Consider the following 128,619-nt stretch of genomic DNA (forward strand, 5'->3'; position numbering starts at 1 on the left):
TATAATAATAAAAGCATAATATGCTAATTAGACCAGACAACCTTCCTGATGAAGCCATGGCGGCGGGGGCCAAGCCCTTTGCACGAATTTCGTGCATTGGGCCTCTAGTATCATATATAAAAAGATATATGGGAATTCTTCTTCACTGTTATTTATTTATTCAATCATTTTTATGGCTTCATGAATAGGTATTTTATACTTTGTGTTATAATCCAACACTATTTCATTTTGTTGCTCAAGTTGTTCCAGCGTTGGCTATTTGAAAGTACTTCTTTACTTTTCCTGTGTAACAAGATGTTCCAGACTCATCTTGTGCTGTCTCTATCCCAGAAATAGATCAGCCATCTCTACAAGGAGTTTTGGTTCCTTTTAGTGGAGAGCAGTATTGAGACTCAAGGTCTGAGCACTAGATACACTTGTTGCTACTGGCATGTCATTATATCCAGGCCTTCTCAGTGGACAGAGCTAGGATATACAGGGACATGGTAATAGGCCTGTATTATTTTCATTACTAAAAATATTACAAAAAATTTGTGTGGTTGGGGAAATGAATCAAATCACCACAAATAAGTCTTATGAGGAAAACCCACATTGGACCAGGGTATTGATAATATTCTTTTAAGTTCTGACACTGATTTCTACAACTGGGAATTAACGTTCATTCTTACCCTCACTTCCTCCTAAGGCTTCTGTGAAATTTGGAGTGTGTAAACAGCCTCTCTAATTCACTTGCCTCATCTTGAAAACAGTACCAAGAGCTCTCAACGCTTACCTACCTCACAGGAAACTTGAGGTTGGGTGAGATAAGGTGTTCAAATACTTTGAGCTACCACAAAGACAGATGCTCATGTAGGCCGGATATTATGAGTCCTGGAATATCAAAAGATAGTAAAAAGCTGTCTCTGCCTTTTGATCACAGAGGAATTTTGATACTCTTGAACTATTACTCTTCACTGGTCTGCTGTAGAATGAGAGTTTCTCCCCCAACAATATTCATTTGAGCATTTTTTTCATGCCTTCTGTCAAACAAGCTTTCCCTAGCCTTTGATTTTTATCAAGATTTACTTGACTTTATTCTTCAAAGCATTTAATTCAAAGTTCACTCTATCAGTGGGTGGATTAGTTGAGTAACTGAAATAACAGTGTTAAATGCCATAATAGTTTGTTATAATATTTCTCTTCACAGGAGATATGCTTACCAAAGTCATGTACTAATGAACAATGAAGTGACTGTCTAAATAGCAGACATCTTTGAAAGACAGTTCTTGGTAAATCTGAGTGGAAATAATACATGACAGCACTCCGAAACATTTATTCAATGCCTCCTAAGTACTCTTCTAAGGCCATTATTATGTGTTGGGTACAGTATTAGGTGCTAAGAATATGAAGAGAAAACACATGTCTTTTCCCTCATGAAGCTTATATTCTGCCAGACAAATGCCACATTGTATTTTAAATTCTGCACAACTTTTCTTCAGAAGAGGAATTTGGAGGTCACTGACAGTATCCATCCTGGGAGATCATGTAGTTGATTGCTATTATTTTGAAAAAATTCACCTTTAGTTCCCCAAAGGTTGGGGAGAAAACTACAAAGTCACCACCAATCAGAATCACAAAGGGCAGGCAGGCAGTGGAAAAAGTTGCAAGTTTCAGGAACGATGAGCTGCCTCAGTATTAAGAAGACCTTTCTGAGAACTTGAAGTTATAAGAAATCAGACGGAATGTTCTAAAAACAAACAACCTAAAAATAGAAAAAAAACACCCAAGCAAAAATTATATCCAACAGAAGCTGGACATTCATGGCTCTCATGAATTGGGGAAGTGGCTTTGGCCTCTGGAAGGAGGTGGCAATAGAATGCCTTTGAGGTTCCTTCCTCGCCGAAGGACCATAAAGTAAATACAGCAATTGTGAAGTTAGATTTTCTTTAAAGAAAGATTTCTTGGCAACCAAATACACCCACGATGCTAATATTCTTTCTATTTATATTTTAAAATTACTTAACAATGATCTCAAGCCAGAGATGAGTAGAGAAAACAAACAGACCTTATTCACTACTGAAGAGAGAATAAAAATATAGCTTTTATCAGATATTTGTCTTGACTAAAACTCATTAGAAAACTTCACTGGTCATATGTCTGTCAAATTTAATAGGTAAACTACTAATTGGTCAATAATCAGTCCGGCCTCCACCCCCTACACCTTCACCATCACCATTCCCAACTCCCTGGAAATCTTGCTAAAACCTTTCCCATTGCTTTTGCCTTCCTGCTCTAATTAATTTGCCACCCACATTTCTGATTTCAGAGCCAGCTTCAGACAACTCTTGTTTCATCTTATGATAACTTGCCACTCCTCTCATCTATAATTTATCATAAATAAGACCTCTTTGATTGGCAGCCTCTGAGTTGACTGGCACATAGGCACTGAAGCCCAAGGTAATGAGTATATAATTGCATTAGCTTCTCCGGAGGTGAATGAAAAAATGCCTCTGACAAAGACATTGTCTGTGTTTGTGGTGAGACATCAAAGGAGGAGTTCTTAATTTGGTCCATTTAGGAAGTATCCAAGTAAATCTACCATCCGAATTCATGGTACAGTTACACGTGACCACCAGCTCAACTTGCAGACACCTAACTTGGGTTGTCTCCTAAAGATGTTTCTTGTGCTTAAAACAATCTCAGGGGTTGGTGACAATATGGCCTTCCTTAGTAGCTAACACTTATGGACACACTGTTTTCTTAGAACTTTACTGATAGCTTTATGTCTAGTCTCTCATTAAATCCTTGCAATGACCCTCTTAAGAAGGTCCTATTATTACCATTTTACAGGGTCTGAGACTCAGCAGAGTTAGTGAGGGTGACACCCCTGGGAATGGAACCCACAGAGGTGTGATTGCAGGGATGGACGAAGGCTGAAAGATGTGACTACGGGAGGGGGCTGGGCCATCACGGGTTTGCCTTTCTCTACTCCAAGCACTCCCCTGCCTTAGGGGATCGCTTTCATCTATTCTTAACATATAAGCACTTATTTTCTACTTTTACATTAGGAAGATGTTTTATAATTCAGCTAAAGTGTCTACTTAATGCATTCAGATATTGTGAAGTTCCAAAAAAGCTCCTCTCTCTGTATCTCTGTCAAGTTTTGCTAAAGAAGGACCAGTAAGTGTGCAATTTACTTGAAACAGGATGATGAGGGAGACGCCTCTCGATTTGAAGAGGGAAAACATGGAGAATTTGCAACAATGGGGCAGACAGAGCACAATGAATGTCTTTTCATGCTTTCTGTTTAACTGGAATGGGTGTTGGCACAATTGGAGGTGTGGTGATTAGCCTGTGAGGAGATGTGTGGTGTAAGGAGACATGTTCTTTGTTTGAGTCATGGTCCCAGGGATCAGTCAAGGGCTAATTAGTGGGGAGTTAAGCCTTTGGGAGACTCCAGACTGAAGGTTTGGGTGCCTTATATAATTAAAAAATAATACCAATCTAAAATTAAATCCTACATGTACTGGAATTAATGTGTTTTCTTTTTTCTCATTGAAAAATATGGTCTCTCTTTCTAGTGCATGTGTGTGTATATGTGTGTATATATGTGTTTGTTGTTGGACTGAGCTTTGTTTAGTTTTGTCAACCAAGTAATCCAGTACTGAGCAGTCAAAAGGTAAGGTTGTAGAATACCAACTAATTGCAAAAAGTAAAAAGAGTTAGCTAGCCCTGGCTAGCTTGGCTAAGTTGGTTGGAGCATCATCCCATACACTGAAAGGTTGAGGGTTCAATTCCCAGTCAGGACACATACCCAGGTGGTGGGTTCAATCCCTGGTCGGGGTGCATATGGAAGGCAATCAATCATTTCTCTCCCCCACATCAATGTTTCTCTCTCTCCCTCTCCCTTATCTCTCTCTAAAAAAATCAATTAAATAAAAAGATATAAAGATTATTAAAAAAAAACAAACGACATTCCAAATTGAATGTCTAGCTGTACTTCACTAGGACTGAAACAATGTATTAGACCAGTGCCTTGCTAACTGTTCTGGGAAACCCCCAAGGTCCTGAGAGATAAGGTTGTGGGACCACTAGGGAGTGGATGACTGAGGAAGCAGGAAGGGGAGGCAAGGTGCTCCTCATTCCCGCTCCACTCCAGAGTACTTCCAATTTGATCTGTTTTATGTATTCAAAGGCCTACGTAAGATTTTGTTTGGAAATGGGGTTCTGCTTCTGAAACAAAATGAAAGCTTAGTATTGTACAGTTATCATTTCAATGCAGGTTACTGATCAGAAACTGACACTGGAAATAAACCCCATGAATCAATCCAACAAATCTCTAATCTTCGTGAGAACAGAGGTGAGCCTTCATCCTATCTTCACGTGCCCAGGAAGCTAGCAGAGTCCTACCTATGATGAGGACTAAGTAATGTGTTGGCTAAATGCATGTTTTCCCCTCCAAACAGTACAAGTTATCGACTGCTTCTCAGGAAGTTCACAGCAGAAAATTAAACAACAGATTATTTTCACTGGTGTTGATAAGACTTCTGGTACATTTAGTTCAACACCCGGTTCTCTACTCCAAGCATTTTATTTTAGTAATTGATTTGGATTGAAATCAATCTACAGTGGAATCATATCTACAAATTTTTCTTGAATTTAATTTCTTGGAATGCTTTGCTGCGTGATATAGGAAAAGTGTTGAAGTATACCAGGCATGCTATTCTAATTTCCCAGAGAAACTTTGAGTGACTGATTTGGGGATTATGGCAGTTTTGCTCTCATAATTGACTGTTTAAGAAACACTTTGGGATTCACAAATTACAAGACCAAAAAAAAAAAAAAAAATCTCAAAAAAAAAAAAAAAAAAGTACAGTTGAATTTCCCAGGGTGGAGCAGGAATCATGAACTAACTCCATTCAAAGCCTTCGGAGTGGATGCATGTAAATGAGGTTTGCTCTGGGCCCCTGAATGTTTCCTCCCTGCAATCTGTTCACCCTTCTGTGTCACTCATTCTTCACACCCTTTAGGCCTTTCCTTCCCTCTTGCTGACTAGAAAGAGAATTTGATAAACTCAGTCATGCCAAGATGTCCCTGGTGGAAGCAATTTAATGTGCCACTTCTCCTTGCAAAAAGGCTGGCAGGTAAGAAAAATCAAGTCAGTGGTGGCACATTAGTGGCCTGGATACATGTGAGAATTTTTTTCTCTACTTAAATTAAAAAAAAATAAAATAAAGCCAGGGAAGCTTGATCCTCTCAGCACCTTTATGTTGACAAAACATGACTAAACAATTGGCCCCTGCCCTCCATGAACTTCCTGTGTAGCTGTGGCATTTATAGGCTACTTTTTTCCTTGTTCTAGAGACAATTTAATGATGAACATGCTCCCCAGTACTAATTATAACTACTCTGTCCTTATTGCACTGAGACTAAGTCAAATGTGATCTGGATGTACTAAGCCCATAAGATTTCTCAGCTAGCAAATAAAAGGCAGACATTTTAGCCTGACATTCAAGGCCTCCCAGGATCTGACACCACCTGCCTATTCAATCTAGTTTCTCAACCAAATGCAGCTATACTATTTCAAGCCCTTGGCATACCCTATATTTCCATGCTTTTAAAAGGTATCTATTGCAATGGAAACAAATTGCCCCAAACTTACTGGTTAAAACAATAAACATTTTCTTATTATCAGTTTCTGTGGGATAAGAATTTAGAAGACCCTTAGCTGGGTGAAATGGTAATTGTTATAATACTATCTGATGGGGTTAAAACATAAAACAGATGAATTTGGAGCTGTTCTAGCTGAATTAGGAGAGAGCCAGAGGATCACTCAGTTGACATCACCGCCACTGGTTGCCACCTCTAAGGGCATTAACTCAGGACCCTGGAGATAAACACCAGCCATTCTAATGGTTTTACTGATCAGGAAGTTGTACAGGTGAGTAAGTATCTTACCCAAGGCAACTTGGCTAGTTAATGATAACCAGGACTAGAATCCAATTCCCTCAACTCATAAGCTTATGTTCACTGATGGTAGATATTGTTTTACAGATATATTTGTCAGGTATATGGGAGGCAAGGTCAAGCAGTAATTTATCTCAATATTTTGGAATATGGTTGATCTCACCAATTAGAATGTGAATTTCTCAAGAAAAAGTATCATTTTCAATTTTATAAACCCCAGTAGTGCCTAACACAGGGATACTAAGTATTTGGACACATTTTTAGTTATCTCTTAAATTCGTATGCATTCTAAGTCCAATATGCTCACAACAAGCAAAAAAAATGAAATGGGGCAGGGACTAATGAGTTCTTTTAAATCTATAACAATAAAAGTGTAATATGCTAATTAGACCAGATGACCTTCTGGACAAAGCCAGGGCTGTGAGGGAAGCCTGGGTTCTGGGTGCCAGAGGGAAGCCAGTGCAGGCAGCAGGGGGAAGGAAGGCCTATTATAGCATGAATTCTGTGCATTGGGCCTCTAGTAAATATATATTTGCATGTGCATGCATAAGCATTTACACCATGGAATACTATTTGGCTATAAAAAAGAAGGGAGTCTTATCCTTTGCAATAGCATGGATGGACCTGGAGAGTATTATGCTAAATGAAATAAACCAGTTAGAAAAAGACAAGGACCAAATGATTTCACTTATATGTGGAGTCTAATAAATAAAATAAAATAAAAAAATAACAAACTCACAGAGACAGAAAACAGATTGACAGCTGCTAGAGGGGAGGGGTTTGGGGGGTTAGGTGAAAAAGATGAAGGAATTTAGAAAAAACAAACTCAGATACAGAAAACAGTATGGTGATTACCAGAGAGAAAGGGTGGGAGACAGAGAAGAGGATAAAAGGGGAATAAATGGTGACAGAAGATTTGACTTGGGGTGGCAATACACTATACAGATGATGTATTATAGAGTTGTACACTTGGAACCTACATACTTTTGCTAACCAATGTCACCCCAATAAATCCAATCTATACTAATAAAAGGGTAATATGCTAATTAGACTGGGCATCTTCCAGACATCCTACTGGACAAAGCCACGGTGGCAGGGGCTGAGGCAGAGGCGGTTAGGGGGCAACCAGGCCAACAGGGGAGCAGTTAGGGGGCAACCAGGCCGGCAAGCAGAGGCAGTTAGGGGTGATGAGGCAGGCAGGCAGGCGAGCAGTTAGGAGCCAGTGGTCCCAGATTGTGAGGGGGATGTTTGCCTGCCGGTCTAGGCCCTGTGCGATAGGGCCTAAACCAGTAGTTGGACATCCCCCGAGGGGTCCTGGATTATGAGAGGGTGTAGGCCAGGCTGAGGGACCCCCCCCCCACACACACACACACTGCACTAATTTTGTGCACCGGGCCTCTAGTTAAAATATAAAAAGAGATTATCATATCTCTCAAAGCAAATGGATGCAATTTTAAACAATTTCCAGCAAGATTTGGAATGATTTTGCCTCATTTTTTAATTATCAAGCATGCCAGATTGGTATTTTTCCTATATTCAGATAAATAGAAATGTTTGTTAATATTTCTGTAATAGTTCAACTCGTTAATTAAATCTTAAGGTACTTTGCTTATCTGAGCACACTGATTAGCAGGCCTCTCAGATTAAGAGAAGTTTTTTCTAAAAATTAAGTTTTAAATATTTCTGGTTCCACTACAGGTTTAGAGATAAAATGTTGGAGTAATATAATTGAGCCCGGATTGTTCACTTCTCTCCCCCTCCCCTGAGGTGCTCCAGGGGAGTAAATTAAGCGCTCATAGAAGTGCATTAAAATAAGGAGTCTCCTTGTGGCTAAGGGTACCTGAGAATCCCATGTCCCTAATTTTTTATCAGAGTGACTTATGCCCTGGGGAAATTCTCCATCACTACAACTAAGGTTACATCAATGGATTTTTAAACGAGTACACTGTAAGAGGGATTACATACAAACATTTTATTAAATGTTAGTTATATCAACCAAAGCTATCAAATATTAATCTCATAATAATTAGCACCAGCTACTGGATATGTCTTTAATTAAACTGACTTGACAAAACTATTTACTTCTATCAGTCTAGCCCAGGGTGGGTACCTATGAAAAGAAGCTAGAAAATATCTTCATTGCTTCCTTACCAGTGTTTGGTATTTTAAATATTATATATATATATATATATATATTCCGTGATATAATATTTTTTAATCCAGAAGCTTGACCCACATTTAATTAAAAAATAAGAGATACAATGTCAATTATACAAGTATGTCACAAAAAATTACACACGTTGCCATTAAAAAGAAAGTCTTGTCCTTTAAAAACTCAAACATCTTTTCTAATAACTAACACTATGTACAATTCAGTATAAACCATTTTCATACGACTATTATTAACAATGAAGCAGTTATACATAAACATGTAAACATTTAAAAACTGAACTGTCTTTGAAATGTAAGTACAGCGTCAACTCCATCTGCATTATAGTTTAAGATAGATAGAACACTGAAGAAAACTACTAGGATATAAATGGTGATCAGTTTAATGACTGCTCAATAATTCACTCTTTAGAAAACAGTGAGTTTTGATAAATTCTGACCCTTAGAAACAGACATTTTTCCTGACAACGCCCTTCTCTTTTTGTTCATGGTATAGCACTTTATATGGTAAGGTTGTTCCTCACTCATGGCAACACAGGTGGTTATAGTCAAATGGCATTTGACATAAATTGATCCAAACTGCCCTACAATTTCATTTTGTGTTGAATTAATTAACTTCTTGGTAGGCAGCTAAGGTGCTGAACATAAGCCTAAAGAAATATCTCACATATGAAATGTCTCTAAATAAGGGGCCTTCCATTCTTAATAAGTAGTGGCAGATAAGCCCTAGCCAGTTTGGCTCAGTGGACAGAGTGTTGGCCCTTGGACTCAAGGGTCCAGGTTCGATTCTGGTCAAGGTCACATTATCTAGGTTGCAGGTTGGTCAGGGCGCCTGCGGGAGGCAACCAATCAATGGCTCTCTCTCACAATGTTTCTCTGTCTCTCCCCCTTCCTTCCACTCTCTCTAAAATAAAAAAAATATATAGTACCAGGTAAAATACATTTTGTAGGATCCTAAAGGGTAAAGATAAAGCATTTATAATAAATGGATTTAGTTTTCGACATATATGCACATCTATTTAAACAAAGTCAGGGGGCACTGCAGACAGTTGAGGAAGATGTAATTAAACCCACTAAAGGTTGGCATGCCTGACATTTTTAAAAACTGTACCTAAGGAGGTGTGTATTTGTAATAAAACGTCTTCATTGTCCTTTGCATAAAAGTTCCCACTTTGCAGCAATTAAAAATACTATCTTAATGCTGTAATTTATATCCCAGAGCTTGAGATGTGAATGTAATTTTCTAAGATATTATCTTCAGATCATCAGAATTATCATATCATAAAGTGTCTATTTTGTTTCTCCAATTATTTTATCAAGATGTGACAGCTAACCCTTTGTTTCAAGTTTATAGCCTTCATATACCAAGAAACAAATTAAAAAGACAAATATGGAAAATGAAAAACCATCTCATAAAAAGCTGAAATGTCTTTTATTATATTGCATATTTTTCTGTCATAAACTTCCAGTTTAGGAAATGAAGAAATAAGTACTTCTTTTTTTAAAATCCTTACCCGAGGATATTTTTTCCATTGATTTTTAGAGTAGAAGAGAGAAAGACAGAGAGAAATATCAATGTGAGAGAAACACATCGATTGGTTGCAACCTGACCAGGGGCCCAGGCCTGGGAGGAGCCTGAAGGAAGGTATGTGCCCTTGACCAGAATCGAACCCAGGACCCTTCAGTCAGCAAGGCGATGCTCTATCCACTGAGCCAAATCAGTGAGGGCACAAATACTTCTTTTGATGAACTCCTTAGCAAAGTGTTTAACTCAGTATTTTTAGAGCTGTTTTTGTTTTTGTTTTTTGCTGTGAGAGGAAGGGAGGGAGGAGAAAAGGAGGGAGAGAAGAGATCCAACTTTGTATTACACCTTTGGGGAGAACTGAACTAACATTTAATGAGAACAATGTCAAAGGAAGTGCAGCTGAAGACTTCAGCCCAATTTCAACAGCTTTGTAACATGGGCCCCTAGAAACAGCCTGAATGATTTTGGCGGGGGAGGTAGGCCTTGGTCAGGTTTCACCTAAATGGTTCTAGGAAGAAGGACTTCAGCCTTGTTTCAAAGCGCCCCACTGAGGGAACCACTGCTAGGTAATTTCTTTATGAATAAATTCTGTTTCCAGTTCAACGTAAAGCCTTCTTGATATAATATGCCTGAAGAGAAATGACAAGAATATAACTTGGAAGTTTTAACTCTGGTTTGTTATAAAGAAGGCTTTTTAGATACCAGTTTCAGGAACAATTTTGCCTTACAGCACCTTCTAGCTCAATAATTTAGTGGCAATGAGTCACAAATGCTGTTAAAAACAGCAGTGAGGTTTAAAAAATAAAAATTAAAATAATAAAATCCTTTAGATTTTTAATATGCCATTTACTAAACTGGCAATCACAACAGAAATTTACAAGAGCCTTCTAATTAGAAAAAATAAATTAATCCTATCTTCTTAGGTGTTTATACATGTGCTTGTCTCTAAATTCCAGACAAGCATATAGGGCTTCCTTCTCATCAGATACTAAGTCTATGCTGATGTCGGCAGTCACAAGAGACCTTTTGTATCATTGCTCCCTCGAGTTCCAATTCTTACTAGAATCCTGAGCAAACACAAAAGTAACCTGGCAGTTACATCATTCCATATAAATGAAAAAGACTTTGCTATCTAAAAATAATGAAAGGCTCCATTTAAATTAATGTTATTTTTGTCAAGTGCTCATTTTACTTTGTAATAATGTAGTGCTGATCCAAATAGAGTTCTTATGGGCTTCAAAATTATCTCTAGGGATTATACTTAGGGCAGTAATTTAATTCTTATTTCTTACAATGACATTTAGGGTTCACTGTGATTTGAGATTTTTAGTGCTGTTGCTGACACCTTATGGAAACTGTTTTATTTGGAAATTCTGATTAGATTCTGTTCAGCTCTTGTTTACAAGAAGTATTAATATAAAAATGGATTTTTTTTTTGTTCCTGTAAGGTACTTAATCTCTTGCTATTTATTCTTCACTTATGAAACAGATTTCATAATTCTGTTTGGGTCACTATGATTGGTTGCTATGGAGATTACCTCCTATGGAAATGATTCTGATGTGTTTATTGTAAGAATACGACTTTTAATGAATAATATCAATAGCAGATATCAAACCTTACTAGAAGAAGGAAATCTAATTAAAAATTTTTAAAGGGGGATTAATTCTGAAAGTTATTATCATGGCCCACTTTTCTGATATTTTTTAATTGACCACCTGCTTTTTAAAGTATTAAATTTATTTTAAGATGTTAATCAGCTACTCACGTCCCTAAATTCCTATGTCACAATGAAAATTAGCACCATGCATAGAAAAATGGAAGTAAAAAACATTTCATCTACTAATAAATGTGCTTCACTATGAGAGTTAATGTCTCCAGGATTTCAGAGCTCATCAAGGAGCACATTACAAATTCCCTTTAAAGATGAAGAATTTAATATCCCAAAATTTATCCCAGGAATTTAAAAGGTCAGTGAGTTAACTAGTGAGTTAAACAATAGATGAGAGCCAGTGAACCATTAGATGAGAATTCCAGAATGCTAAGAAGAAATTTTCTTGGGTGGATTCTATAATTTGTGGTTTGAATAAAACTTTTGAAAAATTCCATTAGTATTAAAATTCTCATAATGAGAATATGGTTCATATTTAACCATTTTAAATTACTAGACAGTCTCTCCCCAAAGAAAATTTAATGCTTTCTTCTGCCTAGTTCTTGTTCACTGCCTGGTATTAATTTAGGAATAAATTAACCCTTCCAACCATTAGGATATTGTCTAGAGAGTGCCTCTTGCATTCTGCTGGGGAAATCACTTATATTCTCAAAATCAGAATAAAAGAGAAGTGCATTTCTTCATTATAAAACATTTTTATACCTAATAGCTTATTCATTATTGATTTAAACCATCTTAATTACCTACATAATTTCCATCTACAGCGCTTCTGAATCAAACCTCACAGTTACACATTTTGTTAATGTTTTATACATTTAAGGGTTTTTTATACTTGTGCCTGCAACCAGGATCTAGGGTCCAAAATGTCTTTGATAGATTTCTGCCTTGGAGTTGGCACTGGCTTTGCTTCAAAACTGGGTCTAGTGTCTCCGTTTTCACCATCAGTTAAACTATTTTTCCAGGCGGGAAGGAGTTTTCGAGGAGCAGCCATTGGTTTCTGTACGTGATGCACTAGGGTTGACGATTTGGTATCCAAAGGCGAGGTCTGAGATACACATGTTTTCCCCCCGTTTTCCTTAACCAATAGATCTGTGTTGCTCTGTGTTTTTAAGCTGAACGGAGCTTTATCAGGAGGAGGAAGGGGAGCCCGTCTCTTTTTCCTTTTTCCATCAGGTAACTGCTTGCTTGCAGGAGATAATATCTCTTTCTGGATGACCACTTGATGTTTACCATCAAAGAGTGCGGCCCAAGGAGGTGGTGAGGGTTCTTCATGCTGACCAATAAGGAACTCTCCATTTGTCTCTTCAATTTTTTTTTGTATTATGTCAGTTAAACTTTCAAGTTTTATAGGTGAATCAATGCCTGTAACAATTTTAAGAATAAAATACATGGGAAAAATTCAAAACAGATACTTATAACTGAGTAAGTTATTTTCCAAACCAATATGCTATCTATAACAGCCATCAAAAACAGATTAGGATAGCAAGTGGTTTTTAAAGAATCATTAACTTGTAAAAATAGCCATATCAACAGAACCAAATGGGAGATCATGCACTATGCACTGCACACACACTTGCATACATGTACACACATGTATATGTATATGCATACATAAATACATGGATTCCTAAGTAGATGTGTAATGTTCAGCTTACAAAGGAATAGAAGTACATCAGGATTTTTTTCAATTACTTTCCTGGATTTAAAATCTATTCTGACTTCTAGGTAATAGTGGCTTCCATTTTTATAAAAGCCTGATATGTAAACTGGGACAAACACAATGGAGTCTTTCCTGTAGACCAGCAGGTCTCTTTAATAGGGTAAAAATCCAAGACCAAAAACCCAGAGAAAGAGTGAAGCCCTGATACCATTTTGGTGATAAGAATAGTGGGTGAAATTTTCCCTGATTAATAAAGAAGAAGAAAAAACAAACAAAAACAAAACAAGACAAAACAAAAAAAACAGAGATAAATGTGTAAACTTAAATGTATCATTTTTAATCTAACATTTTCAGGTACATGTGAGTGCAGGGACATTGGGGACAAAAAAGACTAGAATTTAATCTTGATTTGTGCTTATTCACAGCACTGTTCACCGAGGCAATCCTACAAAGATAATATCCTTCAAAGTATGAGAAAATGAAATATTATTGAGTCTAAAAATTTTTAATTTTCCAAAGCATTAAACTTCACCAATTTTTTTTGCCCGACACAAAAGCTTCCATTTATTAATATTCATTTATCAACACTACTTTAAAATAAATTTAATATAAAAATGTCTAAACATTATATTTCACAATCTGCAATTTTTACATTTTCAGAATTTTTATCAGCTACTCAGTTAACATTTATTTTAGTGCACCTTCATCCCACTTTGAAACCTTAAAATTTTTGTTTGTTAAGCATTCAAACTACAAAAAATGTGTATTCATTAATTTTGTATTAATTCATCTATTAAACATGAGTTCTTTAGTCTATAATCATAGTCTTTTTCATTCATTTTCATTGTGCCCTGAAAAATTTAGCATTTTAATGTCAATAGAATAAGCTGCTTGAATATGGACAATGTTGTTTTTGTTAGCCTGCAGCTTAGAAAAGACAATCCCCACTTACTCATATCATGGTAGACTGAGGTCGCCTCTTTTGTCAAGAACAAAGGTGGTTTCCGTGGTGACATAATCTCAATTTTCATAAGTTTTTCACAACAATGCTTCCATTGGCCTAAGAAAGACAGAAAAGGCAGGCTAGTTTAAAGTATAAATGTGAAGTAGTATATTTCATTTTTAATAGATATCAACACATTTTTGCTTTGAAAATAAAGCATTATCTTAAGAAAGCCACAAAAATACAGTATTATGTATAATTTTAAAGTCCAAGTCTAGGCATGAAAGTTACCTATTTTACAAATAAAATTCTATGCACAGATGTTAAGCTTAAGATCTCTAGGCTATTAAATACTGTAATATTTCACTAAATGGTCAATAACTAAAATTTCTACGTATGGCAAAAGTTTGTACAAATTCTTTTATTTTAAATATTAAATAAAAATGTCCAGTAATTAAGACAATTTTAAAATAAAAAATCAAATGAAATACAGTACTAGGAGGAAGTAGGAAAAAAATAAGGAATAGTGGTTCACAAAAATGATCTCAACTTTGAGAATTCTAATTAAATAAAAATTGGTTATTTAACAATTACCTCTTCAAGGTGATTATTGTGCTTTAAAAAAATCATGCAACTCTAGAAAAACAATGAATTTTCATTTAAGTAAAAGGTATACAAAAGCCTATTACTATAAAAACAGAACACTCAAAATTCTAACAGAATCTAATTTATTGAATAATTAAAAAAACCCCCACACACCTCTTGAATAAGTTATTTCAAATTAAATTAAACTTTAAAAGTGTGGACAACAATTTTGCTTTTATTGTATTTTACTATTTTCATCTTAAAATAAAATTCTCAGATTTATTTCTTCTGAGTGGATATAAAAACCCTTAAGCTTTATATATTTATTGTGCACCTGCAAGTTGAATAACAACTGTGTAAGAAACTATGTGTCTATATATTCGTATTATACAAGTTTAAGTTATTGAGGTTCACCATTCTTAAAATCTTACATCAGTAGAAAAGTAAATGTAATACACATGTGCCTTTTTAGACTGATTTATGATCTGTATTTCTTTTCCTTTTAATATATTCTCAATCTCCATATTCAATACCCATCTGAGTTATTTTCCATGGCTTAAAAATTAAAGACATTTCATGTTTAGTCAAATTAGATACTCATTTCTGTTGTTTTAAGTCTGTCATAGCAATATGGTAATATATGCATAAATTTTAAATCCATCACCTTAAATAGTTAAGCAACATGAAAACCTTTCAGTATGTTTTATTATAACGCTAAATACAGAATATCATAAAAATTTCAAAATAATTCACATAGCAACTCATAAAGGGAATAAAATCTTGAGTTTGAGGCTTCAAAGGTTGCCCTGCAGAATTTAAATCTAGTAGGATCTGAGATCTGATAACTTATTCCTCCCCTCCACTTCCTTTTTTAGATAAATATATAAAAGCCAGCTTTCCTTCTTGAGGGCAGGAAAAAAGGCCATATCTAATGGAAAAATAATGAAACACTTTAAACTAGCAAACATTTCTCTGTCAAATCTTACACAAATTATAAAGTGCAGTATTTTCTCTATATTGATAGATGAGAGCTTTTGATGGTTAAACTGGTAGCAGAATACTAATCATGCTGAAAATTGGAATATAAAGCCACATTATCCCATGTGTTACTGAAGTCTGAGGTACAAAAAGGTGGTATGTTCACTGGTCAAGACTTTACAACTGAAACATTTTACCAGTGAATAAATTCGTATGCAGTTACACATGCTGCCGATATGCTAACACAAAAATAAAGACCCAGTATAAAATATTAAATGCATATTTTATGCACATAAAATCTGTATATTGAAGATGTTTCCCACAATATTTATTGTTATAATATTCCCAGTCAAAGTAATCTGTTATGTTAAGCTGCTTATGTAACTCAATATTCATATTATTAAATATTTAAAAAAATTATTTTTGGCCCACCATTCCTAGCTCTACCCTTTTTGATCATCCAAGACAAGTAGCATTCCTCTTTTACTTGTTTGTTAGCTTTCAAATATTAAAAATTAACTATTCCACATAATAGCTATGTATAGTACCAGGGGGGTACTGGAAATATCTGGGGAATCACTTTGTAAAGTGTATGGTTGTCTGACTACTGTTCTGTATACCTGAAACTAATACAAAATAATACTAAATGTAAACTATAATTTAAAAATGATTAAAATAATTATATGGGAAAAGAATTTAAAATTAACTATTCCATCCCCTTTGCCTCCCAACCTCCACTCAAGAGTGTTCTACAGGCTAAACAGAACTAGTTCCATTAATGTTTTCTTATGATTTCTAATATCTTACTCTTCTAATTTTCTATTCTTCAATGGAGTCAAATTATTGAAAATGGCTCTAAATGTTAAATTACTCTTTATTTTGCCCTGGATATCTATTCTCTACTTTGTTCTACACATCATTATTTCTCCTACAATCACAAGAGGCTACACTTAACACTAGGAAGGTAAAAATTTTAAAGTTCAAGTCAATCTTTAGGATAGTATAAACACTTCCATCTTTGCTTCCTTTCTACTATACACAATGAATTCTAAAGTACAAATGTAATATAATTTATACTTTAAAAATCAGATAGATTGGCAGATTTTACCCCTCAAATATTAAGTACTAAAGAAATAGCCAGACCTGAGAACCTTGCTGTCATCACTTTTTTGTTACTTTGAGAGTACAAAAACGCCAGGAGATTCTTATCCCTCTAATTTTTAGCATGATAAATTATTTTACCCTATCTGGAGAATGAAAACATGAGATCATCTAGTAGAAGTTGATATCCAAACTATATAATATCCTGGAATTTTTACTTTCTTTTACCTTTTCTCCCTGTTTTTATGTATATAAAAATTATAAAATACCAGAATTATTTTCTAAAAATAACATAGTGTTTTGTAAGACAGATTCTCTAAATTACAGCATTTAGGGAAGCAGTTAAAATTTTAGCTGTGATTAGCAAACAAAAGGAAGTTGTTGTTCTTTAGGCAATACACCTACGATAGCTGAAGTTTTAAAAGAAAGAAATGTGATGCATGCTGATAAGCATGGAACAAATATTTAAACATCTACTAAATGCTGAGAGATAGCACTTAAGGAAAAACAAGTCCTAAAGAATCCAAGGCCATGAAGAAGTCCTCCCTCTGATTCCCTGTGGCAAACTAGAAACCTCTTCAGACTCAATTTTCTCATCTTTAGAGCAGAGGGAAGTAATTTCTACATCACTGAGATGTTATGAGAAATAAATGAAGCCATATGGTATGTGGAAGGTAATCAAATTTAGTTCTCCTTTTGCCTCCTTCCTAGCCATTGCTATAGTACTTGACCAGGCCATGGATCAGAGTAGGCTTATAAAACTTAATCTAAGGACTGCAGATATTAACTCTTTTATGGAGCTCCCCCAAAGAGCCTGGAAGAAGTCCTAAAATGTCTCTAAGTATGATTTCTAGGAAGTAACTACAATTGTTTGCAAATGGCTCTACTTTGTAATTCTACAGAAAAGCATTCTAAAGATGTAAAATACTGGTTGAATTTAACTGTAGGCTTAATTTGATTAGAAACAGCCATTATCAATAGTCTACATTTTCAATATCCAATTTCAGTATTTTCCTGGTGATAAAATTCCTCTTGAAATTGAGACAATTAGATTCTCACATATTTTATATAGTGGTACTCTATTACATTACTATCGCATTGTTTTATAATCCATGCCATTGAACTGTATTATTGAAACTGAAAAACAGTATCTACGATTAAAAAAAAAATCTCTTTGGATAATGTCCAAGATGATATTATAAGAAATCTGGAGTTAACAGGAGGTTACAGGAAAATGAGTCTCCTAAATGAAAGGGCGAGGGCTACACCCTCCATCGTGCCCTGGATCTTCCATTTTTGGGCAGCAGCCATTAGCCATGTGCTCAGCAAGGAGCTTCTTCCTGGAAGCCCAAGCCTCTGCTAGCCACACCTAGGATTTCTTTAAACTAACCAATGATAATCAAGGGAAGTGCACGCCATAGACACAACCACATCCTGTGTAACAAGACCCAGACTTGCGCCTGGCCAATCGGCAGGGCCCACGGTCCTCTCTCTTCCCTTTACTCTAACCCCCGTATAAAACCCCTTTCCCCACAGAGCTCTCTCTCTCTCTCTGCCTCCTGCCACTGGTCGGCGAGTGTGGTGGACGGGGAGCTCGAGCTAGCTCGAATAAAGACTCTTTTGCTTTTGCATCGGACTCGGCTGGCTCCCTGGTGGTCTTTTGGGGATCCTGAAATATGGGCTTAACACTAAACATTTAAATATTTTAGGATCATCACTATCTTAGAGAAGTTTTTTATTCCTCAGATGGCTTCTTATCAACATGAATGGATCTTGAGAATATCATGCTAAGTGAAGTAAGTCAGAAAAAGTTAAGAACCATATTGATTTCACTCACATGTGGGATTAAAATTGAAAGCAAAAAAATGTACCCTGGACAAGGGGGAGAGGGAGGCTCAGTTGGTTGAGCGTTGTCTCACACATGAAATAGTAGAGGGTTCAATTCCAGTCAAGGCACACACATAGCCAGGTTGTGGGTTCAGCCAGGTTGTGGGTTCAGGGCACACACATAACCAGGGTGTGTATAGAAGGCAACCCATCGATGTTTCTCTCTCACATCAATCTTTCCCTCTCTCGCTCTTCTCTCTCTCCTCACCTCCTCTCAAGAATAAAGGAAGCCGGAGAACCAAGATGGCGGCACAGGTTAACGCCGGAGTTTGCTACCTTGAACAACTACTTCAAAAGTGAAACTAAAAAACGGAATGGACATCACCCAGAACCACAGGAACGCTGGCTGAGTGGAAGTCCTACAACTAGGAGGAAAGAGAAACGCATACGGACACTCAGAGGAGGCGCAGTGCTGAAGTCAAATTCTGAGGTGCGGAGTGCGCGGAGCGGGCTGGCGGCGGAGGGCGCGGTTGGCGTTTTCAATCGGGAGGGAGTCGCAGACTCTGAGCTCCAGATACAGGGGAGTCTTTAGGGACCCAGACTCAAACGGGAGAAGCGGGACTGTCTGGCTTTGGTCAGAGCGAGTGCAGCTTTCTCTCCGAGGTTTGCAGCGGGTGCTGGGACTCAGAGAGGCAGAGCCCCTGGGGACAGGACTGAGAGCCGCCATAACTGCTCTCTCCGGCCCACCCTGTTGATCCTGTGCGACCTGCCCCGCCCAAGCCCTGCACAGAGGCATTTGCCGGATAGCCTCAGGCAAAGGCTAGATTAGCACCTCCCTAGAGGACAGAAGTTCTCTCACTGCAGACACAGCTGATTCTCATAGCCACTTGGCCTGGAGGTCAAACCCTCCCTGGTATTAGCTACAACAATCAAGGTTTAACAATAAGACTGCGCACAAAGACCACTAGGGGGTGCACCAAGGAAGCATAACAAAATGTGGAGACAAAGAAACAGGACAGAATTGTCAATGGAAGATATAGAGTTCAGAACCACACTTTTAAGGTCTCTCAAGAACTGTTTAGAAGCCACCGATAAACTTAATGAGATCTACAAGAAAACTAATGAGACCCTCGATGTTATATTGGGGAACCAACTAGAAATTAAGCATACACGGACTGAAATAACGAATATTATACAGACTCCCGACAGCAGGCCAGAGGACCGCAAGAATCAAGTCAATGATTTGAAATGTGAGGAAGCAAAAAACACCCAACCGGAAAAGCAAAATGAAAAAAGAATCCAAAGATGTGAGGATAGTGTAAGGAGCCTCTGGGACAGCTTCAAGCGTACCAACATCAGAATTATAGGGGTGCCAGAAGATGAGAGAGAGCAAGATATTGAAAACCTATTTGAAGAAATAATGACAGAAAACTTCCCCCACCTGGTGAAAGAAATGGACTTACAGGTCCAAGAAGCGCGGAGAACCCCAAACAAAAGGAATCCAAAGAGGACCACACCAAGACACATCATAATTAAAATGCCAAGAGCAAAAGATAAAGAGAGAATCTTAAAAACAGCAAGAGAAAGAAACTCAGTTACCTACAAGGGAATACCCATACGACTGTCAGCTGATTTCTCAACAGAAACTTTGCAGGCCAGAAGGGAGTGGCAAGAAATATTCAAAGTGATGAATACCAAGAACCTACAACCAAGATTACTTTATCCAGCAAAGCTATCATTCAGAATTGAAGGTCAGATAAAGAGCTTCACAGATAAGGAAAAGCTAAAGGAGTTCATCACCACCAAACCAGGATTATATGAAATGCTGAAAGGTATCCTTTAAGAAGAGGATGAGGAAGAGGAAGAAAAAGGTAAAGATACAAATTATGAACAACAAATATGCATCTATCAACAAGTGAATCTAAGAATCAAGTGAATAAATAATCTGATGAGCAGAATGAACTGTTGATTATAATAGAATCAGGGACATAGAAAGGGAATGGACTGACTATTCTTGGGGGGGAAAGGGGTGTGGGAGATGCGGGAAGAGACTGGACAAAAATCATGCACCTATGGATGAGGACAGTGGGTGGGGAGTGAGGGCGGAGGGTGGGGCGGGAACTGGGAGGAGGGGAGTTATGGGGGGGAAAAAAGAGGAACAAATGTAATAATCTGAACAATAAAGATTTAATTAAAAAAACAAACAAAACAAAACAAAACAAAAAAAGAATAAAGGAAGAAAATCATATTTAAAATGTTAAAAAAAAAAGAACAAACAAGAAGACAACAACTCAGACACAGACATCAGTATGTTGGTTACCAGTGGGAAAAGGAGTGGGTGGGTAGTAAAGGGTAAAGGGAGCCAAATAGATAGTGATGGAAGAAGATGTGACTTTGGGTGGTGGGCACACAATGCAATATACAGATGATGTGTCACTTGAAACCTATATAATTGTATTCATCAATGAAAACAAAATGTATTTGTATAGGAGTATCTCTTCAATGAAAATCATCTAGTTCCCACTTTCTAAAATATGAAATTGTCTTAACATGAAGAAAAATGTCAGAATGCCTTCAGTGCATAGTGTGACTTCATTCTTGTAAGAAACTATTTAAAATCATCGTTTGCATTCATTAAGTTGAGTTTTGAATATTTTAATAATTAAAAAATCATAGATTTCTTAAAAAAAGTAAAAGGTAGGAATACTAGATTCAAAGGTACACTGTTACTATACTAGTCAGTCAGGCACTGGGGAAAGGTTAAGAGAAAAAAGCATCATTGTACTTGTGATATACTACCATATTATTTAAGAACATAAAAATTTCTTGATACAAACTATAAGATTATAATATGTATAATTTCAATATTTATATTGCTGTATGTATCCTTTCAGGATATATGAATATACTACCAGAACATCCAAACATCTACTTACTAAGATCAAAGAAATGCTGCCAGAAGGCTTCCATCCACTTCTGAAGATCTTCTTTATTGTCAGCTGCAAAAATATGAGCTACAGCCTGTCCAGCAACAGGGTTGGTGACAGAGAAATTAAAGACTCTTTTCTTGGTATTCTCCATTGCCCGTATTCTGGTCTCCTAAAAATTAAGAAAAAACTGGTGTTTTACAAGAGAATACTTTTGTGATGATCAAATAAATGTTTTATTGCTTAACTACTGTATTTACACCAAATGCAATTATAGTCTTATTGTCAATCATTTAAAATATGTAAATTTGAGAATTTTCAATATTAAAATTCAAATATAGAGGGTTTATAAAAATGCTTCATATGAGAAATATTAAGTAATGTTTCAAAGTATGCTACATATAGCACTTATGTTAGATTACATGAGATTAAAACAAATCCTATTTTGCTCTCTCAGTTTAAGTAGGAGTTTGCTATCTTTTATATACGTCTTAAAATCTGCAATGAAATAAGTACAGTATGTCATAATGGTAATGTGAATTATATTAAATATATTTTCTAGCAGCAAGAGAATCAGTAAAGTATGTTTCTTATTCGAATATTAATGCATAATATATAGTGCCATCAGTCAAAGCAATAAAACCATAACTTAGTGTTTACTGTACCCAAACAGTTAGGTTTTCCCATTAACATTGATTTCATATGTAGCATTCATTTACAAACCTCATAGCCAAAGACCCATAAAGTACTATCATTCTCATAATGATAAAAATTATTTTTCAAATGTTAAATGCAAGACTCTAGAACAAAGGCAATGATTTCATTCATTTGATAGTCTAAACTGGTTTTCTGAGTGTTACTATGTATGACATTGTGGTGATGTTTATTGTGTTTACATATAGAAGAGATAAGTCTATTCCCAAGTCATATACAGGCACTGCGATGCCACATGACAAGCTTGAAACTACATGTAGTTTCCAAGGAATCTTAGCGGATAACGTCTGGAAAAGAACAATCTATTATGCAAAGATAGGGATTTGGCTACCTGAGCATATCCATTAGAAATATATGTGAGCCACATATGTAAGGTTTTCTTCTAATCACATTTAATAAGAGAAATTTGGTGAAAACAATTATGTAATAATTATTACATTATTTTAAAGTAGTGTATTTTATGTAACCCAACATATCCAGAATACTAACATATAATAGATAAAATATTTTTTGAAATATTTTAGATTCATTTTTCATGCTAAGTCTCCAAACTCTAGTCTATCTTACAGAACATCTCAATTTGGACAGCCACACTTTAAGAGCCTAACAGCCACTGATGGCTGGTGGTTACTCTATTAGGTAAAGCAGTTCTACAGGAATGTGGTTAAGCCTATTGGAATGTGTGCAGAAGAATATTTGGCTGGCAGTTACAAAAGCTGGTTAAGAATGAGAAGAAATTCTTCACTTTGATGAGTATAGAGTGAAGAGAGACTGTACAGTCACACCAAAACCAACATACTCATATAATAATGTCGATGTGGAAATTATGGAAGTAGCAGAGTTAGGAAAAAAAATCTATACATCCCTGAAATATGGGTATATACATGCAGGTGAACACTACATACTACATAAGTTCTTTCCTGAAGGAATTCTTATTAAAAAATCACATGAGGAAAAATGTATGCTATATAAAGTAGCAACATAACTTGAAAAATCTGGAGCATCACAAATATCATCTTAAAAGTGTACGAATGTGAGTTCAGAGAATTGTAATGGAATTATGACCAGCATTTTAATTTTACCATAACCAGGTATTTTTATACTCCTACGCATTGGTAATAAATGTTGAGATTTAAATCTTTTTAAGTAGTTATTTATAAATATAAAAAAAATGCTGCCCCAAATGGCATCCTTGGAGCCTGAATATGCATGTACTCAACCTCTTTAAGTATAAAGCTTATTATCATTAGAAGAGAATGACTTAGATCTAGAAAGAATCTTTAATATGATTCTTTATCAGATTAACTGAATGCTGACTCAGCAAAGGGTAATGGAGAACACTTTATTGGTGTTAGTATTTTTTAAAACCCCTAACAATAAAATATAAAATATTCTTGTCGCTGAAATTGTGCTTTCCTCCACCTAAATCCATTTTAAAACAAATTTCTGACTACCTTTTGTATGTAGGACTAAAACAGATTCAACTTTTAAATAAAAGTGTTGATTTCTTATAGATGAATATGCACATTTTAAAATAATACCAGGGTATCTTTTCAAATGAAAATAGCTAAGTAACAAATCTGATTAAATCATTTATATCCATCTAAGAGAATATAACACAATAATATATAAATGCTATACACACTTCATTAACCCTGGTAACAATAAATAATGCTATTAAAAAAAAAAAAACAACAACCATGAGAGGATTTTAAAAGGTGCTAATGAACACAAATTAGATTATCTGAATTAAGTTCTATATTTTATCACCCAAATTAATTTAACTAATGGGAAAATTTTAAACCAAAAAGCTGCATGGCAAAGAAAAAGTGATTTAAAAAAGTTTCTGATGTCAGAAAGTTCATGCAAGCTATTTTTCAGTGTGGGCAAAGTATAATATTATTCAGGACTTCACTTCTCAAACAAAGAAGAGATTAGAAAACAGAAGGTGACTTTCAGAACTGTTATCATGTGCTCACACAATGTAGAGATAATGGAAGTATCTCCTGAAAGGAAGATATGAAAGGAAAGAAGTTAGGTATTTTTGCCTCCACTATTTCTGCTAAATGATTGAAAGATATTTAATAAGTTAGAGAATGAGAAAAAGAACAACTAAGATAATAATAAAAAGTTTTATATCGATAGACTCAGATCCCAGAGATAGTGCCTAATTCAATTCCTTAATTTATAGATGAGGAAACTTTATGTTCTGTCCAAGGTCAGAATTTGTCGTCTTGCTTTTGATAATCCCAAACCTTCTAGTTGATTTAGCACACTTTATTTGTATTGATTTGAGGATAGATTTGAAATTATTCACTGTGAAATTTTAATCCTCGCTGGCTCGTCTTTTGTTAACCAGCATATATTGAACTACAACCTTCCACAGCCAACTGAAGTCAATAAAAATATAATTTGAGAAACCAATTTTGTAACAAAATATAATTAACTCTGAAGTCAAAGGAAATTTTCTTCTAGGCTGTTCATTCGTTTGAATTATAAGTATGCTGCATGCTCCATATCTATGGTGATGGAAAATTACTAGATCAGGACAGATTTATGAATTTTGACTACATGACTTTTTAAAAAAATCTACTATGTACCCAGATTATGGTCTGCAAATACTCTTTCCCACTAAAAAGAATCAGAGCTCTTTAGAGAAATGGCCGATCCAGCCTGGGTCAGGAAATGTACAGGATGATCCTGGAATAAATCAAAGATTACTAGGGTTTTATCTAATGGACCAACTTGATGAGGCTCCTAGTAGCCAAAGATGGGACACTCTGTATATCAATAAGAATAACAATGTTGCTGGCTAAAATAAAGATTTGTCTTTATATATATTCTAATAACAAATAAAGCATATGTTCACAACATATGACAAGAGATGTTTGAAATATGTAAAGTATAACCATAAATTAAACCAAGCATTAGGTATAATTAGTACTAGTGTGATATGATATAATTATTTTCAGTTTATGTCAATGAAATCAGACATAAACTCCTATTAAAAGAAAAGGTGGTTGAAAAATCATTTTTTTCTATATTTATAAAGGTCAGTATGAATAGTTGATAGGGTTCAGACATTAAGAGGATTAAAATAATTCAAAGAAAATCCCATGTGCTTTATAATAATTTTGCTTGCTAGGATCTATTATAAAAATAATGGTTAAAAGCAAATTCAAGACAATTTAACAAAGGTCTATCACCCCAAGTAGTGTTACTGACTTGTTTAGTAGAGATTTTATTATTCGTTAAAACGAAGTGATGCATAATATTTCAAATCAAGAAAAGACTATTGATCTCAAAGGCCCATACTTTTCCATTCCACTCCCCACCCTATTGGCAATGGGTAAAACTCTGGTTAATAAATGCTTTCTACAATGTATAGGAGATTCAGTGGCTCCAGTTAAGTACCCCTTATTGAGAATGTCTTACTCAACAACATTCAAAGGAAGTTTTTTGAAGTTGAAGCAATCACTTTGAAGTAAATCATCCTTTCAAATTTGGATTGAAAAGAAGAGGGGAATAGCTTTTAGGCTTTTCTTTCCTTAATGTGACTATTTCCACAGATGGCTCCCTATGAAAATTAATGAACTGACTTAGCCTTACAGGAAATGCCATTTTAGAAGGACAAGAATTATAGTTAAAGAGCAAATCCTGTGATCAAAATAACAGAACTATTACTAATATACCTTAGCAACTGCAAAATGCATGTTTTCACATAATTTTTAAAGTAGCATCAGGCAAAATTATTATTTTCTAAATCATGAGAGAAGAAAGACAATCAAAAGAAAGGAACTCTGATTTGTATTTAATATTTAACATTATTAAGCATAAAAAGATCTTAGAGCCTCAGCATTGGAAATACACTAAAAACTGAAAAAAACATTATTCTTAAAAGTTTTATTTGGTGTTTACCTGTCCTACATATCAGAAAATGCCACGCTGACATTTGTCAAAGTTCCTGTTTTAATAGCATGTATCCTTTAAACATTTCCAAAGTTAACAAAAACAATTAAAACATGGACCTTATATTTGAAAACCAAGTAATTTAAAACATGGAGTAGATAAAAAGCTGTAAGTTTATTGTAATCTTGGGGACATTCCTTTGCTATTTCTGGAGGGGTAACATCGCTCCAATACATATTGCAAATATAATACCAATATGCAATACCAATTATTTACTCTGAAAACTGGCAATTTAAAGATTAAACATTTATCCTGTCTTTTCAGGAGGGACTGTACTTCATTCCTACTCGATGAGAAAAAGTCCTCAAAAAGAATACAAAGAATGCCAGCTAATATATGTACAAGGAAGGACAGTATGAGAAAACATATGCAATCTGCAAGGTCATGACTCATTTAGGCAAGGGCAATCACAAAGTATCACCTTTTACACTAGCACTTGCTAACTGTAAAGAGGAAAGCTTACCTATATACTGGGGGAGCTAGTGGTCACCACCTTAACCCAGCATTGTCAATAAGCAGACCACCTGATATCATGTGTCTCTGAAAAGGATGCTCTATAGAGTATCTGTCATATCCATGAAATATTCTTGTAAAAATATTTTAAAAGAATCTAATCAAGCCTCTGGACCTAATTTGCAATTCAGAAGAACAAAGGATACACAATATTTAAGTAATCCTAGATTGAAAGTAAAAGCTAAACAAACACTTTGAGGACAATGGGAAAATTTGAACATGAAATGGATATTAGATGATATAAGAAAATTATTGTTAATCTGCCTAGCTGTGATAATAGTATTGTACATATATTTCAAATGGGTCAGAAAAAATATAGATAAGAGGCTTTATAAACTTTCAGCTGTAAGATGAATAAGGTCTAAGGATCTATCTATATAAAAGCCTAAGCAACCATCACAACCAAACGGACAACCAAACAGGCTGCGTGGAGCGACCAGACCGACAGGGGGGTTAGTGAGGGACGACCAAATGACTGAGCAGCAGGCTGCAAAGATGGCGGAGCCCACAGCCAATAAGGAGGGAATATGCTAAATGACTGCCACACCCTCAAAGATGGCAGTGCCCTAGGCCAATAAGGAGGGAATATGCTAACTGACTGCCATGCCCTCAAAGGTGGCAGCACCCACAGCCACAAGATGGCTGGGAGGGGAGGGCAGTTGGGGGCGATCGGGCCAGCAGAGGAGCAGTTAGGCGTTGATCAGGCTGGCAGGGAAGTGGTTAGGGAGCAATCAGGCAGGCGAGCGGTTGGGAGCCAACAGTCCCGGATTGTGAGAGGGATGTCCGACTGCCGGTTTAGGCCCGATCCCTGTGGGGTCCCAGATTGGAGAGGGTGCAGGCTGGGCTGAGGGGCAAACCCCCCCGCCACCTCCCCCTCCCCAGTGCACAATTTTCATGCACCGGGCCTCTAACTAATATAAAACATGGTGACTATTATTAACACTATTGTATTGCTGATAACACTACTGTATAATTGAAATTTGCTGAATAGAACTTCTCACCAAAAATGATTAAAAACAAAAACTGTAATGCAATGATTATAGCAATGATCATACAACTGTCTATTTGCCAAAATTATCAAAATGTACTTTTTAAAATTGGTGAATTTTATTTTATGTGAACTCTACCACCATAAAGTTGATTAAAAATTAGATAAACGTAAAGCAGTTAGCCCCCTTTAAAAAAAAAAAAGGATAAAACAACTATGATAAAATGTTAACTGTTGAATCTAGGTGGTATACAAGTGAACACAAAGGTATTTTCAACTTTTCTGTAACTCTGAATAATTTTATAAATTGAGAAAAAATCTAAACTATTTTAAATAGGAGGTATAATTATATAACAGTTGTGTTTTCATAAGTTAACAAATAAATGTCTTGACCCAGTTAATATTTGACACAAGTAAACAAGGAGACCGGTGGAATTTACTGTTAAGAGTGAAGTTTTCAGGTGAATAGAAAAGTTCAAAGAAAACCTGAGGTGGAAGTAGGAACTGCAGAAAGAAAAGTTTCTATAGAGAAAGGGCAGGAATTCGCGATGGAAAAAATTAAGATGACAATATTGCAAAGCTAGAGAATGGAAGACTTTCCCATCTGTATAATCTTTGAGATTAGCAAGTACCAGTAAATGATATTAACTTTCCCAACCTTAATCTTACGTCATAGTTTAATATTACATTCCCTTTTGTACTTTAGACAAAAGTCACAAACGATGTAAGAGATATCTGTCATCAGTTCTCAGGGTCAAAGATAACCTATGCTGTTCCCAAGTCTACGGCGAGTTTATACAAATTACTAGATTCATCATTTTCCTGTGAATTTGTAATGGTCAATTGAAGAGCCACCACTGGAATTTCTAAGTATGCTGATTTCAATCATCTTAATAATGGAGTTGATTGACTACAGAATCCTATTAGTTGCTAGGTTATCAGCTTTATTACCACAATTGAAAAAGGTCAATTCAGTCAGGCCATGTAAACATTGTTAAGCACTTTTCAGGAATTAGACCCTTGCCATCAGACAAGAAAATAAAGATATACTGCCTACAACAATAGAGGAATTCCCTTATAACTGTCCTAAAGCATTGCATTTTGAGAAGTAGACTGAGGTTTCAGGATCAGAACCTCATTTCAGAGCTACTTTTTACTTTCAAAACTGACTCACGAGTGGGTATGGAGATAGGAATAAGTCAAGTTTTGGCTTCCAAATCTAGTCCAGCAATCTATAAGGAACAGGAAATACAGCCCACAATTGTTTTGTGTTTTTTGTTTTGTTTTGTTGTTAATCCTCACCTGAGAATATTTCCTCCACTGATTTTCAGAGCGAGTGGATGGGAGGGGGAGAGACAGAGGGAGAGAAACATCAATGTGAGAGAGACAGATCAATTGGCTGCCTCTTGATTGCTTCCCACACATGCCTCTACTGGGGCTGGGGATTGAGCCCTTTTTTTTCTACCCATTACAAAGAGAGTGAGCTATACAATCTTCCTTATTAGCTAGACAAGTTCTATCTCCTCTGAGTATATTTCTTCACTTGAAAAATAGAAATAATATACCTATACAACAGGGCTGGCTTCAGCCTTCTCTGACTATCTTAAAGAGCTGTGATAAAGTAAAATGAATACATTGAAGACTATTTTCAAATAAAAACAGATGACTTTAAAAATATTTGTTTAAATTACATTTTAATTTGGTTTATTATTATCCATATTCTACTGTACAATAGATACTAAAAAAACTCATAGAATTCCATTTTTACTACCTAGCTGGCTAAACAGGTTAGACAAAAATCATCTATGTAGAACTCTTGCCAAAAGTACTGAAGCTATAGCTCTGGCCAGTGTGGACCAGTAGGCTGAGCGCCGTCCCATGAATTGAGAGAAATTCCCATTCAGGGCACAAACGCAAATTGTGGTCTCGATCCCCAGTGGTGGGTGTGTAGAAGGCAGTTGATGGATGTCTCTATCATCAATGTTTCATTCTCTCTCTCCCTCTCCCTTCCTCTCTTTCTAGAGTCAATAAAAACATATTTTAAATAATGCAACCTAAATCTAGTGAAATAATTAGTCAAATAATTAGTCAAATGCAAATTTGGGGACTGGCCTGGATTTTTCAAAAATGTCAATGTAATGAAAGACAAAAAGAAAGAAGAAAAAAAAAAAGGCAGCAAGGGCACAATTTTAGATGAAAAGGAAACAAACAAAAGACATGGTGACCAGATGCAATTTGTGATCTTTGATGGGGTCTTGGATAAAACAATAAATAAAAATTAGAAAGAACATTTTGAAGATGATTGGGGCAATTTGCTCTGTATATTAGATAATAGTATTTTATCAACAATAATTGTCTTGAGTGTGCTAATAATATTGTTATTAAGGAAATGTCCTTGTTTTTAGGAGGAACACATTGAAATACTCTAGGGAAAAAATGTTATGCTTTTTGCTACTTACACTGAAATGACTCAGAAAAAAATTTAAACTATTTAGAGAGAAAGCAAATGTGGCAAAATGTTAACAATAGATAAAGAATCTAAGTGAAGGGTACACAGGTGTTCATTATTCTATTCTTTCAACTTTTCTGTATATCTGAATATTTGGAATTTTCAGAAGACTAATAAGGTGGAGGAAAGTGAATGCTGCTTAAACAAAACTAAAGGTTGGCAAATAATAAAAAATTATATCAAACTTCTAATAATAAAATTGTACTTTCATAAACCTAATTTTCTAAACCAAAAATAAATTCACTATGTTGTTATATTGAGGTATATTATTTAATAGCATTACCAATCTTTCCAATACACAAAACAGACATATTAAGTGGACTTAATTATACAAGGATTTCCTTTAAGTGAAAAGCAGTGTAAGTTCCAAAAGCAGGATAGAAACAGACCATATGTTATTATTGGAAAAGATCATAGAAATTAACTCAAGTCCTGATAAATTAGCAAACCAGTATCTACATGTTTTTCAGGACATACCACTTCACATTTTCCTCCAAAAGAAAATTTAAAAACAAGTAAAATATGCAGAGTTAAAAGCTGGGATGGCTCATATTTTATCATATATTTCAATTCAACCATGCCAAAGGCAAGCAAATTAAAACAACTAGAAAGAATTAAGTAGTCTTTAGAAAGAAAAGCTGACATTCTGCTCTAGAAATGCCATTATACTATTCTCTAGAAGGAATGTTAAAAAGGGGGGGAGAGACCTCTAATAAACACTAAACTAAGATGATGGATGAAGATAAATTTAAGATAAGTCTGGCTTATTTGGAAAGTTTTCCTATAGATTTATGGATAAAAATTTTGTTAGTAAATTTTAATCATCTTTGTATCAAACCTGTGTGTGTGTGTGTGTGTGTGTGTTTGATAGATTCTCTAGGTGGTGTAGTACTACTTCTTAAATGCAATGTAAGCATTCATGTATTCTAAATTAACTGTCAGGCTTTCCTGTTCTGACAGAAGGCTGGACAACTGCCCATCAATTCCACTCCGAAATGTCTTTTTATGGATTCATTTAAATATTAACTGGAGAGAATATCACTGTAACATGAGCTAACAATTTATGTTTATATAATCTCTTAATTAAATAAATTCCTGGAAAATTTTAAAATCCTGTTAATGTGGAATTATATTCTCTGCTTTAAAACCTATTTACTGGTATAGATTTCCAATAACTATGCTTTTTAAGGAAATATACAGCAATTCCTTTACCAAATTAGCTCTATAATGGAAAGAAAAATAAGATTAATTCCCTTTATGAACTAACCTATTTTTAGCAGTACTTCCCTTTTCTTTATAAGATGGCAACAATGTAAACTGTATGGACATGGACAAACTTCATTAAATGTTATATTTTTATTTTTAAAATAGCATTTTATTTACCTTGTTAATGAGCACTACCAAAGCTGGTTCCACTTTAGCTTCAATTTCTTCTGGAGTGTAAAAACAATAGAGTTTACCTCCTCTTAAAACACAATACAACCTTCGCCAACTAATCAGACCTTCTAACATTTGCTGGAAAAAAAAAATCAAGACAGAATCAACCTTAAAACATAATTCATCATCTTAACTCTAAATTCAACAAAATACTTAAATTATCAAAGTTAAATTAGTTTTTTAAAATTTTTAAATGTGATAGTTACCCATTAATTTACTATATAATGAGTTAACAGCCCATAACCAAGGAATAGCTTAACATTAGAGAATAAAGGTCTGGAATTCTCAAAAGCATTAAATAAGCAAAATGGAGGTAATAATTACCACATAACATTTACACACATAAAATCATAAATCAATGAAGTTTTTAAAAAGCTCGTCTATTAAAAATGAGTACTAAGAATTTCACAGCAATTCATCGACTCAGGAAAGTTATAAAAATAACTTGGTATTCAAAATTTTCCCTTACTGTTCTTAGAGCACTGGAAAATGTTGACGACCCTGTAAGAATGCAAATTTTCTTTCCTCTTAATGGAATCTTTTAGAAAACGCTATTGATTCATTGGAGCCCATAATTAATTATTTACTGAATATAAATAACTATGGTTATAAATAAATCAGGAGTAGATGGCACAGAGGCCGCTTTGGAAGCTCAGAGGCCTACACTGTGCCAAAAGCTGTCTGCCAGAAAGGCCTTATGAGAAAGGTGCTGAGCAGTCCTCATCCGTTTCCACAAGGAGTCCTCTGTTGCTGATTATCCTGTTACTGCAATTCATGAAGCTGAGGAACCTGGAGAGGTAGCTCCTTAGCCATCCAAATTGCATTAGACCCTCCCTGCTCATTCCCAGGTCTCCCCTCCCAATTCCCCAGACTACGTCAAATGAGAAAACTGTTGTTTTTAAAAGAAGACTCTAAAAATACTTCTCAATATTAGGATTAAGATCTAAATTGGAGCTATAATTACTGTAGAATAGTTGAAATCCTCTAACCTGCTGATTAAGAAATCCTGCAAATGCATCCTCAGCCATACAAGCTGGCTGGGCAACTAATCGGCAGCACATGTTGCCAAATAAGGGCAGCCAAAACGAAGATTCCTCTATTTAAAAAAGGAGGAAAAAGTCAAGTTACAAATATCTGTTTAAAGTCATTACACATATTCTTCTTTTTACAATATTTTTGGCTTAACATAAGAACATCCTACTCAAATACAAGTACCATCTTTAATGACAAAATCAAATAAGAGATGATATTAAGCTAATAGTTTATAGCATGCTATCACCTGGAATAGACTGGGAACTTTTAGTCTCTTGATCTCTTGTTTGATCTTAAAGTAATTAATCACCAGAGGTAGTTCAGGGCATATAAGTAAACTCATTTAATACGAAAAAATCTAATAAAGTAATTTTTGTATGTCAAATTCTATTTTTTCTGACTTTCATTATAATAATTACCAAAGTGATCCTCTGAATAAAATATTTCAGAGCACAACTTTAAGATAATAATTTAATGAACCTTTTTGCCTTTTCTCTCCCTCTCCCCCCACCCCCTGCCCACCCGCCCTTACAATTCAGCTTTGAGCCATTAGGTGGAGTTCACCAAGTTGGGCATCTGTGCTGGGGTTGGGGGGTGGAGCTGTGGTGTGCCACAGCTGGGTGCCAGAGGACAGGGAGGCTGAGTAAGAGAGCTGCCTGGCACAAGCCTGAATGGGCTGAGGACGGAACACATGGAGCAGAGCCTAGAGGTCAAAGGAGATCTCTGCTCAGGGGATGCCCTGGTGTAGGGAGTCAGGCCTGAGTAGAGTGAGAAGGGTATCAGAATCTAAGTAGAGTAAGACAAGTGTGTATATTTGGGGGATAGCCCAGCTATGGGAGTCAGAGTCTGAAGAAGCAATCCACACATTCAATGACCAGAACAGCGTGTCAGAACTCAGTAAGAAGGGCATCCAAGCAGAGGGACAGCTGGGCATGGGTGTCAGAGTACAGGTGCTGAAAAGGGTGTCCACATGGGAAGAGGGTGAGAGCAACCAGGCATAGGGAGTTAAAGCCTGAGTGGGAGAGTGTCACATGGGCAAGGGGCTGCCCCAAGAAGAAGAAGTAAAGAAGATGGGGAAATGGTTGCTTTCAGGGAGACTGATGAAAGAAGAAAAAAACCTTAAAGATAATAGAAAACAGGTTTCTCACTGTGAGAGAAAGGACTTAAAATATGTGGAATAAACTCTCTGTGATGTTGGATTAGAATTGGATGTACTGGTGTGAAATGGTTTTCAACACAGAGATTAAGAAATACATGGCAAAATATATATGCATGTATGTAGCTTTGTCCAGTGAGGGGAGCTAGGAAAAGCAACACTCTAATCGTGGTGAATATACCTAGAGCCCAGGTCATGTCTTCTAAATATTATGTCCATTAAAAAGAATCAGCATTCCTTGGAGAAATGGCTGATTCCAGGGCTGGGGCAGGGAAAGTACATGATGGGTCTGAAATATCTTATGCCATAAAACAAGGGAGTTCTTATTAATGATGAAGACCTGTCAAAAAACACAAAAGCCATCTTTAATGTGCTCCCATTGGCCAAACTGGAGACAATTTGAACCTGAAAATAAACAATAATATTAACAGATTATGATGCATTGAACAAAACAGAGAAACCTGAGTCCATATTGCTATAAAAACATCAATGAATAAATTGAAAGTCCAATAAGAAATAACATACAGTGTTTCAATGTACCCCCTTCTCACACACACAATATGTATTTATTACAAAAGGGGAAACAAAAAAGTAACTTTACAATAGAAAAGCTTGGTAGACACCACCTTAATTAAGCAATTAAAGTGAACATCATCAGTAACTGAATGAATCAAATTATATGCCACCTAATGGATGCATTGAACACAGCATCAGTTCTGTGATATTTCTGCCAAAAATGTATATCCAGAATCTTATCCCAAGAAAACATCAGACATACAAACTGAAGGACCTTCTACAAAATAACTATGGCATGTAAAAGTGTTAAGGTTATAAAAGCCAAGGAAAGACTAAAGAACTGGTCCAGACTGAAAGAAACAAAGGAAGCATGATAATTAAAGGCAGTTCGTGATTCTGTACTGGATCCTTTTGTCATAAGGAACATTACTGGGACAATAAGCAACACCTGGAGTCTGAGAATTAAATGGCAGTAATGTATTATTAATTTCCTGATCTGGGTGGTGCAGTGATATAGCCGGATGTCCTCTTAGTGGGAAATACATATTAACATATTTGGGGGTAATGGAGCACCATGTAAGCATCTTGCTCTCATATATTTTTTTTGGGGGGGGTGGTAGTATAAAAAGATCTTGACATTCAATTTGTAACTTTTCTATAAGTTTTGCAAATGATTAAAAAAAGTTCTTTCAAAAAACATTAAGATATCTCTTTAGTGTGTGTATAGGTGGGTATAAAGCCTTCAAATCTATATGGAAGGACAGCATTGCATGATTTATTCTGTTTATCGGGGTATAAATAAAAATCCAGCATATGGTGCCTTATCCACACAAAAATGATTTTTCAAGTTTTCACTGACCCCTATTGGTAGTACCTATAAAATAGCTAGTCATTGGCTTTTACTATTATTGCCCCAAATGTCTTACTAACTCTGGAAAAAAAATATTTTTGATAAAAATACAATCAATACATAGATGCAACGTAGCCAAAGTTTCATACATCAGTTAAATGAAACAAGAGACAAGCCTAAAATGATGAGTACAAAGTAAAATAAGAGGTTTTTTTATTAACTTACCTACTGAACATTCTATTATAGAATAGCACACAACGAATTGTCTGAGACTATTCAAATCTTTTTTATTAATACCTCATTAAAGATGCTATCTTTCAGAAATAAAGGGTTTAACCTGGGAAAAATAAATGCATAAATACAATACAGGAAATGGTCCCCAAATAAATAAATAAATAAATAAATTTATAAATAAATAAGAATCTTTTTTCCTAAAATAGGCAGGAAATGAAATAAAAACTCTATAATTGTATCTGAGTAACACATCTGAAATTAACTTTGTGATTTATGAATTTAAAGTTTAAAAGGAAATTTCTTTATATAAGTAATCCAAGATTCATTAATAATTAAACTTCTAAATATCTGTAAGCTACTTGTTTTTAAATTAGGAAGCACTTCCTAAAAAAGTAGAATCATAAATGATTATTAGGTTTTCAGACCAGTTCATAAAGTTTGTTCAATCAGTAATGTACTGGATCCTAAATACCACATGTAACAATGTGTTTCTCTGATAGAATAAGTTCAGATTTCATGGGCCACCAAGAAGAATAATTTCTTCCTGACTGCAGTCCTTAAAAAGAGAGATTGGATGTAGAATCGTTGCAACATACCCTGCAATCGGGTTTCTTTTCAGCTCAGGAGCACTGTGGAATAAAATGTAGTCACAGCTTCTTTTTACATCAGACAAGAAATATGGCATCTTGCTAATCATTTAATCTATCTCAGTATTAATTTCTCATTAAAGAAATACTTCCAATCTTAAGTAGGAAGGTGGTGAAAATCAAATAAGATAATGTGTTAATGACATCTATCACTGTGTCTCGCACATAATAGACGCTTCTCACAATTTCATATCTAGGGTAGTCTCACTCCCCAAACCATATCCTTTCCATTTCTCAATGCTGTCTCTCAGTCCTTACGCAACCATTTAATCAAAATACTTAATTCTTGTTTTCTAGCCAAGGGAGGTATTAGGACACAATATAATGAAACAGGAAGTGAGAGCAGTTTGACTTTTCATTACTAAAAGATTTTATCTAATTCATCTGTACTTTCAAATGGGGAACAAAATGGAGTTTAAAAATGACAGCAACAACAAAAACAATACACAGGCAAGAAAAAGAATCCAGATAACATCTCAGTTCTATGTGAGTCAATCTGCACAATGTGGTTTCACAGTTTCACAAAAAGTATAAAAATTTCTTGATGACAAATATAAACCTCAAGATATCATTTTGGCTTTTCCCTTCAACTAGCAAGAATAAAGTTGAGTTATAAATTTCAAAAATCTTGTATTTCCTTTTAATTTTATAGTTTTGGAAGATATTAACATAACTTTAGGAAAACCCCACTATATTAACATACTTATATTCATGAAAAAAAAATAGGTGGCTTTTTTTTCATTTTAATTATAAAATTTAATTTCAAGGTTTTAATTTAAACACAGTTCTAGGAATATACCTATTACATAAAGAGCTAGGCATAGAGGTTATTGTTTCTTAAATTGTTTTCCAGGGGAACCCACAAGTTCCAAAGTCAGTAGTTTGGGTTTTAAGCATAGGTCTTCTCACAGTCTTTAATATGCTAATCTATTGTGTACCCACACAGTTCCCATGCTTATTTGCACATGAGCATTTTATTACAGAAGAATTTAGTAGTATCTTATAGAACATTGAAGACAATTGGGGAATTACTGCTAAAAGTGGTGCCTCCTTTATGAATTTTATTCCTTTCCACAACTTTTCAGATGATTTGGTTGAAAGAATGGGGCCTTTCAACATCAAGTCCATTACTCACTTATTGGTAGTATTTTGAGTCTTTAGTTGCTTTAGCAGGAATCATGCCTGATCAGAAAGCATAGCAGAAAGAGCACAGCTTGTCTGGGGTTATTTAAAGTCTAGCTCAGCCACTTGCTAGCTGTATGATTTAGTATGTTATGGTCTCTAAACTGTACTTTCCTAATCTGTAAACTGTAAACGATAACAAAATAAGGAACTTGCGAAGGTCACAGAACTAGCCAGTGGTAGAAATAGAATATGAATCCGAGGCTGACAGCCACATTATTAACCACTTTATTGCAATGTTTCTTTATAAGAACAGCTCACAGTGACTAAGAATAAAAACTGCTTTAAAAGTACTTGTTTGCTTATTTATTTATTTCTGTTTATTGTGGTAAGAACATGTATCAGGAGATCAACCCTCTTAGATTTTTAAGTGTACAATGCAGCCCTGTTCACAGTAGGCACTGTGTTGTACAGCAGGTCTCTAGAACGTATTAATCTTGTGTACCTGAAACTTCATACCCCTTGACTAGCAACGCCCCATCCCTCCTCCCCCAGCCTCTAGTAACTGCCATGCTACCACCTCTGCTTCTATGAGTTTGACTATTTTAGATACCATATTCAGTGCAGTCACACAGTATTTGTCCTTCTATGACTGGCTATTTCAGTTATTACTAGAGGCCTGGTGCACGAAATTCGTGCACAGGTAGGGTCCCTAAGTCTGGCCGGTGATCAGGGTCGATCAGGGCCTTCTGGCTGCCAGCTGGAGCCTCCCTTCCCTGGCTGCCGGACAGGGCCTTCCTCTGTTCTGCACCGCCCCCTGATGGTCAGCACACATCATAGCAAGCAATCGAACTCAGTTTCCCGGTAGAATTCCCAAGGGGACACTGCATATTAGGCTTTTATATATATAGATGTCCTCAAAGTTCACTCATGCTGTCATATACTGTAGAATCCCCTTCTTTTTGAAGGCTGAATAGTATACCATAGAGCAGTATCTGGTACAACAAATTTCATTTGTCAAATTTTCTGATTAAGCTGATAATTCTAATACTATTGCAGACTTCAGGTTTTGAGTGACAGAAGGCTAGACAGTTCAGACCAATACTCCTACTGAAAACTACTGAAAATGCTGAATTAACTATAGTTTAAAAGTGTTTTCCCATAATAATATAAGAAATTACCAGTACAAATCAAATAAGTAAGAACCAGTGAGGTGAGTACAGAAGCTGTTTGTCCTGATAGCATTTGCCAATCCCAGCAAGTCTGAAATTATGATTTAATGATTCTGCATGATGAGGGAAGCAAAACAAATCTGCTTCCTGATTTCTGAACAACTGAAGCAATTTAATGCGAGATTTTCCTCATACTAAGCTAATATCCGTAAGGAATCACCAATAGAATACTAGTAAGCCAGAAGCAAACCAACCTTGCTGCCCAGAATTCCCATTACTTGGAGGTGGGGATGGGAGGGCACAGAGAAACTCAGACATGGTCTTTCCAAAAGCAGCATATATAGATTCTATACTATGTCGTAGTGAAACTTAGAAAAACCAAAGACTAAGAGAAAATAGAAAGTTACCTTCACAGAAGTGACTCACTGACAAATGATTTTCAACAGCTAATAAAAGAAGCCATAAGATAGTGGAATTATGTCTGTAACACCAAAAACAAAACAAAACAAAAAAACCCTTCACGTAAAAACAAAGAACCAAGAAATATGACACAAGCAGAACATACTAAAAGAAATTCTAAATTATCTTTCAAGCAGAAGGAAAATTATCCCAGATGTAAGGTTTAAAAGTAGTCCACAGAAACATGTAGTAGGCAAATCTAATTAACATTAAGTGCATAAAACATCTCGTGAAATTTAAAATTCAAACAGAATTAAAATATATAACAATAGCACACAAGTCAGAGAAATGGAGTTTAACTGTTCTAAAGTCTTTGCATTGTCCGAGGGAAAAGTAAAACTATCTTTTAATTTTACACTTTATAAGTCTCCTATATAATAAAGAGTTAATATGCAAATGGTTGTCATGCTGTCATGCCAAAATGGCTCAGACACTCAACACTGGGGAGAGAGAAATGGGGACCAGCCAGGCTGCGGCCCGGGAGAGAGACAAGCCACGCGCCCCACAGTCCTGGGTGCCAGCAGCTGGGGCTGCGGCTGGGAGAGGGACAAGCCACATGCCCTGCGGTCCTGGGCACCAACGGCTATGCCTGTGCTTGCGGCCCGGGAGAGGGACAAGCCGCCCGCCCCGTGGTCCCGGGAGCCAGCACCTGCAGCTGAGGCTGGCCTGGGCAAAGCCGGCCTAGGACCTGGGTTCCTGCGGCCAGCCAGAGGGATGGAAGCCGGGGTCCTGAGTGCCTGCGCTCGGCCGGAGGAGGGAACCTAGGTCCCGGTTGTGGGGTGAGGCAGAGGTGATTAGGGGCGATCAGGCAGGCAGGCAGAGGGGTTAGGGGCGATCAGGCAGGCGAGTGGTTAGGAGCCAGTGGTCCTGGATTTCAAGAGGTAGTCTGACATCCCCTGAGGGGTCCCAGATTGGAGAGGGTGCAGGCCGGGCTGAGGGACCCCAATTCGTGCACGGGCCTCTAGTTATTAATAATATTTCTAGAAGTAATTTCTAAAAGATGAGAAAAAGAATTATAGCTTCGCCCTAACCGGTTTGGCTCAGTGGATAGAGTGTTGGCCTGCGGACTGAAGGGTCCCGGGTTCGATTCCGGTCAAGGGCATGTACGTTGGTTGCGGGCACATCCCCAGTAGGAGGTGTGCAGGAGGCAACTGATCGATGTTTCTCTCTCATCGATGTTTCTAACTCTCTATCCCTCTCCCTTCCTCTCTGTAAAAAATCAATAAAATATATTTTAAAAAAAAAATAATTATAGCTTCAATTAGACAAGGAAAAACTGAAATGATGAAACTATTGGTCCTTTAGAAGGCAAGACAGAACAGAAAAAACACAGGATATGATGGCAGATTTAAACCCAAATATTTAATACTAGAGGCCCGGTGCACGAGATTAGTGCACTGAGCGGGTGGGTGGGTGTGTGTGTGTGTGTGTGTGTGTGTGTGTGTGTCTCTCCCTCAGCCCGGCCTATGCCCTCTCACAACTGGGGACCCCTCGGGGCAACAGGGAGCAGGCCTAAGCCAGCAGTCAGACATCTCTCTTGCAGTCTGGGGCTCTCGCAGTCCAGGACCCCTTGCTCATTACTGCCCACCTGCAGCAGAGGCAGGAGAGGCTCCCGCCACCGCCGCTGTGCTCGCCAGCTGTGAACCCAGCTTCTGGCTGAGCGGCACTCCCCCTGTGGGAGCAGACTGACCACCACAGAGCAGCTCCTGCATTGAGTGTCTGCCCCCTGGTGGTCAGTGCACGTCATAGTGACTGGTCATTCCACCATTCAGTCTATTAGCATATTAGCCTTTTATTATATAGGATAATGTGGATTATAGACTATTTAGTATTAGAAGCAAAATGACTAAATGCTCCAGTAAAAAAAAATACCCATAAATATTGTCATATTGGATAAAAATTAAAATCTAATATATAATCCTGCTAGAAGAAGCATTCTAAAACATAAAAATAGGTACAGTTTGAGGCAAAAGAGTGGAATAAAATACACAATTTAAAATTGTGTGAATCAAATATCAAAGGCTCAAATTATATAAAGCAAAAATAGACATAACTAAGAGAACTAGAAAAATCCACAATCATAGTAGATTTTATTATACCTCTCACAATAGTATATAACATGTAAACTATAATAATTACTTCTACATATTGCTACATATTTCTTTTGGATAAACTACAACTACCAATATCATCCAGAGAGAAAAGGGTTAAGATTAATTTAGCCCTACCTTTTCTTATATCCTCTGCTATCAACAGAAGGGTTGGCTTCCTCAATTTCAAATTTAAAAATAAGATAGGTCTCTTATTGCCAACTAGAAGGTGGTGAAGTCATCAATTTCAAGTCAAAGACAAGGATTCTGAATATACAAAATATTTCTGTTCTGTAAGCTAGCCTCACAAACAAATCTCTGGCAAATAGCATGGAGAGAGGAAAATAAACTGTTCACTTTTGGGGAAAAGGGATGGACATATTTGGAAAACCCACAGAATCACTCATGCCTACATTATTTAAGCCAATATCCACTCCAGGAGAACATCTTAAAATTAGAAGTTATTACTCTCACCACATATATATCAACATAACATATGTAATAAGTAAAATATAGACTGTACTTACCATTTCCATTAATAGACAGATTATGGGTCTTGAAATTGTCCTCAGCATTTTCCAAGGTCAGTGTAGTATGAGCTAGCAAATTATATTTTGCACCACTGAAAGCGAGGAGGAGACACGTTTTCAGTACTCTAGTATAATTCCTACTGCATAAAATATTTAGATGTTCAAAAACAACAAAAAATAAACCTGACTAAAAAATGGACAAAGGACTTGAACAGACATTTCTCTAAAAAGAGATATGATGGCCAATAAAGACATGAAAAGATGCTCAAGACCACTAGTGATCAGGAAAATGCAAACCAAAACTTCAATGAGATAACACTTCAAAGCCACTAGGATAGCTATTGCTAAAAAAATAACAACAAAGAAAAATAGAAAACAACAAATGTTGGCCAGAATGTAGACAAACTGGAACCTTTCTACAGTGGTGATGTTAATATAAAATGGTGTAACCATTATGGAAGACAGTATCATGGTTCCTCAAGAGACATAGAATTACTATATAATTTAACAATTCTACTTGTGGTATATACCCCAAAGAACTGAAAGTAGAGACTCCAATAGATATATGTAAACCCATGAAAAAGCAGCCAAATAGTGGAAGAAGCCCAAGTGTCCATTCAAGGGTGAATGGACAAACAAATGTATATACAGGCAATAGAAAATTATTCGGCCTTAAAAAGGAAGACAATTCTAACACAGATTACAGCATGGATGAAATGCAAAGACATTATGTTAAGTGAAATAAATCAGTCACGAAGTGCCGGGGTCCAACCCCAGCAGGTCCAGGGGTCCCCAAAGGTGTGGATGGAGTCGGCGAAGAAGTTCTGCTTAGGATCTCCAGCCAGGTTCTGTGTCCATGTTCTCTTGCTAGGTTCTCCAGCCAGGTTCTGTCCAGGTTCTCCAGCCAGGTTCAGTCACCAGGTTCTAGTCAGGTTCTCTTGCCAAATTCTGTAGTCAGGTTCAGTCCAGGATCTTTTGCCATGTTCTCTCGCTAGGTTCTGTCTCTAGGTTCTGAGGCCAGTTTCTGTCCAGGATCTTTTGCCATGTTCTCTCCAGCGAAGTTCTTCTGTCTCTAGAGAACGTTCTGTGTAGGTTCTGTGCCTAGGTTCTGTCTCTCTCGGTTCCGTATTCTAAGTTCTGTATTCTAAGTTCTGACTCTTGCTGTCTTATTACATCTGTATTTATACCAGTTGATTCCAATCCTATCAATCTCTATTTCAAAGGTTAGGGCGTTTCTTATCTCCATTCCAGGGAGTAAAGATTATGTAGCTTAAGCATGATTGTTCATAGTTAAAGTGATTAATTACCCACCTGGCACTTAGTTGAGGGGTTTTATTCCCTCCCTAACTTCAGGGGAAAATCCCTACCTGGGGAAACAACCTTTTTCAGAGAGGAGACCTTGGTTAAAACACATAGTGCCAAGAAGGTGAGCAAACATATTAAGAACAGTATGCCATATATGCCAGGTCCTTTGAAACAGCAAGGATGGACCGGCTCCCGGCAACGAAGGACAAATACTGTATGATTCCACTTATATGAGGTAGCCAGAAAAGTCAAATTCAGAGGCAGAAAGTAGATTTCCAGGGGCTGAGTGGAGGGAGAAGCAGGGTGCTATTGTTTAATGGTACAGAGTTTTAGTTTAGGAAAATAAAGAAGTTCTGGAGATGAATGGTGGTGATGGTTGCACAACATTGTGTATATACTTAATGCCATTGATTTATATACCTAAAAATGGTTAAAATTGTACATTTTATTTTATGTATTTTTACCAAAATGAAAAAACACACATTCAGATGTTATGAATGACAGGCTAACGTTAACATAAATGATTAATCCTCTTTACCTCTTTATGCTATTTTATCATAAGAAAACCTGAAAATTATTTGGTTTACTTTACAAATGTTTCTTCAGAAGGATCTCTATTCATTCAAAAATATTAACTGAACACTGAATATTTGCCAAATCTTATGTAAGGTGACGATAAACAAGACTCAATATTATATTCTGATGCAGAAGGGGGGGGGGGGCAAGTAGAGGGATAAATCAAATATTGGCCTTTGAAAGCTATAATGCAACTCTTTTTTGTTTTTTGAAAGAAACAAAAGGTAAGAGAATACTGAGGAGCTATTCTAGATAGGGGAATTTGGAAAGGATTCTCTGAAGAGCTAACAGTTATGAATAAAAGGATGAAGACAAGCAAAGAATGCAGAAAAGCATTTTAAGCAGAGAGAACAGCATGTGCAAAGAGGCTGAAAAAACATGAGTGTGGCTGAAGCATAGTGAGCAGGTGGCAAACATGGTACAACACAGGGTTAGAACTACAAGCAGGGATTACCTCACCTAAGGCTGTGAGCCTTAGAAGAAGGGTGGGTTTAATTCCAAGTGTAATGGGAAGTCATTGGAGAAGGTTAATAAGAAGGGTAGTGATGGAATCTGATTCATATTTATTTCTTGGGGAAGGAATAAATCTTCTTCTGGTTTATCAACTTTAAAGATTTGGAATTTTTATCTATAGTATCAGGAAATGGGGGATTTCATTACAAATCCTATTTTTTTCTTATGTTAAAGTAGCGCTATTGCCAAGGCATCTGAAATTTTTGATGATACATTTCATATCCTGACACTCTGTGATGATAAAAAATGAATTTTTGTTTCAAATAATTGTATTTTCTGTGCTAGCAATTTAAATTTAAGACTTTCATGACTTTTTAATTTTCCAAAATAAAACATTCAGAACATTAAGGAGCATGTTGTTAAAAAGAAAAAGAGGACAGGTAGATGGACAGACAGAAATATAGATGAACTTTGGAGAAAAAGAGAGAAGTCTGAAGGAAATTTTTATTAATTGGGCCAGGTTATATGCTTCATAAGCCTTCTTTGTCTCTTACTCAATCTTTAATAAAATCTCTATTGCAAAGAAAAATTTGTATACATGTAGTAAGTATGCAATGCATGTGCTTCGTTTGTAAATAATGCTATACCCCACAGAATGTTACTCACTTTGAGAACACCTCGTTTTTTTTGTTTTTCCAATTATATTGAGAAATAACTGACATACATTGCTGCATAAAACATACAGCATGATAAGTTAGTTTATCTTGATCTTAATATGCAACCATCATAAACCAGAGATATATGTTTCCTGTCTCCAAAACTTTTTTTTAACAAAACAATGCGTGAGTAAAGTTCAAGTTATATTCTGAATATAGTAACTGGTATAATGTCAGACTCATATGCACAATTTGGAAAAGTTCATTAAGTATCAACAAATCTCCACTGTTGCTAGAGCTAAGAGGCACCAGCCTTTATTCAAAGAGTGGCCATTCTCTCCTGATTTTACCCTGAACAAATATCTACAGTGCCTTTCATAATTAGCTCTTATTTTTCCCTAGTGTTAGACAATTAGTCCCCCGGCCCCCCTAGCCCCATTCGAGAAAAAAAAAAAGGTTTAAGGAAGTATTAAAGAAAACTGTGGATAAAACAATAAAGCAATTGAGAATGGCAATTACAATGAAAAAGCAAATATTACTACACACAAACTGCCTATTAACAATCATATTAGCTGTTTGGTGATCAGGGTGCATGTAATATTTAAAGAATTATTTCAACATGATAATTTCATTGATATATAGATATTATGGAACTACATTATCATTTTTCCCACTTAAAACAATGGGAAATAGACTCCCCGTTAGCATAGTACAGAATATGCTATTTTCAGGAAAGAGGTTATTGACAATAGGTGGATAATTGCTGCAAGAGAGTGATGCCAGGTGTGTGTGACAAGAGGCTAGTGTGTGGAGTACAGTGAGGGAGAGGGAGGAGATGTCCAAAGGTAAGTGGGAGACAGACACTGTACACTACAGTGCCTTGTAGGGCATGACGAGAACACTGGATTTTATTCTGAGTGAAACGGGAAGCAAATGGTAGGTTTTGAGCTATGTGCTATCATCTGACTTGTATATTTGATCCCTCTGGCTGCAGTATGGAGAACAGACCACAAAGGCCAAGAGAGTGAAAATAGAGATGCCAACTAGAAAGCTACTGCAATTGACCAGTCAAGAGCTGATGCAGGTCTGGAGTAGGGTGGTGAGAAATGGTAAGATTCTTGATATATTCTTAAAGTTCATGCAATGTGGACATCTGGTGAATGCAAAAGAAAGTAAATAGTCAAGGACAACTCCAAGGCTTTTGGCCTGAGCAACTAGAAAAATGGAAATGAGGGTGACTATGAGAAGAATAGACATGGGAAGTACGAATTTAGTTTTGTATAAGTTAAGTTTGAGATTTTTTTTTTTTTTTAGATACCTATTTGGTATAAAGGGTAGGCAGCTGGATATGTGACTCTGAAGTTAGGAAAGGTAAACATATTGGAGAATTAAATTGGGAAGTTACCAGTATATAGATAAAATTTAACGAAAATAAGTTAAATATTTAAGTCCAAGGTTTGGTGGTGTGTTTTTTTAAGTTGTTTTTTTTTTAAGTCAGTGCATCTTTTTTTCAAGTAAATAATTATTCTCAATTTTACCAGTTTTCACAAAATGATTGTTTAAAATGATGTATATTTATTTGCATATTGAAAAAGAATGTACTAAATACTTCTTAAAGGAGCATAAAGTAAGTTAATTCAGCTATTTAGAGGCACTGGGAAAATCTAGCTCAAGGAATTTCAATGAGCTAAATTCCACAAATAAAATGAATAAATGAAATCACATGAGGGAGCAAGCTAAAAATTACCAAAAATGTTCACTGTCTTCTTTTAGATCAAACAATACTTTCTGATGATATTTCAAGTTACTTCATTTTTAAACCATGACTAATTACAATGGTAATGCTTCCAAAACCAACAATGATCTCACTTTTAAAACATTCTTGTCAGGATAACATTTTCTTACTAAAACATTACACTCATTCATTTTAGCCAATCCTAATATTGAGTTCCCCAAAGTTTAATCAGCTATATTTTTAAATCAAATAGGCCAATTGTTACAAGATTGAGGGGGTATCCAAAAATGTTATAAAAAAATAAATCACTACTTTAAACGGTAGTCTGAAAAAAAATGCACTTTTTTCAGGAAGAACAGCTATATTTGATCAATGTCATATTTCCAGAGAAAATATATATTGCCCAAATTTGATCTTTTGTGCTCATTTTGGCTGAAAATTAAAAGCTATACTAGGAATGTTTGCAGTGATCTTGAACTGGATCACTTTTGGTGTGGCTCATTGATTAGAGTGTCAGCCCATACACTGAAGGGTCTTGGGTTTGATTCCTGATCAAGGGCACCTACCTGGGCTGCAGGTGCGCTCCCCACCCCCTGGTTGATGTGTCTCTGTCTCTCTTTCCCCCTCCCTCCATCCCGTTGACTCTCTATGAAAAGCAATGGAAAAAATATCCTCTGGTGAGGATTAACAAAAAAATTAAAATAAAATGAAATTGATCTCCTATGCATTCTGATTACTAATGAGATTCTCAACCTCTTATGGTGCTGAAGTGGTCAGTTGAGGAAGTATCAGGTGGGTGTAGCCCTGGGCCATGAGTTTAACCTCGTGTACTCTGGATTCACACCAGAAGTGCAATAGGATGCTGAAATTAGAAGAATATGATTTGGTGAAATGTGGTAAAAGGTTTTATTCTATCTTTTGACCAACTTTAATGGTGTAAATAAACATATGGCATGAAAGTTTCATAAAGACAATTACTGTTTGGATTCAGGTATAAATCAAGTGGAATGACAAATCTAAGTAGAAGGAACGCTTCAAAACAAATATGACAATTCCAACTAAAAAGCACTTTACCAAATAATTTTATTTTCAAAAATTCCTCTAGGTTTAGAAGAGGAATATAGTTTAAATACAAGTTCTAACATTACTGAGATTATCTTCTATGAAATTATAAACAATGATTTTAAATTTTAAAATATCTGTCTATATTTTTTATTCCTATGTCAAGTTTCTAACTGCAATGCTTCAGCATGAGTTTGAAAAAATAGTTCAGAAAAAGCACTGCTCTCAGAACAGTAAAAAGAGTAACAATAATGGTAAGAGCTACATTTATTAAATGCTTACCAAGTACCAAGTTCATAAATTATCTTTTGGAATCTCATAACGATCCTGTGGAGTTAGGCATAATTACATTATTATCTTTATTCCCATTTACAAAGGGATTACAGATGGGTAAATTAAAGCACCTTTCAGCAAATACCAGTACTTGACATAATCTTAACCTAGAAGACTTTTCAAATGGCCTTAATTCTAAAGGAAGAAAATTTAAGGGCCCCTTTCTTCTTTATTAATGATATTTATAATAGGAAAGACTTACATCTTCTATGACTATTTTTGTGTGGATGGGACCTAGTTATGGGTTATGAAATCAATTTAATAATTCATAAACAGCATTTTTTTTAAACTGAAAATAACTAGAATTAAAAAGTCTGATCATTATAATATAAATAGCATTTATATATAACATATATAATATATAATATAAATAGCATTTATAAGTATTGCTTCATGAAATCTGCTTATGTAGCTGTGAATGTACTCAGTCATAATGTAAAATGTATTTCTTACCATGGGTCTCAAACAAAATTGACTGAAAGCCACAATACTAGATAGAGTCCCAAGGCATTTTTCACATGAAATATAGCTGACATGAAAAGTTATTTAATTACATTCTGACGATTGATATTTACAGGATCTATACTTAAAATATTTGGGTTTTTTTTTGTAATGATAGGAAAATTATTGGCATGCTGAAGAGCCAACTCTACTAAAACATGCAAAGAAATTCTAGGAATGTAGCCCGATCAACAGTTTTCCCAAGAAACATAAACACAAAGTGATTTGTGAAGCAACAAACACAGTGTTTAAAGAAAGTATCTGAAAGAAACCAGGGCTCCTTGAAGAAATGGTAATTCCAGGTCTGGGCAGAAAAATACAAGATGAACGTGGAACATCTTGCGTCATAAGGCAAAGAAGCTATTAGAAATTAGGTTGGGTCAAAACGACGCAGAAATCAGCTTAAAAGCTTCCCATAGATCACATATGGGACAATTAGGCTTCAAAGAGAGTAATACTTATAATAGACTGACACACAAATATATGAAAATTCAAGAGTTCAAATAAAAGATAACATTGATCACCTCCATATCAACTTACTACTCTAAAATTAGGTAAATAAAAGAAACAAGTATTTTTCCTGCCTTTCCTTCATCAGTTTTTTGCATTTATATCCAGAGAGTTCACAAAGGGAAGTTCTTTGAAAGAATTCCAGGTTAAAAAAAAAAAGTAGGACAAATGTAGAAAGTCACCAAATTATAATCCCTAGTGAAATAATGAATGATCAATAATGGCTGCTAAAATATTAGCTAAAAGATTGATAGGGAACTTTATAATAGATAAATCAGGCTGGCAACATCTGAACCCACTGATCAATTTTAACATGACTAAAAGTGGGACAAGGCTTCCTAATGGGAGATAGTAGGAAGTACATATAATCAATATGAATTATTATTGCCCTAAAAGAGAACCCGAACCTAATCAGTTCTCTAGATCTACTACTTATTAGTTGTAGGAAATGCAGGGGATAGAAAAAGATGTTTTAAAAAAATCCACAAATGTGTAATTAACTAAATGCAAAATATGGGAAATTCTACAAGATCTGGTTTCTTCAATAAATAATAGCAAGAAAAAAATAGATGGGAAATTGTTAAAGATTAAAAGAAACTTAAAAGACTCACTGTAATGCAGCATTATAAACTTTGTTAGGATTCTGATTTGCACAAACAAATCATAAAAGGACTTTTATAAAATTGCGGCAATTTGAATACAGACTAGATAACAGATGGCATTAAGGACTTATTTTTTATTTTGTTAAGTGTGATAATGGTAATGTGGCTTTGTGATAAAGATAATATATTTTTTAAAATCTCTAAGAATAAAGCATGACATAAAAAACTAATTAGCAGACTGATATGTAACAAATACTTTGACCTATAGTCCCTTTTCAAGAAAAACATTTCAGCCCTGGCTGCTGGTGTGGCTCACTTGGTTGGGGAACCAAAATGTTGCTGTCTCTATCCCTGATAGGGGCTATGCAGGGGGCCACCCATGATATTTCTCTCCCCCTTCCTTCGCTTTCTTCTAAAAATCAATTAAATGTATATATATAAAACCCTACTATGCAAATAGACCAAATGGCAGAATAACGGAACGACTGGTCACTATGTCATGCGCTGACCACCGGGGGCGCGTGCAGAACATGGTGGGCATCGGAAGCAGGCGGCAGAGTGCGGAACATGGCGGGTACCAGCCACAGCGGGATGGTGGAGCAGGTGAGCAGGGGCACCAGACCAAGGCAGGGCACCAGTCACTGTCATAGGGGCGAGCCCCTGGTGGTTACTGAAAATTCTTTGCTCCCGCATGCTGCGGTCCCACCAGGCGCTTGCACCTGCTGCTGGTGCAGGCCCTGCTCACAACTGCTGCTAGCACCCGATTGCCCCTCAGGGCTTCTTCACCTCCCCCTGCTCCTGAGGGGCAATTGGGGCAGCAGCCACCGCTTGCACTTGCTGACAGTGCCGGCCCCACTTGTACCCGCTGCTGGCACCGGCCCCAATCGCTCTGCACCATCAATGGGTGAGAGCAGGGCCAGTGCTGTCAGCACATGGGAGCGGCGGTAGGGGGAATGGGGCTGCTGGCAGACAGGGGATGGGGGTAAGGGGAGGGCCGCAGCTGGAGGGGCTGGGTGGGAGCACGGAGGATGGACCAAGACCCTCCCCTGTGCCCACCATAGCCTTGCAGCCCACAATTCCTTTCAAAGGTGCACTGGGCCCCTAATAGTAGTATATATATAAAATGTTTGTTGTTGTTAATCCTCACCCAAGGATATTTTTCCATTGATTTTTAGAGAGAGTGGAAGGGAAGGGGAGAGACAGAGAGAAACATTAATGTGAGAGAGAGACACCGATGGGTTGCCTCCCATATGCCCGACCAGGACCCAGGATGGAGCCTGCAACTAACGTACATGTGCCCTTGTCTGGAATCGAACCTGGGACCCTTCAGTCTGTGGGCTAATGCTCTATCCACTGAGCAAAACTGGCTAGGGCAATAAAAATATATGTGTGGGTTTTTTTTAAAGAAAAACATTTTATCTTTCTGGTAGATACTGGAATTCCAAATCACTAAAAATACACTGTCACCCAAATTCCTACTTTCAAAGTAAGATATTAAGGCTATCTCAGTGGGGTGTATGTCTGACAGCTAAATTTTGTTCTGCTTCAGGATGTTTTTCCCATTTAAAATGTAAACATACACTCCACACACAATACTTTAAAATGTCACTAATATATAAATATACTATGTCACTATAAATATTGTATTAGAAACTTACGAAATAGCAGAACCGAAGGACAAACACGTTTCATGATCTTCTTGAAGCACTGAATGCATTTTCTTCCCTGTAGCTTTACTTATAGATGTCTTCAGTTTCTTAGCTAATTTTTTGGGTGTGTTAGTTATAGAAGATTCTTCTGTACAGCAACTATATACTTCCACCTTTATCTGAAAGTCTGGCCTTGCTTCATTACTAAAAACAATAGTATTCATGTTAGGAATTTAACTCAGAAAATAAAATTATAACATCCTTTGATGTTTTCATACATTTAAAATCAGCATATAGGTTTATGTTCATATATGTTAATGATTCAGAATCTCCCAGTGTATATTTAGTATCTAAATGACCTGAAAGAATCACTGAAACTTCTAGAGCTACCAGCTTCTAAAGTAGGTCAACCTTAACTCAATTTAACCGGTATGTCCATGCATATTACTTAAAGAAAAAGAATAAAATGTTCTGGTCATTTTGTTGCCAATGCTATCTCTTCTTATCATTCTTTTTAACTGCTATTTTTAAGGTATTTACATTATACATGTGATTTCCTGAAATGACTATTCCCCCAGAAGAAAAAATGTTTGAAAACAAAAAAGGAGAAACAAAGGTTTCTTCTGCTAAAACCTTTAGTTTTCATTTATTTTATCACAGTACAGTCCACTCACCACATGCTGCTACCTCCCCCCTGAAACCCATTCTGCCTTTGTGCCTAATAACTCTAAAATAATACTTCAATATTTGATTGGGGAAAACAAACAAAAAATGATGTAAAGAGATAGACTCAAGGCATAAATTCCTTGAGGGCAAGTGCTGTCTTAATTTCTGTATTCTTAACCTAGCATAAAAGGTACTGAAATATTTAGTATACCAATATGCAGGAATTCTGCAATTTTAGCAAACACTGAGATTGGCTTTGCCCTTTGTCAGACACAATCAACTACCTTTCCCTTAAAAGACTGAGGTGGTACTGACAATCAAACATGCTTAAAACTGCCGAAGAGGCCCATCAAGTACATGCTGCCTGTAGATGATCCATCAGCCTCAGAGATTTTTAAAATGCAGCCTTTTTAAGATTTAAATGGCCAATTTAGAGTTTGCATAAATCCAAGGAATAATTTCCAGATATTTTTAAAGTTTATTATTTGGCAACTGTTAAACATACAGTATTCCTGGTAATGACTAACAAATGTCAATATTTAGAGGAAAACCAGAGACTCATAAATATTGAACACTTATTAAAAACAATCATAACAAAAAACACATTTTTAAACAACATTTAGAACATTTGACTGCTATTATTTTTAGAACAATTTAAAATATTTACAGAATTTTTTAAAAAGTATAAATCATATGTTGTCTTCCCAAGTAACTTAGATTGTTCTTTCCCAGAAAAAAAATTATGATTTTTGTCTTTGTGGTAAAACAAACAATAGCAAAGTGATGTGAAGAAAAGAGCCCATAACAGGATGACCTTGACCAAAAAAAATGCAATAATTGATAAGGGAAATAAATGTATTTAGGTAACTAAGAAAAATTATTTTTTTAGTCTCAATTATGAAAGCACTTGGTGATATTTTGGAGATCCTAAATAAGTTGTTTGGTTCAATAAAGTTTGTAAAAAAGCCTGTGGTACTGCTAATAACTCAGAACAATGCATTTTATTCTTCTGTGCTACACAATTATGGGACACTGGACAGAAGCCACAAAACATGGTTTGCAATAGTTTTTTTTTTTATGTTATGTTATGTGAGTGGCAAAACTTGTACTCTCAAATCGTGGCAAAACTTGTACTCTCAAATCTCAACTGTATACCTCCATAGCTGAAAGTGGCAAAAACTATGTATACTGATTTTATTTTAAGAGTTAAATAGCTACTAATATTTACATATTAAGATAGTATCTTTGAAACCCTGAGAGAAATACAAATCACATGCTGATTTAGGCCCACAGAACGTCAGAAAGGGTCCAGGAAAGACTTATGTTAGTTAAAAATGGTATCTATGGCTACCTAAGGAGTTCTTCCTGGTGCTGTATTATGACCACAATAAAATGAGCCTATAAAAGAGCAGAAGCAATAAAAACAGCCCTGAGGATCACCCATTTTTTACTGTTTTGGAGTACATGAAAGAAGTCCACCGTAAGAAAAAGAACATCTCAAATTTTACTAAAGTGCTTTTCCTCCGGTACATATTTCAGGACCATCTCATAAAGAAAATTGCAATACTATTTTAGTATTTTTATAACTAAATCTCCTATATGAGACATAAGAACCTGTTTTATGCCCAAATTCATTTTAAATAAAGAATTGTTATGAAATTCCCTTGTATTCATAACTTAGTTAATAATTAAACTATAAACATTTGTAAAAATTAATAAAAATTAATAATATCCAATGTCAAATATTTCTACTAATATTACATGATTTCCATTTTATTTTAAATTGGAAAATTTCAAATGCAGAAATGGGCTTCTTTTGAATAAAGTAATTTTTAAAATAAATTTAAACACTTAAAGATCTAATGCTACAAAAATAACCCAAAGGCCCAATATTATACCCTCCTTTAAAAAAAGCAGAATTTTAGATTACTTTTATTCTCCAAAGATAAAGAAGTACTTACAATATGGTTACATTTTCAAAACATATATCTGTGATTGTTTTATCGACAATTACCATGTCAGTATCAAAAACTTCAGCTCCCATTTTGAATAAACAAAAAATGGCATAGCGCTGTGATTCTAGACAGAAAAAACAAAACCATTTAAAGCCATGATCCATGTGACAAATCATGCCTACATTATGTTCAAACCTACTTGAAAACAAAAAATATTAGCTTAAATATTGGTTAATAGATTCTTATTTCTGTACATTGTAATCCTTAACTTTTTTATAGTGACTGTTCTGTCAGTATATATTAATATTTTATTCAATTAAAACAATTAAACTATGGAATGTAAAAAATAAAGTTAAAAATATAAGCCTCTTGACAGCCTAAAACAATCACCAAACTCATAAATTTTATCCCTGGAAAACCATTTAAGCTTTAATTAAGAGCAACTTTATTATTATGTATATGTTATTATTACCTTTGTCATTTTGGTTTCCAACTCTATTTAAAAAAAAAAAAATGTTTTCTATTATAGAAGGTTAAGAGCAGGCACGTTAACAACAGCAAAACATTTTCCACCAAACAGCAAGGGAGGAAACCACAAAAACAATAAAAAGTAGACATGTGAACACAAAAAACATTGCTGCTGGGCCTTTTAATTTGGTGATGTTTTTAAAAAATATTAGGTGATTAAAGGGCTTAGTCCTCATTATTGAGAAAATGTAGCTCTTCAGAAAAACTTATTTTCTGTAGTAATCAGAAAGATGTACTTAATCCCCACATGTATTCTTTTGGAAAGTAAATTACATTTCTTAATTGAATAACAAATATACTAACCTGATTTTGGATTCTCCATATAAAACTAATTATGCTCAATATGGTTCAGTTTTTAAATATGAGAAACAAAGAAAGCTATCACAATAGACAAGAAAGATAAAGGATTATCATATCTTTTTTGCTTTGCCTCTAACAGCTAGAAATCATTTGAGGTTAATTTCCATGACCTCAGCATCACATGAATTTGTGAAGACTATATAAAGCTGTAAAATGCTGAAGGGGAAAAAAGAAAATCAGATCAAGCTAAAAATCTTTCTCTCTTACATCCTGTTAAATAATCTGAAGAAACAAAACAAGGCAGAAAACATGTCCTAGTTTCTGGTGAAATACAAGAAATGTTGCCTTTACCTTCACTCCTTAAACATTTTCTTTTGTTCCACACTTCCCTTCCCTTACAACTGATTACATACTGTCCTTGCACAGGCTCCTATCAACAACTAAAAGTATACTAGATCTGCATTATTTTAATTAGTATCAAGTAATTACAGCATATTTATACTAAAATTCCAAAAAACACAGTTCAGCAACATTTTGCTTGTTCTGTCAAATGTCATCAATTTATTTCAGTGTGGAAGCAGCCTTTTCTCCCAATCACATAAATTTTTCTATACACTAAAAATAATTTTTAATTACAAATTTAAATTATACATACGTTCTTTATTGCTGAAGTGATCAGAGTCTTTCCACATTAGTGGTATTCGAATATCTATAAAGAGGGGGAAAATAAATGACAGGTAATAATTTTGGTAAATTTCTTAGAGTGAAATGAACCTGTGAATTCCATAATGGATTCTGACCATTGAAGCCATTAAAATTTGTAATTTAAATATTCCAACACAGGTAATTTTTTTTTTAAGAAACAGCTTCGATTAGATATATAAAATGTTGTATGTATTTACATAATTTACTACAAACTGTAACTCAGATATAAATTAAGCGAGGTCTATAATAAGGTTATGCTGTAACATTTTCATTCTGGGATTTATGTTTTTTTTGAAGTAAGCTAATTATAGTTTACTAATTGTAAACTCAGGCTAGTGTTGAATTTCTACTCGGGCTAGCAGCAAAAGTAGTGAGATACACCTCAAAATGTATAGCATAGTAGAGGCAGAAAAGACTTCAGGACTTTTACCCACTGTGCAAACTTTAAAGATAAGGAAAATTAAGTGACTCGTCTAAGGTCATTGGTTTTCGAGGGGAGACCCAGCTCTTGACAAACGGATCCAAACTTTCCATTAAGATTTAACTTGTCTACAAAAGAATTTGTAGATCTTTGTATATTCATGTTACAAACTAAAGAGAGGATTGCATTACTTCTTTCAGTTCAAGAAAAAAGTCTTATGTTCTAAAAGTGATCTAAACATAATTCTTTCTTTCACACATTCTTCAAACTCTAAAGTAATTGTGTTACTGGTCTTTATTCTAGAAGTTAATCTAGACTTGTGATGTAGTCAAATTTTTTCCTTCCTAGTTCCCTCCATTCTTCCCTTTACTTCTAATACTAGATTAATAGTAGTAGTATCATTTTTTTCTGACATTCCTATGCGCTTCTATATTTTCAAAGAGGATTAAGGTTCTATGAAATAGATTAAGATGTATGAACTAGTGTTACGTAGCACAGTTGAGATCTCAATGGTAAAGTGTAGTTTTAATTAGTCAGAGTACAAAAACTATATAAATACCTCAAGTCTTTATGGAACACTTGTTTAAGACACTTCCCTAGTACATTTAAGAAGTTTATGTGCATATTTTAATATCTATTAATTATGCCACTTTCAAATAATTAAAAATCTTTATGAAATAAGCTGTTTGGCTTGTGCTTCACTTTTAGATTCCATTATCTTTTCCTTAGATTTTTATTTGCTTAGAATTCAATTTTTAAGGTTCTTAATGCCTATTTCTAATTTTCTTTCTATAAAAGTTTTATATAACTCCTTCATCCTTAACCTACCTAACCAGGCAGGTATGTATGAGTGCCCTTCCCATTGCTGCCCTAGCAGTTTTCATAAAAATATTACTAATTGAGCTCTCTTTATGTGTCAAGCTAAACATTTTACATGCAGCTCATTGAATAATTTTTTAAATGTTTACCAATTTAATAGTCAAGTGATAGGATTTAATTACTTAGATTTGTATTTTCTTGATTAACAAGAAAAATGTTAATAAATTTTATTGGCCAGCTCAGTGAATCTGTTTGTAACTGTGGCCCATTTCTCTCTCTCTCTTTTAACATTATTTATAGTATGTACTTTTAAAAAGTTAATTATTAAGTCTATGTGAGAATTTAAGTATGTGAAGTAAAAATGTAAAAATAATTATCCTTCTTATAAAAATAATTGTTGCACCTCCATTTATATCTAATAATATTCTTTACTGATTTAATGATGCTATCTTTATCATATGTCATTCTAAGTGTCTATTTCTTGGCTATATACTTTATGGATCTACTTGAATAGTTTATTAATGACAAACCTACTATCAGTACCATACTATTATAATCACTGAACCTTTATAATATACTTTGCTGTTACAAATACATCTTCCAGCAACATCTTACTCTTATTTGCTAATTCCTTTGTATGAATTTTAGAATATTTTGTCAAATTTCCCCCTCCAAAATGTTTTACTACAATTCTACTGTCCAAATTAATTTGGGAACTGATAACATTATAATATTCTGTCTATACAGAATAACACTATACAATTACCCTCACATTTTTATTAAGGTTATTCTAGAGGGTGGTTGATGTTTTTTTGTGTTTTTATTGTAAAGGAGATATATATATTTTTTTGCCATCATATTTCCTAACAAGGTATTGCTGGTTTTGAGAGCAGCTATACCACTTTTTACATATTTGTCTTGAATCAGCCATTTTTACTGAATTCTTTATTAATTCAAATAATATTTCAGTAAATTTCCTTAGATTTTCTAGGTCTGCAATCTATTAACTTCAAATAGTACTGAATATGTCTATCTCTTTTCAGTAGTTTCATATTCCATTCTTAACATTTTAGCTAGAATTTCTAAAACTGTTAAATTATACTGATACAATAGACATTGTTCTTTTGTTCTTGATTTTAATGGGATTGCCTTTATTGTTTTATAATTTTGATTTGGCTAATATCCTGTCAAAGAGCCTGCTTCTTTTTTACCACAATTGCTGACTCATTTCATTTCACAACTGTTCTTGTTCACAGCTGTTCTTATTCTAGTAGGGTGGTATTAACTATTTACACTATCCTGGGAGGAACATGGACTCTGACTTCCTTTGCTATATAGCCACAGCCTGTGGGTCAGTTTTGCCCTTTCCCATGCCTCACTATGTTAGATCCTCAAGGGGAGAAGATGGACACTTCTTATATATTTCCCAGGTGGTCAAGTATAGTCAGATGACAAAAATGTATAAACCACCACCTAGGTTTCTAAATTCAGGTTCAAATGCTAGAAATTCCTTTTTGATTCTTGCAAATGGTTGACTCAATCTTAATTTACATTCCTCTTAACCTATGTCTTTTTTTCATGTCTTCATTGACATTTTAATGGTAAAATGAAGGAGTCATAATAGGATGGCTAACTTGATGTTACCAGGCCCTAGAAGTATACCCCCCATACTTTTCAAAAGTAAAAACTGAGGCACTTTGTGAACTGATTTGGCTTTAGTCATTGGATTAGTAGCCAGTGAGTGAGCTCAGACAACTTTACTACAATGCAATTAATTCATGTTTAGCAGAAATAATCAGAATAAACCTCAATTATTCCTTTTACTCTTATAAATATCTTCCCAGTGAGTGGTGAAGCTGAAAATGAAAAACCCAGGTATCTCCTGGCAATCAATCTCAGAAACATTATAAAAAAAGAAAAGGTGAATTAGTTTTTAAATTTTCTTTGTTTTTACAAATATACAGATGAGATATAATTAAGTCTAAGCAAGGAAGAAAAGTAATTACACATGTATCCCATTTTCAGATAGTTTCGGTTCCTTAATTTAATTTAAAATTATCTTTTGGAAAAAAGGAACACATGAAGAAATAAGTTTAATTTTTACACTTGAGTACTTGTGGTAAGGAAACTAGTTTTTCTCTTACATTATATGCTTTTACTTAGGCATTTTTCTAAATGTACAGTTAATGCTAATTTCATGAATTGCTGCAGTTAATAAACCATTATCAAATGACAACAGATATTAACTCTGTCATGTCACCTGAGTATTCAAAAGCAATTTAATATGTCTCATTTGTGTACTGAGTAGCACTGTATCGGAAGCAAGAAATGAAGGATTATGTTTAAGTATTTTTAGAAAAATCCCCTTTAGAGAGCTAAAATATTTTATCTATCACATTAAAATCCTTTAAATATAGTGAACAACTACTATGTAAAAGTACTATGCTTGGCAACAAAAGGATACAGGAGGTATAAGACATGTTTTATTCTAGTCTTATAACTGGAAAGATGAAAACACGAATATATATAACTATAAAACAAGCAACAGATTTTTATATAGTTCAGTTTTTTTCTGGAAGATTTTTTGCTGAAGGCAATTCCTCTGATTTACGACAATTACATCCTCTGTAAAATTCAGGTCTATCCTTCCTATACGAGAAATTTTGTTTATCCATAGAACATTTCTAAAAAAAAAAAAAAATCCCTTGGGTGAGAAGGCCTGAAATGCAGCAGCAAGGTCCCTGGAGCTAAGAGAACAAGGCTTTTGCCCAGTTATTACGTAAGGACTGGTGGAGGTCTGTTGTTTCCAGTATATGTATACGGTGCATTATCTAACTAGTGTACACACGGGTCAGCCATGTATTCACTTCAATCTGTGGCATCTCCAAGCCATTGTCTTCAGGTTTCTTAACATTTTGGAGAAACTGAGACAATACAGCATAAGTGCCATCTAGTGGTAAAGGGTTTCCTAACTGCATTAGGAATTCAGACAAGAGGAAACATCATTTCTAGCTGGAATAACAGAGAAGACTTTACAGATCAGCAAACAGATCCCGAAGACAATATCGTTATTTCGAGAGCTGACTGTCAGAAGCAGAGGGTATGCAGGCAGTATAGGGAGAGATATGTCTTGCTAGCAGACAGCTTATGGGCAGTAGAAAATACGGCTAGAAAAATAGTTGTCAGAATAAAAAACTCAGGGAGGAATGTTTGGTCTTTATTCTATGGGCAATGAAGACCAGTCATCCATCCAATCATTATTCACTGAGCAATTACTATGTGCAAAAACTATGTTAGCTTCTGGGTATGCAGAGATGAACAAAGCAACCATAGTGCCAACCCTCATGGAACTTCTAGCTAGACAAACATTAAAAACATTGAAACTTCTGAGCAGAAAAGGAATGGAGAGTCAAAAGACTTGAGTCTGCAGCCAAGTTAACCACTAACAGGAAATCATTTAACCTTTGAGTCTAAAGAAAAAGAGAACTACCTACGTATTTCACAAAGCTGCACTGAGAAGAAAACTACAATAATATATGTAATATATATGAAACAGTTTGTAAAATTCTATAATGTAGAGCATAATGGTGAAAAATGTTTTAGAAAAAATATTCTGATAGAGGTATGCAAAATAAAATTAAGAGAATGGACACAGGAAATTAAAAATCCCACCAACTCTAGAAAGTTACTTTATAGAATTTATTCAACAATATAAAACTCATCTAAAGCATACCTGATATGGCAAGCTTTCCTTTACATGCTGTTCGTTCTTTACTTTCAAAATTCACATCACTGTCAAAAGGAAAAAACCTAATGAAAGAAAGATCTTTTCTAGTAAGCAATTGTTTGAACATTCTTTCACAAATGTCTAAATATTAAAAGCAAATATACATCCATGGATAATAATGACTTCCAGTTAATGTGAACTACCTGACTTAAATTTTAAGATGTTTAGTCAACAGCAAGCTGGCTTTAAGGTAAATATATAGAACTATTTCCTTTGATTTTTCACATAAGCCTTTCCTTCCCTGATGACTATATACTGGCTTATGCTACAATAAAAGCCTTTTGTGATTACATTTATAAACAATATGTATAAGATTTGTCCAGGTCCCAGAAAGTAAAATACTTTGGATCACCATTACAGGAATTATATTTCTAGCTTACCAGATTACAGTTGCCTGACAAAGTTAATGACATCCCACCAATGAACTTGCTGCCAAGGAGCATCTTATCCTTATAAAATATAACAATTTTTAAAATTACTCTGTTCTTTATTTATATTCAGTAAGATACTATTTCATTTCTTTGAAATTCCAAAAAACTAAGCATATACTAAAATAATAAATAATCTAAGGTGGAAAAAGGAAGGGATGGCTCTGTAGAGAGAACAAAATGTGGAAAGGAAAATATCATCATGACAATAGAAAAAAGTCTCAAAGGAAATTCTTGGGATAACAAAACACTTCCAGGTTTGTCTTTACAATATACTATTACCATTAAAAAACAATCTTTTAAAATAGTTATCTCCTATTAGAGCAAATCAATTCCATCCTTAAATATTTCTCTAATATTCCTATTTCCTAATATCCTACATTTAGAGATTAGCATTCCATTTCTAGAGCAGTATTTCCAAGAGTATTCTTCTCTGCACTTTTTCTTGGTCTGTATTTAAATTGGTTAGCTAATTAACTGCTGGCTAACTTAGGTACTTCAAATATTTATAAGAGAGAAACTTTTCAGTTGAATACTGTTTAATTTTCTTTTTCTTTTTTTTTGTAATTTATTGGTTTTATAGTGACCAGAGGGAGGGAGAGGCAGGGAGGGAGGGGGAAGGAGATATATATATCTATATATCTATATATCTATATATCTATATATCTACATATCTATATATATGGAGAGAGAGAGAGAGAGAGAGAGAGAGAGAGAGAGAGAGGGAAACATACATTTGTTGTCCCACTTATTTATGTATTCACTGGTTTATTCTTGTACGTACCGAACCTGCAACATTGGTGTAACAGGATGACACTCTAACCTACTCAGCTACCCAGCCAGGGCCTGTTTGATTTTCTAAGAGGGCTTTTAGAGAAAGAGTGGGTGGAAGCTTGAAGTATATCTAACTAATTTTCAGAAGAGTATGACAACATCTCATTGCACTTCATTCAGGACACTTGTTTAAAAAGATTGCATATATTCATTCTCATGTGCCCAAATTTGAAAATAAAATATATCAGCCTACTTTTTTTTATTATAGATAAAATAAACTTCAAATAAGCTAAAATGATTTACTAATGTACTTAAGTTTATAAGCTTATATGGGACATTTACATGGTGCTTATAGAGTCACAAATTAGGTATAACTAGAGTAATGTAGTATACTTAAAGACATACATTCTCAGAATCCTATCTAATTACTTTATAGTCACACCAGTATTTATAGTAAAACTAGAGGCCCGATGCACGAAATTCATGCACCGCAGGGCGGGGGGGGGGGGGGGGATGTCCCTCAGCCCGACCTGCGCCTTCTAGCAATCTGGGATCCCTCGTTCCTAACCACCTGCCTGATCGCTTGTAACTGCCTGCCTGCTCACTCCTAATCACCTGCCTGCTTGCTCCTTTCCGCCCACCTGCTTACTCCTTACGCTTGGCTCACCACTCCTTAGCCCTGCCGCGGAGGCGGGAGAGGCTCCCGCCACCACCACTGTGTTCTCCAGCTATGAGCCTCGTTTCTGCACTGACCCCGAGGGGGCAGCTCCTTCACTATGTCTGCCCCCTGGTGGTTAGTGTACATCATAGCTATGGGTCGTTCTGGTCATTGCGGTTGTTCTGCCATAATGGTCACGGGGCTTTGATAGATAGACAGATAGATAGATAGATAGATAGATAGATAGATAGATAGATAGATGATAGATAGATAGATAGATAGATAGGAAATTCACTCAGTGGAAAATAGAAGTACTCACTGATTAATTCATAATAATGTTTCATTAAATCACAAATTTAAGAAAGAGTCAAGCTCTACATTTTACACTTGAGTTTAGTTTGTCATGTTGAAGATTATTAATTTGTTTATTACTTCATCACAGAGTGAAAAACTCAATTGAATAGTCTACTATTTTGATGAAAATAATATACTGACAGGCCCAAAAACAAATCTCAATTTTCTCAAATTGGAAAAAAGAAATACAGCCCTGGCCGGTTTGGCTCAGTGGATAGAGTGTCAGCCTGCGGACTGAAGGGTCCCGGGTTCGATTCCAGTCAAGGGCATATACCTTGGTTGCAGGCACATCCCCAGTAGGGGGTGTGCAAGAGGCAGCTGATCAATGTTTCTCTCTCATCGATGTTTCTATCTCTTTATCCCTCTCCCTTCCTCTCTGTAAAAAATCAATAAAATACATTTTTTTTAAAAGAAATACAATATACATATAATTGGTTGGCATTTGAAAGTAATATTTCTAAAAACACCTTCTATATAAGCAATGAATAATATAAATTCTTAAAATGTTTATTTCAATGAAAAATATAAGGAAGCTTTAATATGGTAAGTAACTTGAGTTTTATGGAATAGGCCATAGATTATGCTCAAGTTGAGATCCATTAGCTATTATTAAATTGGATTAAACTTGAGGCTTTGGCAGGCAAGTAATATTCTGAAATACTAGAACCACACAAAAAAAACTTGTTGAATATTTAAAAGAAAAAAATTTCCCTTCCCAACTATTCAGCCACCTGGCAGAGACTAGCTTTCTTCCCTATAATTATAAATTACTTACATAGGTATTACCAGGACTAGTCAACAAACTTATTATGTACAAATATTATCAAACTATAATGTAAATCCAATTAACTATGTAATCTTACAAAATAATTAAGTCTGTCGTAATAAAAAAATTAGAAAGGAACTAAAGTAATTTAGCCTCATTTTTCTAAAGCTTGAATTATTTTCAATTCAAATAACTCCTCAAACTGTTATTTAGGGTGCTAAAATGTAATATTTTCTAATTAATCCAAATTGACAATGAAATTGTTAAACATTATCTGTTTAATAATGTGCTACTGTAGCTAATAGTTTGCTACAGTTAAATAAATACTTGTTTGGAAAATCTGCAATGTTAATGCCAATTCTAAATGCTATAATTAGAGAGCCAGCCTGAGGAAAAAGCAAATAACCACAAAATTATTCAAACAAAATTATAGCTAAATAGTAGTGAACCTTATTCTTAGAAACTCAGTTTAGGGTATTATTTTGCTGAGACTTGTGCTAATTTAAAAAATAGATAAGAATATAAAAGACAAACTTTTAAACTTTATATTACTACCTGTAGGTAAATAAAATGACCAACAGAGGGTGCCAATCAGCCACTTTGTTGCTCAAAAATCTGTATTAAAATTGCCTAACTGTATTACCCTATATTGTAAGAATGTAAAATAGCATTTCTTTCCCAAATTAACAAGCTATGATGAGAAATAGCACAATGATGAAAGTATTTTATATTGTCTTAATGAAGTATTAAAAGAATTCTAAATGGGATTCTATTATTTGAAAGCAGGTTATAATATCCTTCACCTCCAATGCAAATCAGTGAAAACTGAAATGCTTAACATGGAATTTTAAACAATTCTAAAACTATGTGATATAAAATCAATACCTTCAAAATATCTTAAATTGAGAAGATGAGTTTTCAATGTCAAACCTTGACATAAATGCTTTTCAACAGGCACTAACTGATATAAAGTTTAAAAAATAAAACCAGTAATGTCTTTAATATATACCATGTTTCATTTCAGAACTACCAGCAGTATACAATTTTCACTTGCAACCTATACTTTTTCTTATTTTTAAGTTATAGTATATAAGCAACTATAAGAAACTAGTTATTGAGGCATTATTAAAATCACAATAATGTTAAATGATACACATAATTAGGTCCTATAAGTGGCTTTGACTAGTATTATTTTTACAAAGCCAAATAAAGTATTTCAGTATTTAAATCAAAGATAGATTGCGGGTTGGGGCCATGCTAAAATGTAAGCTCTGTAAGCATAGGGCTTTTTGTCTATTTTGTTCACTGCTGAACCACTAGTGCCTAGTATATACAGCACATTCTAAGGCACTCAATAAATGTTTAGTAAATATTGAATGAAGTTAAATAGGATGTGGTCATTTTCATGGAGCAGGCAGATTTAGATTTCGACTATAAAGTCTCAGGGTTGAATCTCACCCACCAATAACTAGTTACATTAATGAGTTGTTATTAACCTCTTACCTTCAGCATCTTCATCCGTAAAATGGGGGAAATATCTACCCACCTTATACTACTAAATGAAACAGTACTTTATATATATTCTATGTCATTCTTTTAAAAAATCCTTACCCAAGGATATGTTTATTGATTTAGAGAGGAAGAGGGGAGGGAGAGTAACATCGATTGGTGCCTGCCTTATGTGCCCTGACCAGAGATCATCGAACCTGAAACCTAGATATGTGCCCTGACTGGAAATTTGAACCCAAAACCTTTTGGTGGCTGGGACAATGCTCCAACCGACTCACCCAGCCAGGGTTGTATTCTATATCATTCTTTAAAATGTTACATAAATACAAGGATTACTTTGTAAGTATTTATATTTTTGGCCTCAGTATTTAACTTGGAGTTTATGTGAAAGTGGAACTAAAACATCTGTTAAAGTGATCAGAGTATGACTTCTAGTTCCTGAAAAATAATGGTAGTCATCTAAATCAGAATCTCTCCAGGCATCCTACAAAAGCTTTCAGATCAATAAGAAAAGCAAATAAAATTACCTGTAGCCCACTTGTGTAGCAAAACTAGAAAACTGAGAGCATTACAATCTGTAATTTATATATAAATGGGAAAATTAACAACTGCAACCATCAAAGTCAGCTTCTGGAGGCCTTGCCCAAGTAAAGAGTCAGGTATACATTGCAAAACACAGGATCAACTTGTGATCTGCCCAAGAAAAATAAATGGACAGAAGACCTGGTAAACACAACAACACTGGTTCCTGGGGAGTTAAAGGAAGGAGATCCAAAGGCTTCTAGTTCAGAAGTTGTTAGTCTAACAAAGAGAGACACACAGTGGGGGAGGTATCCTTTGAAGGTTTGGTCATGACAAAAAAAAGAGGGAAGTAATTGAAGTTAAAAACCCCAAGATACAAAATACTATAAAATCAGAAAACCAACCACACAACCAACCTCCCAAAAGGCATCATTTATTAAAGAAATTTCTCTTCACAGTTCAAAACATAGAAAATGCTCTTGAACTAAGAAACCAAGTAAGACCTTCTCTACCCTTCCTCCCCCTAATCACTTGGTCATGGAAAATCCTGCATCCTACATATCTCATTAGGGACACACACAAGGACCCAAATATCCACAGAAAGAATTAAAATGCTTCAGCTGATAGAAATATTCCACCAACCACTCTTCAAAAAAATAAGTAACAAAAACTATAAAACAAGCTTGGCCGGCATGGCTCAGTGGTTAAGTGTCAACCTATGAACCAGGAGGTCAAGGTTCAATTCCCAGGCAGGGCACATCCCTGGGTTGGGGTCTTGATCCCGTGTGGGGCATGCAGGAGGCAGCCAATCAATGATTCTCTCTCATCATTGATGTTTCTTTCTCTCCCTTTCCCTTCCTCTCTGAAATATTTAAAAAAAAAAAACAAAAAACTTTAAAAAAAATTATAAAAAGTTTAAAACCATTAAAGAGAAAGTTATAGACATAAAAGACAGGCAAAGAAAATCCAACTTTGGTACAACTGGAGTTCTTAAATAAGAAAAACAAAATAATGAGATAAAATTAATACTTTTATTCTGGAGGCTTTAACTCCAGGAAAACTTTCTAAAAATAAAAGAATTGAACTACCTAACCCTGGCCAGTGTCCTCAGTGGCTAGAGCAGGGGTGGGCAAACTTTTTGACTCGAGGGCCACAATGGGTTCTTAAACTGGACCGGAGGGCCGGAACAAAAGCATGGATGGAGTGTTTGTGTGAACTAATATAAATTCAAAGTAAACATCATTACATAAAAGGGTACGGTCTTTCTTTTCAATAATTTTATTCATTTCAAACGAGCCAGATCCGGCCCACGGGCCGTAGTTTGCCCACGGCTGGGTTAGAGTGTTGGCCCAAACACTGAAGGGTTGGGGGTTCAATTCCCAGGTAAAGGGCATGTACCTGGGTTGCAGGTTCCATCCCCCACTGGGGTCAGGGCAAATTTGGGAGGTAATCTATGTTTCTCTCTCTCTCTGCCCCCTTCCACACTCTAAAACTCAATGGAAAAAATGTCCTCTGATGAAGATTAACAAAACAAACAAACAAAAAAAGGACTTAACTGTCTATACTGAAAGGGTCCTAAATGAACAAAAATACTCAGCCTTAGACATTTCCCAGAAAAATTATCAGACTTTAAGATAATCTATTTTTAGCCTCTGTACAAAAAAGAAAAATTAAGTCATTTACAAAGGAAAAGTAATTAGTCATCACATTTGTTGATAACAAGACAACCATGGAGCAGAGTTTTCAAGAAACTCAAGGAATGAAAGTGATTGCCAGGATTTTATATCTAGCCGAGCTGACCTTTGAGTACCAAAACTAAAGGCAAGTACTTTAAACATGCAAGAATGTGAAGAAAACTACTCATGTTGAGGAATCTACTAGCTAGCTCATGAGCTTCCTCCAAGTGAGAGACGATTTGGGGAAGTACAACAAAAGGATGGATAGCAAGCGTTATACATATTTAATTGCAGATCAAAGACTAAAACAAAGATGGAGACACAAGTACAAGGTTAGTATGTATTATCCACTCCACCAAAGGAATAAGAAATGATCATCTTTTGAATAGAATCACCAAGGAAACTGATGATGCAAAACAAAACAGATCTTGTTAAGTGGAAATGAAAGACAGGGCACTTCAGTATAAGCAAAGGCACTGGAAACAAGAAAATTCAAGGACTGTTTTGGGGATATAGATCTAGCATTTGGCTGAAATAAATTTGTAACGTAGAAATTTGAGGGATAAGACTATGAAAGTAGTTTGAAATCAGACCATAAAGATCCTGGAATGGAATGCAATGCTTATCTAAGGAATTTTAGAAAAAGGAAACCATTAGCTGTTTTTTTAAGAGGAGGACTGATACAAGCAGTCTTGTAAGTGGATATATCTGGCTATAACAAGCATGGAAAAGGTAAGGACAGCCTAGTTTACCAGTCAAAAGACTAATAAATTGACAGACTGCCATAACTAAACAATCCTGTCACTAGACTGAGGCAGTGAACTGTGCTCCATCCTTACCCTGATGATGTACTGTTTACGCAGCCTAGAAAGCTTTCCATGTCCCACTTTTTCGACTCACCCGGAATGTACTGTGAATTATACACAAACCTGGGTATCTCTGCATATTTAGGAATAAAAAATAGGTAGTATACCAAAAAGTGTTTCATAACTACACACAATTTGAGAACAAAACTTTATTGTATAATTAGAACATTATGGTAATAGGATATTTGACCAGCTACTGATATTCTCAGATATGTTCTAAAAAAAAACAAACAAAATGACTATATAACTGACTTCTCATCTACACAAAAGAAAATTTTCTCAGTTTTCCTAAGAATGGTACAAAACTAGCAACTATTCTAGGTACACAGAAGTTAGGTTACTGTATACAGCCCATGACTTGGGGCGTTAAGGCCTAATTCTTTCCTAGAACCCTGACTTAAAAAGGCTCTAAGACCTGGCTGGTTTGGCTCAGTGGGTAGTGTTGGCCTGGGAACTGAAGGGTACCGGGTTCAATTCTGGTCAAGGGCACATGCCTGGGTTGCGGGCTCAATCCCCGGTAGGGGACGTTTAGGAGGCAGCCAATCCATGATTCTCTCTCCCCCTCTCCCTTCCTCTCTGAAATCAGTAAATATATATATATATTTTTAAAAGGCTGTAAAATGAAGTAAAATATTTGCTTACTTTAATAAATTGAGAGAACTGAGTGAAGATCTATTAGAAAAACCCAAACCTCATGCACTACTTTTGATCTCCTGAATTCTGTCATTAAATACTATTTAATCACTTCTATGTGTGCCTATTCTTAAATGTTTTTCCTAAAAATTGGTTATTTCAATTATTTTGTCTCACCATCCTTTTCAATACCCTACTGCAAAATAACCTTCCCCAACATCCATTTTATGAAATCTCTGCAGAAAACAGAACAATAAACAATGAAATAAATGCAAAGTCCTGCAATAACACACGAGGGCAGCTTAGCGTTGTACAAAGCGCCTGGCTTCTTTTTGCAGCTGGGAGGCGCTCAGGCTTTAAGCCATCTGGTTCACAACCGGGCCACAGAGTCTCTGTGCGCCCTGTGAACCAGTTAGCTAATAGTCCTAAGGCCCAGTGTCTGCTTAATAAGGAGGCTCATACTGCTCTCAGTTTGTAAAGTGATCTGTGTGAACGTCTCAGCATAATATCTGGCACCGAGAAAGGCTGTCAATACCAATGAACTTCCCAGCATTCTAGATTTTCTTAGATCTTGCTATTCTCCCATCCTTTACTTTTCAACTTCGGTTTGATCTTTAGCCTCAACCAAACATATCTCTTCATTGCTCTCAATAATTCATGCTCATCTTCCACCCTGTTTTTTATTATTTTCCTTTCTTGGAATACTGATTTCTCCTACTCACCTAACCAAACTCTATCCAACCTCCATATGATCTAGAAGATTCAGATCCAATTCTTTTATTAAACTTTTTCAATTATACCATTTCATTCGGATTTGATTCTTCTTTGAAAAAAAAATCTAGATGTATTCTGTAATAATATTTTTTACATTTTATCATACAATTTTAGAAAATTAGACTAGTATTAGAAAACTCGTGAAAATGCTATTTTAATTCTGATAGCAATGTAAAAACAGAGCATTTTTCTACCTTACAGACTATTAAAACCAACTTAAGGAACAGACTGCTAAGTCTTTAAAGAGAAAATATCTGACTGTGTAATATTCATATATTCTTATATTTTGACAAATCCTGTTTTTTGAATTTGGATATACTAGCACAGTACTTAATAAGTGATCTATAAATAGTAGCTATTTGGTAAATATTTGACTGACTAATCACATGGCATAATTTACATAATTTTCTTCAAGGAACAAAAAAACCTATCATTACACGCTCATTAATTTTTAGGTCATTTTTATGTAGTAAAAAGGCAAACACTATACTTTCCAATTATATTTGATCAGTGAACTCAGGTTATATCTGTACATAAAGTTAAGTTATACACAAAAGAATTAATACAGAATACTCAGATTTTTTTTAAATAGAAATAATTCAATTAAGGGGGCTTTTATATGAATGATGAAAAATATAAATGTGTATAGCGTCAAAGCTATTTTCATCTATCAAAGATAATCAGTAAAAAAATTGAAAATCATATACATCCTTCAGTAGAGAGTCCAAGATATTTTTTTCTACCTTTGATATATAAATCCAACAGGGATTCAACTTATTTAACATTTTTATAAATCAGTAGCATTAGAAAAGTCATACGGCCATATTAAGAAAACTCACAATTCATTTTACAGTAGTTTCCCCTTATCCGAGGTTTCCCTTTCCATGGTTTCAGTTACCCACCGTCAACTGAAGTCCAAATATATTAAATGAAAAATTCCAGAATAAAAATGCATAGGTTTTAAACTGCATGCATTTCTTAGTAGTATGATGAAATCTGACACCATCCTGCTTTGTCCCACCTGGTATACTAATCATCCCTTGTCCAGCATATCCACACTGCATACCCTACCTGTCTGTCAGTCATTTAGGGGCGATCTGGGTTATCAGATTGACTGTGCTTGTGTTCAAATAACCTTTACTTAATGGTCCCAAAGCACAAGAGTAGTGATCTGGCAATCTGAATACGTGAAGAGAAGCCGCAAAATGCTTCCGTTTAGTGAAAAAGTGAAAGTTCTCAATTTTATAATTAAGAAAAAAAATCACATGCTGAGGTTACCAAGATGTGCAGTAAGAACAAATCTAGCCATGAAATTATGAAGAAAGAAAAAGAAATTTGTGCTTATTTTGCTGACACAAAAGTTACAGCCACAATACAGTGCCTGGTAAATGCTTAGTTAAGATGGACAAGGCATTACATTTGTGGGTAGAAGAAATGAACAGAAAATGTGTTCCAATTAATGGCTACATTTTATGCCAGAGAGCACTGAGCCGATAGGGGGATTTAAGCAAGGGATCCGCTAAAACGAGTGACACAAAGCCATTTACTGTAAATAGGGATGGTTATATAGATTCAAGAACAGTTTTGGACTGAAAATTTATAAAAATTACTGAAAAGGCTGTGAAAAAGCTGCTGTCACATTTCCAGCAGAGTTAAAGAAGTTGAATAGGGTTTGGTACTATTTACAGTTTCAGGCATCCACTGGGGATTTTGGAATATATCCCCCCATGGCCTACTGTAAATATTTAAAGAACATAAATATGGAGGATAGGTATGATTCCTAGAGGAATATTCCATATAACTTTGAGAGATGATATACTTTTAGTCCTGTACTGTACTTAAGCCAGCACTTCTTAAACTTTTCCATGAACTAGCCCCCCTTGATAAAATACCCTTAAAAAGGCTGAGAGAAGGAACATATATCCCCCTGAATAGAATAAACCCAAACTATGCCACAATTCTAAATTTCTCATGCTTTAGCTTAAAAATTCATGCTATAACAAGATATGCCATATTTATTCTATGGCTTTGCATATCTCCTGACACATAATCCTGTGACCTAGTTTGAGAAGCACTGACTTAAACCAATGTTATGTCTATTTGAAAATTTTCCTAGATTATGATACTGGGATAATTTCATTTATAATGCCAGGGATAAATAATAATAAAAATTATTTGACATTTGTTGAGTACTTAATTATGTAAAAGGTATTACAATAGGTTTTTTATAATCTTAAATTTTCAAATGTAAACAGTACTATGCCCACTATAATGAAGAAAATGAGACAAAAAGAGATTAAATAACTACCCCAAGGAAATACAGCTAACAAGTATTAGCTAATTTATACACAAGCTGTATTGTATCAATCCCATCAACATTTATTTTTACCGAAACCTCTTTCTCTGACCTTACTTTACCTTACTTTTCAAGAATTTAATGGCACTATGAATAACCCAAAGGCAACTAATATCTAAAAGAAATTTTTTACCAGTTCTGGAGCTTTAAGAATGATAAAAAAAAAATGGGTGATGTAGGACTATCTATAATAAAAGCGTAAAATGCTATTAGACCAGACAGCCGAACAACCTTCTAGATGTCATTCCAGACATCCTTCCGGATGAAGCTGTTGTGGCGGGGGCTGAGGCAGAGGTGGTTAGGGGTGATCAGGCAGGCAGGTGAGTGATTAGGGGCAATCAGGAAGGCAGGCAGGTGAGCAGTTAGGGGCGGTCAGGCAGGCAGAGGGGTTAGGGGCGATCACACAAGCAGGCAAGTGGTTAGGGGTGATCAGGCAGGCAGGCAGGCCAGCGGTTAGGAGCCAGTGGTCCCGAATTGTGAGGGATGTCCGACTGCCGGTTTAGGCCTGATCCTGCAGTCGGACACCCCCCCCCCCCGAGAGGGTCACAGATTGCAAGAGGGTGCGGGTCTGGCTGAGGAACCCCCTCCGTGTATACGAATTTCATGCACTGGGCCTCTAGTTTATATTAAAAAATAAATCAACATCTAGCCACTAAATTGAGTCAAATCTTAGGTCCAAATAAGACTTGGCATTGCAAATAGGATGTGATGTAAATTTCATACACAAATCCTAGACCAGATCCAAAAGGGCAGCATGGAGTGACAGAGAGAACAAGAAACAGAAGTTACTTAGCAAATTCTAAATAACCTCTCATTAGCTTCTGTCACTAGCCAATTACATGTCCTTGAGTAAGTTATTTGCCTAAGACTTACTAGTATGTTCACCTAATGAAGATGATGTGCTAGCAGATTTTAAGTTCCCTTCCATTTATAAGGCTTTATATCTTTTAACTTTTGCTATCTACTCATTTCAATTTATACACCTAAGTTTTCATTACTCTTAGCTAGTACCTTTTTATTAGCATACTTTTAAACAATTAGTTTTTCCTTTAATTTACATTTCTTTAAACTCAACTATCAGTCTTGGTTCTTCTTAAAATACTGTCAGTTCTTACTTTTTAACCACTTAATTTTACAATCTGAAAGTACTGGCCACAATAAAACTGCCCACTGAAAATTGATGCCTTAACAGTAAGTTTACTCAGAGCTCTACTGTAAAAATATTTATGAATTCAGAGGCTACTTCAGTGTATTTATTCTTTTTTAATCCTCATTTGAGGATATGTTTTTTTAATTGATTTTAGAAAGTGAGGAAAGGAGTGAGAGAGAAATATCTAAGAACATCTATCAGTTGTCTCCTGTAAACACCCCGACCAGGGATTGATTGAATCTACAACCCAAGTAATGTGTCTTGACCAGGAATTAAACTCACAATCTTTTGGTGCACAGGATGGCGCTTGAACCAACTGAACCACCTGGCCAGGGCCAGTGTACTTACTTTTTAAAGGCTTTGATGATCTGACACTTGGCCTTAAGACTAAATTATATCATGTTTTGAATTCAAATTCAAATTAGGAGTACATTAGGAGCCATAAACTGTGCTACTAACCATCTTCCACTTTGATTTGCAATCTGCTCTTCTAATTTCTGCAGTTCCGACGTGTAAGCCATTATTCGAGCATTGCACACCATGAGATTTTTTACTGCATGTAAAGTCTGGTCTTTCTGAGTGCTCAGAGAAAGGAGTTTCCATATTCCTTGTCGCATTCGAATTTCGAAATCTATTTTTTCTTGAATACTGTAGTCCTTAAAAAAAAAAAAAAGAGAGAAAGGCCCTTTTAAAAGACAGCAAAAATCCAAATTATAACATTTCTTTTTTCCCCTAATACCTGGAAAATGTACCAGATATCATTATAATTTTATACCATATTAGAAAAGTAACAACATTTTAATGTATAATAATATAAAAATATAGTTATTTAATTGATTTGAGAGAGAGAGAGAGAGAGAGAGAGAGAGAGAAATGTTGATTTGTTGTACCACTTATTTATGCATCCATTGGGTGATTCCTGTATATGCCCTGACTGGGGATTGTACCTGCAACCTTAGAATATCAGGATGATGTTCTAACCAACTGAACTACCCAGCCAGGGCAAAAATATAGCTATTTTAAAAAGCTCCTTGCAAAACCTTAATTTATTGCTGTATTAGGAAGTCTTTATAATCTATTAGCTAAAGAGAACAGAAAAAAGGTGAAAACCTTTACATATTCTTACCATGACTGTACGAGGTTGAATAATGTTTCCCAAAGAATCCTGTTCTCCTGGAACTTCAGAATGTGACCCTATTTGGCCATAGAGTTCTACGTATGTAATTTCTTAAGATGAAGTCATAATGAATTAGTGTGAGCCCTAAATTCAATGACTGGCACCCTCTAGGAATGCCATGTGAAGACACAGAAAGACATACATAGAGAATTCCATGTGAAGACGGAGGCAAAGATTGAAGTAATAAGACTAAACCAAGGATCACCAAAGATTGCTAGCGACTACCAGAAGCTGGAAAAGGCAAGGCAGGATTCTCCCCTAGGGCTTTCAGGGGAAGCATGGCCCTGCGGATACCTTGATTTCAGAACTTTGGCCTCCAGAACTATGAGAGAATAAATTTCTGTTGTGTTTAGCCACACAATTCTGGCAATTTATTATGGTAGCCTCAGGAAACTAACACAATAATATAACAACTAATGTGAACAATATAGCGCACGTATATCTTATATAAGTTGTGTTGTGGGATGGCAAGATGTGGTTGACGACACTGAATTAACCAAGGAAACATTTTCTAAAATAGCGGATGCTGAATGAAGAAACTAAGGGTTAGTAAGCAATGTAAGTAAAATCTCAGAAGCAAGCTAGCAAAAGCACTGTACTTAGAAAGTGTCAGAAGTGTTAGCTACCTGGAACAGAGATTTAGAGTATAGTTTTGGATATATTTTAGTTTTAAGAGTCACCATAAAACTACTAATCATTTTAGTTCTGAAAAGTGTTTTATTCCATACAATGATCTTATAATGACCTGACTCTATATACTAGTTCATATGTAACATTAAAATTCTGTAAACTGAAATGTACTGCTCTGATTTAATTTATAGTGGCTTTTTAAAAATTATAAATCATCAGATACTTTATTATACTAAAAACATGTAATAATGCTCCAATATGTCTAGTTTTAAATTAAATTGACCTTCCTGGCTTATGTGGTAAAAAATTAATACTATAATTTACCTTTTAACTAGATCAAAATCTAAATTTTAAAAAGTGAATAGAATCTAGTAACAATAAACTTCAGTCTTTTCAAAAAGAAAAGCTGAAGTTAGGAAAGCAATCGTCTATGAAGATTACCCAAAGAAAAACTGAAGTAAATGACTACTCAGATCAGTCAAATATATTGGTCACATGCAGAAAACAGATCTGTTTAATTACCTCCTGTAATTACATCATGTAATGACCACATAAATATCTTCTTTTGTAGTATAACTCAAAACTGGTATACTATATAAATGCAGTCATTCGCTGGTGCTCCTTCTTTACATATAACTGAACTTCAACAACTCCATTTCATCTTTTTATGACTTATCGGCCACAAAGTAAATTCTTCTTTACCATAATCAGTAATTATTTATGAGGACTATCTATGTAGCCCATATGTCTATAGAAATAAACTCTGGCAGGCTGGTTAGTACTGGAAAGTACACATAGGTAGCCACTTGAAGCTGGGATGAATAGCTTCAGCCCACAACTCAAATATAAACAAATACCATCTGGTACCATTAAATTCAATTTTGCTGTTTAAATGCTACAGTGAGGCAGCCCGTTGAACTAGCACAAGAAGTTCATAAAACTGGCTACACATTAGAATTACCTCAGTCAGAGAGGAAAGCCTTATAAAAAGTACCTAATCTTCTTATGGCCTACCCCAAAACAATTAGTGTTTCTGAAGGAGAAGCCTGAGCACACACACCCCCATCCCCCACACCCCCAAGTTCCTCTGGTGACTCACTATACAGCCAGAATGAGAATGACCGCTGGACCACTTGAAATTCCACAGCCACCTATTGCAACAACCTTAAGGAACCAGTAGATGGCCACAGCCACATTAAAGAATCAGTTCAGGCTTCCAGGGTTTCCATCTTGTAAATGAAGACTGTTTTATCTTCATCACTTATTGATAAAGGCTACAAAATTATAGAGGCTTTGGAAATAGTGGAGGGAAAAAAGTAAAGTCAGGGATGTGTTTTTTAAAGTTCTTATTTTTAAGATTAAATATTCATTAAGGGAATGAAATATATTTAGTAAATATTAATATTAGAACTCTATCCTCTAGGTGTCAGCAAAATATGGCCAGGCTGCTGCCTGTTTTTAAAAAGTTGTATTGGAGCTCGGTCACACCCACCCATTTCTAGGGTCTATGGCTTTCAAGCTGTAACAAAAGAGTTGAGTAATTTCAACAGTCTGGCCCACAAAGCTGAAAGTATTTTCTAGCCATCCTTTTACAGAAATAATTTGTTGATCCTGAACCGAGACAAATTAACATACTTAGTAAACTGTGAGTCTACCTCCCCTTCTCTAGGATGCTTGAATATGAATCTGGGAGGGCTATTGGCCAGTTTTATTCTCCATGCAACTTCTTTCAGCACACATCTATACTATCTCCCTCTGGTCAAACTATACCTCTAGCCAAGAGAGGCTTTATGGAGTTGAAGGACCTGCCTTTAGCTAATAAGGGGTGCAAAGTATTCCTGGAGTAAGAGTTGATGTCTAGTGCTATCCACAATGAAAACACTGATCAAGTAATGAGGGCACCCACTGAGCATTCAATGGTGACGCTTAATGACCTCAAAAAGGAAGAACAAGGACCTAAAAACAATACCGCTGCTTTCTGGACCAAAATGGCAGAATCAAGGCTGAGTAGGACCCATGACAGAAGCATGTTTGCCTATATCTGTCCCTCTTTGAAGTGTCTAAATGCAAGTCTCCAGGAAGAAAAGAGAATGGGGTGGGGGACAGGGGAAGTCTTTAATTTTCTGAATAAAGGCTCGCTTGCAATCAAGTCAAACAGAAGCCTATGAAAGTGTCCTGTTCTTGTAAATATTTAGTCAGGCTGATAAAATGAAAAAGGCAATACTAAAAATGAAATAGAGAGATGACTTAAAAGTGAAAATCTAGATTACATAGAAAACAGAAACATACTAAGATTTAAGAGCTAGAATGGCACAAAGGAAGTGCAAAGAAAATGGTCTTAGTGTTGGAATTAAGTACTGATTAAAAAAAAAAAATTAAGTTGGGCTGGTGTACTAATCCAGATAGTAACTATCAGTAACCTAATGGATATACTAGGTAAACCATATTAGCTAAGAAACCAAGATGACAAAGATTGCAGAAGAATATATACAGCATACATTCCTTCTAAAAGAAATTGTATGTATTTTTAAGAATTTTTTATATATGGAATGTAATCTGGAAATTGTAAATAGTGATCATTCTGGGTAATGGAACTGGAGAAAGAATTCTTAAATTCATGTTTGTATATACGTTCACTTTTCTGCAATGATTGTTTACTTCTCAAATTTTATTTTTATAAAGATTTTAAAAGCTCAAATATTTGTAAGAAAAGGTGACTGCCCCAATTGCCTAAATAGAACAAAAAATAATAATAAAGAGTCACCCTTCAAACACATCCCGACTGCCAGGTACTATGCTAAGTACTTTAAAGAAGTTCTCAAATTCCAACTACTTTCTGGGACTGGCATATTACCCATTCTACAACTGTGGGAACTGAGCTTTAGAAAAGACAGGTAACTTATTCAAGGCTGCACAACAAGCAGACTCCATTTTTACCTCAATCTGACTCAATAAATCAATATTCTTTGCCAGCGATTTTCAACAGATGTGCTGCAAGAATTTTTAAATGGACTTTATTTATTTTTAAATATATTTTTATTGGTTTCAGAGAGGAAGAGAGAGAGAGAGAGAGAGAGAGAGAGAGAGAGAGAGAGAGAGAGAGAGAGAGAAACATCAATGATGAGAGAGAATCATTTGATCGGCTGCCTCCTGTACACCCCACACTGGGGACTGAGCCTACAACCAGGGCATGCGCCCTGACCTCCTGGTTCAGAGGTCGATGCTCAACCACTAAATAAAAAAAGACAACAGCCAACACAAGAGTCACCTGGTATGAATGAATCAAAATGATAACTATTTTTTTGTCAGATGGGCAAAAATTATACTTTTGGGTATGCTGCAGGATTTTAGCAATTAGTTTACGTGTATCATGAGATGAAAAAGGTTAAAAATCACTGTTCTAAGCTGTGAGTAGTCATGGGTGACTCCAAGGTTTGAGTAGAGCTGTTTCACTACTGGACCAAAAATTTTGGTCCTATCCCTTCCTATTACGTGGCAAGTTCATTAATATCAAGGGAAGTACACCAAATAAAAAGTCAGTGTTAGTCAAGTATAAATTTTTCTTATATTCCTGCCAGATTGAATCCTATTACTATTTTGCAATTTTTCTCCAAAATCTTGACAGAAGGAATGCTACAGCTCAATTAATTTCCTGTTGCCTAAGTCAAGACAACATTAAGTATTATACCTTCCCACATGTAAATAATCCATGTAGCTAAACTTCTTTCATGACCTTATCCTCTTGTCTGTTTCGTATTATTCCTAAATATTACTGCTGCATGCAGCTAAATAAATGCACTTTAACGGCTACACAACACCCATACAGTCAGTGCAAGAACCTCCGTAAATCGCCAATTCACTAGAAATCAAGATTTTTGTTAACAATTAGGATAAAATTACATAATAGGACAGCACAGAAGTATTTTACATCAAACCGTTCGAAATACTTGAAAATGCTGGTAAAAATTACTGACAAAGGCATTGGACTTTTTGCATAAGGATTCTTAATGTTTTTGCTTTCTTTTTCCCAGTACTACTGAAGCCTTCCTACCAATTTTGTACCTGCTGAGGTTTTTAAGATTCTAGAAAAGATAACAGGTTTCTAAGCAAAGGTTTTGCCAGCTTTCTAAGCAAAGATAACATGTTGGACCATACAAAATTGCTACTATCCTACCAAACCAATTTTGACCTGCAAAACTGGCAATTTTATATGGTTTGACCTACTTCAGAAATAGGTAAAAGAAGGTGGAGATTAAAAATGGAAGTAAAGATCCTCTTTTATTAAAGACCCGAAAGTTGTGGTTTAAGAGTGTTGAATGGATATCATTTTAATAACTGATTTTGCCAAGAAATAATGTTGGTCTATATTAAGTAAAAAGGTTTCTAACAACACGTTCCCATGGCAAACTAGCAAGCAGATTTCTATCCGATTCAAAAAGAATCGACTCTCAAACCAGGAAAATTGAGAGACTGCAGCCCCCCAAGTTTATGTTGTGTGTGGACAGACATTGCTCCAGTCAATAAGCAGCCCGTGCTCTCCTGGCCTCGGGGGGCTTCTCGGAAATCCAGGGGCTCCCATTCCCCTGCGTCACCTACACCTGCGAAGAGACAAGTGCCTGCAACTTGGGGGAGTGGGGACAGCGGACAGGTGCGCCCGGGAGCGCGCGGCGGGGCCCCGGCATCACGTCCCCATTCCGAGCCACTTTCCTCCCCCTAGAAACCGGGGGGCGGGAATGTGTGCAGATTCCCACGCGCCATCAGACCCTCCAAAGCCCGGTCTCCGAAGCCCTCCCCTTTGTTTCTGGCCGCGGCTGAATGGGAGGCGCGGGGTGCGGGCTCCCCCGAGGACCAGACACAACGACGGCGCGAGGACCTGAAGCCGGGCCCCCTCCTCACTCACCTGCTGAGCGGGGAGCCCCGCCGGGCCGAGCTCGGGACCCCTCTGCGTCAGCCCCTCCATCTCCAGCGCCACAGCCGGGCCGCCGCCACTCCGCCGAAGATCAGATTTGAAAAGCCCGCCTCGGGCTGGAGCCGCGGGGGACGCCAACCGGCCGGCCGTACCAAGTCCCCGCCGCAGGGGGAGGGGGCGCAGGGACCTCGGAGCCCGCGCGCACGCGCAGTGGACGCGCCCGCGCCCCTCACCTTCCGCGCCGGAAGTTTGCCGAGACCCGAATTCTGAGAGCAGGGAGGCAGCCGGCCCAGTTAAGGCACTGATTGGGGTGTGGGCGGGGCCGAGAAAGGGGTGGGCGGGGCCGTAGGGAAAGTGTCCGCCCCTGAGCGCACCTGACCTAGCTCAAGGTATAGGGGCCTATAGCAGTGATGGCGAACCGGTGACACGCGAACTCATTTTTTTGGTTGATTTTTCTTCGTTAAATGGCATTTAAATATATAAAATAAATATCAGAAATATAAGTCTTTGTTTTACTATGGTTGCAAATATCAAAAAATTTCTATATGTGACAGGGCACCAGAGTTAAGTTAGGGTTTTTCAAAATGCTGACACGCCGAGCTCAAAAGGTTCGCCATCACTGGGGCTGATGGTTTTTGAGGCACCGGCTTTGCACGGGGAGACCTTCTGCCTGCATCCCACCGATGGCCTTCCAAAGCGAGGGGGCCGCTGACTCAAGCCTGCAGTCGCTGAGCTCCTACACACACAGCTCAGGGACACATGGTGTCCCTAGGGACCATGGTCTTGCTCCCCAAGAACTAAGTGGCCAGCTCTTGCACTCACTCACACAGGGGCACTCAAATCACCGCCTTATGGGCCAGGCTGGTGAGACACCATGTCGGGCATTTCACAGGGACTTTTCTTTTGCCCAGTGTTTCTTTATAATTCCAGATCCCCCTCACCAGAGGAGTCTGTTCTTTCTTGCAGAAGACCTCTTTCTTTACTCTTTCCCCACCAACATCCAAGGTGACAGCAAAATGGGGGATTTTCCCAGAGCCCCATTTCTTGCTGTTTCTAAACACCAACACAAAGACACTTTTCAATTAAAGCGCTGCTGTCCCTCAAGGCCCACACAAAGACTCTTTGTAATTAAAGAGTTCTATTATTAATCATAATGGGAAAGTACGGTATCTTTAAAAACACACACACAAAATTAGAGTGCCAAAGATTTAAGGCCCTTGTGAGAGGTCCTTACAATTCATTGTCTCAGGCCTATCCTGACTTCTCCTCCAAAAGGCAACAGGAAGCCTCTCTGTCTTGTCCTTTTTTATCCTGAGGGAAATATCCCAAATCAGCCCCTCAGCCCCTGCCCTCATCACCCTACACTGGTAAATGGGATGTCAAGGCCTTGGGCATTTTTCCTTCCATAATTAGGACGACCATATTTTTTATTAGCCTAAAATAGTCCTTGTTTGGATGTGTTGTTTCAATGTCCCAACAATCTCAATGTCCTACCGATTTAATATCCACTTGTCCCAAAGTGGATATTAGATTATATGGTCACAATATCCACGAGGCCCTTTAAAAAGCGATTGGTTTGAAGATGTACTTCTAAAAATATGAGTGACTTTCCTCTCAAATGGGTAATTTGCCTCCTTGAACTAACGAGGTGATATTAGAAGCTGCCCAACTAAGGAATGACCCTCTCTTTACATTAGAGGTGTATGGGTCTTTAGAAATGGCCCATATCCTTACGCTCAGATATAAAATATTCAAAACTCAAAATCACCAACACAGGGTTCATCTCCTTCTCTCCAAACACTGATTTGAATTCCAGAGTCATTAGGTGCTCTTCCCCCCAGTGCACACCTCTTAGGCTTTCCACTTTGTGGTATAATTATTCCCTACTCAAAGTGAGTTGCATGAGACTGGTATAGTACCTGACTCATAAAAGTACACACAGGAAGACATGTATTATTTCTCAGATAACACACACAGCTCTCAGGTTCAGTTCAAAATACTTAATGAAACCATCATTTCATGGAAACAGGAGCAAGCCAAGCAATTTTAAATTGGATGTGGATGTAGGAATATTTGATGAGTAAATACTAGATACATAACTAGAGATCATTTATTTATAATACTCAAAGAAAGAGATCCAGGGAAGGCCCTACTTAGTAATTATCTGTGGAATAGACAGTTGTTATTGAAGACCTTTCTCTTTGGAGAAGATATGATGTGGCCCTATCTCATTATTATCCATCTAGGGATGTAACCAGGAAGTGCTTAAGATATAACTATTATATGGCGATTAAAATACCTCAGATTAGGAATGTTGTTTCCTTATTTATCGCCAGGTCCTTTCTTGCTACTGCCAGTTTAATCAAACATGGTTTTCTCTGGTGTATGAAATGTACATAAAAATAGAATGATCCAAAGAAACTACCAAAGGTTACAGATTTCACATGCAGTAGGTTTGATAAGCTTGACATTGAATGAATGAGTGAAACAATTCCCTGAAAGTAAGAAGTACAGTACAGTACTATCTTTGACCAGCTCAAATTTCTGAGAGATAACATTTCGGCATCTCTCATTTGAGAGACAACATCCCACCCTCTTTGTGCTCCTACAGTAGGTGGATGCCCATCCAACTGCTCAGGTGAAGGCTGAGTGATTAAATTACTGTCCTACCAATATTACTTCCCATTATAAGTTCAACATTTAATGCCACTTATAACATAAATATTAGTTATATCTAAGATAAATAGATGATATTTAATCATTAAATAGAAAATCCATATTTTACATAGGTAGGTCAGCCAATTTAGATAATACTAATAAATGTTAAAGTATATTTTTCTTTTCTTTATTTCCTATATTCTTCCTTTTAGCTTTCTAAATGGCCAAAAGAAAAGAAAATGCTGAACTTGAAATCAACTCTTTTACATAATAGACCCATTATTTTTTAAAGTGTGATTTGCCTCAGAACAGGTAACTTAAGATTTCAAATATCTTCCTAGAGTCTCTTAAATAAAAAATTTATATAGTCTACTAAAAGTTATCTTGGTACTTCATTTACTCATCTGTTATATTGTAGGTAATGAATTTAAAATGAACTTCATAGACTAGAACTATATTTTGAATTATATACCAAAAATAAAAGAAGGAACTGTAGTAAAGATGCTATGCGGAGACACTGCATTTGCTTAAATGAATAGGCCATAATCCAGAAAGAGCTGAAGCCTCATATAATCATAAGAAGGATATGGAATACAGAGTACATGCGAGGACTTATTAGCCCTATGACCTTGGGCAAGCCATTCATTTTTCTTATCTATAAAACAAGTATAATAATACCCAGCTTGTTTTTTAAAAGTTGATGTGAGACTCAAATGAGATAAGATTTGTGCGAGTGCTTTGTAAATTGCTTATCCCACACAAACACAAGGCATTGCTACCGAAGGCAGAAAGTATCAGCACCTATGAGCAAATGCACAGGACCCACAAATCACTGAGAACTGAATGAGACAAGCTTATATTTAAAAGGATATATTCAAGATAGATCACCAACCACTGAAAAATAATCAATACCTAGATTAAGTATAAAGAACTCCCACAAGTTAAGAAAAATCTAACTGGAAAATGGTCAAAAGTGATGATAAGCCTATTATAGGACTGACCCTAAATAGCAGATAAAATGTGAAATTTGTAATTTACAGATTAACACCCCAAAGATATAATATTTTATAATCACTAGATTGGTAAATATTAAGAAGTTTGATAAGGGTTGGTGAGATACAAGTCAAAAGGATATTATACACTGGTAGATGGGATGTCAATTTCTTCAATAAGCTTAAAAAAAATCAGAACTACCTTGAAAAGTTGAAAATGTATATACCCAGTAATTTTACTCTTAGGAATATATATCCTAGGGAAATTCTTGCAAGTGTGTACCAGCAACATTGCTTATAATAGTAAAAGTATTAAAGCAACTAAAATGCACATTTCAGGAGAATGAATAAAAATTATTGTGATTTAGCCAATGAAATATTCTATATCAGTAATAACAAGTAAACCATAGAGATATGCAACATCGTAGCTAAATCTTTTTTAAAAAGTATATATTTTAATCCTCACCCGAGGATATTTTTTCCATTGATTTTCTTTAGAGAGAGTGGAAGGGAGGGAAGGGGAGAGAGAGGAACATTGATATGAGAGAGACACATCTATTGGTTGCCTCCCACTCAAGCCCTAACTGGGCCAGGGATAGAACCTGTAACTGAAATACATGCTCTTGACCAGGAATTGAACCCAAGATCCTTTGGTCCAAGGGCCAGTGCCCTAATCACTGAGCAAAACCAGCCAGGGCAAATCTTAGAAATATTGAATGAAGAAATCAAGTTGCAGAGGAGTACATAGACTATATAATTTTTTTAAGCTGAACAATAACAAAGAAATTAAACAACATGTTGTTTAGGAATACCTACATGTGATAAAAGCGTATATTAAAAAAGGAAGATAGTCCTGAATACAAAACCTAGGATAGTGATTATCTCTGAAAGGCAGGGAATGGGATAGAGACAGATCATGAAGATAAAAAGCTACTGGTAATGTTTTAGTTCTTAAGTTGGGTGATGGATTCACGAGTACTCATTTTAATGTTTACCTGATAACTTTTATATTTATACTAGAGACCTGGTGCACAGATTCATGCACCAGTGGGGTCCCTTGGCCTTGCCTGCACCCTCTCACAATCTGGGACCCCTTGGGGGGATGCAGACTACCAGTTTCGGCCTGATTCCCTGAAGGCCAGGCCAAGGGCCTCTAGTATGCATAAAAGATCTTTGGTTAATCTCTTCCCGCCCTTTCCCCTCCCCACTTCCTTCTGAGATTCATCAGTCTGTTCCATTTTTCCATGCCTGTGCATTAAGCATCTTTCTCCTGGTGGTCAGTGCATGTCATAGCCACCTGTCAGACGGTCGAATGGTCCCTTAGGCTTTTATATATATAGATATAACATATATTCATTTGTGCGCCTCAAACATTTCGTAATAAGAAATAATTCTAAAATATTTAAAATATTCTTGTACAAGTTGAACAAAGGTGATAATGTATGGTATTTTAAAAGATCCTCACTTGGCAACATAATAATATATTTTTTGGCTTGCAAAATTTGACTTACATTTGACTGGTTTCCAATAAATTTTACTATGTGAAAGTGAGGAAAGCACAGCTGTAATGCAACAACACCTATCCCAGGGAGAGAGGACATTAGGCCATGTGGATTTATCTGTGAACACTTCAGAGCCACTACTTAGGAGCTCGGTTTGGGGATGGGGTGGATGGAATTTGCAAAGGATGGGAGGTTTTGTCAGCAGGTGGGGATGAAATTAAGTGCAATTTGAGTTATTACTGTTAATGTGACCTGCATATTACTCACAGGCATACGGGTATTGGAATGACATTAAGATCAGAGAGCACTTTACTGAGTAAGCAAATCAGCCAGAGGAATTAGTTACATGACTTGAATAAATGATCCTCAAACTGTGGCACACAAAGACTTTCCAAGGTTTATATAGGCCTGGGCAGTTTAAAAGGAATCATTGTCAAGATCTTCAACTTATGGTCCCTATCCTAAAATTGATCTCCCTAACAACTTGCCTGCTGTCTAGGCCTCACATTAGTCTCCCTTTAACAATTTCCTTTTCCTACTGGACAAAGAAAGGCATCATTTACCCATTCAGACTGGTTGCCCCAGGGTATAAAACCATCTGGGGCCCTAAGGGACAATAAAATTTATTGGTGTTGATGTTGCTGTAAGTGATGAACCAGGGCTTCAGTGCTTACATTTAAAATGAAAACCAGATGTGGGCTGGATATTGAAACCTGTGTCATTTTAGTATTATTTTATATTCACCCATGTACACATAAAATAATTGGAGGGGGAAAAGGATTCATTCATCTCATTATGTGATTGATTTCCAGGAAAAATTTGCATTTGATGTATAACATTGGTCCATTATACTTTGTTATATACTTATTTTGTTCTTATCAGTTGTGTTCTACCAAGAATTTTAATAACACAGTCCAAAAAAAAAAACACAAAAAACCCCCAACAACTCTAGAATTAAATCTTATAGCTAAATGAAATATAAAAAATGTATAAAATTCCAATTTGCATACATATGTTTGCTGCAGAGAAACATGGTAGGATCACAAAAATAATTTATATGAGCATAATATTCTGTGGAAGAATTAGAATAAAACTACAAGTTCAAATAGTAAAAGTAACAATGTAAAGTTTCTAACTTACAGATAAAGTTGTTCATACATATTTGGAAATGAATGATGGTGTCTAGGTACCAAATCTTTAACATTTTGGATTCCACTGGATATACTTAATAAGTACAATGCTTTAAATTTTAAATTGTAATTATTTTCAATACACCAGCAATTATATCCTGGGAAACTATTTGAACATATGCTAAACATAACAGATGCTACCTTAAATATAAATAAGGAATAAAAAGTTATTTAAACTTCATATAAGTGCTTCGCAAAAAATTTTGTTTGAAAATTGCTGACTTAAATCTCGAATAGCATCACCCTACAATACCAGGATGCATCCATGTCCAACAGAAAGGCACTCTTGCAGACTCACTTCCTCAAATTTTTCTGTTTCTGTTTACTCCACTTCCCGTACCCTTCACAATCTCTCATATGCACCTCTGGTTTCCCAGGCAGGCTCAGCTCCTTCTCTAGGTAATTATATTCTTTAGGTGTATTAATGTCATCAATTAAGCTAAGGACAAATTCTTCTCTTCCTGCTTTGGTTATGTAGTGTTCTCTAGAGATATTCACCTACATTTTCTCTAGCTCAAGACTACCTTGGCTATTATTGGGTCTTTGCATCAAGCTTCTTAAGTTCTGAAGAAACAAAAAAGAAATGCGTTGAAGTTTTTATTGGGATTGCATTGAATTTGGAGGGAATAATATACTTAAGATATTGGCATTCCTATCCATGAACATCACATGTTGCAAACAAACATCTCCTTTAATGTCCTTCGAAAAAGTTTTACAGTTTTTTTTTCACATAGGTATTGCATATCTTGTTTCATATACAGGGTGGGGCAAAAGTAGGTTCATAGATGTTCATATGGAAAATGACACAACAATTAATACATAATAATACAATAATAAACTGTGTTTTGCATACTCATATCTACTTTAGCCCCACCCAGTATTTTTTGGATTCCTTATATATCTTCTTACTATTTTAAATAATTACTTGAAAATATGTCTTCTGTGTGCTACATCCAGATACCTTGCTAAATTCTCTTAATATTTATAATAAACTGTAGGTTTTGGGGGATATTCTATGTAGACAACTACATGTGAATAATACATAATTTTGGTTTTAAGGGAAACTCACCATATTATCTTTGTTTTCTCCTGCAAATGTAGCCACCTTGCTCAGTGTCTCAACAAGGTCATATTCCCAGATGTTCACATTGAATGTGTCCAAAGGGGAAAATGGAAAAGACGGGATTTTGCAGAGGGTAGAACAAAGAGCCATGGAGAATAATGGACTGGAAAGCCCCTTCCAGGTCTTCCCAGGGAACATCCCTCTCCCCTGGGGAGAGGATCCTTACAGTATCTGCCCTGGGCTTTCACACTTGCTATAGACCAGCCCTGCCGTGCCTCCCATTTTCCTTTCTAAGTGGCAATTGTTATTGAAGTTACCCAAATATGCTCCCCCAGTGTCCTGTATATTGGATGTTTGGGGATCAGATGATTTGCTTACTTAATTCATAGGTTTTTGGTTCAAGAGGAGCCACACGCAGACAGAAAGCACATTTCTCCCTGATGTGGGGACTACAGTATAACACTCATAACTCCTGCTTGTTGAGCTTAATGTTCTCACTACATGACACTTTTGTTTTTCCTCCTTCCAGGAGGGGTGAGTACATACTGCCTATAGAAAGGGGAGGAGATTGAATATTTAGTGCTTAGAGGGACTATTGTAATCAGTGACATTCACCAAATATTTCTGGTTCGGTTCACTACCTCAAAGGTTTGCCCATTTGCAGTTAGCCATGACCATGAAGTATGCTTTGGCTGATGAACCATGAGCAGAAGTGTCTGTGGATCAACTTTAAGAGCAGTGTGATTTGTTATAATTTGCTTTTCCTCTATGCCATTGACAGGCAACTTTTCAGATAGTGGGTGGTACGGTATCTGGGGTTTCAGACAGAGAGAACTAAAGAGAGGTTCAGACGTCTCGTGGTAGACATGTATTCAAAGCAAGGAATGCATTCTTATTGTTTTGAGCCACTGGATCTGGGGATTGTTTGTCGCGACAGCATCCTGAGTGATACAAGTACCAAACTGAGAGATAGGATTTAAAGTGTAATCTGAGCCTGATCACCTAATATCTATGTTCCAAGTGACTTGACATCTCTAAACCTAACTTTCTTTACCTAGGAATGTAGGACTAATAATGCTTGCCCTCTCTGCTTCACAGGTTTGCTTTTGGTAGCCAGTATGTGTGAACATGTTTGAAAAATGTAAAGCATGTGCAAAAATATGCTAGTAGTATCATTAACAAGATTGAATTGGTTTATTTCCATCTATATAATGCCAATCCCAGGAAGAAAACATTAGGGAAGTTATGAAAACTCCAGATGCAAATCAGATAACAGTGGAATGAGTGACTTGATAATTTCAGCACAAGTAGTGCTAGCTTCATCTAACATAGCTAAGAAACTATGCATACCTCATTTTATAACCATAAACTCCTTTAAAGCATCTTTAATGCTTTGGAGTTTTATTGTAAGTTGAAGAGTTGTAACTAACAAAAACAAAACCAAAGAGAATTTTAGAAGAAAAATGTTTATTTTTGCCTTATAAAATACTATATTTTTATTTTATGTGATGTCAAGTTGAACATTTGCATACCACAAATTCCAGTTAGGCTTATTTAAACTGTCTTATTTTCAAACTCCATCTGCTTATTTTTCAACCCAAAATTCTGAGTTCCCAGTTGACCCTTGTCTTCCTTTGAGATCACCTTATCAGAAAGAATAAATCATAAAGCCTTGTAAAAATGCAATTGCTATTATTTTCTGAAAACCCAAAGGCAGGAGGACATCCTATGACCTTTCCAGAGTGTGTGATCTTGTTTAGAAGTTCTGGTCTTAGGGAATTGTTGTTTTTGGCTTGCCATTTGCTGTGTTATGAATGTTCAGGCAGGTTGGGCAGGGCTCTATAAAGTGCTATGTTGACTGGTGCTATCACAGTAATGATGATGATGTGTGATGAATAATTTTACATGAAACACTTAGCTCCTTCTCTTACATATAAAATACCTGAAATGGATTACTTATCTCTGTCTCTTCTGGTCTTGCATTTGGAAATCTAAAATTTTGGAATTCATTTTCCTGATTAGTTGTGCTCAGATTAGGTGTTAAATAATAGCTAATGCTAAGCAAACGCTTACTTTGTGCTGATCCTTGTTCTAATTTCTTTCTACCTATTAACTCTGCCATGAATATAATTTCATTTCTTCAAACTCTTTCGGTTACTTACAGAAAGAAAATCATTCATTTACAAAGCATGCACTAAATTCTTTTTAATAAGTAAGTAAATTCTGAAATAAGTAAATAAATCATTAAATAGTATATAGTGTTAACAAGAAACTTTTTATCACTTGTAACTCAAATAAGATCACTCTGACTCCATGAAGGACATTTGTGCATGCTAGTGAATGTAATCATCAGATATACATCTTTATTTTTTATGTCCTGACAATTCATCCTTTGGAGTTTTATTTCTTTGCTTTGTGGATGTTGGTACAACAATGACACTTTCTCTCTAGCACAGTATAAATAAAATCTGATATTTTGCCTGTAGGTTTAATATATCTTCCTTAATGTGTAGCTCTAAATATACTGAAGAATGATGTAGCATATACTTTCTTCATATTTGAAAAGTCTCTAAGCAAAATATTCTTTAAAAATATTGCTATGCTCAGGAAAAGGAACTCATATTAAATAGAAAAGACAAGGTATTCTCCCTGCTGAAAGAATTTTCTGCCCAATGCCTAGATCTTAGTTTTCTGCATAGTTTTTACTTAATTGAATTCTACTTTGCTTCTTTGCTTAGTAGTTTTTATGTTCAAGCTAATTATAGACATTACATATGAAATAATATGTATTTTATTATTTAAGATAGAATCAGTTTCTACTTTTGGACATTATGTACTGAAACTAAATTTGCCTCTATTAACTATGTTTAAAATTCATAAAATTCATAAAATAAAAAGAATGGTTAAAGAAATTAGGATTACCATAAATTACTTTTTAACATAATGCAGTTTTAACAAAAATTAGTTTTATAAGCTTTGAAAATGGCTGTAGAAAAAATTTATAGAATTCTTAAAAACCATTTGTGTATCTTATTGATTTTTTATATCTTAAGTCATTAATAGGGGAAACAACTAATTATTGATTATGCACGTTAATTACCTTTGGTTATTCAAAAAATATCTCTCCCTGAAAAAATTTAGGCTGTACCAGACAAATTCATTTTAATAGAATAACTGGTTAAATTTGTTAAATAAATAGATTTTACCACATGTACTTTGAATATGAAAATAGTTTGGTAATTGTCACCAAATGTACAAGGTAGATGCTATACTATGTGTTTCTAAGATACAGAATAAAATCTATTGTGTAACAAGTTAGCTATAAAAGATCTAGGCTGATGTCAATTCTTCATGGCTTAATAAGGTCAGAATTTTTATGACTATTGGCAAGCTGTATTGCAGAACATTAAGAGGGAAGAAGATTCAATCATAGAATTGTAGAAATTAGAACAAGCCTTAGAGAGTATCTATCTGATTCTAGTCCATAACTTTATAGAAGAGGTAAGAAACAATGTAATCATTATACAATATTATAAAAATAACAAGATAATTTATTAATTATCAAGTACTTTTTAATACACTACTGGGGCACATTGGCAATCTGTTCTGAAAGAACTTTAGTAATATGATAAATTGCTAACTTTCATTTATTATGTATTTGTATGAACATTTACATATACTATATGTCATTCTGGAGTACATAATTGTTTTCTGATGTGGCCTTTTGGACGACAGCATTTACTAAACGTGACTTGGTTGTTCATGGTGGGCTACCACAATATTTTCCATCATTTAAAAATGAATGCTGCCCTGGCCAGTGTGGCTCAGTGGGTTGGAGCATTGTCCTGTGCACTGAAGGGTCACAGGTTCCATTCCTGGTCAGGTCACATACTCTGATTGCTGTTTGATCCCCTATTAGGGTGCATACGGCGGCAACTGATTGATGTTTCTCTCCCACATCAATGTCTCTCTCTCTCTCTCTCTCTCTCTCTCTCTCTCAGAATCAACAAAAGCATATCTTCCAGTGAGGAAAAAAGAAAGGAAGGAAGGAAGAAAGGAAGAAAGAACCATATATTGTGCTTATTTTCAATTTTATATTATTTTAAAAAATGACTGTTTATAGTATTGGTAAAGTTTCACCCAGGTAGCAATACATGATTTTTCCAAGGGCTATCTTCTTTTGTTTATTTCTCAAGTATAACAGCAATATATGAAAAGCTATTGCTATGATTTGTCTCTCCAGCTATACATGCTGGACCTGTGGAGAGTTAAACGGAAAGAAAAGAGAGCGTGAGAAAGAAAAGGTGCCATTACTGAACATTCTTCTGTGGTACTTGTTTTCCTGCCTGCCATATCCAACTGTCATAGTTCATGTAAGATTCATTGACCAACCAGGGGCTCAGTGATGGTGACAGCTGCAATACCTTTTAAATAAAATGCTTCCTTGACTGCACTATGGTACAGCTGCATCCACGACAGAACAAATATACTGATTCATCCACTGAGAAAGACATTTGTTCTTCCTTATAGTAGCAGCAATTTTTCCCTTCCAAATAAAGCAAAATCTAACTTTTAAGATAGAATTCTTGAACAATAGCACATCTCTCTCTCTCTCTCTCTCTAAAGCCAAGAGAATTTATTTTCAGGTTTTATTAGAGAAAGTTTACCATTAGAAGTGTAACCACACATAGCATTTTATGTGCTAAATTTTTAAATTTTTGATTTTTCAGATGAAAAGTATAACAAGCCCTAGCAGATCTGGCTCAGTGGACGGAGCATCAGCCTACAGACTAAAGGGTCATTCATGGGTTTGATTCGGGTCAAGAGTACATACCTCGGTTGTAGGCTTAATCCCCAACCCTGGTCTGGGCAAGTGCAGGAAGCAGCTAATTGATGTGTCTCTCTCACATGGATGTTTCTCTTCTCTCTGTCTCTCCCCTTCCCTTCTACTCTCTCTAAAAATCAATGGAAAAATATCCTCAGGTGAGGATTAACAACAACAACAACAACAAAAAGGAAAGAAAAGTATAACAAAAAGACTTGATGCCTCCACCCCTAGGCTCAATACTCCCATATACTTTGCAAAATTCTGTGTCTAATCAATTTCTCAGGATCATTATTATTTATTTCTGTGACTACATTTCAAACCTCAAATTAACAAGATTAATATCAGAAGGTTATACAACACTAGGTAAAATGTCAATCTGATTCCATAGTAATCAACTTAAAAAATGAAACCACAAATTATTATGATCATCATATTTATGACTGTATGAATGAAGTTATTTATACCAGAATGTGAATAAGTATCATTCATGTATCATTAAAATAACTTATGTCAAGTACTTGACTAAATTATTGAAGTACTTTCAATATTAATTATTTCATACAAATATCTAGCAAGAATAGCCAGTCAAAATTAATTAATGATCAATTGGGATAGATTATTTCTCTTGGCTCTCATTTGCTTTTCTAATAATCAACTTGCTTTCTTCTAAAATAGATCAATATAAAATGAGTCCTAGTCATTTACACTTCCATTTTTTAATAAACCAAACTGTTTAAAGAAATGAATGATTCTCTTGTAAGTTATTAATTCTTAGAGATATTATAAATCATGTTTTCATCCTTTAAATCTGATATGCTCATTTTCTCTTTAATTATTGTGCACTAATATGATAATACCACAGTAATTTTATTAGTTCTACTTCTAATACATTTTGTAAAAATTGATTTGTTCTAAAATTAATCATATTTGATTTCATAACTCAAACGTTCCTCTCATTATTACACTATTGATTAGGGGGAACATTTTCAAGATGTTTAGCTAAACGTATAAAAGGGACATTAATGTCTTTAATTTTTAAATTATTTTGTTCTCTGATTTGAATTTTTGTGACTCAATGTTTGGTACACAAATGTCCCATGAATTTTGGTTAGAATCCAAGAGATTAAGAATCAAACTCTTGGCCTTTATTTTTGTAGAAAATCATATTATCTAGTAAGCCTTAGTGAAGAATACAGATCTGAAATGTCAAGTGAGGATTAAACCTTTGAATCTTAGGAATTTTGAAGAGATGCTGGGATTTTGACAAAGGTTTAAGCTCTTCCATGGTTACTATACTATTTGAGAAAGGTCATTCCTTTTATGTATTTGTAGAATTTACCATTTAATTTAGCAATTTTTCTAAGTTATGCATGAAGGAAAAAAATGTGAAAATAACTGCAGAATAAAGATAAGCAGAATAATTATTTCAAAAACACATTTTTAAAAATTCTACCAGCCAATTATTCTTAATGTTAAGTTTATCATTTAACTTAATTGGGGTCAATGCCTTTCTCACCTACATTACTAAAAAGTCATATATGTTTTCCTAATGGCTTTGATTTTATAGCTTATGTACCTACTCAAATGACTTCTATGCTAAATAAATGGTATGCTTAGGAAAGCAGGCCACTTTTCTCGGTGTTTTCTACACCTTCTAAACATTCTCCCCATATGAAAATGGAATTGGAGCCTGTTTGCTTAGATAACGTCGTAATCTTTCTAGTATCCCTATGATGGAAAGTATACATTAGAGGCTTTGCATATAATAACAGCAGCTAATACTTACTTGGTGTCCTTGTTTGCAGTCATGATGCTTAGTGCTTTATTTGTTTTATCTTATTTAATTCTCACAACCTGAGGCAGGTAAATACAGAAGAGGAAAGGAAGACGATTCACAAGTTAAATAACTTGCTTGATTCACGTAGCTAATAAGTGGGCACCTGGCTGGGACTTAAACCAGGTCTGTTTGATTCTAGAGCTTACTTACTATACTACCTTTCCTATTGCAATGAAATGAAATAGAATAGATTAGAATGGAATCAACATAACACAATACAATACAATGGGATAGACTGTGCCTGATAGGGTTTAGAACCAAATGTTTATTGCAATTAAAAAGAAATGTCAAAACTCTGATCTGTACCAAATAAACCTGACTAAACCTGAATTGACTGATCACCACAAAATGAAATCTTAAAAGGTACTAGAAATATGTAGACCCATTCACATACGTGGAATCTTTAAGTAGAAGCTAAAATGAGGATTGTTTTTCCTTCCTACTGGTTACCCAAGTATTCCCACCCTAGATTTAATGATTTGCTTGATTTTGTTCTTTTATTATTCAACTAGAGGCCAAGTGCATGAAATTCATGCACTGGTAGGGTTCACAGCAGCTGCCGGCTACTGGTCGGGGCCTCCTTCCCTTCCCCTGGCTGGCCCTGCCCCCTGGTCAAACTCCCAGATGATCTCCTGGTTGAGGGGACAATTTGCATACTATGCTTTTATTATATAGGATTCGTGATATTATCAGCCTGAGGATTTTAAATATTATTTTGCCAATTGTGTGGGGAAATGAGAAGGTTTCTTATTATTCTGTTTGCCCACCCCCACCATCCAGTCACTGTCTTTGCTCTGTGTTATGGAGGCAGAGCCTTGTGACCTGCATCTCCCATGGTCCTTTCCTGCTGGCTTCTGGTTGGTTCAACCAGTGGGAATCACTGGCAGCAGTTGGAGGATGGGGGCCAGTGTTTCTTCCTCATCCCCTCCTGCTTTGAGCAGTGATTGTACTTCTTCCTAGGTTCAGCTTCTACTCCAAGGCTCCAACTGTCATTGGACAGCAGTAATATCATCTCCTCTTAATCCCTTCAGGCATAAGGGCTCCAACAGTTCCTTTGTTGCTAGACCCTAGGTGCCTCATCATACCCTATTGTTTTCCTTCACTCTGCTCACAGATCAAGGAAGAGACCCTGAATCTTTTGAGTTGGATTCTCTTTCCTGCAGGAATCCTGACTGATAAAGTTATTTATTATTATTATTATTTTAAAATAAATTTGAGTTTAGAGTGTCTTGGTGGTCGCTAAATGATTCAGATGGGAACTAAAGCTACCATAAGCCACTCCTTGGTAATGGTCTGGGCATACAGTTGTGAATAAATGAGACGTGATTCCTGACCGGATAGTACTTCTAACTAGATTGAAATTTCTAACATGCAAGGTCACATTTGTCGAATTGTGTTCCTGCTGCAGATGCACCTCATATGTTTGTTCAAAGCTGATGCCCAGGCCTCACCAGGTCTCCTGATTTTCTTTCCACATGGACATTGATACGCAAACATTTTGCTATAGCACAACCATGCTTTCAAATGTATAAAGTAAATAATTCAGCATTTGATTAGCATAAAATTATTTAAGTACTTTAAAAACACATTTCCATAGTATTACATTAACACTAACAATAAACAAAAAATTAATATTTGGATATTATGATTGCAAGTTGCAGTCATGAAGTACTTTAAACATTCATGTCTTGGGGGCATTACAAAATGTGGAGGAAAATTTAGATTTACACAAAATATGATTTGAATATACCATAGCTTAAAAATATTTAAATGATTTTAGAGAGTTAAAAACTGCAGTTAAGATTAGCATTCAGCTTGGTTCCCTGAACAGGTTATATTTTTATTCATTAAAATATCATTATAATCAGGAGAGTTTGGTATCTCAAATAATTGTGCTTGGTACAAGGCTCATTTCTCTATACTACTCATTCCAAATTAGTCCAGCTGCCCTGCTGATGTCTATTTTCTGAACCTATTATGAAAGCTGAGAAAACTTAGTGTTTATAAAATTGTCTCCAAAATTTGGAGGAAATTCATGCAAAAGGCAGTAACAAGCTTGCTTCTCATATGTACAGCTATAATTAAATTGGAAAATATAAAAGCCATCTGTCCTGGCTTTTGAAAAAATAAAGCAACATCATTTAGAAACAATTGGAAAGAATATTTAATTTACAAATGGTTCAGTCTTTAAAAGTGACTGAATCTGTACTAAAAAATACATTTTTTTTACTGAAGAAGCTTACTTTTTTTTGGAAGAAAACTTCTGAGTCCCAATTCTGCCAGTCAACTGAGTGCATTATGTCTTTATGTTCTATGCTATTTTACTGTTAAATTTTTTTTTAAACAGTGAGCAATGGAATGATATGCATTTGTAGAATGTGCAGTGAATAAAAGCACATTAATCTTAAATTCTAAAAATATTTTTGTCTCAAAGACTGAAAATAAAGATAAAGAACCCTATAAAATAAATCTGGTTTTATGTTAATACTAGAGGCCCGGTGCACAAAAATTTGTGCACTCGGCAGGAGGTGGGGGGGGGGGTGGCCCTCAAGCCCAGCCTGTGCCCTCTCGCAGTCTGGGACTCCTCAGGGGATGACCACTTGCTGGCTTAGGCCTGCTTCCCCGGGGAATGGGCCTAAACTGGCAATCAGACATCCCTCTGGCAGCCCGGGAGCCCTTGGGGGATGTCCACTTGCCAGTAGGGAGCAGGCCTAAGCTGCAGTCTGACATCCTTAGTGCTAGTGAGGAGGCAGGAGAAGCTCCCACCACCACTGCTGTACTGGCAGTCATCAGCCTGGCTTGTGACTGAGCAGAGCTCCCCCTGTGGGAGTGCACTGACCACCAGGGGGCAGCTCCTGCATTGAGCATCTGCCCCCTGGTGGTTAGTGTGTGTCATAGTGACCAGTCATTCCCAGTCATTCTGCTGTTAGGGTCAATTTGCATATTACCCTTTCAGTATATATGATAGAGGCCTGGTGCATGGATGGGGGCCGGCTGGTTTGCCCTGAAGGGTGTCCCGGATCAGGGTGGGGGTCCCGCTTGGGTGCCTGGCCAGCCTGCGTGAGGGGCTGATGGGTGTTTGCAGGTTGGTCACACCCCCTCCAGGGTGGGGGTCCCCACTGGGGTGCCTGGCAAGCCTGGGTGAGGGGCTGATGGCTGTTTGCAGCTGGTCACACCCCCTTCAGGGTGGGGGTCCCCACTGGGGTGCCTGGCCAGCCTGGGTGAGGGGCTGATGGCTGTTTGCAGCTGGTCACACCACCTTTAGGGTTGGGGGGGTCTCCACTGGGGTGCCTGGCCAGTCTGGGTGAGGGGCTGAGGGCCATTTTCAGGCTGGCCAAGTCCACCCCTGCCCCCGGCGACAGAAGCTCCAAGCCTCTCCTTTTTTTCTTTTTTCTTTTTTATTCTGGGATTTATTTACCTTCTATAATTGAAACTTTGTAGCCTTGAGAGGTGCTCAGAGCCGGCCAGGGCAGGCGGGAGGGAAAGCCTCCTGCTCGCTCCAGCTCCGTGGCCATGGCTGGCTGAAAGCAGGTATCTGGGATTTATTTACCTTCTATAATTGAAACTTTGTTGCTTTGAGTGGAGCTCAGAGCTGGCCGCGGCAGGCGGGAAGTTGGCTTCCTCCATCATTGGGGCAACCAAGTCTCCTGCTTGCTCCAGCTCTGTGGCTGCCAGCCGCCATCTTGGTTGGGTTAATTTGCATATAGTTGCTCTGATTGGCTGGTGGGCATGGCTTAAGGCATAGTGAGGGTACAGTCAATTTGCATGTTTGTCTTTTATTAGTGTAGATTATACCAAAGCCCTGAGTAAGTACATGAATACTGAGCACACATGAATATTTGGGTGAATCTATAATGAAAATATGGATAGAAAACAAATTTTCTAAAATGAATAACCTTTATAATTTTTATTTATTTGGTAATAGTACACTAAATTATAGGGGATTGCTCTTAAATATTTTAAAATGTATAATAAAAAAGAAAATTTTAAATGAGACATCTTATTATACATGATTGGTTGCAAAAGACAGTAACTGCCTCAAAGTAGCTTAAATAAATGAACTATTTTTCCTCACATACCTGAAAATTCCATGGAAAATCAGTGTGGTAGACCCTGGTAGTGGTTTACCCCCTCATACGACTTTTTTTTTTCTTTTTTTCTTGCTGGAAGAACCTATCTCTCCTTGTGGAGGTAAAAAATGACAGTTCTACACTTGCCCAGTCTCCCTTGCAGCTGGGGTATGGGCATGTGACCAATCTGGTCAATGAGACATAAGGAGAAGTCAACTTGGGATCCTTGGGAAAGACTATCATTCCTGATAAAAAGAGAGAGGAGAGTCCACTTTTTCTTTTTTTTCTGCCTTTGGTCATGGTTGTGTGAGGATGTGTTCCTGCAGTGGTTGAACAAGAGGTGTGGGCCAAGAGCTCTGATTTTGTTTACTGAATCCATGCTAGAACAGTCTACTCCTAAACTCTTCATTATATGAGGAAATTAAATGCTCACTTTTAAAGGAACATTTTGCTATTTGTAGCCACTGGCACTCTAGTTGATATTGCTGATTTCAGGCTTGGCTGCGTTCAGAAGCTTAAGGGATATTATGAAATCTTCATCTGCTTTTCTCACAGCTCTGTTTTTCCTCAATATTGGCTTCATGTTCAGGCCTCAGGTAGTGGCCTCAGGCAGGTTCAAACTAACATCAAATTTACTGATATCAGTTTTAGCCTAAGGAGAACTTCTCCCCAAAAAGTACAGAGACAGTCTTGGGATTTAGTCAGATTCCTCTGATTTGATTTCTGAACCCTTCCCTGGAAAAATCTCTCCAGCCAAGGACGTGAAGTCTAGCAAGCAGGTCTCCTGAACACCCCAACGCTGGGGTTTATCCTACTCAAACTACTCAGAGATTTGAGCAATTTCCAATGTTGTTAACTGAAAAATAAAGTTATGCTACATAGACAAACAAAACAAATAAGCAACAACAACAAAAAGCCAGATGTTCGGTAAAATAATAAAAATAAATAAATAGAATGTATAGTGAAAAAATGTAGCCTTGGAAATACTTCTTGCCATGAGTGGGTAAGATGACAATGAGTTTTAGGAAGCTGAGATGGTGAGAGAGTACCATGAGCAAAATCAAGAGGCAGGGAGCTCTTGGAGCATTTGGCTAATTCCAGGCTACTGCCAACTCTGCTGGGGCCTTGGACAAGTTTTCTAGTTTCTGGTTGTTTTTTCTTCAGTAAGCAAACAATGGGTTGGGAAGTAGGGAAAGGATGCATAGAACAGGAACCTTCCCAAGATTCTTCAGGGATTTAAAATCTGACTATTCTAGTGTAACTTCTTATTACAATATCTCTAATGGCTCTGGCAGAGCCTAAAAACAACGAGTTTTTAATTGTGGAAAGTATGAAGTTGACAACCTACCCCGTTTTCTAATTATTGCCAGGGGGAGAAAAAGACTTTAGTTTAACACTGAATAACAGATAATCAAAGTCATCATGTTTGGGAAATGGTCCCCTAAAGTTAACAGCCTTATCATTAACCACCCATTTTCTAAAGATACATTTTACTATTTTTGTCTCAGTGAATTCACCAAGAAGCTATGTTGTTCAAGTGAAAAGGTCATTTGGTGTCTTCCTGAGTTGTTTTGTTTTGATAATGCAACTTTTTAAAGCTAAAATTTTCTTGGCCTTCCTTGAGGCTTCAAATATCCATTCACACTCATTTACCCATATTCTAGAACAGGTACACTGTTAACTATTGTGAAAACATGAATTACTAAGCCCCTTTGCACCCCCCACTGGATAATACAGAAAAGCTCAAAAATTGTACAAAAAGTTCAGAAAGTGAAGAGGAGAAAGTAAGAGAACAGAAATTATCTAGGGGGATTAAAGTTAATAAAAGAAGATTTCTTCTGGGAGGGTTTTATGATGAGAGGGTAAGAACACCTGAGTCATATCACTGATCATCCTGAACTTGGGACCTATTTGTTCTAAAACAAAAACAAACAAAACAGCCCAACCTGCATGGCTCAGTGTTGAGCATTGATCTATGAACCAGAAGGTCATGGTTTGATTCTCAGTCAGGGCACATGCCTGGGTTACAGGCTTGATTCCCAGTAGTAGGGGGCATGCAGGAAGCAGCGGATCAATGATTTTCTCTCATCATTGGTATTTCTATCTCTGTCTGCCTCTCTCTTCCTCTCTGAAATAAGTAAAAATATTTTTAAAAAACAAGCAAAACACATCACTTTTTCCTCTTAATATCGTTTGTCTAATAAATACAGATTTATTTTTCTTTACTTTGGCCATACTATCAAAGTACTTTTGCAAAATAATTCCCCTTTTAAATTTATGTTATTCTAAAATGTGCCCTAATATTCATATTAACTTGGAGTAGACCAATATTTACAGACATCTTGAACTTCATCTTAGAAAACAACTTCCTCTGTAGAAATATAGAATTTTCTCATTTCTTTCCCACACTCTTTTCACTACTTTAACAATCAACACCAACGGAAAATTATAATGTCTATTAAAGTCAACATCTGAACATGAGAGCAAAGTTATTATTTGTTGGACAGATAGTGAAAGATTTCAGTTTTGAGGCTTAGCTTTTTACTATCCATATTTCTTATTAGATTCAAGAAATTAGATTCAAGAAAGGAGGCATTTATTATGCTTCTGTTACTCTTTCAGAACTTAGAATGATATGAATAGAAATGAGCTTTGAAAATATTTGAAACTGTTTAGATCTATTCTGCTACCGTGAGCCTGTTTATTTCAAAGTTTGACAGCAAACTTATAAGAAAACTACAATGTCATACATATTAACTGCGTGATACATTAATTTGAAAATATTCATTATGACAAGTAATGAGAGGAACGGAATGCTCTATTTGTTTAAGTGATCAGAAAACTCATTTGGAGGAATAATGGGCTTTCTCTGGGAATCTGACATAGGAAACTAGGAGAGGACACACACAGCTTATTTAATGCGTGTGTTGGTATTTGATTTTATTGGAAAGTTTTTTGTAGCTGAATCAGGTAATTATTTTGGAAGACAGACTGTTCTTACAGTGTACCAAGCTAGCTGGATGTTCAACTTGCTGCAGTCCGTGAAGTAGAACACCCAGGACAGGAAAAAGAGAATTACTGTCATATTGGGACAAAAGAGCTCACCTTAATTTACTACTCTGAACCAAAGGGATCTCCCCTCCTCTGAATCCAACCTTGTTAAGGAAGTTCTGTTAAGATTGGTCACACCATAAACCCAAGACAGTACTGTTCCAATCCACCTTCACTCACCGTCTCGGCTGCGCTACTTGCTGTTCACGTGCTCAGGCTGCACTTGGAGGGCAAGCCCTTTCGGGTGACCACTTGAGATCACAAGCCCCCTCCTAACCGACCCCTACAACCATTCTCACAGGCATCCCTGGCACCTTAATGCCCTGAGGCGTTCAGGGGCTCTGCCGTGACCATTGCACAAGCCATCATTGGCAGCACCACTTGCATTCAGTATATGTCAAGAAGCTTTAAAACTCAAGAATGAGAAAATAAACTCCCCAAATAAAAAAAAAAAGGAGCAAAAGACTTGAGTAGACACTTTGCCATAGAGAATATATACAAGGAAAATATATGCATACAAAGATGTTCAACATGATTAATCACTAGGGACATGCCAACTAAAACCACAGTGAGATACCACTTCAAACTATTAGAATGGCTTCAAAAAAAGACAGTAAGTGCTCCCTGCTACTGGAACGCTCAAACATTGCTAATGGAAAAGCAAAATGGTACAAGCACTCTGGAAAACAGTTTGGTTCTCGTAAAGTTTAACATACACTAATTATAAGTTAATCCCTCCCCTACGTATTTACCTAATGGAAATGAAAACCTGTGTTCACACAAAACCGATACACACATGGTTATGGTAGCTTTCTTCATAATTACTAAAAACAGGAAACAATCCAGTTGTCCTCCACAGGGTGAATATGTGAACTAATTTAGGTACATCCCCACAATGGAATTCTTTCTGCTCAGTCATAAAAAGAACGCACTGCTGATCCTCCTCCTGGAGTGACGGTCTCCCTGCCCTCTGCCTGGCTGGCTCTTCTTGTCACTTAGATCGCATCTTATGTGACACCTCTCTAGAGAGGGCTTCCTAACACCCAATCTAAAGTAGCTCTCAAATCAACCCATTTTAATTCTCTAATACAGTACATAGCATTCATTCCTGATGTTTTTTTGGTTATTTATTTGTTCGATGATGGTTATTTATTGTCACATCCCACCAGAATGCACGCTTCCTGAAAGCAGGCACATTGTTCTTGAACATTATCATCTCTACTTACTACAGTGCCCGGGTCATAATAGGGGCTCAGTCCTGTGAGTTTAATGAATATATGTCCACCACATTTGTCCATAAGTACATATGTGTACCCAGAGAACAGAGTAAGGGGAGGGGGTAGAGAAGAGAGGACCATTACCTTTATTTATTATCTTCAGACCAAAGAAGTACAAAACACTGTTAGGTCTATTTTGAAATCCAATTTGAAATGGTGATAAGAGATAATTTAATCTTATACAAAATTTCAAAAGTGAAGTCCCACTTGCCAGGAGAAAATGGTTTGTTTTTACAGAGCATACTATTTCTTTTGAACATTAACTACTCAATTATACCGCGGAAGTTGATTTATCATGTGGTGGTGAGTCTGATTTTCCATTTAATATAAAGGAACAGATGTTCCGGGCACACCAGGGACAGGGGAATCGGTCCTCCTTTCCCTAACTCCCACCCACTATCCCACTGACTGTTCTCTGGACTGTGGGCACATCCACTCCCCAAATTGTGCAACACAGAGTCACACAGAATGCTGCTAATTTCCTGACATTTGATCATCCTTTTGCTAAACAACAATTTTAGGCTAAAAATAGAGGCAAACTCCTCATACATTTGTAACAACCCAGGGAGAAGTGAAATCTGAGGATGAAGTTTTTAGGCAGAAAACAATTTGTGAGAGTTAAAAGACCAATTTAGAACGTGTCATTTATAATCTAATTACATTTCCAATGGTGATGACAGACCAAGGACTAAAATCTTGATCAAATCAGTCGTAGAGAGAAAATTTATCTCTTATGACTTGTACTTAAATACTTTGGAAATTATTTCATGTCTAAACACTTTATGCACATGCCCTCTAGTATATTTTGTTTCTGTTTTGACTAATAGAGTCATTAGGATTTATTGATAGCTTGCTTCTTAGAAATTTACATTTAAGATATATAGAAGATTGTTTTATGTGTTTGGGTCCCTACTTTGCACAAAAGAGGGGATTGGGAAACGGAGAAGGAGCTGCCTACCAGGTAGCTCTGGGAAGTGGCAGATGTCAGGGGTCAACACAGGGAAGGCCAACAGCTTAGAAGTGATGGTGCATCTGGAAGGCCTGACCAACTCAGAAGGGGAGAGGACCAAGCCCTGTTGAAGGGGTAGGGCAAAGATGGAAAGGTAGGAAGGTAAAAATGTTGGTGTCCAAAGACTATATACTAAATACTAAATTCTAAATACTATAATTTGGGGTTTTATTTTTTTTTAATTGGGTAGAACCAACAGAGAGTTTTCAATTTTTCAGTTTCCCAAGTAAGAACATTGTGGCAAACACTGCCTTTTACCTGCTCAGCAGCCTTTTCCACTCCACTAGGAGTCAGACTTGTTCAGTCTGAGAAGTCAGATCTTAGGAAAGATAGGCTTCTACTTCAGGCCTCAGTGTGAAACATGAGACCCTAGACCAGTATGGTCATTCATTCATTCATTCATTCAGTGTTAATCCAGCACCTGCCATGAGCCAGGCACAGTTCTAAGCATTAAGGATACCGCAGTGAACAAAACAGACAAAGCTCCTGCCCTCAAGAAGCTTGTATTCTGGTGGGAGGAGATAAGCACTAACTAAATACATAAGCAAAGGGAGTATTGCAGATGGTGTGCTAGGGAGAAAAATTAAGCAAGATGAGATAGGAAGTGATGGTTTGAGGTTGGGGATGGTTGTTACTCCACTTCATCTTGATGGTCAGAGATGGCCTCAATGAGAAGGGTGAGTCATACTGGTATCTGGAGGCAGAGGACACTGGGAGCACAGAGGCCTTGTGGAGGAGGCGTGCTGAGGATGCTCAAACCACAGCAAAGAGGCTGGGTGTGTGGAATGAGTGAGGAGAAGAATAGGGGAGGATCACAGGGAATGCAGCAGGGAGGTCAGATGGTGTGGGGCTTTGGTGTACACTTTGGTTTTTACTCAGACACTGGAGAGACCATTGGAAGTGTGAGCAGAGGCATGACATGATCTGAAATTTGTTTTTTGTGTGTTTTTTTTAAAAGGTCTGTAGCTGTCTTGATCAGGTCAGTGATTGTTCTATGGGCTGTTATGTATCCCATTCATTCTATTGAAATATAAAAGGACACCTACTGGGAAGGACTTCTTTGGCCCAGTTTTTTAAAAACTAAGCATTTTGAATAGAAGGCTTTTCCCTTTCCCCTTTCTGCCTAGAACTTGAATGTGATGCCTAGAATTTCAGCAGCTATCTTGCTGCCACGTATTGAGGAGGAATCATGCTAAGAACAGTGGAGTTAAAATAAAGAAGGGGCCTGAGTTTTAATGACATCACTGCCCTTGACTACCTACTTCCAAATTTTTGGTTAAACCCTTGTTCCTTGCAATTGAATTTGAAACAGCAACTGATATTGAGAAATAAAAAAAAATGGCCAGTACACATTTGATATGTCATTTAATTACCAAAACAGAATGTGAAGGGCATAACCTCAGAATACAATACAATTTTTGCATTGGATCAGTGTAGCTTTATAAAAATCACATAATGGAGTATTACTTCTTCTTATTTCCCTGGGGACCAGCAGAAGCTTCATCACAGACTAGTTCTAAAGCATAAGGATAGAATAGCTGGAGAGTTCACCAAACTAGGTGCTCTACAGGGGTCATGATCTTGATGTTCTCTACTGCAGTTAAGACTTCAAGGTTGGGTGACTGTATATGGTTTGCTGAAGACATGCCTGGTTTATGCTTGCTGTCCCTACAAATTATTATTATTATTATCATTATTATTATTATTTATCCTCAGCCCAGGATATGTGTTTGTTGTTTTTTTGTAAAATTGATTTGAGAGAGAGAGGAAGGGAGAGGGAGAGAGAAACATTGATGTGGGAGAGAAACATTGATTGGTTGCCTCCTGCACACACACCAATTTGGGATTGAACCCACAACTCAGGCATGTGTCCTGACTAGGAATCTAACCACGACCCTTTGGTGCACAAGAAGATCCTGCAACCTACTCACTCACCCAGGTCAGGGCCCTACATAATTTTTAATAGTACCTTCTTCCACCTTCCAAGTATCTTGGTTGGGATAATAAATTACATCATACATGCACCCACACACAGGGATGAATGAATAAAACTTTCCTGAAAAGATTTGTAAGAAGCTGAAACAAGGTTTTCTTTGGAAATGGGACCAGGTTTGGGGAAGAGTTATATTTTGTTTGTTTGAATTTCGTGCCAAATGTATGTTTCACTTTCAAAATTTAAAAAAAGTTTTAAACAATTAAAGGAAGCTCCTACCAAGTAATGAGGGTTCTAAACCTTTTCTTTCCTGTGTAATATGTCAGTCATGGATGAAAATGTCAGATTCCATTGCAAACAACATCTAAATGAGACAAAAAGCTAATGTTTGAGAATAAATGTCAGTTACTTAGCTCTGAGAGTGTGGTCTACACACAAGGGGTCACCTACCCCGGAGTCAGCATGCTTTCTACCACTACTGAAGCTCAAAGATTTGAGACAGAAGGAAACATTTTCTGAAACACTCAGTAAACACTTAACACATGATTTTTGAGTGCCTGCTATGCATGAGGCACTGTGCTGGGCTCTGGGTAATTAAACTGACCTGTTCCCTGCCCATGTGGGACTTACAGTCTTGTAGGTAAGACAGACAACAAAGAAACAAATAAACACACGTATATGAAATTACAAATTGTTGTAAGTATTGTGAAACAAATGAAAAAGCCACAGTGCTATAAAATAAATAAATGAATGAACAGACACACTATGACACACATTTATTTTGCTGGAATAACAACAACAACAAAAAGTGAAAGCTTTTATTTCCTCCTTCTATGATGGGAGATAGGACCCAGGAGTGGAAGTGAGACAGGATTTGGTCAGAAAAGTCTAGTTCTGCTTCCACCACATAATAATATTATGGCAGTAAAAGTGACAAATATGCTAAGCCTTATTTTTGTAGCCAACCTTCTTGAGTCATAAGGCTGTTGTGAAAAACAAATAAAAATTAATCAACATAAGTGAAATGCTATAAAGCATGATTTATTATCTGTTCTCTCAACAAACATTTTTTGAGTACTGTCTTTGAGCTGGGCCTCTATGCTAGGAGATTAGTAATATAAAGCTTCAAGATACAGGCTGTACTCACAGAGTTCACCTCTGATTTAGGGAGATAGATAAAATATATGGAACTAGTATGAATGTAACATACTACTGCATGATGTCAATGTCAAATAAATGAGCTTTCTCTATTAATAAAGAACAACACTTTGGGGTTTAAATTATGGAACATGCAAAGTAAAGGATTTGTGGATGAGTTTGAGACGATTTTTGCCCCAACTGGAGTCTTTTGAAGAAGAGCATGAGCTGGAGATATTATTGATACAGCTAGCCTTTCTCAAGTGTTCAAGCAGAGGCTTTACATAGTCAAATTTCAATGAAAACAAAGTTTAATATCTATTTTGCACCTTTAAAAGGGAATATTCACGATATTAACTCAGTCATTATGAGTTATTTAGTTCACAAGATCTACAATTGGTTTTGCCTGAACAGATGGAATTTTTTTTTTGGCTGAAATGATGAGATATTTTGATTTGTTATCTCTATACCCGTAGACACTCAGAAATCACTCATGTCCAACATACCTTCTCAAGTAGCTTATTACTTTTTCAAAACTATCTCACATTCCTGCCTATGTTTAGTTTGATCTTTATAAAGCATGTTATGTAAATGCTTCCTGAAATGTATGGTACTTAAAAAAAAAAAATTCTTGTAATAATTAAGGAGATGCTCTGAAACAAAACTAAATAAGCAACATGAATAAGTGGGTAAAACTTCTTGAAAATTCATTTGGGCAATTTTATAACAATTTTAAAAGTCTGTATTGCCTTGTGCTCTTATGCACATGGCTGGGCTCTGCTTAATTGAGACCTAATTATTCCTGTTGCTGGATTATTATAGTTCCCCGCTTCCTTACTTTTCCCCTGTTACAATTTAGCATTTGTCCTCAGCAAGAGACTGAATGATATGTTCTTTTAATGCTTTCTCCATTAATAGTTCTTGTTATGAATAAGATGGAGACCGAAGCAGAGCCATTTGTAGAAAGGAAACCCATGGGTTACTGGTTGATAATTATTTCTTGCTGAATAGTAACCCTGACAAGAGTAATGCCCATGCCCATCATGTCCAATACCGCGTCGCCAGGACCTGGCACGGGAACTGGTACCTGACAGGTGCTCAGTAAATGCTGACTGCATAAATTAAGTCCTCTCCATCTTGAGTCTTGCTGGCAGTGCATGACACTGGCTAATTGTATAAACAGTAAAATCACTGTAACAGAAACCATGGGATTTGATTGGCCAATAATTAGGTATAACGCCTGGCAGGATGCTTTGTTTCTCAAGGCATGGCTTTTTTAATTTTAAAAATGAAGACTTTGGCTAAGATCACTGCTTTGAAAACTTTTTTGTTAGTTTTGTTTTGGTAATGAAACATTTTTTTTCAAAAGATATTTTTAGGTGAAATAGCAACACACTTTATACAGTTACCGAAAGCAGAACAAGGCCACAGCCTGCTTTGCTTGGCAGTCCTACCCTCATTTCTTGCTCTCCCAGGAAGAGCCTTCAGTTGCCTTTTATGAAACCCTATGTATGAAAGAACACAATTCATAAGCCAATGAACTTAGTTATTTTGATATTCTAGTTTGAAATTTGTATGACCAATATGAAAAGATGTCATAGTGAAGAAAGAACACACAGTTCTTAATAACAGCTGGAGTCAAGCTCTAGCTCTACATTACTGTGTGACTTTGTTTCTTGTCCATCACATAGAATATGCTGCTTATGTTGTCATTGATCAGTAGGGTAACTAAACTGATAGGAGGTAATTGTTCTGATTACCTATTGCTTTAATAGTAACTCCCCCAAAATTGGTGGTTAAAATAGCATCTCACGATTTTGTGGGTCAGGGTCATGCGGAGTTTGCTTGGGGAATTGTTCTGTTTACTTAACGGTATTCAGCTAGAAAATGGGCCGATCAAGAGCCTCCAACTCAGTTTCATTCACGTATCTGTCTCCTTGGCAGGAGTCGGAGGCTGGAAGCCTGGACTTTCCCGCATAGCAGACTTAAGGCAGTCGGATGCTTAAATAGTGGCTCAAGGCTTTGAGAAGTATACCCCAGCAAGCAAGGCAAAAGCTGTGTGGTCTTCTCTAACCCGGCCTTGGAAATCACAGAGCATCCCTTCTGCCATCCTCTACTAGTGGAAGTTGTCACAAGCTTGTCAAGATTCAAAGGGAGGGGCTGGCACCCACCTCTCAAAGGGAGGCGTGTCAAAGAATTGGCAGCCATGTTTTATTTATTTATATTATTTAAAATATTTTTCAGTTACAGTTGACATTCAATAGTATATTCACTTCAGGTGCACAGCGCAGTGGTTCGACAATTGTATAGCTTATGAGTGATCCCCTCAAGAAGTACAGTACCCACCTTGCACCCATGTTTTAAAACCACCACTTCAGGATCTGGCTTATTACTGCAGAAGGTTTGTAATACATCTCTGTCCACTGTCAGAGGAGGAGACTATTGCAAACGATTTCACATTTTCTTAAACATTTTATGTTGGGATTAAGTAAGAGAAATGAGTACTGAGTTTCTTGAGTTCTGTGCTTAAGGCAAGTCCCATACCTGTGTTACAGATTATTGTTGGCAGGATTCTTCGCCATCAGTATCACTCAATATACACAAGGCTTCTCAGGTTAGGATGTGCTAAGCCACTCAAGCATTGTGTGGTAATGGAGACAGGCCTGCACATTTGGAGGGCTGCTTTGGACTGGTGACTCTAAGAGTTCCTGGCACGCAGGGTGTGTTATGCAATGAGAATCATTTGGATATTCTTTCCTGCCTTCCAGTAATATTAGACTGGAAACAAATAAGTTGAAACTATAGAAAGTATGCAGGGTAGGGAAACATATTGAATACAATTTTGGACACAGCTCTTTTTGAAAAAATGTATTACAACGTGCAAAGAGAATGGGAAAGTGTTTAGGAGGCTAAATTACTTATTGTCCTTGATAATGATAAATGGAGTTGGCTAGGCTTTTTCTACACAAATGAAAGGTAACAGAGTCTTGTTCCACCACTAAAAATGATTCTCTCTCTCTCTCTCTCTCTCTCTCTCTCTCTCTCTCTCTCTCTCTCTTTTTTTACCTCTGTTAATGTATTGCCTGAAGAATTTCTCTCCTATGTGGAATACATAACTCAGAATTTTTAAAGACACATAAGGGAAAACAATTTCAGGAATCAAATTACTTTGGTGGAGAATTGCCACAGAATTTTCTGACAAAACTAAATATGAGACTTTTTTTAGTGTCTTGCACAAGACCACTTTATACCAAATGGTTCTGCAGTTAATAAGGAAAAAAACACCAAAATGTCTCTTTTAATCATCACAGCAGTCTCTAAAACTACCTGAACAGGGTAAGCCCTTTGTTTAAATTAAGGCAATGGGTCAACTAGAGTTCTTGCCTCCCCTCAGAGAGGTAATAATTAAAATTTATCAGTAACTGCTGTAGATCTCAGTATTATTCCCTAGGTAACATGCCATCACTGAAGGGAAGGGAGAGAAGTGATCTGAGAGCTTATGGCACAAGGGGGATAGGAACGGAGGTATTTCCCTGAGTGCATTTTTACCTTTAAGAAAATCTGCTATTACAAAGAAAGAAGGTCGGCATTCTCTTGACCAAATAGGATGGACATCTAAGACTGAATTTTGAGACCTGAGAAAAAGTAGTTATGGGAGAGCTACATGTCACCTCCCCTTATCTGTTTCTTAGCCCGGGTCTGAATAGACAAACTGTGATCTGAGACAATTATCTGTTTATTTGGGTGGGTGGGGGGGGAGGAATGTCTGAGGTAGTGGGAAGGGGGCTTTATCCCCATCTCTGGGCCAAAACCAAGTGCGTAGGAAAAGTGTGTGTGTGTGTGTGTGTGTGTGTGTGTGTGTGTGTGTGTGTGTAAGGGGTAATGCTAAGGGTAGGGGTTTTTGCCCAGGTTCACCTCTGGGTCTCTGGCAAAGATAGCTGTGTAAGTTTCTCACTTACCAACCTGGGGGTGGGGGAAAGGGGGAGTGGCCACATCTGTGTGAATTTGGGAGTTCTCTCCACGGTAGATATAGGGAGGACTGACGTTTAGCTTTCCAGAGCTCTTGTAATTCCTATATGCCATGGATCGGGCCAATGGGTACCTGAAAGCCAAGGTGGGAATAGAGTAGGGGAGGGGGACCAACTCATAAGATTGCTCCGTGGAAGTCAGTAGGCCTGGACACAATGATCTCATAGCAAAGGCGAGGGGATCAGACTCAGAGCAGAACCAGGAGGAGGATCCAGAAGAGACCCAGGCGGTCTTGAGCATCAGCAACCACTAAGAGAAGACTGAGTCAGCCTGGTAGCCCTGCTTTGCCTGACCACATTAAGAACGACCAGATAGTAAGAAGCACGCCAGCTACTAACTTCAGCTGCAGATGCCTCAGGGAAAGCACGACGAGGCAGAAAAGAGAGATCGCCAACCTGAACCCCAGTTCTCCTCACTCCACCACCATGAGATTACTTAATCTACCCCTAACCAGATACTGTTTAGTGAGAACTAAAGTACATCTGACAACCAATATTTTATTCTGAGTCACACAAAAGGTGCTATTTAAATCACTCTCATAGGTGGTTAATGTTATTGCTTTTAAAAAATATGCTTCATTTTTATATTAATATATACATGTGGTTGACAAATTGAAACAATACAGAGATTTAGAGGAAAGTCGTACTTCCCATCTACCCCATTCTTGGTCCCACAATAGCACTCTTTCCAAAGGACACCATTTTAAAATTGACTTCTTTGTGTATCTTTCCAGAGTTTCTTTATGCTATTGCTAGCAAATGTGAGCATATATTCCTAACTTTATTTTTCCTTTTCTTAAGTCTAAGGTAGCATGACTATTTTTGACCCTTATTTTCCTATTGAAAATATATCACTGGGATTCTCTTTTTATTTTATTTTCTAAATCTATTTTTATTGATTTCAGAGAGAGAGAGATAGAAACATCAATGATGAAAGAGAATCATTTATCAGCTGCCTCCTGCACACTGCCTTCTGGGATGGAGCCAGCAACCCAGGCATATGCTCTGAAAACTGTGATATCCTGGTTCATAGGTCAACGCTCAACCACTGGGTCACATTGGTTGGGTGAGATTTTCATAGCAGTAGGTATATAGTGTACTCATCCTTTTTTTTGAGGGTATTTCATTGTAATGTAATGTAATCCTTTTCTTATTGATGTACATAGATAAAAGTTTGCTGTTACAAACTGCAAATAAATACTGCAATGATTAGCCTTATTAAAATGTTATATTGTCTACGTGTAGCTATATCTTTAACAAAAATCGGAGGGGGGTGAACTTTAAAAGAAGGTGTAAACTGGATAGAGAGATTTATGCCAAAGAAAACTGGAATATTGCCAAGTCTAATTGTCCCAGGCACCCAGTAAAAAGTATCTTTTAGGTAATCAGATCAATAAAGAAAGAAGCCATATAATCTTGGTACATATAAGAATATTGCCAGTAAGTTTGTGACTACTTTATATCCATCCATCCATAATTAAAAATACAAAATTGGGCTCATAGTCTACATACTCTTTTTATAGGTGGAAGATAGAGACCCACTAAAGGGAGTACTGAAAGGATTTACAAAGAATGACGAGGAAATTGTCTTGGGATCTCAGAGCGGAGGCTGAGTGAAGGCGGGCCCCTTGTGGCACATGCTGGAGTGTGGGTCTGGGTCCCAAGCAGATGCCAAGACCTGGATATCAGGAGCTGGACTCCTCACTGAAGAGCTTTGCGGTCATTGTGGCTGGCTGCTCTCCACCTGTCTTTTTGCCCTGCTTCCAACAGCTTTTTCTACCAATTCTTAATTTCTGTTCTCCCAATTTTTCAATTTACTACTGGTTACAGCAACTCCTCTAGCTTCAGCTCTACCTTATGACCTTTTAACTGTACACTTATTCTTATTGTATCATACTTTCTAGGTTTTTAGTACAGACTTAAACTTTGGCCTGCTCGTTTCCATCAAATTCATGCAGATAATGGGTTATAGGCAAGTCTACTGATTGGTGACTCTTGGAACTGTTACTTACCTCTGAACCAATCAGTTTGTGGAGAGAGGAGCCACATGGTAAAACAAGGTTTAACTAATTCCCTGCCATAAAAGGGTGGCATGGGGCTGTTTCCTTTACCACCAGGAGTGGTCAGGACAAGCACATTAACTTTTCTAATAAACCAAATCATGATAACATTTTTCCATGTTTAATATCCCCACATAATTATAAATAACTGCAGAGTTGTCTATCATATGGAAATTCTGTCATTTATATTATGAATTCCTATTGTGAGACATTTAGATTTTTTAAAATTATTTTCATAATCCTGTTAACATACAATGGAAACCAGACTTGAAGATCCCCCAAGCAGGCAAAGCAATTTAAGCCATGTAAGCAAGACTAAATCTAGCTTATTTCATGAACATAAGTGAAATTCAGATTAGTTCTTGTCAATGCCTCTCGTACTCATAAACAAAACTGAAGTCATCTTCCTAAAATAGTATAAGATAATCATTTTTACCAGTTTCCTGTCACCTGGAAACTCCTGCTGTAATAACCACTCATTACAAATTAGGCTAAACAACCTCATTTTACTTTAAAGGCCCTCCTGCAATGTCATGCCTTGAACTTCATGCAAGTTTTGGACTTGAAGACTCCCTGTTCTCAAACAGCTTGTTTCTCACTCTAAAAATATTCATATCATGTAAAGCTATCCCAAATTTCTTTTGACAACATAAACAACATTCCAGTAAAAATCAAGGAAAGAGATTCTTTAAAGGTTAGGAACAGAGCCAGCTTCATGAGTGTGACCTATGCGACTGCCCTGGTCAGTGTTCAGACGAGCCCTGTGCTTGATTTAATGTTCTGCTGTACTACTTCTTGAAATGAGTAATACTTTTAGGACAAGGGGCCTTGCTATTTATTTCGTGCCGAGTCCCTCAAATTGTGTAGCTGACCTGGTTAGAGAATATATGCAAGAAGGAGAAAGGGTTGAAACAGTGATGACTGTTGAAGGGAAGTCAAGAAATTGAATCGATGTTTCTAACTCTCTATCCCTCTCCCTTCCTCTCTGTAAAACAATCAATAAAATATATTTTAAAAAAGAAATTGATCAGAACCTGATCGATATTTCCCCCGTATGCATGTGTAGAAAGAGATGCTATTGATGTATTAACTGATGTGTTCTTCCCCTTCCTTCGTCTCTTGAGACTCTCCTCAACTCCACCGAGGCAGCTTCTTGAAAGAGATGACACAAGAGAAAGGAAGAACAAGGAAGGCAATTCTTTGTGTTTTAAAATAGGCCTTTGGAATCATAGGAGAAACAATTATTTTGCTCTGATTTGCAAGAGCCTGGATTCTGAAGGCTTCAGAACAGAATAATGGCTTGGAAAGAACATGTTCTCAGATCAAGACAGTTTACCCACTGTCTCCACTACAGTATCAGTAAGAAAGAAGAACCGGAGGATATAACCACTGATGTTTTCTAGAGAGGGGTCCTGTGCCTTGGTCCCCACTGCTGGGGCTGGTCCTGGAGAAAACTTTGGGAGGGGATCTGTGGCCATGTGGAGCTAGGAGAGGCATCAAGCTTTATGGGCCAACTCTTGGCAGCGTGGTGGGGAAGCAGTAGAGTAGATATGGTGGAGGGATGTCTGCATAGGGGAACGTGGTACACCCTCACATGGTCTTCCAAACCCAGGAGGGCTGGAAGAGCTGCAGAATGCTTTCCTGAGAGACCAAGCAATGGGCAAAGGTCACTGATAGAGAGCTGGACCTAGGAGACTTCATGATCAAGAGTAAAGAGGATCCTCATGTACCCCTGACCGGAGGCTAGGCAGGAAAGAGGGTATTTCAGAGGATGTCATGAAGGACAGATGAGGACCAGGGACCAGAGTCCTTACCTGGTGCCTTGGAATTGCCCAAATCTTGGGAGTAGACATAACCATGAACAGGGGTAGGGTATGTTAGATATCAGGGTAATATGATGTAACAATAGAAATTAAAAAGTCAGTTGAAGAAAAATGAAATACATTCTAAAAACTTGCACTTGTGGCCTGAGATTCATACCTCCTTCACATATTTTTCATGGGCACAAATATTTGAGCTTAGGTCCCTTAGAGCTCATCAAACACCTGAGAAAAATGTGACTTAAGAATAAACACTCCTGTTTTTTTAAGAGTTTTGATGTTTCATGAATGGTTGAACTCATGTCTGGCTCCTCAGCTACTTTGATAAACATCTCAGAAATGGACACACAATGTTCACATTTCCAGAGAAGTGGCTTTTCAGACTTGGCATACCTGAGCTTTGGAGCCCCCTCTTCAAACAAAATAGGAGGTGGAAAAAAGGAGGCTTACAGTTGTTTGTATGAAAAAAGACACAGATTATGATGATCACGATAGCTTGATTAGCTCAAAAAATGTCACAATGGCACAGTGCACTTCGGTACAATCTCGAAATTGCTCAAATTGCTGGCCTCCATTTATTTACACATTCTTGCAGCCTACTTGCTGCACTCAAGCACACCTTGGCACAGAGTTCTTTAACCTACTTGTCCCTACCCCTCTATGAAGAACCTCAAAATACAAATAGCTAGGAGAGGAGTGTTCTGGTGGGAGATCAGTCTCCCCTCTCTCACTGTCCCCGTTGCCCCCAGGGGTGGTCCTGGAAACAACCTCTGTCACTCTGACTCATGAGCAAGCTGGAGAAAATCACCACTAGTTCAGACTGCCCCAGTCCTCATGGCCCCATCAGTAAGAAATGAAATGGCGACACTGTTCTTACTCACTGGCCTCAGTTGCCATGTCTGTTACAGGAATAGGGTGGAATAGTCACTAGAATCTCCCAAGTGGCTTTAAGGATATCTATGCCTGCTCCTCCTGCCTCCACTGAGATTAGTCTGGAGTGGGGCTCAGGACTCTATATATTTTTTTTTAAATATATTTTATTGATTTTTTACAGAGAGAAAGGGAGAGAGATAGAGAGTTAGAAACATCGATGAGAGAGAAACATCGATCAGCTGCCTCCTGCACATCTCCTACTGGGGATGTGCCCGCAACCCAGGTACATGCCCTTGACCGGAATCGAACCTGGGACCTTTCAGTCCGCAGGCCGACGCTCTATCCACTGAGCCAAACCGGTTTCGGCAGGACTCTATATTTTTAACCACGCTCTTGCACTCCCCATAATTCTAATATGCAGCTTCTATGAGAACCATAGAGGAAGAAGATCTTTGAGGACTACTATCAACAATAAAATTTCATCAATAAGAATTTGGGGAGAAGAGGCATCACATTTTAACCAAATCTTTAAGTGATTGGCATCATTGGCTGGTTTACCTTGATTTCACAATCCATATGGAACAAACTCTAGAACACTGGTTCTCAACCTGTGGGTCATGACCCCTTTGGGGGTCGAATGACCGTTTCACAGGGGTCGCTTAAGACCATCGGAAAACACATATATAATTACATATTGTTTTTGTGATTAATCACTATGCTTTAATTATGTTCAATTTGTAACAATGAAATTGGGGGTCACCACAACATGAGGAACTGTATTAAAGGGTCGCAGTATTAGGAAGGTTGAGAACCACTGCTCTAGAAGGTAGGAGAGTCCTCTGAGGACTCATAGGAAGTAGACATAATACATTTTCAGTTTCATTGGTGTTAAATCAGACAGTGAAGCAAAACAAATTCTATTCTCCTAAGAAAGCAAGAATTTTTCTCTAGCAAAAAGTCCTTGAAATAATTATTTGTCCTTGGCTCCTTGGAAAAGCATGGCTCATTGCCAGGTGGGTATAGAAGAAAGATGATTTTATTCATGTGAATGTCAGTATTGCCTTCAGGTGGTAGGAATGTTAAAAGCAGTGTTTTAATATTTTAGGGGTTAGCTACCATATAATTAAATTAAACTTCAGCTACAGTCTTGCCTTCTCTGAGAAGAGTATTATTCTATTTTTGTTAAATATTTAAAAATTAACCTATAAGGAAATGAAAATAATCATCTTAATCTTACCTCATATTTGTTTAATAATCTCAAATGATTAATTTTCTAATTAAGAAATGGAATTGATTTTGGAAAATTATCATGTAGTATTCATGGTTGGAGTGTTCAATATTTCATTATGACATTTAGCCCAATTTAATAAAAATTCTTTTGCAATTTTCTAAAAGAGTATTCCAAAATGTATCCTATTACTGCTGCAAGAGGTTAATAGAGGTCACACACACAAAATAAAAACATTTCTATATTGGAGGAAGTTTGGGAAACACAGCAACCTATATATAATTTTGGGTTTAAATTTCAATACCTTCATTAAAGCTATTAAAAATTTCCTTTATAATATGTGGGTGTTTTTTTTGTTGTTGTTTTTTACCTCAAGACTATTTATAGACATAGAAAGAAAGGCAAAGACAGATTTTTTTTTAAAGCCTCATCTATATTTACTCAAAGACCACAACAAGGGAAACACACTTATTCTGACTCTTGATTCTCCAAATGCAGGTGTTGACAGAGTATATAGTCATTCTAAGCAGCTCTCTGGGACTCTTAAGCAGATCAGGGTCTGAGTAATGAGTTTCCTCTCAGAATTCTGAGGAGGAAACAGATGAAAAGACACAATTTTGAGGTGAGTTATTGATTTTTATCCCTTCATCAGGGTGAAGTCCAATATGTGACGTAGTAGCTGCACTGCCTAATATAGTAGTCACTAGCCATATGGGGCTATTTAAATGAAATATAATTAATTAATATGAAATAAAACCTAAAAGTCAGCCTCACAGATGCACAGGCCACATTTCAAGTGCTCAATAGCCACAAATGAACATTTCCATCCTTGCAGAAAGCTCTATTGGAAACACGGGGCTAACATGCTGGTTCCAGCTAAACCCTAACTCAGAAGAGTTTTCTGTACTCCTCACTGGTCTGGGGCCTTCCAGTCCATCTACATTGAGCTTCCCTGTCTCGATCATTGGTTTTTGTGTCACGGTTCACATGATTTTCTCTGTAAGTACTATGTAGTTTCTACCTTAGTGTTCAATTCTCCATTTTATTTTCATGATTCTGAGAGTTAGCTGGGCTCAGTTGGTTCTTCCTCTTCACGTGGTATTGACTAGTATCCTTTTGTGTGACTGCCATCAGCTGGGAGCTTCCTATGACCTGGAATGCCCAAGATGGCTTCACCTATATTCTGGGCACCTCAGCTGGGTGATTGGAATGGCTAGGAGTTGGCTGGATATCTCTGTTTTACATTATAGTTCAACTCTTGTTTTATCTTATAAACAACTGAGAGCAGAAGCTATCATATCTCTCAAGGGATGGGCGTATAACTTGCCAACATGACTTCCATCACATTCAGATTATAGCAAGTTGCAAGACCGACTGGAGTCAAGGGGAGGGGAAACAGTCTTCACTGCTCCCTGGGAAGAACAGCTATCTTTACAGACAATCTATTACACTATCTAACTCCCCTTTTGGTTCTTAAAGATAAATGTATTCCATAACATATAATGAGTAACAAGTAAACTTTACAGTTTTTTTTCATACTCATAAATTATATTTTCACAGCATCTAGGAACTAGAGGTGGAGTCATTATGAACTGAGATGCTTAAAAGAAATTCTTACACAGGCAATTTATAAGTAAAAGAACTATGTGATACTAACACTCATTCATAATTGAAGGATGCAAGTGAAAATCAAGATATATTTTATAAATTAGAACATTAGTTCTTACAGGATGAAAATGTGTATGTGGAGAGGGGTGGGGTTAAGGATAATAAAACTTGTAGGAATGTACACTTACCCAACTTTTTAGATGGCACTCTGACAATGTTTATGAAAATTTAAGACATATCATGTAAGTCAGCATGTCCACTTACAGGAATTTACCCTTATTCCAGTAAATCCTTAGAAAAATATTCCTTTTAATGCACTCAATATATTTAATGATCTTTTTGCCTCTTGAGCAAAAAGAGAAATATCAAATTGTGAGATAACAATTGTTCACAACTAAGTCCTATCAGGATCAGCATGCTCTTTTTTAGAAAACTTTACAAACAGAACATGTAATGACTGCAGAGTTTATGAAAGATCTTTGTTAAAAAAACTGATCCAGCATGCTGTTTAATATTACTTTAACAAATTAACATGAAAGACTTGGGACACTCCAATGATTTCTTCATTTAAGAAGGTAATTTAAAAAGCCAGAACCTACTTGCCCTTTGAAGATGTCACTCACCTATAGGCAAAACCCTCCGTGATCATCTTGATAAAACATGGTGAGTCCAGACAGCTCAGATATTTTAAACATTTCTTCTCACTAACAGTGACTGAAGCCAATGTGGTAATATCTGCACACTGAATAATGTTGCATTGAGTGGAGTATAAAGATGCCATACAATAACTCTTTTTAACTGGCTTCTGAGTATCCTGGAGCCCTGAAATGTATGCCCCATTACTTATTATAACCCAAGTTAGGACTTGCTTACAGGATAATCCTTGAATTTCAAGCACCTAATTCAATTTGACAGATTAAACTCACATAAGTATGCAAAGATTTCTGTATAATACTGATCATTGCAGTACTGTTTGCAATAACAACAACAAAGATAACAACCCCAGTAGGGATTTGTTACCTGGATGATGTACATCCATACAATGGAATGTCAATATATATAGCTATTAATATGAAAATGTAGAACTATATATGCTTGTGTAGAAAGATGTGCAAGATATATTAAGTGACAAAAGAAAGGTACAGAACATTATGCAAAATATGTATTTCTCTAAGTAAAAGAAATGTGTGTGTGCGTATTCAAATATAGACTGAAGTTTTCTGGAAAGGGCTCTAAAAATTTTAACAGTAGTCATCTCTAGAGAAAGTATGGGACAAGGATGGGGGAAGTTTTACTTTTAACTATACCCATTTTATTATTTGATCTTTTTTAAAAAAAATAAGCATTACTTTTATAATTTAAAAAGTTAATTAAATGGCAAAGAAATAAAACAATTGACAAAAAGGAAAAAAAAATGTATTGGTAATGTGTTTTAGCACAATCCCATATAAATGTAGTTAAATGATCATTTTAATCTGAAGTTCATGGCAGTTGATGGTTTTGTGATACACAAGAAGAGAATATGGAGTTTGGAGCCATGGTTAAATCCCAGCTACCCAGCTCTTAGAGTAGAGATTTGGGCAGGTTATTTAAGCTTTCAGAAACTCAGTTTTCACATCTGTCAAATGGATATAATCATGCCTTCCTTACAAGTTCATTGTGAGGACAATTATATTGGTAAAATTCATGGCATACCACCTGTCCCATAGTACTTGCTCAATAGGGTTGATGCAGCCATCACATTGTAAAACAGGAAATATTAGCATCCAGTATACAGGTATGAAGAGGAAATTGGCAAATGGTATTTTTAATATCTTTATACAAATTTCCCAAGATCTATACTTCAGGGGTTGTTTTAAACTCATGGAATTGAGGGAAAGTATTAGTTTGCCTTAAATACATTCTATGAACAGTCTGCAAAAGACATTGCTAGTTAAAGGGCCTCCACTGGCATCCTCTTTTTACATCTTGTTGCTCACATCCTTGGTAGTTGAGTCCTATGCTGAAGACTGCTGGCTTACATCCCTGGGTACCAATGAGAGTTTACATCCTAGCAAACTTATTTTAGCCAGAAATCTCCCCACAGATCATGTTTAAAAAATAAATAAATCTTTTTTCATATGGGTTGCATTATTCAGGGTTCTGCAGAGAAATAGAACCATTAGGATATATAGAAGACGTTTATACAGGAATTGGCTCATGCAGTTATGGAGGCTGAGAAGTCCCATCTGTTGTCTGCAAGCTAAAGAACCAGGAAATCGAGTGGATATAATCCAGTTGAAATTAGTAGGACTGAGAACCGGAGGAGTTGATGGTATAACTCCCAGTCTGAGGCCAAAGGTCTAGAAAGCAGAGGGCCACTGGTGTAAGTCCCAGAGTCTGAAGGCCTGAGAACCCAGGGCTCCAATATCTGAGGCAGGAAATAGGGATATCCAAGCTCAAGATGAGAGGGGGGGCGGGGAATTTACCCTGCCTCCTCTTTTTTTTTGGTTCCATTCTGGCCCACAGGGAGTGGTTGATGCCAACCCCAATGGATGAGCATGGATCTTCTTTACTGAGTCAAGTGCTAATCTCCTGCAGAAACACCTTCTCAGACATATGCAGAAATGTTTTACCAGTTATCTGGGTATCCCTTCATCCAGTCAAGTTAACACAAAAAATTAACCATCACATGGGTGTTCTGATTTCATTCTTAAAATATTCTCATCCATCCACAACTCTATGTATTGGATTATTTTCTCCCAAAATCTTTGTTGGCTAATGCATAGAAATAGAAAAAAAAAAAAAAAAAAAACACGAGAGGTTTTGTCTATGTTTGACTAAGGCCTTTGACAAAATCCTTGGCCAGCTTTCTAAGTGAAGCCAAGTAGCTTAATTTATTTCTCATGTATATCTTTTTGAGGTATCTAATATAAAAGGAAGAGGCATTTAGTATAAAAATCTTATAGAAGATAGATTTCTCAGTATTCTCAATTTACTCCGTGAGCAAATTCTATACTGGTAAAATGTTTTAAAATTTTACCCATAAGCTCTTCTGTCTGTATCTCTGGTAGATATCACCACAGCCTATGTTCAAATGTTCCTGGTATCTTAAATTATATTTCTGAATCAGAGTCCAAACAAGATCTGCATATTATATTTGGATATATGCCTCTTAAATATATAAAACAAAATTTACAGACCTAAGAAGAGGAATATCCAAGTCCACAAAAATAGTGGGAGAATTTACATGCTTTTTTTCACTGGGCGATAAAGCAAGCAGTAAAAATCCACCCTTGTACACCTTGGTGGGAATATAAATTGGTACAGCTATTATGGAAAAGAGTTCCTCAAAAAATTAAAAATAGAACTACCATTTGATCCAGCAATCCCACTCCTGGGTATATATTCCAAAGATACAAAATTAGTTTCTGGAAAAGATGCCGGCATTCCCATGTTCATTGCAGCATTATTCACAATGACAAGATATGGAAACAACTTCAGTGTCTGTCAATGGATAAATGGATAAATAAAATGTGGTGTGTATATACAATGAAATATTATTTGGGCATTAAAGAAGAAAATCCTACTATTTGTGACAACATGGATAAATCTGGAGGTATTATATTAAATAAAATAAGCCATATAGGGAAAGACAAATATTTTATAGTATCACTTACATATGGAACCTCAAAAAGTCGAAATCATAGAAACAGAGAGTGGAATGGTGGTTGCCAGGGGCTGGGGTGGAAGAAATAGGGAAATGTTGGTCAAAGGATACAAACTTTCAGTTATAAGATAAATAAGTTCTGAGAATATAATGTATAGCATGGTGACTGTAGTTAACAATCCTGTACTGTATGTTTGAAATTTGCTAAGCAAGTGAGAAAAAAAGTTATTAATGGTAAAGAATATTGGAATAATAGAATTAACAGACTTGACCTAAATGACATATGCAGAACACTCCACCCAAATGGAACAAATTTTAATTGATCACATGCTACACCACAAAGCAATCTTTACAAATTCAACAGGATTGAAAACATACAGAATATACTCTTTGATAAAACATATAGAATATACTCTTTGATGGCATTAAACTAGAAATCAATCATAAAAAGAAAACTGGAAAATATGCCCAATTTTTTTGGAGGTTAAGCAAATACATTTACATAACCTATGATTCAAATAAGAAGTCATAAGGGAAGCATCTGAAATACAATAACCTGGGGCAATACTTTAATGAACTTGGCAGGGAGATTTCTTGAACTGGAGACAAAAAGTACTCATTACAATGGAAGCGTTGAAAAAATGGACTACATAAAATTAGAAGTAAGAAGAGTAGTTTCTTTTGGGAGGATGACAGAGTTAGTGACTTGAAAGGAATACAAAGGCAACTTCTGGTGGAGGGCTGGTAATGTTCTACTTCTTGATTTGGTTACTAGCATGAGTTTGTTCACTTTCTGTTAATTCAGCAAACCATACATTTATGATTTGTACTCTTTTCTGGATGCATATATAATTTTACAAAAAATTGTTGTAAAATATGATATCTGTACATAAATATAACAAAAATATACAGTTCTCTTAAAGAGACAAAAATTAAAACTAAAAATAAATAAAAGATATAAAGAAGAGCTGGAGACCTGCACTACGTTAATAGATTGGTAGGCTCATCTAAAATTTTATATGGAGAAGCAATGACCTAAAATGAGGCCAGACACTATTTTGTCACCTATGTTTTATTGTGGAAAAATACACATAACGTAAAACTTACCATTTAACCATTTTAAAGTGCACAGTCCAGGGCATTTAGTTTATTCACAGTGCTCAGCAATAATCATCACCATCTATTCCAGAACATTTTTGTCACCCCAAAAAGAAATCCCAAACCTACTGAGCATTAATCCTCATTTTCCTTTTCCCCCAGATCCCGGATAGTAGTAATCTGCTTTTTGTTTCTATGAATTTGGACATTCTGGATATGTCATATAAATGGAACCATACAGTATGTTGCATTTTATGTTTGGGTTATTTCAGTTAGCATAACGTTTGTCCATTCATGTTGTAGCATGTATCACAACTTTATTTGTTTGTTAATCAGTTGCTGGGTTGCTTCCACTTTTGGCTACTGTCAATAGTGCTGCTATGCACATTTTTGTACAAATTTTCATTTGAACACCTGTTTTCAATTCTTTTGGGTATATACCTAGGAGTAGAGTCATATGGTAATTGCTGAGTCATATGGTAATTCTAAGTTTAACTTATTTAAAAAAACCACCAAACTATTTTTCACCATGGCTGCACCATTTTATACTTCCACTGGGAATGCATGAGAGCTCCAATGTCTATACATCCTCACCAACACTTATTTTTGTTTTGTTTTTCAATGGTAGCAATCCTAGTAGGTATGAAGTGATATCTCATCATGGCTTCGATTTACATTTCCCTAATGACTAGTGATATCAAGCATTTCTTCATTCTGGAGAAATGTCTTTTTAAGTCCTTTGCCCATTTTTAATTGGGTTTTGACTTTTTATTGTTGAACATAAGAGCTTTTTATGTGTTCTAGATGATAGACCCTCATTGGAGACAGGATTTTCAAATATTTTCTCTTATTCTATAGTAGGATTTTCATTCTTTAAACAGTGTCCTTTGATGCACAAAAGTTTTTAATTTTGATAAAGCCTAATTTATTTTTTTCTTTTGTTGCTTGTGCTTTTTCTGTCATCTGAGAAACCACTGCCAAATCATAGGTTAGGAAGACCCTTACCTAGATTCCTAGGGCTGCCACAACCAAGTGACCAAAACTGGGCAACTTAAAACAATAGAAATATTGTTGTCTCAAGGTTCTGGAGAAGAGTCCTAAAGTGGCAACAGAGCCTAAATCTCTCTGTCCCCTCGGGGGGGATCCTTCCTTTTCTTTTGCAGCTCCAGGTGTTTGCTGACAATCATTGGCCTTCTTTGACTTGTAGATGCACCACAAGCTGACTTCTCTCTGGGTGTCTTCACATTATTTTCTTTCTGTGTATGTCTCTTTGAGTCCATATTTTCTCCTTTTTTAAGGACACCGGTCACATTGGATTATGGCCTTTAACTTGGTTACCTCTATAAAGATTCTATTTCCAAAGAAGTTCACATTCTGAGATACTGGGGGTTAGGATTTCAACATATTTTTTTGAGGGGACAAGATTCAACCCATAACAATCTCTTAGAGTGTCAGTTGTTTATGCTGATGTTCTAGTCCAAGGTGGCAGAAAGTGATTCATCAGCCTGTGAATGTTTTTGAAAAATCCCTCCATATAGCAACTTCTTTATCCTGAGAGATTTCCTAGTTAGGCAAAATAAAGGCAAACTCTTTGCATTAGTCCTGGAGTAGCCAGACAGGTCAAAACAGACTACAATTCTTTGAGAACGAAGTTAGCTCTGCCCCTCTCCCCCACCCACCCACCCCCCTAAAAAAAAAAGGCTGCTGTCTTCCACACACCACTGGGGAGGGAGGAATGGGGCAAGGGTGGGTTAAAATGCCACAAAGAATTCCTGCCAGGTTTCAGTTGCTTTTCTTGTTTGTTTGCGTAATTGCTGTAAACCATTGACTATTTCCAGAATTCCGATAAAGTTGATTCTGACAGTTTTTGTCAGTTTTTCGCTGTTTCTGTTGAGGACAGGCCCTTGGAGTTCCTTACTGCGACATGTTTCCTGACCTTCCTCAAATAGTTTTTAAGAAACAGAATAATATGGGGGCTTGCCATAACAGTGATTAAGAGTTGTTATAAAGCCCAGGTAGTGATATAGCATGGTTTTGTTTTAGGGTTATTAAAATTGATCAATAGAAGAGAAAGCACAAATCAATGTTAGTGTTTCCTGTTTTAGTTTAATTGATGGATACTGATTTTTACATATAGTCTTTTGAATATATCAAAAATTACAGAATTAAATGTAATTTTAAATAAGTGGATACAGGATAGTTAACAGTCAACAATTAACATGATAACAATGAATGAGGGGATCTGTGGTCTCAGCTCTGGTGTGGTGGTTGTGCTTTGAGGGGTCTGGAAAAAAAGAAATTACTTTGTAATTCCAAAGGCATGCTATAAGGTATGTTATTCTAGATGGAAAAAGACAACAGACAGGCTCAGAGCAGGCCTAAGCCAGCAGGCAGACATCCCCCAAGAGTCTCGGACTGCGAGAGGGCGCAGGCTGGGCTGAGGGACTGCCCCTCGCCTGTGCACGAATTTCATGCACTGGACCTCTAGTATATAAATAAGTATCATCCATTCTCCCATGCAAGTCTAAAAAAATACCTTGTGTCGTGACATTGCAAGAAGCCCACTTCCACCCAGCAGAAGGTAGGGACATGGAGGACGTCCCACTAATACTACTTGAACACCCAGAAATACACTTCTAGGTAACTATTGTGTATGGTGTAAGTTGGTAGTCTAGTTTCATTTTTTTTTGCATGTATCTGTCCAATTGTCCCAACACCATTTATTGAAGAGACTGTCTTGACTCCATTGTATGTTCTTGCCTCCTTTGTCAAATATTAATTGAGCATATTGGTTCAGGTCAATTTCTGGGTTCTCTATTCTATTCCATTGATCTATATGTCTGTTCTTGTGCCAGTACCAGGCAGTTTTGAGAACAATGGCTTTGTAATACAGCTAGATATCTGGTGTTGAGATCTCACCTACTTTGTTCTTCTTTCTCAGGATCGCTGCAGCTATTCGGGGTCTTTTTTTATTCCAGATGAATTTTTGGAGCGTTCGTTCTAGGTTTGTGAAATATGCTGTTGGTATTTTAATGGGGAGTGCATTGAATTTATAGATTGCTTTGGGTAGTATGGACATTTTAATGATGTTGATTCTACCAATCCATGAACATGGTATGTTTATGTCTTCCTCTATCTCTTTTTTCAATGTCCTGTAGTTTTCTGAGTAGAGGTCTTTTATCTCTTTAGTTAAGTTTATTCCTAGGTATCTTAATTTTTTTGGTATGATGGTAAATGGGATTGCTTTTTTAGTCCCTTTTTCTGTAAGTTCACTATTGGTGTATAGAAATGCCATAGATTTCTTGGCATTAATTTGTATCCTGCTACATTGCCAAATTCATTTATTAAGTCTAATAGTTTTTTGATGGAGTCTTTAGGGTTTTTTATGTATAATATCATGTCATCTGCAAATAAGGACAGTTTTACTTCTTCTTTTCCAATTTGGATGCCTTTTATTTCTTCTTCTTGTCTAATCACAATGGCTAATACTTCCAGTACTATGTTGAACAGGAGTGATGAGAGTGGGCATCCCAGTCTTGTTCCTGTTCTTAGGGGAAATTGTTTGAGTTTTTGCCCATTGAGTGTGATGTTGACTGTGGGTTTGTCATATATGGCTTTTATTATGTTGAGGTATGATCCTTCTATTCCCACTTGCTGAGAGTTTTTATCAAAAATGGGTGTTGGATTTTGTCAAATGCTTTTTCTGCATCAATTGATATGACCATGTGGTTTTTTTCTCTCAATTTGTTTATGTAATGTATCACATTTACTGATTTGTGGATATTGTACCATCCTTGCATCCCTGGGATAAATCCTACTTGGTCATGGTGTATGATCTTTCTGATGTACTGCTGGATCCGATTTGCTAAGATTTTGTTGAAGATTTTGGCATCTATGTTCATGAGGGATATTGGCCTATAATTCTCTTTCATTGTGTTGTCTTTATCTGGTTTTGGTATTAGGGTGATGCTGGTTTCATAGAATGAGCTTGGAAGTGTTCCTTCCTCTTGAATTTTTTGGAATAGTCTGAGGAGGATAGGTTTTAGTTCTTCCTTGAATGTTTGGTAAACTCCCCTGTGAAGCCGTCTGGCCCAGGCTTTTGTTTGCTTTTTGATGACTGCTTCAACTTCTTCCATAGTTATTGGCCTACTGAGATTTTTAGATTCTTCCTGACTGAGTTTTGGAAGGCTGTATTTTTCAAGGAATATGTCCATTTCCTCCAGGTTGTCTAGTTTGTTGGAGTAGAGTTGTCCATAGTATTTTTTAACAATCATTTGTATTTTTGTGGGGTCTGTTGTTATTTCGACTCTATTATTTCTGATTTTGTTTATTTGGGTCCTCTCTCTTTGCTTCTTGGTGAGCCTGGCTAGAGGTTCATCAATCTTGTTCATCCTTTCAAAAAACCAGCTATTTGTTTCATTGATCTTTGTATTTTTTTGTCTCTATGTCATTTATTTCTGCTCTAATCTTTATTATCTCCTTCCTTCTGCTCACTCTGGGCTTTTCTTGTTGCTCTCTTTCTAATTCTTTGAGTTGTAGAGTTAGATGATTTACTACCATTTTTTATTGTTTTTTTTTTTTTTTTTTTTTTTTTTTTGTGTGTGTGTGTGTGTGTGTGTGTGTGTGTGTTTTGAGGTAGGCCTGTAGAGCTATAAACTTCCCTCTCAGGATTGCTTTCATTGTGTCCCATAGGTTTTTGGATTGTTGTGTTTTCATTGCCATTAGTTCCCAGGATGTTTTTAATTTCTTCTTTGATCTCATTGGTAACCCAATCAATATTTAATAACATGCTATTCAGCTTCCAAGTGTTTGAGTGTTTTGGATTGTTTTTATTGTAGTTTATTTCTAATATTATGCCATTGTGGTCTGAGAAGATGCTTGGCATGATTTCAATCTTCTTGAATTTGGGGAGACTTTGCTTGTGACCCAATGTGGTCTATTTTTGAAAATGTCCCATGTGCACTTGAGAAGAACGTATATTCCGCGGCTTTGGGGTGAAATGTTCTGAAGACGTCAATTAAGTCCATCTGATCTAGTGAGTCATTTAGGATTGCTGTTTCTTTGCTGATTTTTTTGTCTAGAGGATTCCAGTGATGTCAGTGGTGTATTAAAGTCCCCTACTATGATTGTATTGCTGTCGATCTCTCCCTTGCTATCTTCCAGGATTTTTTTTATGTATCTAGGTAACTGTTGAATTAAGGATGAATTAAAAAAAATTATGAACTATCTAGAATGTAACACAAGGAGATCACTTTGCATCAAAACTGAGCTTGCTGCAAAAGCTATACCAAGGAATGAAAGTGTTAGCCTTAAATGCTTTCATTATTAAAGAAATATACCCCCAAAAGGAGTAGATTCATAATACACATCTTAAAAACACTGAAAAAGACCAACAATACAAACCAAAAGATGAAATTTTAAGATAGGGGGAGAAATTAATGAAAATAAAGCTAAAAAAATCTAAAGATAAATAATTCTATCAAAATGGAAAAGATCAATAAAATTAAACTCCTCTTGATTATTAAGAAAAAATAGATAACTCAGATTTTGCTCAATTCTAAGAAAGAAGCAAACAGGATTCTGTGATGAAAAAATAATTCAGGTGAACTAATCAAGATAGCAGATGGGGGGAAGTTTTCTTAATCTAAGGATGAGGAAGACCCAGGATTAGGATATTTGGGGGTGGTGATGGGAAGTTTTGTGGATGAAAAAAGGAGCCACATCCTAAACCTGACAAGCTCAGGGGAGGCCTGCATGGTGGTCTTACAAACTCAGAGACCTAAAGTGACCACATAGGATGGTCTGAAATTAAAACTTTTTAACTAAAAGCAGTTCATGGCAGGTAGTCATGTCCTAGAGCAGTATTTTCCCCTAATGAAGGTCAGTCTTTACCTTAACTGAGCCTGTCTGTTGTCTTTTTACATCTAGGATAACATACATTATAGCATGCCTTTGGAATAACAAAGTAATTTCTTTTTTCCCAGACCCCTCAAAGCACAACCACCACACCAGAGCTGAGACCACAAATCCCCTCATTCTTATTGTTATCATATTAATTGTTGACTGTTAACTATCCTGTACCCACCTATTTAAAAAAAAGTATGTGTCTATCATTTTATCATTTCACTTTTTATCCAATCACAGAGGTTCCCCTCAACCTTGCTTTCTCCTGCCTACCTAATCTATCCCCAATGGATTTCATGCAACCCATCTATGCCTCCTCTTTATATTGTAATGGACAAAATAAGGTGCAAAACTGCCCTTTTCTGGAGCATTTTCTCAGTCTGTTGAGGTTTGTGCTTCCTGGCAATTGTCCTAAGTTTGGCTCATAAACTCATAAAAATTCTTACAGGGTTAGATGTTTCTTATATGGACAATTTCTAGGATATTCTTGAGTATAATGTGTTAAAAAAATTTCGTTTCCATGTCTGGGACTCAGCACACAAGGATCATATAGGGTAGAACAATGCCTGAGTGAATAAATGATGTCACGGCATCTGCCTAGCCACAAGTTGACAACAAGTGAACAAATCAATATATCTTATTAAGATCTGAACTTTTGAAACATATTATATGCAGATGAAAACTGGATAATCAAGCCCTGGATAATATCTGAACACAATCCCAAAGGGAGAATTTTCTTACGTAAATATTCAACATGCGAATTCTACTTGCTTTGTTTATTTCATCATGC

General features: G+C 36.4%; 1 protein-coding gene across 2 annotated transcripts; it reads right to left on the minus strand.

Moving 5' to 3' along the window:
- Nucleotides 1-9,731: 9,731 nt before the first annotated feature.
- On the minus strand, nucleotides 9,732-79,261 carry RTKN2 (rhotekin 2). Of its 2 annotated transcripts, none has more exons than XM_036336837.1 (12): nucleotides 79,006-79,261; nucleotides 72,758-72,954; nucleotides 59,779-59,837; nucleotides 54,756-54,809; nucleotides 53,279-53,396; nucleotides 50,661-50,855; nucleotides 41,267-41,361; nucleotides 32,451-32,557; nucleotides 31,408-31,539; nucleotides 21,341-21,503; nucleotides 13,923-14,030; nucleotides 9,732-12,672 (listed from the first exon to the last, which is right to left on the minus strand). In XM_036336837.1, the coding sequence occupies exons 1-12, from the start codon at nucleotides 79,063-79,065 to the stop codon at nucleotides 12,137-12,139; spliced, it is 1,824 nt and encodes a 607-aa protein (XP_036192730.1). In that variant the 5' UTR covers nucleotides 79,066-79,261; the 3' UTR covers nucleotides 9,732-12,136. The 2 variants fall into 2 exon arrangements, with proteins under 2 accessions (XP_036192730.1, XP_036192729.1); XM_036336836.1 differs by having other exon boundaries at nucleotides 59,779-59,855.
- Nucleotides 79,262-128,619: the final 49,358 nt, after the last annotated feature.

Source organism: Myotis myotis, unplaced genomic scaffold (assembly GCF_014108235.1).
Source record: "Myotis myotis isolate mMyoMyo1 unplaced genomic scaffold, mMyoMyo1.p scaffold_m19_p_15, whole genome shotgun sequence".
Lineage (NCBI taxonomy): Eukaryota > Metazoa > Chordata > Mammalia > Chiroptera > Vespertilionidae > Myotis > Myotis myotis.

Bases quoted from the DNA above. Each gene is read 5' to 3' on its own strand.
- RTKN2 (XM_036336836.1), bottom strand. From the start codon at position 79,065: ATGGAGGGGCTGACGCAGAGGGGTCCCGAGCTCGGCCCGGCGGGGCTC. The intron at 21,504-31,407 runs GTAAATAAAATG...CTTAATTTTTAG, and splicing joins TGGTAGTGCTCATTAACAAG to GAGACCAGAATACGGGCAAT. The intron at 14,031-21,340 runs GTAAGTAGATGT...TGTCTTTCTTAG, and splicing joins GCAGCATTTCTTTGATCTTA to GCCAATGGAAGCATTGTTGT.